This window comes from Oryctolagus cuniculus, chromosome 20, assembly GCF_964237555.1.
Source record: "Oryctolagus cuniculus chromosome 20, mOryCun1.1, whole genome shotgun sequence".
In the NCBI taxonomy this organism is placed as follows: domain Eukaryota; kingdom Metazoa; phylum Chordata; class Mammalia; order Lagomorpha; family Leporidae; genus Oryctolagus; species Oryctolagus cuniculus.
In genome coordinates this window covers 34,640,305-34,784,025 of record NC_091451.1, presented here as the reverse complement: position 1 = coordinate 34,784,025, position 143,721 = coordinate 34,640,305, and the positions used below count along the sequence as shown (strand labels likewise).

The 143,721-nt window shown below is 48.5% G+C and overlaps 2 long non-coding RNA genes across 2 annotated transcripts; both read right to left on the bottom strand.

Moving 5' to 3' along the window:
• Positions 1-98,093: 98,093 nt before the first annotated feature.
• On the bottom strand, positions 98,094-127,803 carry LOC103351671 (uncharacterized). Its single transcript, XR_011385008.1, has 4 exons — positions 127,674-127,803; positions 120,748-120,854; positions 105,891-106,008; positions 98,094-99,408 (listed from the first exon to the last, which is right to left on the bottom strand). It is a non-coding gene; the product is annotated as an uncharacterized lncRNA (long non-coding RNA).
• A 1,082-nt stretch (positions 127,804-128,885) lies between these two features.
• On the bottom strand, positions 128,886-135,069 carry LOC138847274 (uncharacterized). Its single transcript, XR_011385007.1, has 3 exons — positions 134,402-135,069; positions 133,182-133,278; positions 128,886-130,399 (listed from the first exon to the last, which is right to left on the bottom strand). It is a non-coding gene; the product is annotated as an uncharacterized lncRNA (long non-coding RNA).
• Between the last annotated feature and the right edge of the window lie 8,652 nt (positions 135,070-143,721).

Here is a 143,721-nt window from a genome sequence, read left to right as displayed (position 1 = left end):
CTCTCTTTGACAGGCAGAGTGGACAGTGAGAGAGAGAGAGAGAGACAGAGAGAAAGGTCTTCCTTTGCCATTGGTTCACCCCCCAATGGCCGCTGCGGCCAGCGCACTGTGGCCAGCGCACTGCGGCCAGCGCACCGCGCTGATCTGAAGCCAGGAGCCAGGTGCTTCCTCCTGGTCTCCCATGGGGTTCAGGGCCCAAGGACTTGGGCCATCCTCCACTGCACTCCCTGGCCACAGCAGAGAGCTGGCCTGGAAGAGGGGCAACCGGGACAGAATCCGGTGCCCCGACCGGGACTAGAACCTGGTGTGCCGGCACTGCAAGGCGGAGGATTAGCCTAGTGAGCCGCGGCGCCGGCCCTCTCTGACTCTCCTCTCTCCGTCACTCTACCTTTCACATAAATAAAACTTCTTTTAAAAATGAAATGAGACAAGTAATTTTTCAAAACTGTTTCTGGTAGTTATGCTACCAGAAGGAAAAGGAAAGGATTGCCTGTCTTAGTTGGAGGAGAAAATTACTTAAACATATTTTTCTGCTGGAAAAAAAAGGTCAAAGGCTAGGAAACTAGAATGAGAGGGAAGAGAAACCTTGAAAATGTTCTTAGGAAAAATTGGAAATTTGAAAGCCATGCATAGTTTTCTCACCATATACATTTCACGAACTCTTTGAAGATGCCTCGTATGCTTGGATTTCACAATATTTTTGCACCAAAATAAAATGATATTTTAATTGCCTTTTCCATGAGCTTCTTGAAGCAACCGTGTGTGTGTGTGTGTCTTGCTAGACTAACAGACTGCGGGGTTGAATCCTGGCTCTGCATCAGGCCAGAGGAGTGACTTTGAGCAACTCGGTTAACTTGCTTGTGTTCAGTTTGTTTATCTATAAGATGCAGTTGAAAAGAGTAATTCCTACGCTACTGGGCACTTGGGAGTATTAAGTAAGGAAATTCACATAAAGTACTTAGCACAGGTCCTGCTACAAGTCAAGCACTCCGTAAATATTAGCTCTCATCATAATTACGAAATCCCAAACAAAGGTGGAAGTCTCCATGGAGAAGGTTCTGTGTAGTTTCCAAACAGCCGGGCCCTCGGTGGGGGAAATGAGGCAGACGCTTCTGTGCGACAGTGGTTAGCAGGTTGCCAGCCACAGGCCAAGTGCAGCTGCCCGCGACACAGATCTGTGCCTGGGTTTCTTGGAACTCAGTCGTGCTCATTTGCTCGTGCGCTGCTGTGCTGCCGTGGCCAGGCTGAGTCACACGAGAGAAACCGTGTGGCCTGGGGCTGGCGCTGTGGCGCAGCAGGTGAAGCTGCCAGCTGCAGTGCCAGCATCCCGTATGGGTACTACTCGATTCTCAGCTGCTCCGCTTTCAATCCAGCTCCTTTCTAATGGCCTGGGAAAGCAGCAAAAATGGCCCAAGTGCTTGGGCCCCTGCACCCACGAGGGAGACTGGAAGAAGCTCCTGGCTCCTGACTTCAACGGCCATTTGGGGAGCAAACCAGGGGACAGAAGAAGACCTTTCACTTGCTGTCTCTCCCTCTCTCTCTATCAAATTACATACATCTTAAAAAAAAAATCATCTGGCCTGCAAAGCCTAAAATGTGTTCTGTGGACATTAAATGAGCTTGCCAGGGCTGCTGCAATGAGGCATCTCTGACTGGGTGGCTCCATGTCAGAAATGCATTGTCTCAGCCGGCGCCGCGGCTCACTAGGCTAATCCTCCACCTGTGGCGCTGGCACACTGAGTTCTAGTCCCGGTTGGGGCACCAGATTCTGTCCCGGTTGCTCCTTTTCCAGTCCAGCTCACTGCTGTGGCCTGGGAGTGCAGTGCAGGATGACCCAAGTTCTTGGGCCCTGCACCAGCATGGGAGACCAGGAGAAGCACCTGGCTCCTGGCTTCAGATCAGTGCGGTGCACCAGCCGCAGTGCATTGGCCACAGTGGCCATTGGGGGGTGAACCAATGGCAAAGGAAGACATTTCTCTCTGTCTCTCTCTCTCACTATCCACTCTGCCTGTCAAAAAAAAAATGCATTGTCTCGTGGATCTGGAGGCTGGAAGGCCAGGGTTAAGGTGGGCTCCTTCTGAGGGTGTGAGGGAGAACCTGATCCTAGCCTCCTCCCTGGGTTCTGCTGCTTTGTTGTAGTCTTTGGTCGTCCTTGGCTTGTACAGCATCGCTCTGACCTCCTTCTTTGCCTTGAGCTGGGCTTCTCCCTGGGTGCCGTCTGCATCCAGTTTCCCCTTCGATCAGAACAGCAGCCACAGTGGATTTCAGACCCTACTTCCAATCAGGCCACATCCGGAGATCCTGGGGCTCAGGATTTCAACAGAAAGACTTTAAAGGGTTGCAACCCAACCTGTAACAGATTCTCTCCTGGAAAAATCTTGCCATCTCCTGCCGTGGAGAATTTGTGTGACTTTGTCACTTGTGTAGGGAGCTGGTTTTGACCCCGAGGTGCAGAAACTGAACTTGGAGAGGTTGTCTACAGTCCGACTGCAGGTAGGTGGCGCTGCTGAGCCTGAGGCCGGGCAGCCGGACTCCTCACCTCTTGTGCTCACAAAGGCAGCCATTATTCTGAACAAGATGGCTCCGTTCCCTGCTCAGAAATTTCCGGTGGCTTTCCTCACCCCTGGAGCAAGTCCGTGCTCCTTACTCCAGCCCATGGGCTCTGAATGTGATGCGGCCCTGGCCCTCCTCCCTGAATTCACTTCTCACCCCCTCCCCTGCCCACCAGGCCTCAGAAACAGGCCTGCTTCCTGTTTCCAAGTCTGGAACGCTCTTCCCACTGGCTCCCTCCTGTCACTTAGATCTCACCTCAAACGTCAACCCCTCGGAGAGGCTTCCCGGACTACATGATCAGAGGCAGCCCCCCAACCCCCCATCATTCACCTTCTCATCACCTCAGAGCATCTGCTGTGGTTCGAGCGTGCCCTCCAAAAGCTTGCGGGGAAGCTTGGTCCCCAATGTGACACATGACAGACTGTCGGAGATGAGGCTTGGGGAAGGGTGGTCAGGCCCTAGGGGCTCTGCCTGTGGGGAGATGAGGCTGATCTTGCAGAGTGCATTAGTTCTCTCAAGAACGGGTTGTTAGAAAGCAAGCATATCTTTTTGGTTTTCTCCCTTACTTCCTGTCTCATCATGTGACCTCTCCCTCTTGCACCTGCTCCTACAGAGATAGCAGCCACAGATGTGATGTCCACACTACAGCCCAGTAGACTTTGGTACCATGCTCTTGGACCTCAAAAACCATGGACTAAATGAACCTCTTTTCTGTATAAAGTATCTAGCCTTGGGCATTTTGTATTAGAAACAGAAAATGGACTAATACAGCATTTATTCTATCTGAATCTCTCTCCTCTATCTGTTGGCTTACTGTCAATCTTTGCTAGAGTGTAAGCCCCCAGAGACAGCACCTCATCTGTCTTACCTCCCTGCCTCCCCCCATGTAGCATGGAAAACAGGGCCTGCATTTAGTAGGAGCAACACAAATATCTGTACTTCATTAAATGACCAAGATAGGGACCCACAATGAAAACAGTTTATGAATTATCCCCAGATAAACTTTCGGTTCAGAGGAGTTTATTTAATGGAGGGCTCTCCCCCTTGTGATTCCATTTGATTAAGAAATATATTTTCACAAGTAGGTCTGAATTTTTCCAATCTGCATTTCACATCAGATAACTGGACTCTGTGAAAATATAAAGTTCCTCATCAAGTGGAAAAACAAATGTGTTTAAAAATAGTCTCTGGAGAAAGCATAACCCTAAACGCAAGTCCTGAATTTTATGCATGTTTTTCTTCTGCAACTAATTAGCTTCTCCCCTCTTAAAATTTCAGCAGAACTAAATGATTTCTTCCTCTGGTCCTGTAGCACTGTTCACTTGACTCTGTAACCACTCTAACAGCCAACACCAATGAGACATTTAACACTCATTCAATCAAACAGATGCATAAAACAATAGATGAATAAAATGAAAGCTATCCCAGAACTGGGACAGCTTTTCTAAGTCACCTAAGCAATGCTTGCTAAAATTTATATCTTCCATCACAACTTTTGGTATACAGTTAGTTCTTGTGGTTTTTCCCCAAATCAACCTTTCTACAACTTATTTACATTTATATTCTGTGAATAATTTGCATCATCACAGTCATAAGCCGAAAACTGGCGCGGCTTGACCCAGGTAGGAAGCATCACTCAGTCCTCCAAAAACAAGTGAAAGATATTATAATATCCTAATAATAATATCCTAAAAATCCAGAAGATGTTGTGGGTTGAACTACAGTCCCTCAAAATTCGTGGGGAAGCCCAGGGACCCAGGATTCAGAATGCGACTGTGTTTGGACACAGGGCCTTTAAAGAGATAATTAAGTTAAAATGGGGTTAGCAGGGCTAGAGTGGGTGCTGATCCCATAGGGCTGGTGTCCTTATAAGAAAGTGGCAAAACCGTCCTCAAAGGAGCGATCATGAGAGCTCGCTGGAGAAGGTGCCATCGACAAGCCCAGCAGGCAAACCTCGAGGAAACCTGTGGACACTTCCATCTCGGACCCTGAGCCTCCAGAATGCTGAGAAAGTAAACTTCTGCGGTTTAATCACCGGGTCTGTGATGCTTTGCTATGGCCGCCTCAGCAAACCGATTTCCTGCGTGCTTTAGCCTGCTAGAGAGCACCGAGCCCAAAGTCTGCACTCTTTTAGTCAAAAATGAGATTATAGAGTAAGAAAATGTTTAAACCCACTATCACCAACAGAGACTTCCTCTTTGATGAGATCAGAAAAAGCCAGAATTTAAAAGGAAATGACTGGGGCGTGCGTAGTGGTGTAGCAGGTAAAGCTGCGGGCGTGCAGTGCTGGCCTCCCATATGGGCACCATTTCGAGTCCTGGCTGCTCCACTTCACATCCAGCTCTCCACCATGACCTGGGAAAGCAGCAGAAGATGGTCCAAGTCCTTGGGCCCCTGCACCCACGTAGGAGACCTGAAAGAAGCTCCTGGCTCCTGGCTTCGGATTGGTGCAGCACCCGCTGTTGCAGCCAATTGGAGAGTGAACCAGCAGATGGAAGACGTCTCTCTGTCTCTCTCTGCCTCTGCCTCACTGTAACTTTGCCTTTCAAATAAATAAATAAATAAATAAATCTTTTAAAAAAAGGAAATGAGCCTCCTACTATGGTATTGATATCAGGTTGTAACATACTGTATTTTAAAAACCTCTGTGTCTTTAACATGTTACAAGTTACTTCTCACTCCTGCTTTGCATCCCACGCAGGTTGGCAGGGATTCTCCCCATGCAGTCTCTCAGAGGGCTGGGCTGACGAAGCCTCTACATCTTAGAGCTATGTCATTTGGAATACAATATGCCTGGGAAGGCAGAGGAGGATGGTCTGAGTACTTGGGCCCTGCTTCGACTTGGAGAAAGATCTTTCATCCACTGGTTCACTCCCCAAATGGCCACAATGGTCAGGGCTAAACCGACAGGGGAACTCCATCCAAGTCTCCCATGTGGGTGGCAGGGACCCAAGTATTGGGAGATCTGCTGCTGTTTTCCTAGGTGCATTAGCAGGGAGCTGGGTTGGAAGTGGAGCAACCAGAACCGGAACTGGCACTCTTACGGGATGCTGGCAGCATAGGTGGATGGCTTAACCCACTGCACCACAAGACCAACCCCATCCCAGTACTTTTAAAATAATTTTGAGACTCTCTCAAGGATGTATCCTATACTTTGGGGAAAGAAACAATCCAGGCCTATCTCTTAATTGCACAGCTAAGCATATTGAAGTCTACTGCGTGAGCACTTGTCATTCCGTGCATACGCACTTTATGGTGCACCTGCAGCCAGAGCTCCCGTCTCCTGAGGCCTATGCCTGGGTTCTTTCTACTCAAGCCTGCAAGTGCAAAATGGTAGCCACTGCAATAACTTGGGTGTCTATTCTGGGGGCAATAACCTCTCACTGTTCATTTCCAGTAAAATCGTAACTGGAGAATGGTCTAAAGGCCAATACCAATATTGAAGAATGAGTGGGCAACTTGTCCCATTTAACATCTCATCCGGAACATGCCGGAGACCTTCCCCCTCATGTTGGAGGCAAATACATCTGCAGAATCAATGAGAGAGTATGACTGCTCAGTGTTGTCTGGTTAGCATCCAATTATGTACAGTGTATTTATTTTAAATTTAGAAGAAGCACACAAGAGATTTCCAGGAACAAAATGAGAAGAAATTGGCAGTGCACTGAATGGAAAAAATTAATGACTTGAATTACACAGCCTGTGAATCGAAGCTGACAAGAGGGGGAGCGAGAAGGAGAAGGGGGCTGCGGTTATCACACTGAGCTGTGCCCAAAGTCCTGAGCGGTGCTTGGAAAGCGGTCACCCTCTACACAGCTGTCACATCCTTTATCTTCACGGAGAGGCTGGGCTTTGAGGGTCACAAGTGTGTCACACTTTCGGGAGTACAAAAGCAATGTCCCCAAACAGGCTTCAACACTGTACTTCCTTTTAGAGAGCAGAGTTGAAGCTTGGGTTTAAGCTGAGTCACTTGGTCAGTTTTGTTGGACAAGAGGGCCGAGGACAGGAAGGAAGGCGTCGAGCAGAAGGGCAGGATGGGGCTTTGGGCACTGCTGCTGGTAGGCACCGGTGGCCAAGCGCCTGCTCTGTCAGCACCTGTTATGTGCCAGGGGGACCCTCACATTCCTTGTCCCATGGTTCCCTTGTGATTATCCCTAATTTTATTTTGTTTCCTTGACACAGGCTCAAGCACGGCTGCCTCCCAGGTTGCACATTAGCAAGAAGTTGGAAGTGGAGTAACTGGGATCCGAGCTACCCACTCTGACACGGGATGCAGGTGTCCCAAGGGGTAACTTCAGATGTTGTGCCACACACCCACCCCTTAACATTAACTTAGAAGTAGAGAGTTGAGGTACGAGAGGCTGGCTCTTTTCCCTGGGCCACACGTGTTGTGACATTATGTCCCCTTCAGGGCTGCTACATGGCAGTCCTACTCATCAGTACTTCCGAGTGCAGTGCAGATCCGGCTTTTGGACTCTTGGGAGACTCCAAGATAAATACGCAGCTTCTATCATCGAGAGATTTATAACTAAGTAGGGGAGCTGAGGCATTTAATAGCCACTTAACTGTGCGAATACATGACCCTGGTGTCGGCCGTGATCTCTTACCCCCAGAAGTTCTAAATAAGATCTGCTTCAAGTTCTACGTGCGTATTCCATGCAAGTCCAAAGCCATCCCCAAGAGCTGTGAGGATTGCTGGGAGGTCAGAGACCTGCAGAGTCCCTGCTGAGTCTGCTTGTCTAACTGTCCCATTTAACAACTCAAAGGCCCAGGCATGGGCCTTGGCCTCTCCTGGATTCCCAAAAGAAACCACACTCCGCAGGTGGGCATTTGGCCCAGCAGTTTTATGTATTTATTTTTCTAAGATTTATTTTTTATTTTATTTGAAACACAGAGTTATAGAAAGAGGAGGAGAGATAGAGCAAGAGAGAGATCTTCTATCTGCTGGTTTACTTCCCAAATGGCCACAAAAGTCAGGGCTGGTCCGGGCCAAAGCCAGGAACCGGGAGCTTCTTCCAGGTCTCCCACATGGATTCAGGGGCCCAAGCACTTGGGCCACCTTCCACTGCTTTCCCAGGCCATCAGCAGGAAGCTGGATTGGAAGTGGAGCAGCCGAGTCTCAAACCAGTGCCCATTATAGGATGCTGGCATCGCAGGTGGAATCTTAACCTGCTATACCACAATGCTGGCCCCTAGCTTAGCAGTTAAGACAGTGGTTAAGATGCCTGTGTCCCATGTTGGAGTAGTTGGATTTGGTATCTGGCTCAGGCTCCTGACTCCGGACCCTAGGAAGCAGCAATGACGGCTCAAGTGATTGGGTTCCTGCCACCTACATGGGAGATCAGATTTGAATTCTTAGCTCCTAGGTTTGGTCCAGGCCTAGCTCTGGCCACTGTGGGCATTTGGAGAGTAAACCAGAAGATAGGAGCTCTCTGTCTCTGTCTACCTCACTCTCTGTCTAATGAACACATTTTTTAAAAGCTAACTACAATCGCTTCTTGGCCTTTTGGCTAAGATCAAGTGTAAAAAGCTAACTGGGGCAAGTGCTGTGGTTCAGTATCCCATATGGGTGCCAGAGCAAGTTCCAACTGCTCTACTTCCAATCCAGCTCTCTGCCAATGTGCCTGGGGAAGCAGCAGAGGATGGTCCAAGTGTTTGGGCCCCTGATTAAGACCCAGATTAAGCTCCTGGCTCTTGGCTTCAGCCTGGCCCACATCTAACCATTGTGCCCATTTAGGGAATGAACCAGAGGATGGAAGATCTCTCTCTCTCTGTCTTTCTCTCTCTCTCCCCTTCTCTCTCTGTAACTCTTGCAAATAAATAAATTAATCTTAAAAAAGGAAAAAGCTTTTCTTAAAAAAAGAAAATAAGAAATAAATAACAGGATGTTAATACAGTCAAATGGAACTGCAGAAAATTGTCCCTAAAAAATACAAGTATAAAAAACTTTTAAAAATCACACACAGATAAGGCCCATGCTGTGGTTTGAATATGGTTTGACCCCTGAACTCATACAGGAGTTTAAACTCCAAAATCATATGTTAATGCTATTTAGAGAGTGGAAGCTTAGTCCAATTTTTGGGTTAAGTGTGAGCCTGTGGGGAGTGATGGAGTTAGGTGGAGCGTCATAATTGAATCCTAGTGGCTTGATAAGGAGAGAGAGAGCAAGAGAGAGAGAGAGGACATAGATTGATGGAGACAGACACAGGGGCTCCGTCTCTTGCCATGTGACACCATGTGCAAACTCAGGACTCTGCCAGCAAGGACACCATCATCAGAGGCCAAACCCCTGGGGATGACCCGAGCTTGGACTGTGAACCTCCAGAACTGCAAGCTGAAATAAAGCTCTTGTCTTTGTAAAGTAGCTCACCTCGGGCTTTTCATTATAGTAACACAAAGCTGACATACATTTATGTGTATGTGGCAGACTATATTGGGGAAGGATCACAGAGGGGTATTTGTTGCAAAAAATACAGCAACTTCACAGTGCATATTCATCTCACAAAATCTGGTCATCCTACACCGATGTGCTGGCACACGCTGGCCTGGCTGCATCCCAGCGGGTTATTTTCCTTGTGTGTTTCTCAGGGTTATTCCTCACCCACCTGCTACCTGCTTTATCTCCCAGGATCTAAATTTTTCTTTCGGGCCGGCGCCGTGGCTCAATGGGCTAATCCTCTGCCTTGCGACGCCGGCACACAAGGTTCTAGTCCCGGTCGGGGCACCGCATTCTGTCCCGGTTGCCCCTCTTCCAGGCCAGCTCTCTGCTGTGGCCAGAGAGTACAGTGGAGGATGGCCCAAGTGCTTGGGCCCTGCACCCCATGGGAGACCAGGAGAAGCACCTGGCTCCTGCCATCGGATCAGCGCTGTGCGCCGGCCGCAGCGCGCCAGCCGTGGCGGCCATTGGAGGGTGAACCAACGGCAAAAGGAAGACCTTTCTCTCTGTCTCTCTCTCTCTCTCACTGTCCACTCTGCCTGTCAAAAAAAATTTTTTTTTCCTTCCTTCCTTCCTGCCTGCCTGCCTTCCTAGAGTATTTATTTATTTACTTATTTGAAAGGCAGAGTTACACAGAGAGAGAAAAGGCAGAGAGAGAGAGAGAGAGAGAGAGAGAGAGAGACATCTTCCATCTGCTGGTTCACTCCTCAGTTGGCCACAATGGCCGGAGCTGCACCAATCCAAAGCCAGGAGCCAGGAGCTTCTTCTGGGTCTCCCACGTGGGTGCAGGGGCCCAAGGACTTGGGCCATCTTGTACTGCTTTCCCAGGCCACAGCAGAGAGCTGGATCGGAAGTAGAGCAGCCAGGACTCCAGCCGGCGCCCGTATGGGCTGCTAGCACTGCAGGCAGTGGCTTTAACCGCTAAGCCACATCACCAGCCCCATGCTCTCCTTTCTTTCCGCAGAGTGATCCTCTCCATGTCTCTTCCCACATTTGCTCCTAAGTCTCCTCTGCAGCTCCTAACTGCCCTGTGGTGAGTGGGACTTTCTGCACTTTGAGGGGGCTGACTGTCTGCAGGAACCACAAGTCTCTGCTATGTGGGGCTGACACCCCAGTCCAGAGACAAGAGAGGCAGATCCCAGTAGGGTGAAAGCCCAGTGATGCACCATCCTGACTGCTAATGTCAGAGATGATTTTACCTGGTTTTACTTTGTGTAAGAGAACCCCAGAGCCCATAATCCTTTGTGTGTGGCCTCTCTGGTTCAACATTTCATTTGTGAAATGTACCCACTTCCTTGGCTGAAGTTACAGTTATCTCCTTTATGGTTTGTACTACACGAATATGCCACGATTTATTTATCCATTTTATTGTTGTTGGGCATTTGGGTAGCTTCCAGTTTGGAGCTACAATGTGGCCTCTGTTTCTGAACCAGAACTTGGCAAAGGGTCAGTTACCCTAAGGAAATGCAGAACAAAAAGGAGTCATTCATTCATTCACCCAGCAAGCATTTGATAACTACCTAGGATATGCTAAGCATGTGGATAAGCACTGGGATTCAGCGGTTAGCAGTGACGTGTGCCAGCCCCTGGAGCTGTCTGTGAGGGAGATGGTGCTCAGACAGCAGTCAGAACAGCCAGGTCGGAGCTCTGACACAGGTGCAGGGAACCCAGCAAGACACAAGCCTCAAGCTAAACTCAGGCTAGAAACTAAAATGCTCTGCTGCATTTCTTCAGGTTTTTTAAAAAATGTATTTATGGGGCTGGCTCTGTGGACAGGAGGTTAAGCCTCCACCTGTGGTGCCAGCATCCCATATGGGCGGCGGTTTGAGTCCTGGCTGATGCACTTCTGATCCAGCTCCCTGCTAATGCCCTTGGGAAAGCAGCAGAAGATGGTCTAAATGTTTGGGCCCCTGCACCCATGTGGGAGCCCCAGCAGAAGCTCCTGGCTCCTGCTTCTGATTGGCCCAACTCCAGCCGCTGCAGCCATTTGGGGAGTGAACCAGTGGATGGAAGACCTTTCTCTCTGTCTCCCTCTCTCTCTGTTACTCTGCCTTGCAAATAAATAAATCTTTTTTAAAAATTTTTAAAAAATTATTAACTTATTTGAAATGCAGAGTAAGAGAGGGAGAGGGAGAGGGAGAGGGGGAGAGAGAGAGAGAGAGAGAGAGAGAGGGATCTTCCATCCACCAGTTCATTTTCCAGATGGCTGCAACAGCTAGGGCTGGGCCAGGCTGAAACCAAGAGCCTGGAACTGCATTATGTTCCCTTTAGGGATGGCAAGGTCCCAAGTAGTTGGGCGATCCTTTGCTGCTTTTTAGGGCACATTAGCAGGGAGCTGAATCAGAAGCGGAACAGCTGGGACTCGAACCAGCCTTCAATATGGGATACCAACGTTGCGAGTAGCGGCTTAACCTGATAGGCCACTACACTGCCCCGCTTCTAGCTTATTAAGTCCTTGTTGCTGTGTTCCTGACACGGAAGCGGAGGCCCGGGTGGGTAGGGTAGGGTGGGGCAGGAGGGCCTCTTTCTGTGCCCAGCAGTCTCTGTTTTCATGGGGACCAACAAACTTTTTTTGTAAAGCCATTCCTCCTAACGTCGAAATTCACTACCTTCCTGCCTTATTCCTTCCACACATCTTTTTTCTCTTTTTGCCTAGGATTTAATTTTTCTGTCTAGCAGCTCCCCAGCAAGCTCGCATTAGCATTGAACACTGTCTGCCCACTCATTCGAGCATGACTCCTGCACCATATGTGTCCCAGTTTATCCTCGTGGCTCCGGGCGCTCCCGTTTTCCTCAAGGTCCCATCCGCAGGGCCCTGGCACGCCTGCGACAATCTCCTGACTTCCCCTCCCACGGCAGCACCGCCGCCGCCACCCCCTTCCTGCTCACAGCACTCAGCCGTCTATAATTAAACAAGCAGGGTTATTTGTGACATCCTGGTTTACACATCAACAAGTTATTTTCTCTGATTTTGCTATGGATGGATTTGCTCTGCTTACATTAAACAAAAACAGCTCACCCAAAAATGCAGAATAAGCAAGGCAGAGGAAACGTGGCCCAGCAGCTGCCTCCTTCCACAGGAGGCAAGGCTGGGCTTTCCCTTTCCCAGACGTCTGGCCTCCCAGGAGCCTGGCCAGGAGACTCCGAAGCCGTTCTATGGGGCCGGCGCTCTGGCGCAGCGGATAAAGCCGCCGCCTGCAGTGCCAGCATCCCATATTGACCCAGGTCGGGTCCCGGCTGCTCCACTTCCAATCCAGTTCTCTGCTGTGGCCTGGGAAAGCCCAAATCCTTGGGCCCCTGCACCTGCGTGGAAGAACCAGAAGAAGCTCCTGGCTCCTGGCTTCGGATTGGCACAGGTCTGGCCATTGCTGTCATCTGGAAGACCTCTCTCTTTCTCTCTCTCTGCCTCTGCCTCTCTGTAACTCTGCCTTTCAAATAAATAAATTAAAAAAAAAAAAAAAGGATCTGAGTTCTACCAAACAGGCATGGAGGGTCAGGACTTGGGGTGGGAAGACGGGCCTGCAGAAACACAGAAGAGTCAGATGGGCTTATGTTGACTCCAAACTAAGCACTATGGGGGAGTAGTAGAAGTACCGATGTGGGCTTCCCTCGGGAAACATGTCCTCTGATGGACCCTTACCTGGGTTAGTGGCAAATTAGTCACTGTGTAGGCTGCATCGCGAGGTCTACATCAGCAGGTGGAATTGTGGGGGCTGCTCAGGTGCAGCTGCTCTTCCGTGATCACACACAGTCCTCCCTTCCCCCTGCCCTTGGGGGTGCCCCATTCCATCCACCCCGTGCCACAGGCAGAGGGGCTTCTGGAAAAGCCCAGGGCTTCATGTCACTTCTCTGTTAGTTGGAGACCTCCTGTCCCTTGAGAAAATTAGTACCAAACATGTGGAAGCGGTAACTGTTAAGAATGGGGATAAACAAGGGAGATTCTGGGGGTGCCGGCAAGGTTCTGCCTCCTGATCCAAGTGCTGGTGGCATGGCTTTGCTCCACTTGGAGAAATGCATCGAGCTATTCACTCATGATCCCTGTGTGTTTCTATGTGGATATTAGACTTCCATGAGAATGAAAGGAGAGCAGACCTGTTGGGCTGGCAACATGAGAACGCAGTAACGCTGAGTGCGGATACCCTGTTGGTGTGTGGCAGGTGTTTTTTTTTTTTTTTTTAAATAAACATCTTTCCTGTTTCAACCACAAGATCTTTTGTTTTCTAAGATTTATTTATTTATTTGAAAGGCACATTTACAGAGAGGCAGAGGCACAGAGAGAGAGAGAGAGGGGTCTTCCATCTGCTGGTTTACTTCCCAATTGACCACAACAGGCAGAGCTGTGCCGATCTGAAGCCAGGAGCCAGGAGCTTCTTCCAGGTTTTCCACATGGGTGCAGGGGCCCCAGTCTTGGGCCATCTTCTACTGCTTTTCTTTTTTTTTTTTTTTTTTAAAAAAGCTTCTATTTAATGAATACAGATTTCATAGGTACAGCTTTAGGAATATAGCATTCTTTCCCCCTACCCTCCCACCCCCACTCCTGTCCCACCTCCTACTCCCTCTCCCATCCCATTCTTTATTAAGATTCATTTTTAATTATCTTTATATACAGAAGACCAACTCTATACTAAGTAAAATTTTCCATAATTTGCACCCACACAGATACATGAAGTGTAAAGTACTGTTTGAAAACAAATTTTACAGTTAATTCTCATAATACAACTCATTAAGGACAGAGGTCCTACATGGGGAGTAAGTGCACAGTGACTCCTGTTGTTGATTTAACAGTTGACGCTTTTATTTATGACGTCAGTGATCACCTGAGGCTCTTGACATGAGCTTTTTAAGTCCACAAACTCTGTCAGTATTTAGACAGGGCCACAAGCAAAGTGGAAGTTCTCTCCTCCCTTCAGAGAAAAGTACATCCTTCTTTGATGGTTGGGCCATCTTCTACTGCTTCCCTAGGCCACAGCAGAGAGCTGGATCGGAAGTGGAGCAGCCAGGACTCGAACCAGGACCTATATGGGATGCCGGCACTGCAGGCCAGGGCTTCAACCCGCTAGGCCTCAGTGCAGGCCCCCAGTGTGATAGTTTTTTAAAGGCGGTTATGAATTATGTGGAGTGTGGTCATTTATTTCATTGGTCTGGTGGTTTCCAACTCTGCCTGTACATTAGAACATCCGGGGATGTGTTCTACAAATACCTCTGTCTGGCCCTGCTCCTGCTCAGCTAAATCAGACTCTCTGGGGCTGGGCTCAGCGTCAATATTTTCACGAAGCCCTCAGTGATTCGAACACACAGCCCAGTTTGAGCAGCAGTGGTCTGGAGATGGAGTTACTTCAGTCCTCTATGTTGTGCATTCAGATTTGCTCAGCAGTTTTAGCTATCTGGGGGGACATGGGGTCCTACTTAGTTCAATTGCCTTAATTTACAATAATAAAAATACATATGTAGTTAAAATATATTTTATTATCATCAAAATTCCTGCAGGGAAAAAAGACCTTTTTACTGTATGAATCTTTGTGGGACCTACTTACACCTCCTTTTTCGTAAATATACATTTCCCTGAAACCACTCCTTTAATAAGGTGATTTTGTAATTTTTAGGAATGTGATCACTGTGTAGTCAGTAGCATGTCCTCAGGATGCCTTCTTGGGAGGATAATTATTGGTTCAAATGGATATTTTATCTCCCAGCTCCTGGGATTGCTAAATTGTCCACTGGGACCCCCACTGATAACCTAAGAGTAAGCCTGCTGCTCTCCTTCTCTACTTTTTTAAAATGAAAAATATGTTCATAAAAAATCCCAATTGTATGTAAAATATTAAGGAGAAAATTTAAGCTACCTGAAATTCTACTTCCCAGATAACTCAAATTCCTACAATCTCGGTGCCGATGGTGAGTTGGACTTCAGCTCTCAGCCACCTCTTTCTGGGTCTCGGTGGTCAAGAGAATGTCCCATTTGCTCTCTCGTTCTCCAGATGCCCACAAGGACTGGGGGAGTGGAAGGCCAGGGCTGGGAATTCAATCCAGGTCTCCCAGTGGGAGGCAGGAGCCTGCTCACCTAAGCTATCGCCTGGTGCCTCCCCATGAGTGCATTAGCAGGAAGCAGGAGTCAGGAGCCAGGTCGAGGAGTTGAATACAGGTGCTCCAATGTGGGACATGGGCATCTCAACCAGTGTCAACGGCTAGGTCAATCACCCATCCCAAATTTGAAGTTTTAATGCTATCAAAAAGATAGATCTGTGTGCATGCTTCTACACACAGCGCAGGAGAATACAGTGACTGCATTAATAAGCAAGAAGATTCATCATTTGCCTTTAGATGTATCTCATTACCCAACCATGTTGGTCATGGTTCATTATAAATTCATGGTTATTTAAAAATAATAAACTGATTAAGTTATGACTGGCACTATCATATTGTAATGTATTTTTTCTTAAAACAATTAATGTGTTGAATGCACATATTTTAAAAAACCCCACAAATTTTGTAGCTGTTTCTTGGCCTTGGGGGAATTTATGTTCTTCATTCTTAAAAAAATATTTGGGGAGGACAAGCATTTGGCGTAGTGGTTAAAACACTGCTCAGGGGCAGGTGCTGTGCTGTAGCGGCTAAAGCTGCTGCCTGCAGTGCCAGCATCCCATATGGGCACCAGTTCAAGACCCAGCTGCTCCACTTCTGATCCAGCTCTCTGCTATGGACTGGGAAAGCAGTAAAAGATGGCCCAAATCCTTGGGCCCCTGCACCCACGTGGGAGACCCAGAAGAATTTCCTTGCTCCTGGCTTCGGATCTGCCCAGATCCGGCATTTGGGGAGTTAACCAGTGAAAGGAAAGATCTCTTTCTCTCTCTCTCTCTTTCTCTCTCTCTCTCTCTCTCTCCCCCTCTATCTCTGCCTCTCTATACCTTTGCCTTTGAACTAAATCAATAAATCTTAAAAAAAAAAAAAAGAATTTAAAAATGCTGCTCAGGACACCAACATTCCATTTTAGAGAGCCTGGGTGCAAATCCAGCTCCATTCTTGATTCCAGCTTCCTGCTATGTGCACCCTGGGAGGCAGCTGGCAATGCTCAAGAACTTAGGTCCCAACCCATGTGGGAGATCCAGATGGAATTCACCACTCCTGGCTTCAGCCCGAGACCTGGGAAGTGTTTGAGGAGTGAACCAGTGGATGGGAGCTCTCTCTCTCCCTCTCTCTCTCTGCCTGTCTCTCAAATCAATTAATGAATTTATAAAAATTTTAATAAAGTGAGAGATGAGAAGTCTATGTAACTCCCTACCTATTTATTTATTTATTTATTTATTTATTTATTTATTTTGACAGGCAGAGTGGATAGTGAGAGAGAGAGAGAGACAGAGAGAAAAGTCTTCCTTTTTGCTGTTGGTTCACCCTCCAATGGCCGCCGCGGCTGGCGCCCTGCGGACAGCGCACCGTGCTGATTCAAAGTCAGGAGCCAGGTGCTTCTCCTGGTCTCCCATGGGGTGCAGGGCCCAAGCACCTGGGCCATCCTCCACTGCACTCCCAGGCCACAGCAGAGAGCTGGCCTGGAAGAGGGGCAACCAGGACAGAATCCGGCGCCCCGACCGGGACTAGAACCCGGTGTGCCGGCGCCGCAAGGCGGAGGATTAGCCTAGTGAGCCGCGGCGCCGGCCCCCTACCTATTTTACAGAGGACAGATCCATCCACTCTGTAGCTTACTGTGCTAGGTTTCAGCAAAATCAGGTTCTCCAATAGGCTGAGCTCCATGGGACAGGAGAGGAAGAGCTTTACTTTCTCCCTGCTGCCTCCCAACACAGCCTGTGGCCTCTCTTTTTCTTACTGTTTGCCTGCAGACCATAGCCTGCTGTTGCTTTCAGCCATGAGACTGCTTTATTTGGAAGATCGTAAAAAGGCCAGTCCAGCATAGACCAAAGCTTCACTCTCAATCCAGTTCATGAATCTCTCCTCCCGGCTCTGGCCCACCAGTGGTTCAAGCATGAAGCGGGGATGAGAAATTGGCCGGCTCTCTCTTCCCCCTGGCTGCCTTCTCCTGCTTCTCTCCCTGTTGCTGGTTCCTCTGGAGCCTGAAAGGGAATCTGGGATGAGAGGAGAGTGGCAGAGTCTCCTAGGTTGGCGCTCTGCTCATCTGCCCAAGGGGCTCACTTGTGATGTGCTGGACGCGTTCCCAGCTGCACAGTGCATAGTGCATAGCGCTCCTGGCTGAGGCACCTTCCCTCTGGCCTCCAGCACCCTCTGTGGTTTTCCTGTTCACCTCCTCTGCTGCACCCACAGGGGCTTCAGGGTGATGGTTGCCTGGTCTGGCAGCAGCCCTGGGGGGAGGTCTTCTGAAGACACCTCATCCAGGGAGCCTTTGGGGTCCTGTGTGCACAGCCGCCCTCTCCTCTGTTTCTGTGCCCTCGGCTGCCTCCATCTAGCTTCCTGCCATCATCATCCACCAGCAACAGGGAGACCCAGACTCCTGGGGACTCATCAGACTCCCTGGAGATCTGTCTTCCTGTGCTTTGGAGATGGGCCTTCCAGTCCCTGCAACTCTGCAGCCTCTGGCCAAGCAGTGAGGCTCAGCTTCCTTCTCACAGCCTCTCTTTGTTCCCAGGAGCAGTCCCCCAGGGCCCCCCATTGGCTGGGGATGGAGGTGGGGGTCCCTTCAGCTTCCCAAGTGCTCTTCTCCAACACATAGCCCATGGGTACTTGGTATTGGTGCCATAACAGACTACACAAATGCAGGATCTTAATTCAAAGCAATGCAAGTCTGTCACCTCCCATTGCTGGAGGCCAGAGGACCAATAGGAGCCTCACTAGACCAAAGTCAAGGTGTCAGCTGGGCTGTGCTCCCCCTGGAGGCTCCAGTGAGAACTCATACCTTCCCTTTTCCAGATCCTGGAAGCTGCCCGCACACCTTGGCTGCAGACTCAGCATCCGGGTCTGTCTCTGAAGCCAGCAAGGTTGTATCTCTTGGACTGCCCAACCCCTCCTCCCTGGTCACAGCCCCATCTCTGACAACAGCTGGGAACGTTTCTCCAGCATTAAGGACTCTTGTGATTAAAACTGGACCCCCCTGGGTAATCCAGGCTATCTCGGTGTAAGATCCTGAACCTTCACCTCTCGCGGTCCCTTCTGCCTTGTAAAGCTGCGTATTCACAGGTGCCAGGGATGCACTCAGACAACTCTGGAAGGAGACACATGCTCCTGCCTGCCACGTCGCATTGCTTCTACGAACCCCGCTCCCCCCCACAAATTTCTGTTCTTGTTTGACACAGGGGCATGGGGACGACAGGTGAGAATGGGCGGGGCTCTTTCCCAGCGATCTTCAGGGCTGGTCTGAAGCTCTCCTCTCTCCTGAGATTATCAGGTACTTGTTGCCTGGGCTTTCAGCCTTCAGCCTCGTTACATCAAAATTGCAAGAGGCCATCGCTTTGACAAAGCTCCTGCGCTAGGTCCTCAGGTATCAGGCTAAAAACATCAACATGGAGTCACGCCTGCTCAAGTTGTATGTTGTCAAAGCAGAACTAAGACATCAGGGGAGTGATGTCTTAGTGAGTGAGTCATGGCTAAATCTCACTTAGGGAGTGAGTCATGGCTAAATCTCCCCAGTGGGCCAGTTTTGGTTGGGATGAGATTGGCGTTCACTCTGCTTCAGTCTTATTGTTTGTCCTGCCTCCCTGTCCCTGCCTGGCCAGGAAAGTGACTTTGGAGTGACCAATCCCCTTTTCGTGCTTTGTTTCTGCCTCCTTCAGCCTTTCTCTGCCTCTAAAGCCAATCTCTTCTATCAGCCCAGCAGAATACTTATTCTATTTTATGCAATGAAGTGTTGCGTGATTCTAGGATTCCCCAGAGCCAATTAAGATCTTTAAGCTAAACTGGCTGCTATTTTGTCTTTTGACAGGCTGTTAACCCAGAATCCTAAGCACCCAGAAAAGCCACATTCTGTGCACCAGTTGCATGTGTTCCTCTTCTGGTCCAGGCTGAGAGAGAGGCTGGCAGGCAGCTCTGCCCTGCACCTTGGTGGTAGGTGCAGCGCCTGCAGCCATCGAGCCTCCTGGAAAAGTCTGCTGCCTGTAGGACAGGAGTGGGGGGAAAATGTTATCTAATTTATTACCTAAAGGAATTAGGGATGTATGACACTTGTCAGAACTCTGCAGGATAAAGTGACTTAATATATTTTTTTAGAAGTATAGGAGGACTTTAGATAAACAACAAGCCACATTAACTTGCCAAGAAGGGAAAGGGACTTGTGACCCCTGGATTGATGATGCTACCTTTGTTAGTTCAACTAGCACGCCAAGCGGGGGAGAGCCACTCTTGGCTGGAAAAGTTTGCTGTGAGTCCGGGCCCTTTTGCTAGGGACGTGCTGTCAGGCTTCCGGTGCTGTCTTAGAGCCACGGCCTTAAATCTCATTTCTGCTCCTCCACAGCAGCCAAGTGTACCACCGGTCAGTGTTTTCGGTGCTGCCCTTTGAGCAGTGGGAAGGTGGGGGACACTTTCCACACCGTGATCTGCGAGGGAATCAGGCATCAGAGCAAAGGGACAAACTCACCTTGTCGCCTCGTCGCCTCCTGTTGACAGCATTGCACACACCCGGGTTAAGGAGTCCTTCAAGCAACTCTGCTGCCTCTAATTTATCTTTGGCCCCCAGGCCACCTGAAATTCCTCCTGTGGTTCCTAAACAAAGCCCTACAGGGGGTGGGGGGAAGAAATCCCAGGCTGGGCTGCTGGGGTTGGAGTCAGCCTTTCACGCTCTGGCTTTCTTGTTCTCAATGCGAGTCCTGGAAATGTGGTCACGCCCAGGTTCAAAACACAGTGAAAATCTCCAAATAACTCCGGTGGATGTGTATGCTTTTTCCATCAATGCCATTGTTTCTTCTTTATTTGGTGTAGTAGGCTGAATAATGGCTCTTAAAGATATCAAGTCCTAATCCTTGGAATCTGAATGTGTTATCTTAACTGTTTTTTTTTTTAAAGGACTTTGCAGATGGGATTAAGTTAAGGATCTTGAGATGGGGAGATTATCACTCCAGATTTTCAGGGCAAGCCGTAAACACAGCCATAGGTATTCTTAAAAGAGAGGTGAAAGGAGATTTGAAGGCAGACACCAGAGCATTGGGACTCAGAAAATAATACCCCAAAATATGACACCTTGGCCTGCTGAATAATTTGAACCAAAGGACATTGGGAGGCCTCGAAGGCAGCCTCTGAGTGAAGGTCCTCCTGCCCTGCTGCCCTCCTGCCCTCCTGTCTCTCATTGTGCACCTGCAAGGCCGGTCACAGAAACTAGAAGCTTCGCTCCCACAGGCAATCGTAAACACTAGAATTATTACTCTACCTGGCCCCGCCCCCATCCTTCTGTCTAGGACCTGGCCTTGGAGACATTCTCTAACCCACCCCCTCCCCATGGTCTGACAGCAGGGTCAGAAGATGCTCATCACAGAGGTCACATCCTGTCCTTGGGAGGAAGAAATTCTACAACAGAGGCCACGAAGATTCACAAGAGACAGCTTTCCTAGACTTCACCAGTTTGTTGTGATTGGACCTCTCCCTTTTTGTCTAAGCACAATCGCCAGGGCTGGGCCTGACCAAAGCCAGGAGCCGGGAGCTTCTTCTAGGTCTCCCATGTGGGTGCAGGGGCCCAAGCACTTGGGCCATCTTCCGCTGCTTTCCCAGGTACATTAGCAAGGAGCAGGATCATAAGTGGAGTAGCTGGGACTCGAACCAGTGCCCATATGGGATGCCGGCATTGCAGGCAGCAGCTTTATCTGCTCCGCTGCCCAAGCACCTTTCCACATGGCTGTCCCTTCTTCACTGAACCTAAGCACCGACATTTTGTCTTCTTCATTCTGAAGGCTATTGTGTGACATAAAACCCTGATTAAATAATTGTGTTGTTCTTTTCTATTGTTAAGCTGTCTCTTGGTATAGGAATGTTGGCCATGGCCCTTATGATGGGACATCTTTTTATCCCTAAGGCAGTGATGTGGCTATAAGCCAAGGTATGTCAGGGGTCCCCACACCCAGCAGAAGCGACGGATGGCTTCTTCCCAGAGCCTCCAGAGAAAGTTCTTGGTTGCCGGTACCTTTCCTTTGTCCAGAGATGCCAGTTTTGGCTATCTGACTTGCAGAATTGTCAGAAGATAAATCTCTACGTTTCAAGCCACTAAACGCAAGGCCATTTGCTGCCGCAGCCTTAGGGACTAAGTACATATATTTGAGATATCGCTGAGAACTCACAGGGTACATCATTCATTCATGCAACAAATATTTACTACAGGAAAGCACATTAGACTCAGGGAAGTGGGCAGGAGAGCGGGGTGGGGTAGGTATTCACAAACCCCACCACCCCCCATTGTATGCAGAATGTTCCAAATGGTGCCTTTTTCTGCAGAGAAATTTTATAGTCTGCTTCAAACCCTTCTAAAAGGGTTCACACCCTGCAAACATTGAGGAGCCCTGCTGTAAGCACTGATGGCCAGAGCAATGCCCTGGGTAAATCCGCAAAGATGATGCTGACCAGGGAAGACAGACAACGCGTGAAACAAAGGTGCTTTCTTTACCTCCCTTGGAAGAATAGACAGAAATAGGAGTTTAAATATTGAATATTATTGTTTAAATTTTGGAGATAGGGGGCCGGTACTGTGGCGCAGTGGGTTAACGCCCTGGCCTGAAGCGCTGGCATCCCATATGGGCGGCAGTTCAAGACATGGCTGCTCCGCTTCCTGTCCAGCTCTCTGCTATGGCCCAGGAAAGCAGCAGAAGATGGCCCAAGTGCTTGGGCCCCTGCACCTACGTGGGAGACATGGAAGAAGCTCCCGGCTCCTGGCTTCAGATTGGTGCAGCTCCGGCCGTTGCGGCCATTTGGGGAGTGAACCAGTGGATGGAAGACCTCTCTCTCTCTCGCTCTCTCTCTCTTTCTGCCTCTCCTCTATCTGTGTAACTCTGACTTTCAATAAATAAATAAATCTTTAGAAAAAATTTTGGAGATATTTCTTTACGCAGATACTTAGCGAGTTCTTACAGTGTGCTGGCTGCTACTCTAAGCCACTGATGTTACAGCGGGAAGAAAGACCAAAAATCCTGCTCTGGTGGAGCCAACAGTCTAGTTAAGGGAACACATGAAAAACAAGCCAATCCACGAGAACTCGGATGGCCTGAGTGGGAGGCGAGGGGACGGAGGCTCGTGATGGGGCTTGGGGACACGCTTTCCTTACAGAATCCTCAGGGAAGGTTCTCAGCAAGGAGACGGGTTGCAGAGGCTTGAGGGAGGTAGCACCCACAGGGGAGAGAGCCCCGGGCAAAGGGCAAAGCTTGTGCAGAGGCCTGCGGACGGGTGGCGCGGCTGCTGCTTGGGACACCCTCTTCCCGTTTGCGAGTACCTGGCCCAGGTCTCAGCTCCTCCACTTCTAGTCCAGCTTCCTGTTAATGCCCGGCCTGGGAAACAGCACACGACAGCTCAGGTATTTGGATCCCTGCCACCCACGTGAGATATTTGGATTGATTTTGGCCTGATCCAGACCCAGCTGCTGTTGCAGGCATTTGGGAGTGAACCAGTAAATGAAGAGCTTTCTCTCTCTTTCTTACTTTCTCATTGTGTGTGTGTGTGTGTGTTTCTCTCTGTTGCTCTTCTGTTCAAATAAAATGAACATAAACTAAAAATAATTTTTTTAAATCACACATTTTAAAAAAGGCCTGGAAAGAAGCAAGCGTGGATGCTTGGGAAACAACAGTAGGCAAACTGATGCAAACTGGTTGTGACCTTTCTCTCTGTCTCTCCCTCCCACCCTCTAACTCTAACTCTCAAATAAATAAAATCTGCAAAAAACAAAACAAAAAAACCTAGTTTTTGGTTTACTTTAGTTGGTAAACAGACCAACAATAAACAGGGAAACCATTCCAATTAAAACAATTTTTTTTCTGGTGCTATCAGATGGTGAATTGAAAAAAAAGTTGAGTTGTTGAGAATTTTTCTTGGGGAAGGAAGAAATACACACACACACACACACACACACACAATTTCTTATGTTGACAAGCAAAGCAAACTAAAGCCAAGTAGAAAACAAAATGGGACTTTGGATTCTAGGCAGAGGTAAAGGAATAAGGAATTGCTCTGATGAAAGGTGGGACCTATCCCATGCTGGTTGCATGGTTTGTGTTTGGTGTTTTTTTTTTTTTTTTCCTGGTATTTTGTAGTTAAGCTTCTGGACCACGTCCCCAACTTTCCTGTTAAACCCTGATGCACTGATAATCAGCCGTGTTCCTACCTGGGAGTCTACGATAGATGCCAGGCGCTTGACCGGGAAAGTGAGTGGGGAAGATGATCAGAAAGGAGCCCAGGAAGGTGTGAGAGACACAGAGCCTGGGAGGGCCTGGACCCACAGACGTGAGAGCCTCGGTCCCCATAAGGCTCTGGGACGCTCGTGCCCAGCAGTTCGAAGGTAACAGGACTCTGGCTCGATTCCGCAAGCAGAGACAACCCAGAAACAGTAAGGGCGGTCATGCAGGGCCGAGCTTGTGTCCCAGGCGCTACTTTTCCACTGCAATCTTGGCAGCTACTCCTCCCACCTTAGCGTTTGCAGCAGGACGAAGCGCAAGCCCTCAAAATCTGCGTCCCCACGGAACATCAGAACGTGGCTCTGTTTGGACCCCAGGGACTTGGCAGATTCAATTAGTTAAGACGAGGCCAAAGCAGATAACGGTGAATCCAATGCCTGGTGTCTTTCTAGGTAAGAGGAGAAGAGGATTCAGAGACACAAGGCAGAGGCCACAGGATGACGGGGACAGAGATGGGAGCGCCCCAGCCACCAGCCGAGGAATACGAGGACGGACAGCCGCCACCAGAAGCCGCAGAGTGCAAGGAACGCATCTCCCTCGGATCTGCAGAGCGCGCTCAGCTCTGGCGACCCCTTGGTTGCAGCCGTCTTGCCTCTAGAACTGTGGGGCACACAGCTTAAGTTGCTAAGTGTGTGGCCATTGCTCCAGCAGCCCTGGGGAGCGAATGCAGTGCCTTCATCTCTGCCTGGAGATGATGCGCCGACCCCGGGTGCCTGCCCTCACCGCCTTCTCATCTCCAGATGTGGGCACGTGGGGCAGGACCCCACACACCATGCGCACTCTCTGGATGTTAGCCAAAATGCCCACAGCCACAGTGTGGTGGGATTGTCTGGCCTGAGCTCCTGCTACGTGGGTCAGCAGGCTCAGCTGCTGGGAGGATGGTAAGCAAAGCACATAAACACGTGAGATCAAGTAGTGAGGGGGCCTAGGGAGAAAAATAAGGCAAGGTAAGGATATGGAGAGGGACGGAGGGGCGGACCACGGATCCTTTCTAAATAGGGCGATGGATACAGAGGTCTCTAGGAGGAGGTAACAGCTGAACAAGGACCTGAACATCAAGTAGGCGGCTCCAAGAACGTTAGCCGGTATTACGACACCATGGCTATGACACAGGCAGGTGTGATACGGCAAAGGCAGTGCCAATCCAGCCTCTGTGAATGAACTGGCTGCAAAATGGGGTGTCTCCTGGAAAAGGGGGTGGTGATGATTCTAATATGGTTCATCCCCATGAGAACTGACCTTTGGCTTGGAAGTGATGGACCTTTTAAGAAGTAATTAGGGGGGCCGACGCTGTGGTGCAGCGGTGCCTGCAGTGCCAGCATCCCATATGGGCACCGCTTCGAGACCCGGCTGCTCCACTTCCAATCCAGCTCTCTGATATGGCCTGGGAAAGCAGTAGAAGATGAACCAAGTCCTTGGGCCCTTGCACCCACGTGGGAGACTTGGAAGAAGCTCCTGGCTCCTGGCTTCGATCGGCACAGCTCTGGCCTTTGCGGCCAATTGGTAAGTGAACCAGCGGATGAAAGACCTCTCTCTCTCTCTCTCTCTCTCTCTCTCTCTGCCTCTCCTCTCTCTGTGTAACTATGACTTTCAAATAAATAAATAAATATTTTTTTTTTAAAAAAGAAGTAATTAGGGGGGCCGACACTGTGGCACAGCAGATTAAATCCCTGGCCTGCGGTGTCAGCATCCCATATGGGCACCAATTCGAGTCCCAGCTGCTCCACTTCCAATCCAGCTCTCTGTTATGGCCTGGGCCCTTGCACCCACGTGGGAGACCTGGAGGAGTCTCCTGGCTTCGGATCAGCTCAGCTCTGGCCATTGTGGTCATTTGGGGAATGAACCAGCAGACAGAAGACCCTTCTCTCTCTGGCTCTGCCTCTCTCTGTAACTCTGTCTTTCAAATAAATAAAATAAATCTTTGGGGAAAAAAAAAAAAGAAGTAATTAGGCCACAGGGGTTCCATCCCCATGAAGAGAGAAGTAGGTTCATCATCACGAGAACAGGTTGTTGAAAGCCAATTTGACTTCCGCAGCTTTCTCTTCCTTCCTCATCACCACGAGCTCGCTCTCTCCCACCTACTGCCTCTCCCTCTTTGCCATGTTGTGCTACGGGCACCGGGCCCTCACCGAGCGGATGCCAGCTCCTTGCTCTTGGCCCTCCAGAAGGGTGAGCTAGAGAAATCTCTTTCCCTTATAAAGTACCCAGCCTCAGGTGTTTTGTTTTAGCAACGGAAAACAAACCAAGACAGATGGTGACCGAGGGAAGCTGAGCAGCCAGCTCTGTTTTCCAGGCCTTGGGGCTGGGTAAGTGGTGACATCCCAGCCTCATCATCTGCAGTAGGTTGTCCTAGGACCATTGCCTTACGAAGCCGCTGAGAGGGGTAGATGGGTCAGCCTGCCCGGATAACCCCACCCCTCAGCCCTGGGCACACAGCAGGCGCCCGAGACATACTCTTTCAGTCTGATGGGGCAGCGGCCTTGGTAGGGAAGCCGGAGGAATCTGCCCCGCTTGTCTGCTGGGTCTGTTTTCTGATCTTAGACCAACAAAGGCCTCTGCAGAGCTCGGACGGGCTCTGCACTTTGTTTTGGGAAACGACCTCTGGAAGGAATCTGGAGATGGAAAACTGTGGCTGCCAGTTCTCCCTGGCACCTGCTGGCTACTCGGCGGTGCCCCGGCTGTCCCTGGAGACGATGGCCAGATGGCTGATTCCGGGAAAGGCACCAAACTCCCCTGAGCCCGAGTTACTCATCTGCAAAGAGAAAGAATGATACCCACCTCTTTTGGATTTGGGGAGGGGCTTGGAAGAATGAAATCATTACTTAACAAGTATGTATGAAGCAGCCCTAATAAGCCAGGTATTTTTTTAAAGATTTATTTATTTATTTGAAAGTCAGAGTTACAAAGAGAGAGGAGAGGCACAGAGAGAGAGAGAGAGAGAGAGAGAGAGAGAGAAGTCCTCCGTCTGCTGATTCACTCCCCAGATGGCTGCAACAGCCCGAGCTGGGCCAGTCTGAAGCCAGGAGCCAGAAGCTTCCTCTGGGTCTCCCACATGGGTATAGAAGCCCAAGAACTTCTACTGCTTTCCCAGGCCATAGCAGAGAGCTGGATCAGAAGAGGAGCAGCCAGGACTTGAACCAGCGCCCATATGGGATGCCGGCACTGCAGGCAGCAGCTTTATCCGCTACGCCACAGCACCAGCCCTAAGCCAGGTATTAATTATACTACCTGCATATGCAGGTTAAACAAAATATACATGTTCTTGCCTTCAAGTGTGATATGGTCTAGTAAGGAGAACAGATTACAAAAGTTATAAACCAGGGTTAGTGAGCAAAGGAAAACAATGTTGAACAAAGCAACATGGGTTTCCTTTGGGTTGAGGGCAAGAGATGTCTCTCTGAGAACTGAACAGTGAAAAGGAGGCAGCTTTTGCTGTTTTTAATGGGAAGCCATCGAATGTGCAGATTAATGGAGAGAAAAATGACTTCTTTATAGTGCTGGGGTTTCTTCTCCAAGACTAGGGCAAGGTTTTCTATCAACTTGGCTTTTTTTTTTCATGCTCTGTTTTCTGATTCTTATTTGTAGGCTGTGTTTTTAATTTTTGCCTTATTAATGCACTATTTCATTTATGTTAAAGAAAGTAAATAAGATGAATAATCAAATACCCCTGCTACCCTCGGACACCCCTTGCAGGTCCTTCCTACATCTCAAAAATCCTGCCTCCTGCTTCTTTCCCATGGGGAAGTCAAACCTGAAGGTCGTATTTATGATTCCCTGGTCCACTTACACATATCTCTATGTAAGCCTGCATAATATGTTGTTTACTTTTTGGTTTTGACTATTATTTTTTAAAGAGAAGTTTTAGGTTCACAGCAGAATGGGGAGGAAGGTAGCAGGTGTCTGAGGAATCTGGTGCCCCCACTTTTACTGCCTATCCCACTGCCAACATGCCGCCTCAGAGTGGACATTCGCTGCACCTGAGGACCTACACTGACACATCATCATCCACCCAAGGCCCCCGGTTTACATTAGAATTTGCTCTTGGTGTTGTGCTTCTTGGCCAAGGCTTTGGACATTGTGTAAGGTCGCGTTATGGTATCGTGTGAAACGACTTTACTGCCTGAAAATCCTCTCAGCTCTGCCTACTCATCTGTCTGCTCACCCCAGGCAACACCTGCTTTGTTGTTGTGCTGCTGTGTTTGGTTTCCTCATCTGTACCATTTTGTCTTCTCCTGAGTAGCGTGCAGTCGGAATCATGAAGTATGTGGTCTTTTCATGAAGTAATATGCACAGACGTTTCCTCCATGTCTTTTCCTGGCTTGATGGCTTGCTTCTTTTTAGCACGGACTAATGTCCCATTGGATGCGCCAGTTTCTCCACTCATGTGCTGGAAGATGTCTTGGTTGCTTGCAAGATTTGACAATTCAGAACAAAGCTCCCATAGACCAGCATGTACAGCTTCTTATGTGGACGTAAGTTTCCAGCTCCTGTGGATAAATACCAAGGAACGTGATTGTTGGGTTATATGGCAAGATTATGCATAATTAATCACCAGATTGCCTTCCAAAGTATACCATTCACACCAGCAATGACTAAGGATTTCTAACACTGGACATCCTCAGAGGCATTTAGTATTGTCACTGTTCTGGATTTTAGTCACAATAGTTGGTAAGTAGTAATATTTCATAGTGTTTTAATTTGCATTTCCCTAATAGCACATCATGTAGAACATCTTTTTAGGTGCTTATTTGCCATCTATCTATCTTCTTTGGTGAGATGTCTGTTGAGCTCAGCCTTTGGTTCATTTTTTCAATTGGGTTTTTTGTTTTCTTATTGCCTATTTTGGCTAATATGCCTTTATTAGATGTGTCTTTTGCAAGCATTTTCTCTCAGTTCTGTGACTTTGTCTTTTTATTCTCTTGATCAGATCTTTCACAAGCAGAAATTTAAACATTTTTATTACTATGTTTAAAATGCTTTCAGTTTATTATTATTATTTATTTATTTGAAAGGCAGAGAAAGGGGCAGGGAGAGAGAGAGAGATCTCCCATATACTGGTTCACTGGAGCATCCGAGGCTGGGCCAGGACAAAGCCAGGAGCCCAAAACTACTCAGAAACCCCGACTGCTTAAGCCATCACCTGCTGCCTCCCAGGATTCATATTTGCAGGTAGATAGAATGGAAAGCAGAAGTGGGATTCAAACCCAGCACTCCAATATGGGCTGCAGGTACCCCAAGCGGCAGCTCAACCCCTGTACCAAACAGTCGGCCCAGAAATGTTTAATTTTAGTAAAATCTAACTTATCAATATTCATATGGATCATGCACTTGGGGTCATATCTAAAAAAATCATCGCCAAACCCAAAGCATCTAGATTTTCTCCTGTGTTGTCTTCTAGGAATTTACGGTTTTGTGTTTCAATGTCAGATCTGTGATCCATTTGAGTTAACTTTTGTGAGGAGTACAATGAGGTCTGGGTTTAGATTTATTTTTACATGTGGCTGTCCAGTTATTCCAGCCCCATTTATCGAAATGATGTCTTTTCTCCATTGTATTGGATTTGCCCCCTTTGTCAAAGATCAGTTGAGCGTGTTTATGTGGGTCTGTTTTTGGCTCTTGATTCTGTTTGATTGATTCTGTTTGATTGATATATTTGTCTGAATTTTCATAGCAAGTCTGAGAGTTGAATAATATCAATCCTCCAACTTTATTATTTTATTTCAATTGTTGTGTTGACTATTTTGGATCCTTTGCCTCCATATAAACTTTAAAAGCAGCTTGTCAACCTCTGCAAAATAGCTTGCTAGGAATTTGATTGGGATTGCATTAAATACATAGTTCAAGTTGGGAAGAACTGACATCTTGGTTTTTGTTTGTTTGTTTGTTTTTGTTTTTTGTTTTTGTTTTTGTTTTTGTTTTTGTTTTTGTTTTTGTTTTGACAGGCAGAGTGGACAGTGAGAAAGAGAGACAGAGAGAAAGGTCTTCCTTTTGCCGTTGGTTCACCCTCCAATGGCCACCAGTGCACCGCGCTGATCCAAAGCCAGGAGCCAGGTGCTTCTCCTGGTCTCCCGTGGGGTGCAGGGCCCAAGCACTTGGGCCATCCTCCACTGCACTCCCGGGCCATAGCAGAGAGCTGGCCTGGAAAGGGGGCAACCGGGACAGAATCTGGCACCCTGACCGGGACTAGAACCCGGTGTGCCGGCGCTGCTAGGTGGAAGAACTGACATCTTGACAATGTTTTATCTTCCTATTCATGAACATGGGTCACTTTTTTATTCACTCTGACAATCTCTTTTCATTTTTTATTTTTATTTTTTAAAGGTTTATTTATTTATTTGAAAGTCAGAGTTATACAGAGAGAGAAGTAGAAGGAGAGGGAGAGGGAGAGGGAGAGGGAGAGAGAGAGAGAGAGGTCTTCCATTCACTGGTTCACTCCCCAATTGGCCACAACAGTAGGAGCCACGCCAATCCGAAGCCAGGAGCCAGGAGCTTCCTCTGGGTCTTCCCGTGTGGGTGTAGGGGCCCAAGGAGTTGGACCATCTTCTATGCCTTCCCAGGCCATAGCAGAGAGCTGGATCAGAAGTAGGGCAGCTGGGACTCAAACCGGCACCCATATGGGATGCCAGCACTTCAGCTGGCAGCTTTAACTGCTATGCCATAGCACCAGCCCCAATCTCTGTCTTTTTAAAAAAGACTTTCTTATTCAAAAGGCAGCATTTTATATATTTATTTTATATATATATATATATAGAGAGAGAGAGAGAGTGAGAGAGAGATCTTCTACCTACCAGTTCACTCCTCCAATGCCCACAACAGCCAAAGCCAGGAGATGGAAATTCCATTTGGGTCTCCTACATGAATGACAGGAAGTCAAGCAGTTGGACTGTCATCTACTGCCTCCCAAGAGCAGTGGCAGGAAGCTAGATTGGAAGCATAAGAGTAGCTGGGACTTAAACCAGGCACTCTGATATGGGGTGAGACTCTCCCAAGCAGTGGCTTAACCTGCTGTGCCACAAGGCCCACCCGTAGCTCTGTCTTTTGAACCATTGAGTTTCAAACTGATGATTGATATAATTAGATTAATATCTAGCACATTTACTACTGTTTCATATTTGTTGTCTTTTGTTTATATTTTTGTCTCCACTTTTTTCTACTGTTTGAATGTTTTTTATGAGTTCATACTTTCTCCTTTTTTTTTTTTTAAAGCATATTAGTTACACTTTAAAAGTACACTAAACTTTGGCAGTTGCTCTAGAGTTTGCAGTATATATTTGCAACATGTCTATGCCTGCCTTCAAAGAACTCTACACTGCTTTGTAGGTTATATACTTCATTATAACAAAAGAATCCTAACCTCTCCCTCCTACTCCTTGTGTCTCTATTGTTATTCATTCCACTTGTATATAAACATGTTATATATTACATGGTATATACAAAAGCATACATAATCGAGTACATTGTTGCTATTATTATTTTGAGCAAATGGCTGTTAAATCAATTAAGAGTCAGGAACTAATGTTAAATTGTATCTTCACTTGCTCCTTCTTTGATGTGCCTCCTTTCTTTGTGTAGATCTGAGTGTCTGACAAATGTACTTTCTCTGTCTCTAAATAACTTAAGACATTTCTTGCCAAGATGGATCTACTGGCAATAAATTACCTCGATTTTTGTTTGTCTGAGAAAGTCTTCATTTCTCTTTCATTTTCGAAGGCTGATTTCCTAGGATACAGAATTCTGGGTCAGTGGTTTCTTTCTTTTAGCCTTTCACTCCCCTTTCTTCTTGCTTGCATAATTGTAAGGAAGTCAGATATAATTCCTATTTTTGCTTCTCTAAGGATAAAGTGTTTTTCTCTTTGTCTTCTTTCGGGATTCTTCCTCTATTGGGTGGTCTTTGGGTGCTACTTGAGATGCCTGTGTTCCGTGTTAGAGGTTGGGTTTGAGTCCTGGCTCTGCTTTCAGTCCAGCTTTCTGCTAAGGTGTATACTGGGGACAGAGAGAATGGCTCAAGCCTTGGAATGGAACCCGACACCCTCATGGAGGACCTGGCTTGACTGGCAGCCCCCTGGCTTCATCCTGGCCCAGTAGATGAGAGGGAGGTAGCTCTCTTTGTTTTCCACATAAATTATTTATTTAAAAGAAATTACGTGTTCTGATTCTGTGGCTATTGTATAGGAAATCAATTGCTGGGGCCATTGCTGTGGTGCAGCAGGTTAAACTGCTGCCTGTGGCGCCAGCATCCCATATAAGTGCCGGTTCGAGTCCTGGCTCCTCCTCCTCCTCCACCTCCTCCTCCTCTTCCTCTTCTTCTTCTTCTTCTTCTTCTTAAAGATTTACTTATTTATTTGAAAGGCAGAGTTACACAGAGAGAGGAAAGGCAGAAAGAGAGAGTCTTCCATCTGATGGTTCACTTCACAATTGGCTGCAATGGCCGGAACTGCTCCGATCCAGAGCCAGGAGCCAGGAGCTTCTTCCGGGTCTCCCACACTGGTGCAGGGGCCCAAGGAGTTGGGCCATCTTATACTGCTTTCCCAGGCCACCACAGCAGAGAGCTGGAAGGGAAGAGGAGCAGCTGGGACTAGAGCCAGCGTCCATATGGGATACCAGCACTTCAGACCAGGGCTTTTCTTCTTTTTTTGTACATGGGAAGCGGGTGTCCCAAATGGCATCTTAACCACCATGCCAAACTCTTGCCGCAGAGCTGGTATTTTTTCTTTTTGACAGGCAGATTTAGACAGAGAGAGAGACAAAGAGAAAGGTCTTCCTTCCATTGGTTCACCCCCGAAATGGCCGCCATGGCCAGTGCTGCGCTGATCCATAGCCAGGAGCGAGGTGCTTCTCCTGGTCTCCCATGCACTTGGGCCATCCACTGCCCTCCTGGGCCACAGCAGAGAGCTGGCCTGGAAGAGGGGCAACCGGGACAGAATTCGGCGCCCCGACCGGGACTAGAACCTGGTGTGCTGGCGCCGCAGGCAGAGGATTAGCCTAGTGAGCCATGGCACCGGCCAGGGCCAGGGCTTTAACCCGCTGCCACAGCACCGGCCCCATCACCCTGCTGTCTTGAAGGAGGCCTATAGGACAACAGAAAGAAACCCCTCCCAGAGCCAGGAAACCCCTCTGCCCAGCTACAAGACTCAGCAGTGCTCACCCAAGGAAGAAGCAGCCCCCAGAAGCCGTCCATGCTGTAAAGCTGTGTGAGGCGGCGGCAAAGTCTGGGGCGCTGCCCTGCTGCACCATGTCAGAGCCCAAGACCACAGGAAAACAAAGTCAATGACACTAGTGCAGTCTTCATTTAAAATGTTGATGTTTTATTCACCATAGTTTTTTTATTTTTTTGCATTATTTTCCCTTTATAAAAATATTGCCTTAAATTCTTATTTATGCAAATGACTAAGGTTTGGGGCAACCTAAATCTTACATTTTGTACCCAAGACTTCACTGCCCTCACCCGCATTCCCACCCTGGCCTGTGGCTCTGGTGTGTAGATGTTTTCTCTAATGAGAGACTGGGAGCGACACTCCCGGCAAAAGTTCAAACTTTATCTGTAGAGGAAAACAAAGAGGCGGTTAGGATTTACTGTGATAACAAGAAAGGAAAGGCACCCTTCACCTTTAAAATGCCCCTTGTCCAAGTGACTCTGTTTGCTGCCAATTGCCTTCTGCAAGTGAGAAAGAATAAACTAATTTTGTACCTATTCAGTCCAATAAAGCTCATTGTGCTGCCTCTACCTCCAGTGATAAGGGACAGGAAGAGTTCATTTTCCATCGCTAAGCAACAGCAAAAACAACGCACAGCATCTGAGCCGGCCCGGAGGCTGATAGGGATCACTGTCTAAAGTTCTTGTTTGCATTTTGAAGTCAACAATAATTGCAGGTCTCTATTAGTGTTCATTAAGATGGTTTATGGCCGGCCTAACTCCAGTCTCCACTCAGCGGTTTGAATGCGTTGTCCTCCGAGAGAAAGAAATATTTGGCAATAAAAACCCTGTGCTGATTTCCTCAACTCATTTCCCCTTGATAGGCTGGGAAACTAGGGTCACCCTTCGCAGTTCCCTAGCCTGGCAGAACAAGGCCCTGTTGAAGGTTCTGGAAGGGGGGTGGTGGTGACAGGACGGCTCTGCCCCTCTTGAGCTGGCTTCCTTCCACTGCTAGAAGTAGGTCGGGGGAGCAGACATCACTTAGGCAAAATGAGCTCTCACTCTTCCCCAGGCCCGAGAGCACCACCACATCCTCCCAAGGTCAGCATCCTCCCAAGGTCAGCACACAAGTGTGGGAAGAGCCTTCTGAGCCTCTTTGCATGGACTCTGGGCCAGAGAGAGGCACTGCCCAGGGAGGTGACCAGCTCATGCCATCCTGGCCCAACACTGGCTCTAACAGTGGCCTCAGTGTAATGATCCCAAGTTCCAGCCAGCTCCAAAGAGCCGCCCTTGGACATCATTCCCCAGGTGTTGATTCACTGGGTGGCAGCTGCAAGGCTGTGCACCCCGGCTGAGAAACAGGCCCAGCAACCTCATGTAACCTCCTCTCTCTCCCCAGTTCTTAGAGCTGGGTCTGCTCTGGAAATGAAAACAGGTTAAAGCGATTAATAAGGATGTTGTTCTCTGTGAGAGATCCCATGCCCAAACACCCCTCCACTCTCAGCACTTCCGCAGAGCAAAAGAGTGGCTCCTGGCAGTCATCTTTTTTCCCCCTACTTGGGTGAGGATTTTGGATAACAAGCTCGCTTGCGCCCCCTAGTGTACACCAGAGCCAACACCCATTCACAGTAGTGTTGGGGAGGCCAGGTGGGTAAGTGGGGTTGGGGAAATAGAGGCCAGGGATTGGAGCAGGAAGGCTTATTCCGGGGAGTGAAGAACCACAGTCTTCATTCCCCTCGGGACTCTGGGAATCCCTCTTCTTGAGTTATCTCCCATCCTTTCCTCTGGTTCTCATCCCTCCTTCCCGCTTGCTATGGAGCTAGAGGTCTTGGAACCTCCTTGACAGAGGGGGAGTGAAGACCAAGTAGTCAAAATAAGGCGCTATAGGACAACCATGTCTGGGGATCGATATGGCAGAGGTTGCATCACTGTAGACCAAGACACTTGCAAGGTCCAAGGTCATTTATGTGGCTGCTGCTGCTACAGTGTGTGCAAGTGGCACCCAACATTGTGATATAGCAGGTTAATCTGACACCTGTGACACCAGCATCCCATTTCTGATTGTCAATTCGGTGCAGGCTGCTCTGCTTCCCATCCAGCTCCCAGCTATGTGCCTAGAAAGCAGCAGAAGATGGTCCAAGGACTTGGGTGCCTACAACCCATGTGGGAGACCCAGATGGAGCTCTTGGCTCCTGGCTTCAGGGCCTGGCCCAGCCCTGGACATTGAAGTCAGTTGGGGGAGTGAACCAGCGAATGGAAGATCTCTTCCTTTCTCTGTCTTTGCCTCTTTCCATCTGTCAGTCTGCCTTTCAGATAAACAAAATTACGTCTTTATTTCAAAATGTATTCATGCATCATCTGGGTACAGAGACACCAGGGCCAGGGCTCCAAAACAGCAGATAGACCAGGGGAGATGGAGAAGATCTGAGAGCTGCAAGTTCCTAGGATCCTGGTCACCCCGGACTTCTTTCCTTTACATTTCCTTTCTCTCTCTCTCTCTCTCTCTCCTCTCTCCTCTCTCCTCTCTCCTCTCTCTATCTTTCTAATAATCAGGCAGGAGGGTTTGAGTGAAGGCAAAAAAAGAATCTGTTATTGAGAGAAGCTAAGGCAGAGGGGCACTGGAATTGGAGGCAGCATGAGAAACCACAGAAACCTTTACCAGGATTGCCAACCACCGTCCACGGTGACCAGAAGGTTAGCCCACCTAAAGGCTTGGGTCCTTGCCCAAATGGCCACTTCGATGATCTCCCCAGAGATAATCTCCCCAGGTTGGCTATTTTGATGGAAGAGTCAAGAACAGTGTGGCAAATAGTCCCCTATTCCCGATCAACTTTTATCAACTGAAGCCCCACATTGAGTGCCAGTGTGAGGAAAGGCATTGTTTGTGATTGATTAGTGATGTCTGCCAGGAGCACAGGGCTGAGGTAGTCACACTGACTAGGCAGAAAGACAAGAGAGTATATTACACGGAAGAAAGCGAAGCCGTCGTGCCCCTTTGGCCATGCTGATATTCAGAGAGTGCGATGATGATGGCATTTTCCAGCTTCCTGTATTAGGGCCAGGGCACATGCCAGCCCCATCTTCCGCTTCTTCAGCTGTAGAGCCCCTTGGCGGATGTGGAAGGATGACAGGAGTGAGGGGAGAATGCATCTGAGTCCTGCCTCCCCTGAGACAATGCGGTGACGGCTCCCTTCCCAAGTAGGAGGTGAGTGCCCACTCCAAGCCCTGCAGGCGGGTGCGTGCTGTGGGCATACCGAGGAAGAGCAGGGTACAACAGTTTCCAAGTTGGCTGTCTCCTTAGTTACTCCCGAGGCGATCAGAGGACAGGGTTGTTCCCTGCACACCACACTCTCACAAGAAACCGAAGAAGGGGTGTCCGGAGGTGACCCCTCACGGAGCCACGTGTCCAAAGCAGGAGGCTGTGAGGGTCTGGCGTGGCTCTGGAGCTGCACACCGGGGCCAGAGGGCCCCCACAGGCTGCTAGGGAGCAGCAAGGCGTCCTTACACACCCCTTCCAAAGCGAACCATGAGCCCTTGCTGCTTCTCTCCGTGGATACAGCCTGTTCTGGTCTTGACCACGGTCACCCCTCCCTGCACCGGGCTCGGTTCTCCATCCCTCCCCGGCCTCCCGCCCACCTCTGGCATGCACTCACTCACACACCAGGTCATACTCTTTGTGAGCACAAATGGAGCCATAGTTGCATGCTTTGCTCTCCCCTGGGGCTTCCTCTTCTCCCAAGTCCTGCACTCCGGAGCCACAGCCCTGAGTCCCCCTCCAGCCCACCCCCTGTTCTCTTTGCTCTCACCCCTCACCCACACTGGCCATTCTGTGGCCCCTCAGAGTGGATACTCCTGCCCCACACCCTCCTCCCCTGCCTCTTGCACGCTTCCTCTGCTTCCCTCCTGAGTGCTGACACACTCAGCTTGAATGCGCACTACTCTGAGCACCCAAGCTAGGGTGAGCGCCCTTTATTATAGGTTCCCGTAGAATCTAATGTGCGCCTTAGCGGCTCCTATCACCACTACACTGATTATTTGGAAAATTACTGGCATAATCTAATCAGTTGCTTTGCCATGGGACCCTCTGAAATCCAGCAAACAGACCAGTGTAGCTGTTCTGCAGATTTTTTTTTAATGAGGCAGACTCAAAGAATCCCACCCATCAACTGACCATGTAAATTACTACCTCTTACCAGTTGCATCCGAAGGCAAATGGAACATGCTATTGCTTTCGGCTCCCTTGGATCTAGTCAGGCATCCTAGGCTGTGGTGCCCGCTGTTGTGTTGGAGGGAGGCTCAGGCAGCAGGCCTTGAACGGCTTCACGGCAGGGAATGCCCAGTAGGGTCTTTCAAAGAGTGTTCTTGGGGACAGAGTCCAGGCTTCACCCTGGCTTCCCCAGGTTCCTGCTGAGGTCTGACCCTCTTCTCCCACAGGGGAGTGCTTTCTGGGTTGGTTTCTCATTGGACCAGACCAGGGCGGGTGGCCTCCCCTCTGCCATCAAGGCCCAACCTTGATGGGCAGGCAGATGGACGCGAGGAACGGGACACACGGGAACACATCTGCAGCCACTCCCTGCAGGACTGTCTGTGGGCCTGGGAGCTCCTGTTCTAGGCCACCGCAGAGGGCAGCTCGCTGGGAGAGGTGCCACTTTGTAAGCCCCTACCCTGCACGGGGCTCACTGGCCGTGGACACGGAGCTCCGTGAACAAAGGAATCTGCTGTGCCCAGTACCTGGTGCAATGTTCATCCTCTGGACACTGGTGAATAAATGTTCGCTGATAAACACACACACACACACACACACACCCTGCATGAACGCAGCTTCAGCGATGTGGACACAGACTGAAAGTCAATCAGAACTTTCTAATCACTACAACCGCCCAGATGATGGAAGGAGCTGGCTTCAAGAGTGCCACTCTGGGCCCAGCAACTCACCAGCATGAATTCTAGTTCTCCTGGGCAGGACTGAAGCATTTGGTGGCAGGTGACAGGATCACAGAAGGTGGGTCCCTGGGCCCCGGGGGCAGGCAAAGCTGGTGTGGTCCTGGCTCTGAGACTTCAAGGAGGCGGGACTCCATGTCACATCTATAAAATGGGGATAATTAGCCAAAAGAAGAACCTGAAACCAGAATGCAAGCATGGGTAGTTCGTGTGGGAGGTTATCCAAGAAGCAGGAGGGAAGCAGCAGTGAGCGTGAGATAGAAAAGGCGCAAAGACTCATAAGAGGAACATTATTGAGCCGTGACAGCCAAGTGGGTCCCACCCCTCCTGGGGAGTCTTGGAGGAACTGTTTGAAATACTGCTTGGAATTGTCTGTCTGCAGGGTAAGAGGCCGGGCACGTCTACCAGTTCCCATGCCCTGCCCTGCTTGTGGGATGGGGCCACTCCAACCTTCCCCCAATCAGAGGGCACCAGAAGTGAGTCCTTCCTAGCCACAGCTTAGATCAGAGGTGGGTCAAGAAGATGTGGTACAAGCACTAAGTGTCCACTTAGCAGTGACCATGGCTATTGTATTACTCAGCTTTTTGTTACCACCACACAATACCTGAGACAAGCTACTTAGGAAGGAAAGGGGTTTACTTTGGTTTACAGTGCTGATAGAGTGGTCCCCATTGGTTCGACCTCTGGCTATAGCATTCTTGCTGGCAGAGTCCTGAGGTTGTGTAGAGCATCCCAGGGCAAGGGGGAGCATGCAGGTATGTCCCGGTCTCTCCTTATCAAACCACCAAGGTTCAATCATGCAGGCTCCACCCTGAAGACCTAATCCAATCAAATCACTTCCCAAAAGCTCTACCTTCAAAAACCTCATTGGATTAAGTTTCTACCATCTCTTAGTACCATTAACATAACATTTGGGGGAAACTAAGCTTTTGAGTTCTGGGGAACAAATATTCAATCCCTGGCAGGTAGAGACTAGAATAGGAGCTCTGTTTATTATGAATTTCTCTCTAATTATAGTCAGTGATGCTTTTCAGGAGGAGCAGGAGTCTTCTGGAGTAAATTTGAAACCATTAGGTTTGTGTGTTCGCTGTGGCACTCATGGTTTTTGGAGAAGGTTGAACTAGTCCTGGCTTTGACCTGCAGAATAGAAGACTCTGGGTGAGTTGGGCCAGCCCCTCTGGCATCTGGGCAAACTGGAGCATCTCACTTGGCATTTAGGGAAGTCACTGCCTTTTCCACTCTGACGTGTGGCCTGATCGTTGTCTGAGTTGACAGTTTGCAAGCAGGAACAATAGCAATGTGACCGAGAAATACCTGGTGACCCTAGACGTCCTTAAAAGGTGGTTTAACTGAGGGATTTAGGAAAAAAGTGCACAAAGTTGTGTAGACACCCCCAGGGTTTGAGTTCAAACCCCACCCTCTGTGCTAAAGGAACAACTGGCTGAAATGTTTTTCATTTTGTAACTCCACTCCTGGAACCATCTGGGCCGCTCTTAGCGATGTCAGCCATTGTGCACCTGCTGAATGAAGGCAGGAACTGTGAGTGACAAGCAGGAGGCTCTCCTGCTGGGGGACAAGACCCATAGCAAGGCTGCTTCTTGAAATCATCAGTCTGGACCAAAACATGTGCACTAAAGGAAATCTCTCCACCCACACTTGGCCATGGGGAGGAAGGCAGACGATGCTCCCTGGGGGCTTACTTCCCAAGTGTCCAATGGAGAGAGAAAATACAAAGTGATGGTGCAGAAGGGACAGGCAGGGCCCCTGCAGGCCCCTGGCATGGCTCCCCGCCCCCCACGTCAGAGTTCCCAGGCGGTAGATCCCTTCCTTCCAGGACATCAGCGTGGATCTGAGCCCATCCTGGCAGCTACTCTCTGGTTTCTGCCATCGCCCAAATTGTCTTATCAACACCCTACTGAATGGCCACCCTGAAGACCAGAGATTCTAATTTTCAGGCCTGGAGAGATGGGTGCCAGAAGCCAGCTGTCCCTTTTCCTGTGGCTTAAGGTATACAGCCCCCTACTGACCAAAACAAATGCACCTGCTCGCTCTGGTTCAGTGCAGCATTAAGAACAGGGTTTAAATGTACAGTGGCACGAGCCATCCTGTCAGTACTAATACATTTAAGAGGCTGCAGGTGCCTCCCAGGACGGCTATGTCAGATCTAGCATTCAAATAGTTAGTAATGACTGTAATAATTAATTTCCGTTGCTTAATCTGGCAATCAGCCGTGTTGCTTCACCCATGGGAAAATGTTGGTCCCTGTAGAGACCAACATGTATGTGTGTGTGTGAGTGCATGCGCATATGTGTGTGTAAAATACAGAGCATCAATTGCTCTTTAGTTAAGACTGGAGGTCTGTTTGTGGAATAAATAACATGGGTTTAGTCTGTCTTGTAGCCATAGGTTTGGGAGAAAAGCAGAACTGTGAGTAAAGGAAACTATGATGCCCTAAATTTCCAATGGCATCTTTGTGAGAACTCCTCCAATGCAGGGTTTGGTTAATTGTGGTAATGGGCAGCTTCATAGATGTACATTTGAAAGCAGCTGATCATGCATATCCTGCCTCTCTAGAGCTTAGTAGAAATCTACTGCAATCTGCATTTGTCATCTTAAACTTTCTAGTAGCCAGGCTTTAAAATCTATTTATTTATTTATTACTTACTTACTTACTTATTTATCCGAAAGCCAGAACAGTGGGGCAGTGAGGGGAGAGACACAAAGAGCGAGAAACAGATATTCCATCTGCTGGTTCATGCCCCAAATACCCACCTCCATCCAGGTTTCCAACATGGGCAAAAGAGACCCAGGCACTTGGGCCATCATTTGCTGCTGTCCCAGGTGCATTAACAGGGAGCTGGATCAGAAGCTGACTAGCCAGGACTGAAACCAGCGCTCCACTGTGAGGTACAGGCATCCCAAATGGTGGTATAGCTCACTGCTCTACAACGTCTACCCCAAATAGTGCATTCTTTAGAAGAGAAGAGGATCAAAATTATCTTAAATAAATTTTACTTAATGCACTTACCCTGGATTACTGTGATTTCAAAACATCATCAAAGAGAAAACGTTAATGGACACTTTCCATTACTTATTGTCACACAATGTCTTCAAAAATCTGGTGTATGTTTTGCACTTACAGTACATCTCCATTCAGTTAAAAATCCAGTTCCTCAGTCTTATTAGCCATGTTTCAAATCTCAGTAGCCAAGTGCACTTCGAGGCCTCCAAAGTGGCCAGCGCAGAGACATAGGACACAGGACAGTCACCTCCGTGATTCCATCACTTACACAGAGATGATAACCTGGTCACAGAGGGAGACACAATGCAGTTTTGTGTGTTCCAAGATGACTGGATTCAAGTTAAGCATTTATTGGACATCTTGATGGACAAAGGTAGGGACCACGTCTATTATGTGTACACCCTCCCTTTGTGTTCATTTTTCAGTGTTGGTTTTAGCATCCCCAAGTGGTGTGTGTCATGTGGACCCAGTAAATGTGGAGTGGATGCTCAGCTCCATGCAATAGGGATACAAAGAAAGAACTGATGTTGATGTTGAAGTCAAAGAACCGTCTATCAAGAAGAAGAGCCCGTAGCAATAAAAAGTGATGAGAGAGCGTCTCCAAAAAGTACAGCGCCTGGAGGCGTGGCAAAGGTGACACGAGAGGTCCTCAGGTCCCAGGCAATGGTAGGATCCTTAAAAGGGGGCTTGGGCAGAGCTTGAGGCAGAAAGCATTGAGGGAAGGGGGCCCAGAGGGCATCTTCCCTCTTCCATATTTGCTAAGCCTGCTTCGTGCCTGCACTGGAATTGCTCTGCTATTTGGCCCAATTCTCTGAGGGCCCCCACTTCCCCCACTGTGTGCTCTGTTTTAGACTTTCCCTTCCTCACCCCCTGCATAGTCATTAGCGCTCTGTCTTAAGAACTTCCAGACACACCCCCCCCCCCCCACCGCCCACTAGGATTGTACTTCCTGGCTCCCGTGTGGCTGGGTGGGGTCAGGTGACTAGTGCCCATCAGTGGGCTGTGAGTAGAAGTGCAGTGAGTACTTCTAGCCCCAAGCACTTCACTACCAGCTTTCTGCCACCACTTGACCCTGCACAGCTTGCTTTCTTTTATTTTTTTTAAAGATTTATTTATTTATTTGAAAGGCAGAGTTACACAGAGAGAGAAGGAGAGGGAGAGGGAGAGGGAGAGGGAGAGGGAGAGGGAGGGGGGGGAGAGAGAGAGAGAGAGAGAGAGAGAGAGAGGTATTTCATCCACTGGCACTGGTTCACTCCCCAATTGGCCGCAACATCCAGAGCTGCACCAATCCAAAGCCAGGAGCCAGGAGCTTCTTCCAGGTCTCCCACACAGGTGCAAGGACCCAAGCACTTGGGCCATCTTCCACTGCTCTCCCAGGCCATAACAGAGAGCTGGTTTGGAAGTAGAGCAGCCGGGACATGAACAGTGCCCATGTGGGATGCCGGCGCTGCAGGTGGTGGCTTTACCCATTACACAGCAGTGTTGGCCCCAGTTTTTTTTTTTTTTTAAGATTTTATTTATTTATTTGAGAGGCAGAGTCACAGACAGTGAGAGGGAGAGATAGAGAGAAAAGTCTTCCTTCCATTGGTTCACTCCCCAATTGGCTAAAACGACTGGAGCTGCGCCGATCCGAAGCCAGGAGCCAGGAGCTTCTTCCAGGTCTCCACACAGGTGCAAGGACCCAAGCACTTGGGCCATCTTCTACTGCTTCCCCAGGCCATAGCAGAGAGCTGGATTGGAAGAGGAGCAGCTGAGACTAGAATCTGCGCCCATATGGGATGTTGGCGCCGCAGGCAGAGGATCAACCCACTGCGCCACAGCGCCAGCCCCAACCCCAGCTTTCTTTTTAAGATCTGGCTTGAGGTGATGGCTTTTCTACCAGCCTGAGTCTCAGTAACCATGATGAGCGCCCTTGTGCCGACTCGTGATGGGCACATCACAGGAGGCAGCAACAATCCACCACTGTGGGTTCAAGCCCCACTCCAGAGACATCGTTACCGTGACTCGACTGAGGTCACAATTTCAGAAGAAGGGTGGGTTTGGAGAAGCCCTGGGATGCTCTTCGGCCCTCTGCTAAGGGCAGCCCCTCCACAGTCGGCAAAGGTCTTAGGTCCCACTCTGGAACCTGAGGCTCAGCGTCGGGACAAAGCCATCTCCAGTGCCCGTTCCACTGTCCAGCCTCCCCTGTGGGAGACAGCCACAGCCACTCAGGGATGGGTGTTGGAGGTGGGTTGGTGGGGGAGACACACAGATCTGACCCAGAGAGAAAGAAGAGGACGACAAGATCTGGCCCCTTGGGGACCCTCAGTCCCTTAGGGCACTGTGGCTTTTCAGGTTCTTTCTAAGAAGCCTCTGATTATCAGTAAGAAGTCACTAAATTTCTCTAACCCTTAATTGGGATCTCTGAATCCCCCTGGGCATGTCAGGAATTATTTCAAATCAACTGGGTATTAAAGCCCCATTAGCCAGCTTTTCATGACTGTAATAAAATACTTCATAAAGGAGTCGGTGCTGTGGCGCAGTGGCCTGAAGCGCCAGCATCCCACATGGGCACTGGTTCCAGTCCCGGCTGCTCCTCTTCCGATCCAGCTCTCTGCTATGGCCTGGGAAAGCAGCAGAAGATGGCCCAAGTCCTTGGGCCCCTGCACCCACGTGGGAGACCCAGAGGAAGCTCCTGGCTCCTGGCTTCAGATCGGTACAGCTGCAACCATTGCGGCCATCTGGAGAGTGAACCAGCAGATGGAAGACCTTTCTCTCTGTCTCTACCTCTCTCTGTAACTCTGTCTTTCAAAAAATAAAAATAAAATAAATCTTTTTTTTTTTTTTTAAAGAAAAGAGGTTTACTTTGGTTACAATGGTAGACATTCAAAGTCCAAATCATTTGATGTGATGTGATATAGGCTGCATCAAATTGTGTTAGGGTAATACATATCCCTCTGAATATCCCCAGTCTCTCTCTCTCTCTCTCTCTCTCTCTCTCTCTCTCTCTCTCTCTCCTTCTCCCCCTCCCTCTCCCTCTCCCAGCAGAACCCAGCAGAAGTCAATCATGGGGGCTCTGTCCTAATGATCTAATACAATGTAATCACTTCCCAAGGCCCGACCTCTAACACCAGGATTGGACTAAGTTTCTCAGCATGGTTAACATAAGATTTGGGGGCCTAACCTCCTGCTTGGGTTCTGAGGGGCAAGTGTTCAAACAAAGGAGGTGTTAAGGAAAACTGCAGGCTCTGAGCCTGTGGTTGACCATGACCCTGCTGCCCAGACGTCCCCCTTTCCAAACTACTAATTAGTGAGATTCTAGTTTGCTAGGTGAGCAATGGGTCCCCTACATTCCATCAGTCATGTAACAAACATGTGTTGAATGCCTGCCTGCCTCCCACACACTCCACTATGGGAGGCAAAACTGTGGTAGATGTATTCCCGCTCTCATGGAGTCCCTCTAGTGGGGGAGATGAGGATAGCTACAGGTCCCAAGACCAGTCTTAAGTGTTGGACAGGTGGTCCAGAGGGGATCACCCAGCGGAGGTGAGGGGGCAGCTGCTCCGAGCAACCACAGCAAGGAGAGCCACCGAGCAAGGGGCGCAGGGACCCTGCAGAGAAGGTGGAGAGGCAGGGTGTGAATGGCGCAGCAGGTGCTGCGGGCAAGCGCTCGATGTTCAGCGGAAACGGAGGGGCCAGGGACAGGTCCCCAAGGGCCCGGTAACCATGGCAATGGCCACGCACGCAGGCTGGCAGAGAGCTGCACAGAGATCTAAGTGAAGGCATACCTGGGTCACATCAGTACCTGGGGAAGCAAGGGAGTTAGTGTGTGTGCTGGCCAGATAGGAAGGGACTTTCATGTGCCCCTCTCTCTCTCTCTCTTTCTCTCTCTCTCTCCCTCTGTGTGTGTGTGTGTGTGTGTGCACACGTGCTCCCTAAGCAGAAGGCCCCGATAGCAGAGGTGGGATGGAACATCAGCCCAAGTACAGAGTGCAGAGTAAGGCAGTGCAATGGACAAATCAGGTAGAAAACGGGGGGCTCTTGGCTGTGTCTGGATAAGGGGCAGGGAGCAGAGGGAGCGCAACTGTAAGACGTCCAGTGCCAGAGGGGACAGCAGGCAGCCAGGAGGGGGAGGATCTACCAAGGAAGGGGCGCTTGCAGGGGAAATGTCCACCGTGAGGACGGACGGGGCCTCTGTCTACCGTTAAACCCGCCAGCAGCAGCGCCACACGCCACCGCCTTGCCCCCCCCCCCCAAGAGTGACTTCTGTGTGGATGTGGATCGGCCAGAGGGGTCAGGACAACAGGGAAATGGGGGTCAGGGGCCCAGGGTGCAGGATTACTGCGATGGGGCAGGGGGAATTCCCATCACAGGTGAGACGAGGCTGGAGCCAAATCTCTTTCAAGTGATAAAGGAAGTGGTAAGAGAGGAGGAAACAGCCATGGAGGCTGAGAAAATCAAGGTAAGAAGCCGTAGGAGGGGGCCGGCGCTGTGGCGGAAAGGTCAGGCCTCCGCCTGCAGCATCAGCATCCCACATGGGCGCCGGTGTGAGTCCCAGCTGCTCCACTTCTGATCCAGCTCCCTGCTATGGCCTGGGAAGGCAGCAGAGGATGGCCCAGGTCCTTGGGTCTCTGCACCCACATGGGAGACCTGGAAGAAGCTCCTGGCTCCTGGCTCCTGGCTTTGGCCTGGCTCAGCTCCAGCCATTGCGGCTGTTTGGGGAGTGAACCAGTGGATGGAGGCTCGCTCTCTCTCTCTCTCTCTCTCTCTCTCCCCCCTTATCTGTATCTCTGCTTTTCAAATAAATAAATGAATTTTTTTAAAAAAAGGAAATTGTAGAAGTATTTTAAAGACTTATTTATTAATTTGAAAATCAGAGTTACAGAGAGAAGGAGAGGCAGAGAGAGAGAGAGAGAGAGAGAGTGAGAGAGAGAGGTCTTCCATCCGCTGCTTCACTCCCCAGTTGGCCGCAACAGACAGAGCTGCACTGATCCGAAGCCAGGAGCCAGCAGCTCGCTCTTTCTTTCTTTCTTTTCTTTTCTTTCTTTCTTTCTTTTCTTTTTTTTTTTTTTTTTTTTGACAGGCAGAGTGGACAGTGAGAGAGAGAGACAGAGAGAAAGGGCTTCCTTTTGCCGTCGGTTCACCCTCCAATGGCCGCCAAGGCTGGTGCACTGCAGCCGGCGCACCGCGCTGATCCGAAGCCAGGAGCCAGGTGCTTCTCCTGGTCTCCCATGTGGGTGCAGGGCCCAAGGACTTGGGCCATCCTCCACTGCCTTCCCGGGCCACAGCAGAGAGCTGGCCTGGAAGAGGGGCAACCGGGACAGAATCCGGCACCCCGACCGGGACTAGAACCCGGTGTGCCGGCGCCACTAGGTGGAGGATTAGCCTATTGAGCCGCGGCGCCAGCCAGCAGCTTTTTCCAGGTCTCCCACGCAGGTGCAGGGGCCCAAGGACTTGGGCCATCCTCTACTGCTTTCTCAGGCCATTGCAGAGAGCTGGATGGGAAGTGAAGCAGCCAGGACTAGAACCAGTGCCCATATGGGATTCTGGCACCGCAGCCGACAGCTTTAGCACAGCGCTAGCCCCAAAACTGTAGGATTATTTAATTTAGAAGGCCTCAGTATTTTTTAAAAGGATTTATTTATTTATTTATTTATTTGAAAGGCAGAGTTACAGAGAGGGGGTGAGAGAGATATCTACCATTCACTGGTTCATTCCCCAGATGGCCACAATGGCTGGAGCTGTGCCAATCTGAAGCCAGGAGCCAGGAGATTCTTCCAGGTCTCCCACATGAGTACAGAGACCCAAGCACTTGGGCCATCTTCCACTGCTCTCCCAGGCCATAGCAGAGAGCTGGGTTGGAAGTAGAGCAGCCGGGACTAGAACTGATGCCCATATGGGATGCTGGCACTGCAGGCAGCAGTTTTATCCACTATGCCACAGCACTGGCAAGACCTCAGAATTTTAAAACTTTAAAAAATGTATTCTCTATTTTCATTCTGAGGGAGAGAGAGAGCGATCTCTCATCCTCTAGTTTACTCCCCAAATGCCCAGAACAGCTGCAGCTGGGCCATTCCATAGCCAGGAGCCCTGAACTCCATCCAGGTCACTGACATCGGTGGCGGGAACCCAAGTACTTGAGCCGGCCTAGGATGTGCATTTGCAAGAAACTGAAGTCCAAATGGAACCAGATTGAACCCAGGCACTCGGCCCCGGGGGTATCCCCACCGCTGCCTCAGACACCTGCTGGGAGTAGGGGCATCAGCAAACATATAAAGAACCCTAAGCCTCGAAGACTGATTTCTAAAACTTCCCCAGGCAGGTTTGTTTGTTTAGAAGTGCTAGAAGTAGGGGCTGGCACTGTGGCTTCGTGGGTAAATTTGCTGCCTGCGGTGCTGGCATCCCTTATGGGCACCACAGTGCTGGCCCCTTCTCCAAGTTCTTACTGAAGGGCTTACACAAGAGAGAGTGGGGACCTATAAGAACAGTCTGAGCCTTGTCCGCTGTGCCTACTTTTTAAAAAATAGGTGTCTGGGGCTGGTGCTGTGGTGTAGTGGGTAAAGCCGCTACCTGCAGTGCCGGCATCCCATGTGGGCACCGATTTGAGTCCCGGCTGCTCCACTTCTGATCCAGCTGTGGCCTGGGAAAGCAGTAGGAGATGGCCCAAGTCCTTGGGCCCCTGCACCCACGTGGGAGACCTGGAAAAAACTCCTGGCTCCTGGCTTTGGATTGGCGCAGCTCCAGCCATTGTGGTCAATTGGGTAGTGAACCAGCAAACGGAAGACCTCCCTCTCTCCCTCTCCCTCTCCCTCTCCCTCTCCCTTTCCCTCTCCCCCCTCTCTTCTTCTCTCTCTCCCTCTTTCTCTCCCTCTCTCTCTTCTTCTCTCTCTCCCTCTCTCTCTCCCTCTCTCTCTTCTTCTCTCTCTGTATAACTCTGACTTTCAAACAAATAAATAAATCTTAAAAAAATAAAATAAAAAAGAGATTGTCAGATCGGTGCAGCTCTCGCCATTGTTCCCATCTGGGGAGTGAACCATCAGATGGAAGACCCCTCTCTCTCTCTCTTTCTCTTCTCTGTGTAACTTTGCCTTTCAAATAAATAAATAAATTTTTTTTTAAATAGGTGTCTAGGGCCAGCGCTGTGGCATAGTGGTCTAAGCCTCTGCTTGTAGTGCTGGCATCCCACATGGGCGGGTAGCAGTTCATGTCCCGGCTGCTCCACTGCAGATCCAGCTCTCTGCTCTGGCCTGGGAAAGCAGCAGAACAGACCAAGTCCTTGGGCCCCTGCACCCACGTGGGAGACCTGGAAGAAGCTCCTGGCTCCTGGCTTCAGAATGAGGCCATTGAGGCCATTTGGGGAGTGAACCAGTGGATGGAGGACCTTTCTCTCTGTCTCTCCCTCTCTCTATAACTCTGCCTCTCAAAAAAATAAATAAAATCTTTAAAAAAAGAGAGAGAGAGAGAGAGAGAGAGAGAGAGAGACAAGTACAGCAAGGATGAACATCCCACAAGCTCTGAGGCTGTCATTTTATATAAAGGAAAGGAAAAGAAACACAGGACTCAGGCCCAGCCCCAGACATACTGAGCCCGGATCCTCAACACCACCTCCAGGTGACTTGTGGTGGCTGCAGCCGCCTGGCACCTTTACTGGGGGGCCTCTCACACCGATTCCCACTGAGTTTTGCCACCAGAAGCATTCAGGCAGCGCCTGTGAGAGTTTTTCCAGCTGTGACCAAGGACCCAGCAGCGAGCGGTGATATTTTAGCAGATCACGGGCAGCACTGGAAGAGGAAGGTGGAAAAGACACAGTGTAAGATGACAAAGAAGGGAAGCAGGAAAAGAAGGGGACAGAGGAATCCACACCCGTGAAGGAGAAGAGGCTTTTCGGTTTGAGTCCCTGCGTGTAGGGGAGGCGTGTAAAATCCTACTCTTCCCGTAGAAAAGCACCCGAAAATCGTGGATGCAGAGGTCAAGGGCATCGCTAGAGATCTCTCAGGCTGAGCAGCAAACAGTCCTGCGGTAGAAAACCTCTGACCCTCGTGACTTGGTCCAATGCCGAGCCTCAGCTCCCCGCCTGCAACGCGGTGAACCCTGGGGCCTCGTGGCAGCCACCGGGGCAGAGCTGGGAACAAACCCCTGCGGCTCCTGCCCCCTCCCCTGAAGACAGAACCCCTTTCTTTGGACTGACAGGAAGAGTGTTTTGCCTGGGGCCTCCTAGCTAAGACTAAACGCAGGATTGCTAAGTCTTCGCGCCTCGGATTCCCCACTTATAAAGCAAAGCACCTGTGCGTGCAAGACCCGTGAGGGGCTTTCGGCCCGGCGTTCGCGCAGGCAAATGCGTCGCGAACGCAGAGAGGAGAAGGCGGAATGACCCACGTCGGGTCTCGCGACCCTGTAGGCGCCGCGTTCCCAAACAGCCCCGGGCGTGGCAGGAGCGCAGGACTCGCCCCGCAGCCTGGGCCAGCAGGCGGTGCGGCGGCGCCACCGCGTGGCCGCGCGACATCCACGCGCCTCGGCTGTGCCCGCTCGGCCGCGGGGCTAGGAACCCCACGCTGCGCGGGAGCTTCGTGCAGCCTCCCTGCGCCCCCGTTTCCCTGCTCTCCCGCCATTGGCGGCGGAGCTGCTCGCGTGGCAGGTGCAGAGGGACCGGAGCAGGGGCGGCGCCCTTCGCTGCGCTCGCGTGGCGGGCGGGGGCCCCTTGCCCAGGTTCGGTCGGGTCTCGCCAGGGGATGTCTGGACCAGGCGAGCGCCGGAGGCCCGGCTCGCTGACACCTACGTGTCCGCGGGGAGAGCGCCCGGGTCTTGTGGAAGCCGCGACTCACGGGTGCGAGTCTTCTTTCTCCCGGACACGGGTGGTCTAAATCGATGCGCACGCAGCGAGGAGCATCCGAAGCCTTCGGGCACTGCAGCCTCCCAGGCCCCCACACCTGGGGCTCCACCCCAGCCCTGCCCTCCAGCCCCAGGGGGTTCTGGAGCGAAATTGGGGGTGGCCGTGGTGGTGGCGTTGGTGGGGGTTGGGTAATCCGCGACATCCCGAGCCCCCTCCCGCTGTGGGGTCGCCCCCGTACCGCACCCCCTTAAGCTCTTGTTTATTGATGCTCATCCAGGATCTGACTGAAGCTTGGGGGATTTGATGATTTATACCCGAGGGAAATGCGGCCGTAGAGGCGAAGCCATTCGCCCGAGGTCAGTAATAGACGGGGGACCCAAGGCCAAGGCCACCACCGCCGAGAGAAGACACGGCCCTCGGGTCCCCTTTGCTTCCCCCACCCTCAGCGTGCTGGGGCGAGGAGCTTTTTACTGAGCCAGGCAGGGAAAGCCGGGCCTCTGGGAAGAGCTCAAGTCCCGCCTGAGGCCCTGCCTTCCTGCACTGCCTGCTGTCACCGCCCCGCCTGCAGGTGCACCTGCCGCCCCGGCAGCCAGACGCAGGAACCATGGAGACCGCAGAGGTTTCGGTCCAGAGCTCTGCTTTAATTACCCGGCCGACTAGGAGGATTCGGGGATGCTCCTGGGGACAGGGTTCGTGATTAGATCTGGACTTGGCGCCAAGTTGTTCCAACTCCCCGAGTGCACTCTTCTTTGTGATTACTGCTAACAGCCAGTGGCTTTAAACACTTGTCAAGTCCAGGCAGAATTCGAGAATGCGTGCACTTATTGTTTATAACACTGAGTGATATTATCAGCCTCATCGGCGTGTCAAGAAACGGAAGAGAAGTTAAGAATCTTACCGAAGGTCACACAGAGAGAAAGTGGCAGAACCAGGATTCAGACCAGGTGCCCTCCAAACAGCCTTTGGGGTCGCTGATGTCTAAACACACACAGAGCCTCTTTGCAGTTTTCCGGCGCCAGAGAGCACAGGTGTACCCTGAAGGAAACAGTTTACCCACGGTTCTGTCCCAGGCCTGGGTTTGCAGAACCAGATTTTCTTCCCACTGTTCACGGGGGAGGAGGAATAAAGCTTAGAGAAGTACTCTCTGGTGCTCCTTCCCTAGAGTTCTCCTTGCCTGGCTTTTATCATTTTATCACACACAGATACACAGAAATCAATGCAAAGTCCCTGTTATGCTCCCCCAAACACTTTATTCCACAAGTAATGTTTCTGTCTTCAGAAGAGATATCTACCTCTTTACAGCTGTTAAAACAACCATAAATAAACCAAAAACTTTGTGAGTCGCTGTGTCCCATACCATGGACGATAAGTATGGGGTAGACTGTTTTTCCCCAGAGTGACCACCTTGGCACAATGGTTAGAACACCCTTTGGGGGGCTGTGGGTTTGATCCAGCCTCCTGCTAATGTGTACTCTGGGATACAGCAAGTAATGACTCAAGAACTTGGGTCCTGGCCTCCCATGGGAGACCTGGGATGAGTTCCAGGCCCCTGGCTTTGGCTGGTCCAGCCCTAGTTGTCTTGAGCATTTGGGGAGTAGGTGGAAAATATCTCTCTCTGCCTTTCATATATATAGTAACTAGGTAATAAACAAAAATTTAAAAATTAATTTGTATAAAGTGGGTGCCAGCACCCAGAGTTCTAGTCCCGGTTGGGGTGCCAGATTCTGTCCCGGTTTCTCCTCTTCCAGTCCAGCTCTCTGCTGTGGCCCGGGAGTGCAGTGGAGGATGGCCCAAGTGCTTGGGTCCTGCACCCCATGGGAGACCAGGAGGAAGCACCTGGCTCCTGTCTTCGGAAGAGGAGCAGCGCCGGCTGTAGCGGCCATTTGGGGGGTGAACCAATGGAAGGAAGACCTTTCTCTCTGTCTCTCTCTCTCTCTCACTAACTCTGCCTGTCAAAAAAAAAAAAAAAAAAGTGGCCACCACAATATATCCCAACCCCCTGCTCTTTTTCAAATGGAACCAGGACACTCCTCTTGATCTGAGTGGACTAGACTGATTCGGTTCCCACTCTTGAACCTGAGTGGGCTCTTGTGCCTGTCCTGATTGTGGCAGAAGTGACAATGGTCTGGGAACGCCTTGCCGATCTGCCTTGCTGTCTTGTGACACTTGCTTCTGGAACTCAGCTGCCACACTGAGAGGGGGCTGAGCATTCACATGGGGGGCCGCACGTGGGTGGATGGCCTGACCGACAGCCCCAGCTGAGGCTCCAGGTGACAGCCAGCATCGCTCCCCAGACTCAGCAGCAAATGAGTCTTCAGGTTATTCTGGCCGCCAGCTTTGCAGCCAGTTCAGCTGATAACAAGGGGACAGACGAGAGCTGATCTGGCCAAGACCTTCCCAAATGGAAGATTCATGAGCCGAACACATGACTGTCATTGACATGGGCCACTCAGTTGGGTGGGTCTGTTACCCAGCTAGGAGATGCCTGGGAGAGATGCCCAGCACTCGCTCCACCCACCTGACCTGTTCTGCAGCACACCTCTCGGGACGCACCACCTTGTGAATTCATATCTGAAGCCCTCCTTAGGGGGATTTCCTGAAGCAAAACATGTAAACCTCAAAGGGGCAGAACAGGGTGGTTAGGACGAACGAAGAATATCTGCATCTAACAGCACGGATCTGTCTTGAAAACACGCTCAGCAAAACCTGCAAGGTATACAATGATAAAGAAGGGTATCATTTACGTGAAATCCTAAGAACACCCAGAACAATACTCTTCTTGTTTATGGGACCACATAAGTAGTACAAGTGTGCAAACATCCGGGGAGGTGAGAGCCACCCCCTAAAAAAGAAAAGTGAGTGGGAAGCTCTAGCAGCATCTGTAACATGCTGAAACGCAACAACCAAAACCCGAAGTCCAAAGCAAAACCCACAACGTTGACATTCATTAAATCTGGGTGTGGGGATACACGGGACTTGTCATTTACAATTTTTTTTTTTTTGACAGGCAGAGTGGACAGTGAGAGAGAGAGACAGAGAGAAAGGTCTTCCTTTTTGCGGTTGGTTCACCCTCCAATGGCCGGCGCGGCCGGCGCGCTGCGGCCGGCGCACCGCGCTGATCCGAAGCCAGGAGCCAGGTGCTTCTCCTGTCTCCCATGGGGTGCAAGGGCCCAAGCACTTGGGCCATACTCCACTGAACTCCCGGGCCACAGCAGAGAGCTGGCCTGGAAGAGGGGCAACCGGGACAGAATCCGGCGCTCCGACCGGGACTAGAACCCAGTGTGCCGGCACCGCAAGGCGGAGGATTAGCCTAGTGGGCCGCGGCGCCGGCCTACAATTGTTCTTTACAATTCCTATATATGCTCTGTATTAATAGTATGTTACAAGTATGGAGCTGTTTTGTTATTAAATGTAAAATCTCAAATCAATGACGGTCACAGTGATATCGTCTCCTATCATTTCTGTGTTTCATATGTTTGATCACACAACTGATGAGTGAAAGCAGGACCTTTGGCCTCTGATTGGCTGGTTGTTCAATTTCAGTACCATCCTCTTCCCACCATGCATCCTCCCTCCTCCCTCCCTCAAGGACCCTCCCTGTAAGAAACTATCCGTGCTGCCTTAGGCTCCCTGCTCTTGCACAACGTTGTCCCTTTGCTGGAGTCATCAGCCTGGAGACTTCATTTCTGAAATCCTTCTCCCCTCCGAGGTCTCACTGGATCCTCACGAGCTCCCTGTGGTGCCATATGGTCCACCATTCGTCAGGAGTGTTGGGTGTGCCACGCCAAATGCTCTACATGTGTCTTCTCTTAAAGGTAGCTTCTGCTTTTGTCCTTCATAGCAAAACGGATTTATTTATTTATTTATTTATTTATTGGAAAGGTAGAGAAAACAGCCATCTGCCATCCACTGGTTCATTCCCCAAATGGCCTCAACAGGTCAGGCTCAGCCAGGTCAAAATCAGGAGCCAAGAACTCCATCTGGGTCTCCCACATGGATGACAGGGGCCAAAAAGCACTTGGGCCATCTTCCCCTGCTTTCCCAGGCGCATTAGCAGGAAGCTGGACCGGAAGCAGAGCCACCGGGACTCAAACCGGTGCTCTGAGATGGGAGGCTGGCATCACCAGCTGTGGCTTAAACCGCTGTGCCACAATGCCAGCCTCTATTGTCCCTTCTGTGCAAATCAAAAAACCCTTTGTCTTTAAGTGTTGCTATTACTATTGTTCTTCTTATTTTCCCAAAATCTTGGTGGCAGAGCAAGCGTGGACCCCAGGCCTATTAGAATTCACATTCTTGGCCAGTAAATAGCTCTGCTTCCTGTGAGAAAGCTGTTCTTTTGTGTTTAAGATTTAATTATTGGGGCTAATGTGGTGGCACAGCTGGTAAAGTTGCTGCCTGTGACACCAGCATCCCTTGTGGACACCAGCTCAAGTCCCAGTTGCTCTACTTCTGATCCAGCTCCCTGCTAGTGTACCTAGGAAGGCAGCGGAGGATGGCTGGGTGCTTAGACCCCGCCACCTCCATGGGAGACCAGAAGGAAGCTTCTGGCTCCTGGCTTTGGCCTGGCTGCTCAGCCATTGCAGGCATTAGGGGAGTGAACCAGCAGATGGAAGATCTCTCTGTCTCTTCCTCTCTTGCTGTAACTCTGACTTTAAAATAAATAAAATAAATCTCTTTTTAAAAGTTTATTTCTTCGAAAGGCAAAGTGACAGAGATAGGTCATCCATCCAGTGGTTCACTCCCCGAAAAGCCGCAATGGCCAGAACTGGGCCAGGCCTAAGCTAGGAGCCAGGAACTTCACACAAGTTTCTTACGTGAGTGGTAGGGGCACAAGCACTTGGGCCATCTTCTACTGCCTTCCCTGGCATGTTAGCAGGGAGCTGAATCTGAGCAGACCAGCCTGAGCTCAAACCAGAGCCCCGTGCAGGATGCTGGCGTTGCGGGCAGCAGTTTAACCCATGTGCCACAAATGCCAACTCCATATCCTTTTCATTCTCAATTTATAGATAAACAGATTCCAAAAGTGTTTCTCCCCTTGCCTGCCTGATGAATTATTCATCCTTCTAGATCAACTTGGATGTCACCCCGCCCCAGTGCAGCCCATGTCACCGTGCACATAAAGGTGTTTACCATCCTGCCTTCCCCGCAGCTAGGAGCTGAGCTCCAGGTAGAGACTGGCCGATGCTCCCTTTTACTGCCAGCACCTACACCTGCACCTGGTGGGTTCTGGGCTCCAAGTCTTCAGAGACGAATCTTGAGTAGCACCTGCCTTCCTTAAGCGGCTGACCTACAAACACACATGAACTCCAGTTCACCAGCTCATTTCACTTGGGTGCATGATGGTAGCTTGTGACAAATGGTCCACAGCCATGCTGATTATTTCTCTGAAATGGAATCAGAAAATCCACCACCCCCTCCTTATCTTTGTGGAAGCAACTCAGCCTACAGGACTGCCCAACCTGAGAACTCTGCTGCGTAGACAGGTACCCTGAAAGCCCCACTAATAGTAATAATAGAACAAGAGTGAAAGTGTATGGAGGCCAGTGCCGTGGCTCACTTGGCTAATCCTCCGCCTGCGGCGCCAGCACCCCAGGATCTAGGCCCCGTTGGGGCAGCGGGTACTAGTCTCGGTTGCACCTCTTCCAGTCTAGCTCTCTGCTGTGGCCCAGGAGGGCAGCGGAGGATGGCCCAAGTGCTTGGGTCCCTGCACCTGCATGGGAGACTGGGAGGAAGTACCCAGCTCCTGGCTTCGGATCGGCACAGTGCTGGCCGTAGCGGCCATTAGGGGAGTGAACCAATGGAAGGAAGACCTTTCTCTCTGTCTCTCTCTCGCTGTCTATAACTCTCTTTCTGTCTCTCTCTCTCTCACTGTCTAACTCTGCCTGGCAAAAAATTAAAAATAAATAAATAAATAAATAAATAAGTGTATGGAGAATTCAGCCCAAGCCAGGAATTGTGCTAGGTGATTTCCATAGATTTAGTTTTGCAAATAAAATAGACGGTTGCCTTTTTCTCCCCCTTTTAATCCAATGAGCAACGTGTTCTGCTTACTGCTGGGTTAGTGATGCCCCAAATCAGAGTGCTCCAGGGCCTGGGAGGGTTGAGGGAGAGGAGAGGATGTCTTAACTCCGGAGCTTTGTCATATTGTCAGCAGCCGTGAGAGCCTTCTGGCAGGGCAGCTTCTCTGAGCTGAGGCCAGCGTTTGTCATAGCCTGGGGGCCTGGGTGGCAGTGCCCTCTAATGATGCCGTCATGCCATGCACTGTCAATATCTCTTTCCAAACTGCATCAGGGAGCACCAGGCAGCACCATGTGGAATGCTCTGCACTGCACCATTAGACACCCACAAGGTCTCTTTGATCAACCTCACTTTTCTCATGAAGTTTTGAAAGATGGTTGGCATGGCAGTATTTCTTCTCTTCCAACACCACGTTGGATTCACTTGATATCCTCTGGTCATGTTGTGCAGAGCGAGCTGCGAAGCCACGTGGGGCTCTGTTCTCAGTGTCTTAGGTCAGTGTTGGCACCTTTCTCTCCTGCTGCGGCTGAGCATCCTCCAAACTCCAGGAAATGTGATGAGCAGGCCAATTTTACTAAAAGGAAGAGATTACAGGCATCATGTGTTTACCAAGTCTGTGCTTCATGACAAACATATTACCTGGTTCTATAAAAGCTTCAAGAGACATTTAAGGCTCGGTCTCTGCCCTCTGAGAGCTAGAGGGCACAGGCAAAATAACAATCCATGAAAAACTTGCAAAGTAGTTGAGAGCATGTCGTATGCCCAAGTTCAAATGTTCATGAGTAGAAATTGGAGAAAAATGATGTTTAGGATGAGAAAAAAATTAACTTCCAATTCTAACCCAAAGAGCAAAGAAAGAGTCTGAGTTTATTGTCATGAACCTCAACTCTTGATCTCCCAGACCCTGGTTGTCCACAGTGACAGGCATCAGCCACCAGAGGAAAGTTCAGTGGGAGTGCAAGTGGGAGGTCAGCTGGGGTTAAAGGTGTAATGGGAAGGGGCTGCCTGTTTCCTCCAAGGGGTCCCAAAGGCAGTCACCAGGCAGAACTTCTGTGTCTCTTCTTTGGGGCTGGTGCTGAGAATTAATGAAGTACAATAGAGACCGTTTTCCCCATGCAAGACATTGGAGACAGCTCTAGGAAACCATCTTATTACATCTACAGGAAAAGCATTTGACAAAATTCAAATGCACAAAAGAGTCAGGATAGAAGGGAACTTCCTCAACCTGATAAAGGGTGTCTATGAAAACCCCACAGCCAACATTGTATGTAATGATGAACGACTGATTGCTTTCTCAGTAAGATCAAGAACAAGAAAAGGATGACTACTCTCGCCACATCTATGAGTATTCAGCATTATACTGCACATTCTAGTGAGGGTGATAAGGTTAAAAGAAATAAAAGATTCATATTGGAAAGGAATATAAAGCATATGTTATGATCTTATAGTAAGAAATCCACTAGTCTATTAGAACTAAAAAATAACTTCTGCAAAATTGCAAAGTACAAGATTAATAATCCAAAATAACTTACAGTTCAATATATTAGCAATGAATAATGGCAATGAAGTTGAGAAAACAATCCCATTTACTACAGCCTAAACAATAATAAAATACTTAGGAGTAAGCTAAAAAGATGAGCAACCTTATACATAGAAAACTATGAATCACTGTTGAAAGAAATTAAAGATGTAAATATCTGGGAAAGTATCCCATATTCATGGATTGGAAGAGTTAATATTGTTAAGAAATACTTCCTAAATTGATTCAGTTTAAACACATTCCCAGTCAAAATCCCAGATGCCTTTTGCATATTGACAACTTGGTTTTCATATGAAAACATAAGGTGCCTACAGCAGCCAAAACAATCTTGATAAGGAACAGAGTTGGAGGATTCAAATCTTCTGGTTTTAGAAATGCTACACAGATAAAGATCATGGTACAGTCTATGTGAGGCTAAACATAAATAAATAAACATAAATCAGCAGAATAGGGGATCTAAAAATAAGCCTTCATGTTTATGGTCAATGGATTTTCAAGAAGAGTACCATGAAAATTCAGTGGGGGAAAGAGAGGTCTTTTCAAAAAATTTTACTGGGACAACTGAATATCCAGGTTGAAAAAAAAAATAGAATCTAGCCCCCTACCTCACACCATGTACAAAGATAAATTCAAAATGAATCATAGACCTAAAATGTAGCAATTAAAACTTTAAAATTGTTAGAAAAGATAACTCATAACTTTGAGTTAGGAAATGATATATTAATTATGATACCCAAAGTGTAAGTGATAAACAGAAAAAGATAGTTTGGGCTGTGTCAAAGTCAACTTTTGTGATTAAAAGGACACCATCATTGGCCAGCGCCGTGGTTCAATAGGCTAATCCTCCGCCTGCGGCGCCAGCACCCCGGGTTCTAGTCCCAGTCAGGGCACCAGATTCTATCCTGGTTGCCCCTCTTCCAGGCCAGTTCTCTGCTGTGGCCCGGGAAGGCAGTGGAGGATGGCCCAAGTGCTTGGGCCCTGCACCCCATGGGAGACCAGGAGAAGCACCTGGCTCCTGGCTTCGGATCAGTGCAGTGCGCCGGCTGCAGCATGCCAGCCGCAGCAGCCATTGGAGGGTGAACCAACGGCAAAGGAAGAACTTTCTGTCTCTCTCTCTCACTGCCCACTCTGCCTGTAAAAAAAAAAAAGGACACCATCATTAAAGTGAAAAGACAATCCACTGAGTAAGATAAAATATTTACAAATTATATATCTAGTAAGGAGCTTATATCCAGAATATTTAAAATTTTCTTATAATTAAACAATAAACCCCATCCAACTTCAAAATAGACAAAGAATTTGAAGAGACATTTCTCCAAAGAAGATATGCACCCTCATGTATGAATATTTTTGTACGGACCAATATTGTAGCACAGCAGATTAAGCTAGTGCTTGCGACACTGGCATCCTATATTGGAGCACTTGTTCAAGTCTTGACCTCTCCACTACTGAACCAGCTACCTGCTAATGTGCCTGGAAAGGGAACAGAAGATGGCCCAAGTACACTGGCCTCTGCAAGCCATGTGAGAAAACTAGTTGGAGTTCCAGGCTCCCAGCTTTGGTCTGGACGAACCCTTGCAGTTGTAACTATTTGAGGAGTGAACCAGAAGACAAAAGATTCTCTCTCTCTCTCTCTCTCTCTCTCTCTCTCTCTCTCTGTCACTCTTCCTGCTAAATAAATAAATTTTTAACATCATGCTAAGAGAAAGAAATCAGTTACACAGGCCCACATATTATATGATTCCATTTGTATGAAATGTGCAGAATACATCAATCTATATAGAGAGAAAACCTGAGGGTGATCGCTAAAGGCTATGAGTTTCCTTTGGAGAGATGACGTTCTAAACTTGATTGTGGTGGTGGATGACAGCTCTGTACAGTTTAAATTAGTGAAATTAATGTATATGAAGAACGTGTCTAATGCTAATAAAGCTATTAAAATAGCTTGATGATCTTATAGGAGTCTTTGAGAATAAAAGCAATAGAAAGTTAAATATACACTTCCCTCAATAAGACCCAGCATGATTTCAGAAATGCTGCAAAGTGCTGCCTTGGAATTTAGGAGATTTGGTGCTACGCCCATTTTGGAGATGAGGAAATAAGCCTTCAAGAGCATGATAACTTGCTCAAGGCTGTGTAGCTCGTAAATGTCAAGGCCAGGACTCAGGTACAGAACTGACGTTCCACTGTAAGCCAGTTGCAGGGAAGGTGAATTCTTCACCTCCAGTGTGCAGTAAGGAAAGTGAACAGCATTTATGCTTTCAAGGCTACACGGAGAGTTTTTTTTCATGGTATGATGGAACCAGGGAGACTTCTAAGGGAAGGCTCTCCTCTTCGTGGGCCTGGGAACATACCCTTGCCTGCTTTGGCAGTCTGTCCCAGATGGGGACAGTCTACTGTGGCCACGAGGCTGCGGCATCCCAAGCCTATGCTCAGATGGGCCATGCCCGACTGCTGTGGGCATGGGAAGCCCTGAGGCCATCTCCAGGCCTGGAGCACAGCTGGCTGCCCACATGGTTGCACTTCCTCTCCCACTCACTTACCCAGGCTCCGGGTCCATCACCAGGCTGGTTTATATACCTTGTGGTCGTCTTTTATGTTAGTTTCTTCTCTGCCTCTTGGCATGCAGTTTTTTATTTTTTAAAGATTTATTTTGTTTATTTGAAAGACAGAGTTCAGAGAAAGGTAGACAGAGAGTCAGAGAGGTCTTCCCTCCACTGGTTCACTTCCCAAATGACCGTAACAGCCAGAGCTGAGCCAATCTGAAGCCAGGAGCCAGGAGCCAGGAGCCAGGAGCCAGAAGTTTCTTCCAGGTCTCCCATGTGGGTGCAGGGGCCCAAGACTTGGGCCATCCTCCGCTGCTTTCCCAGGCCATAGCAGAGAGCTGGATTGGAAATGGAGCAGCCGGAACTCAAACCAGTGCCCATATGGGATGCTGTCACTGTAGGCCAGGGCTTTAGCCTGCTGGGCCCCAGGCCGGCCCCTCGGCGTGCAGTTTGCAGAGACGAGGAACGGTTTTGCTTAGGTGGGGCCATGCTGCTGGCTCAGCAGGAGCAGAGACCATGGTTTCTCAGAGATTTTTTCCCTTTCATTTAAAGAGATTCTCGGTGCACCACAAGGTTTCTCAAACCATTTGCCACTGAGTCTATGAACTTTATGTTTTATGAATTCCCTGTTTTATAGTCTAGAAACCCAGGCACAGAGACCTGTGCCTGCTTCTGGGTAACACAGCAGCCATGAGTTCTGAGGATCTTGCTCTGTTAACACTGAGAGTCTACACTCCTCAGACCGGCATCTTCTACACATCAGCAAGTCCCCAGGGAGGGTGTCCCCTGGGGGGTGCCCCAGAGCACCCCCTCCTGGACTCCTGCTTTTTACTTTGATCCTCATCATAATCCTGAACTTACAGATTAGTCATTCATTTTTAAAGGGAGATTAATTTTTATTTTTATTTATTTGGAAGGTAGAGAGAGACAGAGAGATGTTCTATCCACTGGTTCACTCCCCACAGCCGGCAAGTCCTCCTGGGGGTCTGGCCTCCAGAGTTTTAGGGAACACATTTTCCTCCCTCTTTCCCTCCTCTTCTTCCTTACTTCCTCTATCTTTCTCTTTTTACTTATTTAAGAGAGAAAGAGAGAGAGAGAGAGAGAGAGAGAGAGAACAAGGGAGCTACCATCTGCTGGTTCATTCCCCAGATGCCTGCCATAGCAGGGGCTGGGTCGAGGCTGAGGCTAGAAGCCAGGAACTCAATCCAGATCTCCCAAGTGGGTAGCAGGAATCCAACCACTTGCCAGCACTGCTGCCTCCCAGGGTACACACTGGAATCGAAGAGGAGCCAGACCTTGCACCCAGATACTTCAGTAGGAGACACAGGCATCGAAATGAGTATCTTAACCTCTGTGCCAAACACCCACCTCCATTTATGTTGTTTTAAGCCACTAAGTTGGTGACACTTTGCTGCGGCAGCAATAAGCAATACAGAAGGGAAGACAACGCTATGCGGGTGGCAGGTGGCACACTGCTGTCAGCTCCCACCTCCTCAGTCATCTACCTGTGCATGCCGAGCAGGTAAAACTTTGCTGCTCATTGGCCCCACACTCTCAGGAAGGTGGCTTCTGCTACCATGGGTTGCAAGCAGCATATTGAAATATTTCCTCCAACCACCCACAAATAACAATTTCCTTTTTTCACTGTGTTTGCATCAGCGTTTGGTATGTGTATAGATCATCTTTGGGGATCTCACATGCATATAAACAACATAATCAATCAGGACCCACCTCCCCCAAGGAAGATAGTGGGGTGAGCCCTGTTCTCTGTAAGTGGGGGGCAGCTCCTCTATCGCGTCTCTGGGAGCTGACTGGTCTCTTTCAGGCGGGACTCTCTCGGTCCCTGGGCCATCAGCGTTCATGGAGCTTTCTGTGGGCTGCCTGGAAAGAGGTGTGGGTTGGGAGGAATCAAATGTGGAATCGGTTGCATTCAAAGGTGCATGTGTGGTGTGGGGGCTCCGTGAAGACAGGGAAGGAAGGAAACCTCCAGGCAAATAAACTCCCTCTCAAAGTAAGCCCCTTGGGGAAAAAGAGTGGTGGAAGGGGCCCAGCGTTTGCACAGCAATGGAACTGCTTGGTTCAAGTTCACGTTGGCCATGTTAGACATCATGCACACACACACATACACACACACATACACACACACACTCCTCATTCCCTGCTTCCTGGTTCTGGAACACCAGTTCTGGTGCTGAACCAAGCAGGTGGCCAAGTTTGCTCCCTAAACCACCTGTGAAATAACCCTGGGCTCTCCTGTCTCCCCTTCCCTGGCGCGCAGAAGAGGCTGCGCAGCAGGATGACAGTCTGATCATCACAACCGCCAGAAACTGCTTCGTGCCTTTAATCTACCCTGACAATCCGGTGGCTTGTCATTCCCGGGCCTCTTAATTGGCTGCATGATTGACACCAGTGTGGGGGGCTTTTTATTTTAAGAATCAAGGAGAGCCTATGCCTTCAAAATTAGCTCAGTTATAGGATGCCAGAGACCTAGTTTGCACCCAGATTAGGTGCAGATTCTATGGGCTAGAAGCTGCGTTTTGCAGTCACTCTGATCCTAGGTAACAAGCAAGAACGACAGGGAGAGAAAACCAAGCCAATTTCCTGTTTGTTTACCTTTCACCAAATGTTCTCTTGGTCCTGGGCTGACCCAGCATTCCCTTGTAATCGTGTTGTGAAAAGGACCGATGGAGGTTTTTGGACAGCTAAGCCTGGACACCTTCTTCTCTCTGCATTTTGTATTAGGACTATCGTGGCTGCAAATGATAGAAACTAAGTCCCTCCCTCCCTCCCTTCCTCCCTCCCTTCCTTCCTCCCTCCCTTCCTTCCTACCTCCCTTATTTGTTTCTAGGTCCTATACCCTAGAAGCCCAAGAGTTCAGCTGCTTACAGCCATGGCTGGATGTGGGTGCTTTGACAGTGTGGACGGGGCTTTGTCATTCTCTTTGTAGCTCTTAGCTCTGCCCACTTTCCAAAGTTCTTCCCTCCATGGGTGGGAAAAATAGCTCCTGGCAGCTGATGAGCACATGCCCCTCTTAGAGTTCTTAGGAAGCATCCACGGAAAGTTCCGATTGGTCCTGTGTGGGCTGTAGGTTCTCCTCAGTCACTGGAGGCAGGAGAATAGAGTCCATGATTGGCCAGGCCCCAGTCATGTGACCAGGTGGAGGAAGCAGGTGCATTGACTGGCAGTCCCAATTTGAACTGTGCGAAATAGGAGAAGCACTTTTCCCCAATGACAGGGAGCCATCCAGACCAAGAAAACAACGATCTACCACTGATGCTGGAATTAAAAGTTTTTCAAATCAAGTACCCCTAGTCGATGCAACATCTCCACTCTGTCCTTGGGAGTAGCCTCTCTTGACAACTATCAGGAGTGGTTCTGAACCTGTGGAGAGCTGAGTGGATTTCCCAGTTCTCAGAGAGGGTCTCAGACAAAGGAAGGAGATGGCTCTGCCCCCAGTTGTGGAGGTCTCACTGTTCTGAGCACCGCTGGCTTCCTCTGGAGGGTGCATTGGCAGGGGCTCCCTGGACACGCGTTGGTGAGGATGGGTAAGGTAGCCCCACTGACCAGACCTGCATTCTCCCTCGGAGTCTTGCTCCGTGGTTTGGTCTCCAGCAGCTCACCCTCAGCCAGGATGTCTGATCCAAGGCCATGAATGCTGGGTTTCTTTCTCACTACAGACCTTTTGTAAGCTTCAAAGAGAATCATCTCCCCAAGTGAATCTCTTTCCCTTTCCTTTTTCATTTTTTAAGATTTGTTTATGTGAAGGTCAGAGTTATACAGAGAGAGAGGGAGAGGGAGAGGGAGAGGGAGAGGGAGAGGGAGAGGGAGAGGGAGAGGGAGAGGGAGAGGGAGAGAGAGGTCTTCCATCCACTGGTTCACTCCCCAGATGGCTGCAATGGCCAGAGCTGTGCCGATCTGAAGCCAGGAGCCAGGAGCTTCTTCCGGGTCTCCCATGTAGGTACAGGGGCCTAAGGACTTGAGCCACCTTCTTTTGCTTTCCCAGGCCATAGCAGAGAGCTGGATTGGAAGTGTAACAGCCGGGACTTGAACTGGTTGCCCATATGGGATGTCAGCACTGAGATGATAATGGCTTTACCCACTACACCACAGTGCCAGCCCCTCTCCTTCCCTTTCTAAGGGCCACCTTCTCCCTATCTGGGGGTATTTCATGGACTGTCTGAACTGGAAGAGGGAGGAAAAAGCCTTGGGAAGGTTGCTTGCAAGTGAATTCAGCCCTTATGGGATCTTCACTGCTGTAGTTCTAAACAACACGAAAGAACATTTGGTTCTTGGTCATTTGAAGCTTTTTAGATGTGTTTTCCAGAATTTCTTTTTTTTTTTTTTAAAGATTTACTTATTTATTTGAAAGTCAGAGTTACACAGAGAGAAGAGAGGTGCAGAGAGAGAGAAAGAGAGAGAGAGAGGTCTTCCATCTGCTGATTCACTCCCCAAATGGCCGCAGCAGCCAGAGCTGCGCCGATCTGAAACCAGGAGCCAGGAGCTTCCTCCAGGTCTCCCACATAGGTGCAAGGACTTGGGCCATCTTCTACTGCTTTCCCAGGCCATAGCAGAGAGCTGGATTGGAAGTGGAGAAGCCAGGACTAGAACCGGCAACCACATGGGATGTCAGCACTGCAGGCCAGGGTGTTAACCTGCTGCGCCACAGCACTGGCCCCTTCCAGAATTTCTAATAGAAAGGCCCTTGGGAGTTCCTAGAGTTCCTAGTCCCTTCCCCACGTGACCGTGGAGTCTCCGCTAGAGCACCACGTAGTCATGGAGTGCTCAGCTTGAATGCCCAAGGGACCAGGTGTCCACTCTGTGTCTCTGGTGGGCATATTCCGTTGCCAGGCATCTCCAGTGACTGGAATGTTCATTATTTGAAGGCCATATCTGTTCATTTGGTTTTGGTTCTGGCACCCAGATGGGTCTCATCTTCTGCGGCCATTTAAAGATTGGCAGACTGCTTTTATAACCCGCTTTGTCTCTCTGCTGCCCAGTAGTTCCTGAATACTCCTTCATCTAGTGCTGCGTTCACTGGCTGGCACGCACACGTTTGCTTGATCAAAACAACCATGGAGGCAGGTGGCATTATTAGGCCCATTTGGTAAGTGAGGAAACGGAGGCACAAGGGGTCACAGGCGAAACCAACGCCAGAGCTCACATACGACAGACAGACTGGCTAAACCACCAAGAGGATCTGGGCTCAGCATTCTGGTCCAGGGGCAAGGAGCCACACCTGGTGATGACACTCCTGCCGGGAGAGTCCACAGGTGGCTCAGGGCATCACATGACTAGACATCCAGCCAAACCGGCTTTCATGGCAGACCTACTCCCAAAGCAACCCATGGGAACCCAGTGATCGTGTGGATGGAGCGATCTGTTCATGAGACCCGTTGGTTGTGTGGATAGATCTATTCACGAGAGCAGAGCCCTCACCACCTTTTAAAGGACCTGCTTGGCCCCACTCTTAATATCTCATAAAAGGAGTTAAATTTCAGTATGAGTTTTGCAGAGAACAAACCACATTCACAGCCCAATTTCTTGAATCATTAATACAGCATATAAATTTCATATTGTGTGTAACCTAAATCCATTCATGAGGGCCCTTTCAGCGCTCAGAGTGGCTTGAGGAAAAACACAGGCATTATTTATGAGCAGCGGAAGAGGAAGTGTGGAGAGCCAGGCCAGAAGGGATAAGGAGACAAAAGCCAAATTGAGCCCCTGTGGGACGTGGGGCCCCACTACTGAGGGCAATGTGGAGCAGTCGCTGCCTAAGAAGGGACTGTAATGTGCTGATCATAGGCGGGGGCTCAGGAGAGCAACTGGGTTTTTTTTCTAGATCATTCTGAACAATCAGGTCAAGAACTTCATCACAGTTTCACACTTTGTGAAATGAGAGTATTCTTTAGCTCATTTTACAGAAATATCCGAATCTGATCAGCTAATAAAAGACGGGTTTTTGAAGCCCTTGAGGGAAAAAAAATAGCGATATGAACAAATTCAACAACTTTCAGAGCACGTGGGCAGTTTCTGATGGCAGCAGAGACGTCGAGACCTGCAGAGGGTCGGCCAGAAACCTCCGGGGTGATGCATTTGTTCTCAGACGCCCCTGGAGGCAGCAGCGGTGACGGACTGAAAAAGGGGAGCCCTTTGTCTAGGGAAAATCAGCCTCGTCTCTTCATGTCTGTGTAAGTAAATGTGCCTTGCTGCCATTGGCTTTCCAGCGGAGTCCCTGAGAGCTGATTCAGGCATGGCTGGCTGTGGCTTCATCTGTGCGGCTGGACTCTGCTCCTTCTTCTCCCACTGGGCAAGTTTCCTGGAATCTAACCACTTAGTGGAGCATGTGGCCAGATCCCTCTCCCAGACACTCTTGTCATCCTGGCATTCCGTGGCTTTTTACCTGCAGAATAACTACGACCTGCTCAGCAGCTCAGCCTTTGTGACCTGTGCCCGCTCTGCTCCTCCCCTCCATCTCCCAGTTCCTTCCCACAAGAGGTTTGTTGTTGTTGTTGTTGTTGTTTTATGTCCGGTAACCTTGAATTCCTTTTGAACCTCAAGTCATCCAATCTATAGAATACTGACACATTGGAAGGGCAAGGGGGAAGGGTTTTGGCTACTGGTTATACTGCACACTAGTAACCTTGGGTAGATTAGGATCCGGCTGTCAGTGCAGGATAGAATTTCTTCCATAAAGGAGGAAAACCAACAAGATACAAGTAAATTTCTCATTTACACAAAACATGGTTGGCGGGGAGCTGTCCACAGCTGATGCGGTGGGGCTCCATGGGCTGTCACAGACCCACACTCCTGATTTTCCTCTACCTTTCTCAGCACGTGATTTCCATCGGCAAGGGCACCTCAGACCCCAAGCAGTTGCCCACCATCATATTTGAGTCTTAGAGCAGGTGCAGGTGAAATAGAGGCCCAAACAACAATTATCCTAATAATCTCTTTCCTTTAAGTTGCCTTCTATGAAGTCCCATAAAACACAGATTTCACTGCCAGAAACAGTAGCATGGCTGCGCTGCATCATTCTTCAGTGGAATGCCTGGGATCCAAGCAATGTGGCGTTGTTAGGGGAGAAGAGAATGGATATTATGTGGCAAATATAGCCATTTTCAAAAATTTTTATTGAGATATAACTTACATACCATCAAATTCACCTATTTAACATATATGATTCAATGATTTTCAATGATTTTTCAATTGTGTATCCATTATCAATTGTGTATCCATATTCAATACACAATCCATACACAATTTCCATACACAATCCATAAATGATTGTGTACCCATTATCCAATTGACTTTATAACTATGTAATCAACTATATAATTATAATTCTAATTATCCCAGAAAGAAACCCTATAGTCTCTTTGGTCATTTCTACCCATGCCATCCCCTCTAGCCCTAGGCACCCACTCGTCTGCTTTTTGTTTCTATAGATCTACTCTGGACATTTCATATAAACGGAATCATACAATATGGAGTCCATTGCAACTGATTTCTTCCATATAACATGATCTCTTCAAAGTTTAGCCATGCTGTCGCCTGTATCCATAAGTACTTCAACCTTTGTACTGCCAATAATAATCCATTATATGGGTCTTCCACATATGGTTGATTCATTTACGAGTTGATGAACATTTAGGCTATTTGCATGTTTGAGGGTTTTTGGTTTTTTAAACAATGCTTAATGAACATTTTTATTTTTGCATGAACCTATGAGTTTATGTTTCTTTTCTCTTGAGTATACGCCAAGCGGTGGAATTTCTGGTTGCATGGTAACTCTATGCTTAACCTTGTGAGGAAATGTTGGACTATGTTCCAAAGCGGCTATAGCACCTTGCAGCCCCAGCAGCAATACAGGAGGGTCCTAATCCTCCCACGTCCTGGTCAACATTCATGTAGTCTGTCCTTTTTATTGTCGTGAATGTGAGCCAATCTGTATCTTATTGCGGTTTTGATGTTTATTTCTGATGACAGTAAACCTCTATGCTTATCAGTCATCTGTATATCTTCTTTGTAGAAATGTCTGTTTGGGTTTTATGTTTACATTCAGTTATTCATTTTTTATTGTTGAGTAGTAAGAGTTCCTTACTTTTTTATTTTTTAGTTTTTTTAGATCACATGGGATTTTATTGCATAGCTGCACCATCTGAGAGGGACCTAGAATTCAAACATCTTCACTGAGGGTAACGCTAAGATCTTTCCTCCCAACTCAGCTTCTTATGGGATATCAGTCCTCATGATGGATGGAGGGAATTCCAATGGAGTCAAAAACAATTGAGTGGAGGCAGAGGGGAAGCCGGCTGGAGCCCAAGAGAGATGTTCCCACTCATCCTAGTGGCCAGGCAGGTCGCCGGTGCTGGGCTACACGCAGAAGCAGCCGGCCAGGTCATCCTGGGTCAGTGTCTGGCTCCAGACACGATGCAGCATCTTGGGCCTCTGGGTCTCCCAGGCTCCAGATCATGTCCATCAGCCATTGCCAAGCCCCAGGTGGTCCAATGACAGTGATATGGGTCTGACCTGTGGCCGTGAACCACAACTCCAGCTGAAGGAGGGTCTGGCTGTGCACCTCGGTGCAGTGAAGGTGGACCTCATGGTGGCCGAATATCTGCTCCTGCTGATCCTCTCCCAAGTAAACCACCATTGGAGCATGAAAGTTCTTAGGCACCACCTACCACGGCTTCTTGCTGAGGGTGCTCGTGGCCACATCCTACACTCCTACCGCTCCCTCCTGACTCAGCACAAGGCAAGGATAGGCAGCTGCTCGACAAACGACCTGGGCAACTAAGAGTTCCTTATGTACTCTGTAAGAGTTCCTTATGTACTCTGGATACAAGTGCCTTGTACTCTTATGCCTTGCAAGTATTTTCTCCCAATTCATGAGCTACATTCTCACTTTCTTGATGGTTTCTCTCTGAAGCAGAATTTTTTTTTTTAATTTTGATGATTCTAATTGATCTTTTTTCTTTATTTTGTTGCTTGTGATTTTGATATCTAAGAAATCATAGTCAAATCGAAGGTCAAATTATTTATACTAGTGTTTTCATGTGAGAGTGTTATAGTTTTAGCCTTTTATTCAGGTCCATTATCGATTTTGAGTTAATTTTTGTATAAAACATAAGGCATGGATCCAAATTTATTCTTTTTTCATGTGGATAGCCAGTTGTCCCAGAACTGTTTTTTTTTTTTTTAAGATTTATTTATTTATTTAGAAGGCAGAGTTACCGAGAGGCAGAGGAAGAGAGAGAGAGAGAGAGAGAGAGAGAGAGAGAGGTCTTCCATACGCTGGTTCACTCCCCAAATGGCTGCAACGACCAGAGCTGCGCTGATCCAAAGCCAGGAACCAGGAGCAGCTTCTGGGTCTCCCATACAGGTGCAGGGGCCCAAGGAGTTGGGCCATCCTCCATTGATTTCCCAGGCTATACCAGTGAGCTGGATTGGAAGTGGAGCATCCAGGACTCAAACCGGTGACTGTATGGGATGCCTGCACCACAGGTGATGGCTCTACCCACTACACCACAGTGTCAGTCCCTGTTTCCTTTTTTCTTTCTTTTTTTTTTTTTTTTTAAAGACTATTCTTGGGGCTGGGGCTGGGGCGCAGTAGGTTAATCCTCCACCTGCAGCATTGACTAGTCTAGTCCCGGCTGTTCCTCTTCCGATCCAGCTCTCTGCTATGGCCTGGGAAAGCAGTAGAGGATGGCCCAAGTCCTTATATCCCTGAACCTACATGGGAGACCTGGAAGAAACTTTTGGCTCCTGGCTTTGGATTGGCCCAGCTCCAACTGTTGTGGCCTTTTGGGGAGTGAACCAGTGAATGGAAGACCTCTTTCGCTGTCTCTCCCTCTCACTGTCTGTAACTCTACCTGTTAAATAAATAAATAGAATCTTTTAAAAAAAATTTATTTGACAGGTAGAGTTATAGACAGTGAAAGAGAGAGAAAGGTCCTCTTTCCGTTGATTCACTCTCCAAATGGCTGCTATGGCCAGAGCTGTGCCGATCCGAAGCCAGGAGCCAGGTGCTTCCTCCTGGTCTCCCATGTGGGTGCAGGGGCCCAAGCACCTGGGCCATCCTCCACTGCCTTCCCAGGCCACAGCAGAGAGCTGGACTGGAAGAGGAGCAACCGGGACTAGAACCCAGCGCCCATATGGGATGCCGGCGCAACAGGCAGAGGATTAACCAAGTGAGCCATGGTGCAGGCCCCAGAATCTTTTTTTTTTTTTTTTTTTTTAAAGACTATTCTTTCAAGGCCGGCGCCGCGGCTCACTAGGCTAATCCTCCGCCTTGCAGCGCCGGCACACCGGGTTCTAGTCCCGGTCGGGGCGCCGGATTCTGTCCTGGTTGCCCCTCTTCCAGGCCAGCTCTCTGCTGTGGCCAGGGAGTGCAGTGGAGGATGGCCCAAGTGCTTGGGCCCTGCACCCCATGGGAGACCAGGAAAAGCACCTGGCTCCTGGCTCCTGCCATCGGATCAGCGCGGTGCGCCGGCCGCAGCGCGCTGGCCGCGGCGGCCATTGGAGGGTGAACCAACGGCAAAGGAAGACCTTTCTCTCTGTCTCTCTCTCTCACTGTCCACTCTGCCTGTCAAAAAAAAAAAAAAAAAAAAAAGACTATTCTTTCACCTAATGAACCGTCGTGGCACTCTTGCAAACAGCTAGCCATTTCTGTCACGGTTCATTTCTCAGCTATTCTGTCTACCACGTGATGGTGCCATTCTGGCCTGGGCTGATTGGATCATATGAGCTACAGAGTCATGTGCTTATTTGCCATTTGTATATCTTCTTTGGAAAAACGTCTACTCGAGTAGATGTTTTGTCTTTTTTTTTTTTTTTTAAATAGATTGAGTTGTTTGCTTTTTGGTTATTATATTGTAGGCATTCTTTCTATATTCCGAGTGTTGGCTCCTTACCAGATACATGGTTTGCAAATATTTCTTGCTGTTCTGCGGGTTGCCTTTTCACGCTGATGATGGTATCCTTTGATGTACAGTTTCCACATTGATGTAGTCCAACTTATCTCTTTTTCCGCTTGTTGCCTGTGCTTGTGCGTTCAGATCCAATAAATCATTGCCAAAGAACCCTGTTGTCTTGTGATGATTCTCCCATTCCCTGTGTTTGTTCTGTCTGCATGTGGCCTGAGCCCTCCGCTTGAGAGTCTGGACATCCTTATTTCCATGTTTATCCCATTAGTAAGCCTCATCTCCTAAGGTGACCTGGACCTGTTTCTACTTTTTTTTCTTTTCCCCAGATGAAAAGATTCAATCAACACATCCTTCAACTGCCAAATATAAATGCTCCTTCTGGGGGCCAGTGCTGTGACACAGCAGATTAAGCTGCCACCTACAATGCTGGCATCCTATATGGGTGCCAGTTCGAGTCCTAGTTGCTCTACTTCCAATCCAGCTCCCTGATAATGTGCCTGGGAAAGCAGTAGAAGATGGCCCCTGCACCCACTTGAGAAACCTGGAAGAAGCTCCTGGCTCCCAGCTTCCTCCTGGCCCAGCCCCGTTGCTGCCAGCTGGGGGGTGAACCAGATGATGGAAGATATCTCTCTGTCTCCCTCCTCTCTCTCTCTCTCTCTCTATACTCTGCATTTCAAATAAATAAATAAATCTTTGGAGGAAAAAAGAAATGCTGTCTCTGTGTTGGGGTAGCATTGTCCAAAGCCTTCATAAACCCCAAGACACACAGAATCAAATGAGCAGAGGAAGCGGTGCCTATGACACCTTCCTCTTACAGGTTCAAGATTACCGGCCGGCGCCGTGGCTCACTAGGCTAATCCTCCGCCTTGCGGCGCCAGCACACAGGGTTCTAGTCCCGGTCGGGGTGCTGGATTCTGCCCAGGTTGCCCCTCTTCTAGGCCAGCTCTCTGCTGTGGCCAGGGAGTGCAGTGGAGGATGGCCCAAGTGCTTGGGCCCTGCACCCCATGGGAGACCAGGAGAAGTACCTGGCTCCTGCCATCGGATCAGCGTGGTGCACCAGCCGCAGGGCGCCGGCCGTGGCGGCCATTGGAGGGTGAACCAATGGCAAAGGAAGACCTTTCTCTCTGTCTCTCTCTCACACTGTCCACTCTGCCTGTCAAAAAATAAAAAAATAAAAAAAAAGATTACCCCCAGCACATTAAAGCTTCTGAGAATAAGCCAGTTAGATTTAATTTAATAACTCAGTGGAAGACCTCTTGTCCTCAGCCATCCAGGAAGGTGCTTCCTAAGCAGTCCTGGGAAGTTAAGTCTTTTTTTTTTTTTTAAAAGATATTTATTTGCTTGAAAGGCAGAGTTACAGAGAGGCAGAGGCAGAGAGAGAGAGAGGTCTTCCATCTGCTAGTTCACTCTCCAAATGGCCACAACGGCCAGAGCTGCACTGATCCAAAGCCAGGAGCCAGGAGCTTCTTCTGGGTCTCCTAGGTGGGTGCAGGGACCCAAGGACTTGGGCCATCTTCCACTGCTTTCCCAGGCCATAGCACAGAGCTGGATCAAAGTGGAGCAGCCGGGACTAGAACCGGCGCCCATATGGGATGCCTGCACTGCAGGGGCGGCTTAACCCGCTATGCCACAGCACCAGCCCCAAAGCTCAAGTCTTAAGTGAGAGGTGAACAAGTTAAGGTTTGAGTCACTGGAATGTTGATTAAACATTGTTCCTGATCTAACAAAACTGATAGCTTTATTTTTTGCCTCCCATGTACTTTTAAATTTTATTCAGGAAAGGTAACATCCCCTGTCTTTGCTTTTCTCTTCACTTCTGAATAATAAAATACCACAGTGACAGAAAGTCTTAAATGGAGTCCAAGTTCATTCATAAGAAAGCTCTGTTCCAACTATTCGACACAGCTCCGGTCTTGACTTAGTTCAAGTCCCCCAGGTTGGGAACAGCTGCCATGGTTCAACCCACAGTGGCCCAGGCAGGAGATGTGACTTCCGTGAGCTCCCGTGATGAGTTGAGGTGAAAGCCCGGGAAAGACTCGAGTTCTAGAGCCATGCTTGCTCTAGTTACTACCCTAGAACCTTGTGCAAATGAACGGCTTCAACGTCTGTGTCCCTCCAAAGTTCACGTTGAAATTTAGCTCTCACTGCAATAGAATTAAGCGGTTGAGGCCTTTGAAGGTGGCAAGGTCACGAAGGCTCAGCTGTTATGAATGGGGTGAGCGCACTTAGAAAGAGGCTCCAGACAGCCGGGCTTGCCCCACGGGAGGACACAGCACGACAGCAGCACCTTGGAGTCAGAGTGCGAGTCCTTATCAGATACCAAATCTGCAGGCACCTTGATCCCGGAACCCCCAACCTTCAGAACCCTGAGAAATAAATTTCTGTTGCTGATATTTTGCCCAATCTAAGCTATTTTGTCATAGCAGCTCAAAATGACCAAGATAGCAGCTTACTGGCATCAGTTAAGACTTCTGTCTTGTTGCTCCATCAAAGAAGGCCACAGTAACAGCTTAAGCAACACAGGCATTTATTTCTCAAACTTAAAAGTCCAAACAGGGCTGGTGTGGTGGCTCCACAGACATTAGAGAGTCTTGCTCATTCTGTCTTGTGGGTTTGCCCTCCTTAAATTGGGCTTCTGGGGCTGGCGTTGTATCATAGTGGGTAAAGTTGCCACCTGCAGTGCTGGCATCCCATGTAGGCACCAGTTCAAGTCCTGGCTGCTCCGCTTCTAATCCAGCTCCCTGTTATTGTGCCTGGGAAAGGAAGATGGCCCAAGTGTTTGGGCCCCTGCACCCGTATGGGAGACCTGGAGGAGGCTCCTGGCTCCTGGCTTCCATCTGGCCCAGCTCTGGCCATTGCAGCCACTGGGGAGTGAACCAGTGGATGGAAGATTCTCTCTCACTCTCTCTCTAATTCTGACTTTCAAATAAATAAAATAAATCTTAAAAAAAACTGGGCTTCCATCTTGTGGCCCAAAACGAGTATCCTGGCTCATCCAAAGTCTACGTTCCAGCCAGCAGAGGGAATGAGAGGCAGCCCTGCCCTTCAAGAGCTGGACTGAGACATCGCGTTCATCATTCCGTTCACATCCCGCCCGTTGGAACTTCACCACGTGACCATATTCACCTGCAAGGTCACTGGAGCCTGAGTCTTCAGCCAGTGGCTGGTCCTGTTCCCAACTGAAATCTTCCAGCAACACAGAAGAGGAAGATGTATAAACAGCAAGTTCTACCACATTAGCAACAACTCCCAGCCCAGTTTGTAAAACATATGCTTCACTAAGTTACTATAAAATCGGATCTGTTCTTTGGAAATATCTTATAAACTACAAAGTCCAATCCAGCGCTCTGTGACAATTGCTACAGAGAATCCCAGAGAAAGGGTTTAGAATCACAGGGCAAGGACAGATGACTTCCAGCAGGAAAGATAAGAGAAGGAGCTTATCAAACTAAGAGTAAGTCTTCAAGCTGGGCCGTGATATACCGATTTGCATTTGTTCTGGGGAAGAACAAAGGTGTTTGGGAGTGGAAAGCAACCCAGCTTAAGAGGAAGAATTAGAACCAGAGGTGCAGGCAGAGTGGGGATTTCTGTGCCTGCGTAGGGTGCTCTGCGGGGTGCAGTCTGAGGGGGTAAAGGGGCAAGGGAAGGGAAGCTGGACCAGCGTAGGCAGGGCCTGATGTTGGGGGACAGTTAGGAGGGCTTTTGGTGGGGAGAGGGACATCAGTCCGGTCTCTGAACAGGGCTTCCAAGCAGTGCCTGTGGCCTGGAATTAGGTGGCCCTGGTGATGAGGAGGCCCTGGGGGAGTGGCCCACATGGGCAAGGAAGTGAGCCAGAGCTGTGAGAACAGCATGATGGATTTGGGGGCTATTGCACAGGTAATCACTGGTCTGGCAGCAGATTGGAGGGAGTGAAGAGAAGGCACTGACAGGGCTTTTAAAGGTACTCCCGCCCGGAGAGATACTCCCAAAAGTGGGGCAAATTTAAGGGAAGTTTATAAATTCAGAGTGGCCTCCATTGTCAGTCTGACCACCTTCCAGTTCTTAAGTGATGGGGCATTTGGGGTCTGCTTATGATATTGATCACAGAGAATTGCAGGATATACCAAAACTATGAAAGCAAAAGTACTGTTGCCTCTTAGGGTATGATCTAATGTCTGCCAGCTCAGACAGTACAATTAAAATTCAGTCCTAGCGAGTAACCTCTTTTCCTTCCTAAGGCCTGAGCTTCCCTAATGCATTGTCCATAACCTAAGCAAGGCTGGGCTGTGCCTTTCCTGATGCAGGGAGAGCCAAGGCAGAAGCCACTTCTAGGGGATTGGGAATGCATCGAAGAGGCGGCGGAGACACTCAGCTGTTTCTTTTCCTTTCCTCCCAATAACCTGGTGGTAGCAGCAGGTTAAACATAACATCTTGAGTTCAATTACAGCTCAAAACCAAAAAACAAGACTGTAAGATTGTGAGCCCAATCCTGACCCATCATGACACCCTGTCAACTTCTCTCTCCATCACCCCAGCACTGCCACCTGGGTTTTCCATTTCTCTTTCCAAAATCACTTTGCAGCCTTCCTTCTGGAATTGGTGTAGTCTTTCTCCTACCATGAAATAACACTTCCATTTTGGAAAGGAAGTGAGCTGGGTTTAATAGGGAGATGGAGAAGAAGAAACGCAAAACCATCACTCTTCATTATTTTTCCTACTACCTAATTATCCATCCTAATTCGTTCCTTATGTTGTTATTTACAACAGAAATAATAGCCAACATTTATGTAATACTTTGCCAATTCCAAAGCACTTCCTCATCCATACCTCCTTCAGTGCTCACAAGAAAACTGGTATGACTTTCATCCATTTTACAGATGAGGAAACTGGCACCAAGAGAAATTGAACGAATGTTCTGAAGTCACAGAGCTGTGAAGGGAACCTGGACTCCTACCTAGGTTCTACGGCTCTGGGGCACCTATTACTCACCCCCAGGGCATTTTCTTGTCCCCCTTCTGAACCTGGTCCAGGGGATCTGTTGCTTGGGGGCCTGGAAAATTCATCAATGGATCTGCAGCAAATTTCTGGCTGTGCTGCAGAGCTGGAACTAGGATACAGCAAGCAAAGTGCTCGGGCTACTCTTTCCCTCTGCAGCTGTTGCTCTCTCTGTTTCAAAACAATTTTGTTTGAAAGGCAGAGTAACAGGGGAAGAAGGGGAGGGGGGAAAAAGAGAGAGAGAGAGAGAGAGAGAGAGAGAGAGAGAGAGATTCTGTCTGCTGGTTCATTCCCCCAAACATATGCAATTGCTGAGGTTGGAAGCCAAGAGCCTAGAACTTAATCCAGGTCTCCCACTTAGTTGGCTCAAGTACTTGAGCCATCATCTGCTATTTTCCAGGTGTATCCAGTAGGAAGCAGGATGAAAAGCAGAGGCATTCCAATATGCGATGCAGGCCTCTCAAGGGGTACACCACATCTGCCCTGTCTCTCTCTGCAATTCTGACTCTTGGAGAGTATCTCTCCTGGTTGCCAGTCACCACACTATGCTTAGCAGCCCAGGATATTTGGAGAAGCCATGCAGAGCTGTTCCAGGCAATCGCCAGGATTAACAAGCTTTCAAGAGACTCAGCCTCTGACTCTGGAGCTGTCTAGCTGGTGCCGCAGGCATCATAGATTAGCCATCCCCTGTCCAATGTCCCTCAAATGAGAAATAATAACTATTGTTGCTTGAAACCATTAAGTGCAGGGGCAGTTTGTTTCCTAGAAACAGATAATTAATAACCCATCATATTTTGCTTCATCACTTTTTGGTCTTTATTTTCCATCTAGAAGGGTCTCTGCTGGCTAACTTTGTTTTCACACAGGTTAGCACCCCTTTGGAATTGCTGTGTCACCATAGGTGAATACTGCCTTGAAATTGCTGTGTCATCATAGGTGAATACTGCCTTGGAATTGCTGTGTCATTGTAGGTGAATACTCCCTTGGAATGGCTGTGTCATCATAGGTGAATACTCCCTTGGAATTGCTGTGTCTTGTGTCAAGACTTGTGGCCCTGAGGACCATTGCAAGGGTCTACAAGGCCTACGGAAGCATGACCATGTTTCTCACAGAGTTTCAAGGGTGAATTGGAAGGGAGAGAGAAAAGAAATAAAGGAGAAGGCAGCAGAGGAGGAGGAGGCGGAAACGGAAGAGGAGGAGGAAAGAGAAAAAGAAGGGGGAGGCAATGGGAGAGAGGGGCATATCTCTGAGGAGGTTGGTGGTCCATGCCTGGCGGCCTCGGCTTGACCGATCTTGCTGACTCACTTCCAGGGAGGCCTCACATGACCTTCTCTCTGCAGGAAATTGATGAGTCACACACACAGCCAGACAGGGTGTAGGAAGGTGTCTGCCTTTCTACCTTGTAGCTAGGGACACCAGCTGGGTATTGTCAAGTCCAAGTTTGATAGAACCACCCCTTCCTGCCTGGAACGTTCCGAGTCTCTACCCTCAAGGAGTCAGAATCCATTTTGGAAACAATTTAAAACCTCTGTCACATTGTTTTTTTCCAAAGGAGACCTCAGTGAAATTATAGGTAGTTCTGAAAGAGTGTGTGTGTATGTGTGTGTGTGTGTGTGTGCGTTCGGGGATGTAGAGAGGAGACACTTACTGTGTGGATTTAATTAAAACAAAATTCTGGTTTTTAAATCTTATTTTGAAAGCATTTGGCTGTTGTTAATTAACCAGCTGGGATTGATTTGATGGCTGACTCTAGGGACTTTGACAAATAAAATGAAAATAAATATTTCTAAATTGAGTGTGCTTTGAGTCTGATGGTTGAACTTGAGTCAGGACATTTTCCATTGAAAGTGACCGAAAATGGCTCCAACTGGCTTGAGTGGAAAGAGAATTTGTTGGCAGATGTAACTGAGGAGTCCAGCTGGGGGTCAGAACATAGATTTTGGGCTCAGACACCCTCACCCAGACCTGATTTCTCACCGTCCTCTGACTTCACCTTCCACCATGATGGCTTTACCCTTATGCCCCCCATAGAGGTCTCAGCTGCTCCATGCTCTCCCCTCATAGCAGCAAGGTGGCTGCACAACTCCAGCTGCAGCACTGCGTCATCTCAGAGCCACACTCTCAGCCTAGCTTGCGTGGTAGAAGACACTGGCTGGGTCACACACTCAACGCCAGAACCTTCACTCCAGCTGGGGCATAGGACATCATGGAGCTGGAGCAGTGGAGGATGACGAGGCCCAACCAAACCATTTGGCCAGACCGTTGAGCTGGCAAGGTTGGGTCTTCAAGCAAAAATGGGAGTTTTCATAATCAAAGAAAGAACAAGTGCTGGGAAATAAAATTCAAATGGCCCCACAATGGCCCAGAGGGAGTGAAGCAATGGGACATCTCCCAGGCAGCAAAAGGGAGCTAAGTCCTGGAGGGAAATTGGGCCAACATGGCCCTGCAGATCAAGTTCAAATACACCAGATAGGCTTAATAGTTACCAAAACCAAACCAAAACAGAATCCTGTGTTTCCCCTCCCATTACAGAGTGTTTGTGGCCATTGTGAAGGTGGTTCCCTTAGATGGCCTTCCAATAAGTAACTGCCATTGAGCTGCAGGGACTGAGGTTAGAGATTAAGTCACACTCCTCTAGGAGCCAATGACCGAGTGTGGCAGGGGCTGGGGCTGGCCATTTCCACCCAGTCCAGGACTCATCTTGTGAAGTCTGCTCTGGACCACGCCTGGGTTGGCCGAGACTGCGAAACCTGCGTTGCTGTCTGAGGTTGGATCCTTGAGTTATTGTGGTACATCTCCCACAGACCAGGAACTCTCACCTGGACCATTGGGTAAACAGAAACGTGTCTTTGGTGCTAGCTTTCTACATTGCTGGCCCAACTCCTTATAAGTTCTACTCTGTGACTCCAGATCTAAATGAAAGAATTAGCCAGATGTGGTTATAAAGATGAGCTTGGCTGCCTTTAAGTGACTGTCCTTTAGCTGAAGCACAGAATAACTTTGAAAACCCAGCCACGTTCACTGTTGTAAGTAATGTTTCTACAGAAGTATAACACGTAGATGGAAGGGTACGCAAAACAGAGGAGCACAAGGCCAATGAATTATTAGAAAGCAATTCACCACTGGGATCAAGAAAGAGAGCATCTCTTAACCTAGATGTCCCCTCTCCTCCTCCAACAATCCCTCACAGTGCCTAACAAGTCTCACATTCCAAGTTTAATAGAGGAAACAGGTGCATCCAACTCCTGTCATTGACAGACTGGGAGTTTGGAAAAAGCAGAGAGAAACTTCTTTAATGGTTTTTCTTATTTGCTTTAAGCTTAAAGACAAAGTTTTATCTTTAAGATGTTTTCAAATCCCAGAGCGTTTTTCAGGCACTGGATAAAGACAGAAGTGGGGGTGGGGGGGAGTCAGAAGTGAAATTTTGTTCTATCCGTGTTCAGGAGTCTGATCTTGATAAGCAAAGAATGTAATTAGAATGGATTACAGACTATTAAACACAAACAAGAACAAAATGATTGCAGTGTGTGCAAGCCAGTAATTAAAGCTTTAAAAGAGGAAAAAGTCACCATCACTTAAAATGTTTATTTGTCAAGGTTAGTAACAAATATTGACATGAAAGGGTTTTTTTTTCCATTTCTTTTCTTCTTAGCATCAGGCTCTCAGCAATTAGTGGGGCATACTCCAGAATCAATATGGCCCCAGGTCTGACGCAGTCCAATCCGTCCACTGTAGAATTAGTTGGTATAATGGCAATGACTCCATAAAGCAGGCACACTTGCAGCATCATTCAATTAGTGCTGATTAGCAGACAAAGGAGCACCAGTCAGGAGTGCCTTCTCCTTCAACTGGTTTTCTCTCTCAGACATTCTTGTGATAACCAAAATGGAGAGACTTCTTAATGGCAAACAATTTTATATTTCATCTTTACTGTTGAAAATATTTATTCCACAACGTATTCTTGAAAGTAGAGTGCAACGATTGAAAATGTCAGACTGCCTGAAGTCCAGCCATAACTCTACCATAATATTCTTTTTTTTTTTTTTTTTTTTGACAGGCAGAGTGGACAGTGAGAGAGAGAGAGAAAGGGCTTCCTTTTGCCGTTGGTTCACCCTCCAATGGCTGCCATGGCTGGTGCGTTGCGGCCGACGCACTGCGCTGATCCGAAGGCAGGAGCCAGGTGCTTCTCCTGGTCCCCCATGGGGTGCAGGGCCCAAATACTTGGGCTATCCTCCACTGCACTCCCTGGCCACAGCAGAGAGCTGGCCTGGAAGAGGGGCAACCGGGACAGAATCCGGCGCCCCAGCTGGGACTAGAACCTTGTGTGCTGGCACCGCAGGTGGAGGATTAGCCTATTGAGCCGTGGCACCAGCCCTCTACCATAATATTCTAACTGTGACTTTGGGCAAGTTGTTCAACCTTCCTATCAGTTTCCTTATTTGTAAAATGAGCATACTAATCGTATCTACCTAATAACATAGCGTATATAGTGATGGAGAGAGTACATGCAAATGTCCTTATATGCAACAAGAGCTCATAATGTGCTTTAGTCAGGAGAGGCTGGGTAGGATGCAATGACATATAAGTCTCCCAACCCAGGGACTTTACTCAGTGAATTTAATTTCTCACTCAAGCTGGGGCCTCACCATGGGTGAGTGCGGGTAAGGGGCAACGAGAACTTTGTTCTCCCTAAGCCCTGTGAAATCCACCACTTCAGAGCAACACCAACTGGAACCATACACCAGGAGTGGGAGAAAACAGAAGAAACCCACCCAGAACTGTCATTGCCACCATCTAGGAGGGACACAAGTGACTTCCAACCTATCTCCCCCTGCAGAGCTGGTCTACAGGATGTCAAGGAGCCTGGGAAATGTTAGCTGCAGGCAGAATGTTCAGGGAGCACATTATCCTGCCATTATCATGACCACCACCATCATCATCATTGTTAATGTCATAGTTTCTATAAGGGAAGTTTCCCATGTGAAACTTGGAGAGAACAATTTGACCTGTGAGACAATGGAACCCCTGGAGAATCCAACCCTTCAATAGCTATTTATTGAATGCCTATGATGATGCATAATTGTCCCAGGTGTGGGGCAAGGGATGAACTTGACCAGATAAGGTTCCTCCTCTGGTGGATCTTATAGAACAAAAGTGATGAAACCAAGTAAGTAAACCAGATGACATCTGACAGCATTCAGATAGCCCCAGAGGGGTAGTAGTTGGTGGGGAGCTGTGTTTGTGCTGAGACCTGAATTATAAGAAGGAGCCAGCCAGAGGGAGATTTGCAGGAAGACGTTTATGGGCAGAGGGAAACCAAGGGGGTTTTAAGGGCTTGAAAAAGGGTAGTGTGGCTGGAGGGGGGTGGAGGGAAGTGGACTGAAGGGGGCATGAGCCAGCTCATCATGGCTGGCTTAATAGGCCATGGGAAGAGGTTTGGAACTCAGTCGGGGGCAGTTGGGAAGCTACGGGAGGACTTTAAGCAAGGAAGGGTGACATTTGGGTTTGTCTTGAAAAGAACTGTGCAAGAAAGAGATGGAGGCCGGCGCCGCGGCTCACTAGGCTAATCCTCCGCCTTGCGGTGCCGGCACACAGGGTTCTAGTCCCGGTCGGGGCGCCGGATTCTGTCCCGGTTGCCCCTCTTCCAGGCCAGCCCTCTGCTGTGGCCCGGGAGTGCAGTGGAGGATGGCCCAGGTGCTTGGGCCCTGCACCCCATGGGAGACCAGGAAAAGCACCTGGCTCCTGGCTCCTGCCATCGGATCAGCGCGGTGCGCCGGCCGCAGCACACCAACCGCGGTGGCCATTGGAGGGTGAACCAAGGGCAAAGGAAGACCTTTCTCTCTGTCTCTCTTTCTCTCACTGTCCACTCTGCCTGTCAAAAAAATAAAAAAATTAAAAAAAAAAAGAAAGAGATGGAAACAAGGTAAGAATGAGGGCAGTGAGGAGGCCGGCGAAGTCATCCAGGTTACACGTGGTATGGCTTGCTTCAGGCTAGGGTGATAGAGAGAAGTGGTCAGATTTGCAGGGCATCTTGGCGGCAGAGCAGGTGATAATGGGTTCAGCTTCTCGATACGCCCTGCCCCAGAACCCAGCAAACACCTGGTGTGGAGACCAGCCTCTCTAAGGCTGCACTGAAATTTCCCCTCCTTGAATGGGCCGTGGACACAGATGATCCCTTCTACTTCTCTAGACTTCCTTGGGTCCCCAGACAGAGTTGTAACAGATTCACTGCAAGTCTCACCCGCAGTGAAAAACAAGTCAGGTCCTAATGCTTGTTGAATGAATGAAGATGCCTAGTAGAGATCTCCGGTTCCCTGTAGCTAGAAATGCCTCAACGTACTTGCTGCGGTGCCATGGGGGAGGCTGAGCATTTAGAGCTCCGAGGGGAATTAGAATCTTCTTCCCAACCACAGACTTCTTGGTTTCCACTCATCCACTCAAGCTCTGGTTTTAGCTGAGATGAGGCTCAGCACCCCAGGGAACTTGGCCTGGAGCCTGGGCTTCCTGGCTCTGGTCTGCATTCTCACCTGCTGTGGGGCCTGGACGACATATCTGATGTCCCTGAAACAGCTCATGCCCCAGATAGTTTCAAGGGTCGGGCACAGGGCCTACGGAGACACAGAAAACAAAGTTGCTGACTTCACATACTTTACGGAGAGTGTATGCAGAGGATCCTTATATTTCTACTTTTAGCTCCTGTCCATTTTCTAATATTGAGAAATCTCCCTGATCTGCTCCACAAGAGGAGGTTCGTGGAGCATGGAATGCCTGCTCATTTCCAGACCTGGATGCTGGTTCTCCCCCATCATTTGCTCATCCAAGCACTAAAATACTTGTGTACCCACATATTGGTGAATTTGTACCCAAGAAGGGTTATAATAACTCCTCTCTGGGCTATGATGGGGATTAAGAGGTTTAAGGTCTATAAGGTCTTGCCAAGCAGGGTCAAGCAATCAGGAGTTTTTATGAATCAATTGCAGGATAAATCATGGTAATTAAGAATGATCTCTTTGTATAACAAGGACAAGGGCAGTAACCTTCTGCCGTAGAGCTGAGAATGCAGATGATGGTGGCTGAAGCCCAGAGCTACCAATGCACAGGGTGAGTGTGCTGACAACACTTAATCAGGTCAAGGTGAGTTCCAGGGGTAGGCTCAGACCATGGGTCAAGGGAAAAATGAACTGCATCCTAGTGGGTAGGGAGGCTGGTGCCCTGGGTATGGTGGGAGTCAGGGTGGGCATGGGAACAGTCACAGAAGTGGGGCCCAAAGTTCTTGAGAATGAGAGATTTGCACCATCTGTGGAATGGGGACAGTGAGACAGACCACCAACAGGGATCCCAGGAAGACTGAAGCAGTGTTGCTCACTTTTGGCTACAGCAACAGAATTTGGATTTATTCATTCAACTAGCATTGACCTATCTTGTTTTTCACTTCATGGTGAGATGTGCAAAGACCTGCTCCCAGCTTCTGTCCAGAGACCTATGGGAGGTATCTGAGAAGTAGGAGGGTTTAGTGGTATCATCTTTCTCCATGGCCCACACAAAGATAGGGAGTGTGTTAGTCTGTTTTTTGTTACTTTAATAAAACAAACACCATAAGCTTCTTTGGAAAGAAAAGGTTTATTTGAATCACAGTTTGAGGTGACAGGATGGGGTGGCTCTGTAATCTGGCGTCTGGTGGAGGCTGGTTAATGGCAGACAGGGAGGCAGGATCACATGGTGAGGTAGGAAGCAGAGGAAACACAGGCAGAACTCAAATAACCAACCACCTCTTAGGAGAACACTTCCCTTCGAGGGCATGCCCCCAGTGACCCAAAGACCTCCCTCAAGCTCCAGTTCCCAAAGTCAACATTAGATCAAGTCTCAACCCTTAATCAATCAATCATTGGCATTGAGACATCAGAGTTTAAACAGTTGCATGAGTTTTGCAGAGACGAATCCTTTTCAACCCATAACTGGGAGTTGGGAGGGGTCCCTCCATCAGCCAATCCAGGTACTGAGTGATGGGGAATGGGGAAAGGGCCTTTGATGCTCACTCCATCATCCTCCACTCTGCCTCCAAAATCTCCCCTCAATCTGACCACTTCCCTAGACAAGTGGTTACAGCAGGCAGGTGCACCCATACCCCAGCGTTGGCATGTTCTACCTCTGGTCTTGGCTGCAGAGAGTTCCTGGAAAATGCTGGGATTGGAAGGTCAGCAGCATTTTCCGCACTAAATATCTTTTTTTAAGATCTATTTTTTATTTATTTGAAAGATACAGTGACAGAGAGAGGTAGAGACAGACAGAGAGGTCTTCCATCCTCTGTTTCACTCCCCAAATGGCCACAATGGCCGGAGCTGAGCTGAACTGAAACCAAGAGCCAGGAGCTTCTTCCGAGTCTCCCTCGTGACTGCACTGAATATCTTAATAGAAAAATTCCTCTGCCTAAGTAGCAAGCTGAATAGTTGGGTAAAGGATATTACCAGGAAAAAATGCAGTTATAGAATTTTAATTGCGTTCATTAATTCTTCAAACATGAAGGAAGCACCTAAATTGAGAGTTACGAGGCTGAATTCCATCTGTACATGGTTTTCTACTTCAGGTATTGTTTCCCACTTAGTTGAATTTGAATGTCCTTAGGAGGGTATTTGCTTTCCCATTTGCTACAGTCCTCACTGCTTCCAAGAGCCTTATACCTGGTCTACCTCAGTCAAAGCGTTTAAACTACTTACCTGTTCCCTGAAATCCCTTGGTATGTGACTCCTTATTGGTGGGGAATGGAGCCAGCTCTTACTGACTCGTGACAATTGATGGTCACATTTTCAGAATTTTACCAGGGAATTCCCATCGTATTGGTAGCTTGAAATCAGCGCGGGGTGGGGGGGAGGGGCAGCGTTGTGGCACAGTGGTGCAGTAGGTGAATCCTCTGCCTGCGGCAGCGGCATCCCATGTGGGCGCAGGTTCTAGTCCCAGCTGCTCCTCTTCCAATCCAGCTCTCTGCTATGCTCTGGGAAAGCAGTGGAAGATGGGCCAAGTTTTTGGGCCCCTGCACCTGCATGGGAGACCTGGAAGAAGCTCCTGGCTCCTGGCTTCGGATTGGCCCATCTCTGGCTGTTGCGGCCATTTGGGGAGTGAACCAATGGAAGGAAGTCCTTTCTCTCTGTCTCTTCCTATCACTGTCTGTAACTCTACCTCTCAAATAAATAAATTAAAAAAAATCTTTAAAAAAGAAATCAGCCATGGAGGAAAATACTTAAGCCATGGAAATGTTAACATTCTACAGCTCAGGACCTTTTTTCCTCATTGGATGAAAGGCACTCCACTACCTTAAATACTATAAAACACAGGGCTAATGGGAACTAGAAGAGAGAGAAATAAGAGAGATGCAAATGTAGATCCAGTTCTTGCCTTTGAGGATATTATACTCTTTTAAAAACTGAATTCAAATCATTTCCAACTACTTCTGCTTAAAAGACATCCTATAATACTCTATATCCCATTGTGGAATTCAACCATGGTGACCACATACTGGCATCACATGGAAGCGTTAAGAAAAAAAATACCACATACGGGACCTACCCAAAGGAGATTCTCCTTTGACTGTACCTGGGCACCAGGGTGCTCGGAGCCCCACCAGCTGACTGCAGCAGAGCCAGGAGCACATGTGTATGAACACAGCACACAACTTCTACTGCACCAGTTCACACAGGGCTCTCACAGACCATTTTCAGTCTTTGTGAAACCAGGAGAGATTAACTGCTCTAATAAATGGCCCCCAACTCTCAGTAATAACACAGTAAAGGTGTGATGGAAAGAGTTCAAGGTGTCAGATGACTTTCCAAATTTACAGGCCACTGATCTGTAAAATGGGACAATGTGACAATCCCTACAGGGTTCTCACGAGGATTAAAGTCACGTTGGATGCTACTAGCAACACAAAAACTGAATGGTAGGTCAACATAGCGCAGCGGGTTAAGTTGCCACTTACAGTGTTGGCATCCCATATTGAAGCTCCACTTTGGGTCCCAGTTGCACTGTTCCCAACCCAATGCCCTGCTAATACACCGAAGAATGCAGTGGATTATTGCACAAGTACTTGAGCCTGTGACACACATGTGGGAGACTAGGATAAAGTTTCTGGCTCCTGGCAGAGGCCTGGCAGAGGCCTGACTGTTGCAGCCATTTGGGGAGTGAACCAGTAGATGGAAGATCTCTCTCTCCCCTCTCTGTACTCTGCATTTTAAATAAATAAATCTAGCTTTTTGAAAAATAAGACCCAAGTGAACATAGCTAGAATTTCAGGGGTAAGGCATTAATTCACGAGCTCAACAAAATCACCAAAGACTCAGGCTCTTTCTACATTTCTGCTCCACTATCTCCAGGGCCTTTTTGACCTTGGACTTAGGTCCAAGCTTGGCTGCTACCCTAGTTTCGGGCAGCAGCAAATGCCCGAATGTGGACTTGTATGTGGACATAGCAACATCCCATGAAAGAAGAAAACACTTCTTCCCATTTGTAACATTTTATTGGTATGGAAAACTATTCCCAGATGCCTTCAACAGTGTTCTCGCTGGGTCTCATTGGCCAAGACGGGGGTCACACATTCTAGCTGGTTTCTGGTATTTTCAGTCTTTGTAAAATAGCAGATGGCTCTGCAAGCCAGGACAGAGGGGTGGGTAAGGGTTGTTGGGAGATAAATAAAAGGAGCCTGCCCAGGGCAGGCCACCGCAGAGCTCAGCGTAAACTACCTGTTCTCGCTCTTCATCCTCTTGCTCCACTATTGCAAACCCACCCCACCACCGGTTATCGTCACTATTTCTACATCAGTCTCGGAACTGGCCTCTCTCCCAAGACACAGAGGCAGCACGGCTGCTCAGCTAATGAACACCAGCAGGTCTATGACCCAGAGAGGCTATTACCTTGGCTATAAATATTCTCAGGTGTTTGGAATCCTCTTTCCCCTGGAGTGAAGCTACACACTAGCTGATAATGCCAGGTAGCTTTACCCGCTTCGCCACAATAAAAGATATCCAACCCTCACGGGTCCTCCAGTGCTGGAGCTATGGGATATCTTTGTCACACAGGTCCCCAGGGCAGGCCGGCCATCTGGAGAATTCCTACCTGCCAAGGAGACTATTGTGTTCATTACTGAAACCCCGCAGAGCAGTAATGAACTGTTCTCCAGGGAGGTCACTCCCCGCAATTAACAACACACAGGTCAAATCCCGTTAGGGGCAACTCCTGCACCTTTCAGATTCTTTTGTCAGAATGAAATCAGGTCCTTTGGAACAAGCCAGTTTAGGGCTAGGATGAAAACGTTATGCTGCATGTAGTTTCAAACCATGCTTTCAAGTAATAAAACAACATAAGCACATCAAAGAAAACTTGGGAAATATAGAAAAGACAAACCCAGCCACAATAATTCCACCAACGCAACCAGGGTTGTCATTTTGTTGTAATTACTTTTCAACATTTTCCCATCACTGTTTTAACCCAGCTAAAATCATAGCATACATCCCATTTTTATTCTACTTTTCCAACTAAAATTTAAGAAATATTTATTTGGTACATATTATAGCAGCAGGCTGAATCTTAGATGCTAGAGGTTCAATAAAGAACAAGACAGGCAAGGACGTAACAGACAAAGAGGACAATGCAATATGATAAGCAAGTGGAAGTATATGGCAGGGGTATGGAAACCTATTAGAGGCATCCCCAACTTGGATTTGTAGAAGGGAGCTCAAGGGACAGCTTCCTGGAGGAGGCACTCTGTAACTTTAGACTAAAATATGCAAAGTAATGAGCTTAGTGAAGAGGGGAAGTATTTGCTGTAGAGGGCAGAGTTTTTCATAACAGGGGCTGGACCCATTTTGAGCAAGTACACAGGATTTGGAGAGTAGGTCATGAGAGCAATTCAGTGTGGGGGGATCTCAGATCTAGCATAGACCAAATTGTGTCCCTCTCAAATTCATTGGCTGAAGCCCTACACTTCCACGTGACTGTATTTGGAGACAGGGCCTTTAAGGAAGCGATCAGGTTAAATAATGTCGCAGGGTAAAGCACTCATCTAATGAGACTGGAGGCCAGTGAGAGAGAAAGGAAGTTGGTGCACACAGAAGAAAGCTCAGGTAAGAATGCAGTGAGAAGGCAGCTGTCCAAAGCCTCCCCAGGAACCAACCCTCTTGACACCTCGATCTTGGATTTCTAGAATTACAAGACAATAAATGTTTGCTGTTTAAGGGACCCATCCATGGCACCTTGTCCATGACACCAAAACCTGAATTAGTCAAGGCTCTCCCAAGGTACAGAGCCAATAGGAGATGAAGGAAACAGACAGATCATAGATAGATAAATATATAAATAGGTGGGTAGATAATTGTAGACATTTAGATAGAGAATTTGCTTATGCAATTATGGAGGCTGGAAAACCCACATGCTGCAGAGCGGATGTCCCAGTCGGAAGGCATGAGAATTCTCTCTTACTCTGGGTAATGTCAGCCTTTTTTTTGTTCTGTTCACTCTTTGATTTAGTGGGTGAGGTCCAAGCACACTTCAGAGGGCAATCGGCTTTGCTCAGTCCACTGACTGAATGTTAGTCTCATCTAAAATACACCTTCAAAGACACCCAGAATATCATTTGACCAACTGTCTGGGCATTCTGTGGCCCAGTCAAGCTGACACATGAAATGAACTAGTATAGGCTCCATGAAGAATAAAAGCATGTGGAAGGGATGGGGGTGTTGGCAGGGGCCAGAGATGATTATGAGTTGTTTCATTAGCAAAAATAAGGAGTTTACACCCAATCCCCAGACCCATGGGGAGGCACTGAATAGTTTTAATCAGGGAACATCACGTTCAATGTGTTCATTTTGAGACCATGCATTGAAGCTGCCTTGTATGGCTGGTCAGGATGGGCAGCACACAACCCTAGTGTGGACAGCATCCCATCCTGGTCATCTCCTGAAGTGTACAGGGTATAATCTGTAGCACTGCACACAACGACCTGGACACAGTAGAATGGGGCAAGACTGGAAGAAAAGAAACCAGTTAGGGATCCATGGCCACTCACTGTCTTTCACGTTTTGCACACGGTTAGCATTTGGTGGCTTCCTCCATAGGGATAAGCCATGATCTACTGAACCATTTCCCTGGCGTTGTTTACAAGTCATGCTACATGTGAAAAAGTTTGCTCTGTATTCAAATGCCTCTTTAATGAGTACGACCAGCTCTTCCATCATCTCAACAGGACCCTTCTGTGGAAGAATGGGCTCAGTGCAGCCACAGTGAGAGAACAGGCACAACCCAGGCTGTCCTCACACCTGGGAGTGAATGGCCACCTTACTTAGCCCCCTCTGTCTCTGGATATCAAACCTGCTCTCCAGGAACTAACTAACTTACTTTCTTTCTTTCTTTCTTTCTTTCTTTCTTTCTTTCTTTCTTTTTTTGACAGGCAGAGTGGACAGTGAGAGAGAGAGACAGAGAGAAAAGTCTTCCTTTTGCCGTTGGTTCACCCTCCAATCGCCACCAAGGCTGGTGCGCTGCAGCCGGCGCACCGTGCTGATCCGATGGCAGGAGCCAGGAGCCAGGTGCTTCTCCTGGTCTCCCATGGGGTGCAGGGCCCAAGCACTTGGGCCATCCTCCACTGCACTCCCTGGCCACAGCAGAGAGCTGGCCTGGAAGAGGGGCAACCGGGACAGAATCCGGCGCCCCGACTGAGACTAGAACTTGGTGTGCTGGCGCCGCAGGGTGGAGGATTAGCCTAGTGAGCCGCGGCGCTGGCTTCCAGGGACTTTCAATTTCTAGAAGAATTAGGAACTGAGCACACACAATGCACTCACCTAGTGGCAAAAAGTTCTTCTGTGTCTTTCTGTGGACTGAAACCCTGTAATTTTTATGCTTTAGCAAAGCAAATTGCACTGTCTCTGTTTATTTATATTCCCTTCACATCTCCAGTGGCAAGAGACAGCTCAGAACATTTCATTCTCCTCCCACTAGGTTGCTGTGAATTCACAAGGGCCTTTTCTTTTTTGCTTTTGTTTTTATCTTCGGGTGAATGTAATCACCACCACCACCCCCAAGCCTTGATGGCAGGACTTCCAGATACAAGCAGACGGGAAACAATGAAAGACGGTTTCTCTGCTGGGTTTGAAGGAAAATCGAAAGAGGGAGTCAGATGCTAAATTGTCAAAATGATTTGACTGCCATATTCGATTTTTTTTAAGCTGCGAATGACTCACTGGTCCTTCTTCAGCGTGAGGATAGTCTCTGTCTGCCTGTCCCTTTGCCTCTGACTCCAACAGAGGTATCCAGAAAAATATCAGTGTATGGCCACTCTCATAGAAACAGAAACGTCTGGGTTTCTTTCCAAACTTGCATGTACTACGGAGTTCCAACTTTCCTGGAAGAATGCGGCACAGACTGCTGCAGCTCACCGACATCCAGGTCCTGTGCTTCTTCCTGCACAGACTACATTTCCAGCCTCCCTTGGAGTTGGGTGTGGCCATGCTGTTGCATTCTGGCCCATGACACTTTCAGGCATGAGCCACATAAACCTCCCCCAAACAACTCTTGCTCCCCTTCCCAATCTTTCCCTGGAACAGAGAGGACTCTGAGGTCCTAGAGATGGGTGGATTAACCAGCTGGAAGGAACCTCGCTCTATTCCATGACTGTATCCCCAAACTGGAGCTACTGTTCCAGTGTGGAGTAACTGTGCGGCTCTCACGACACAATCTCCAAGCACAGTGTACTTGCTCAGTACAGATTTTGTCCATGCATGAAAAACACTCATCCTTCTGTAGAGAGCACTGTGTTGAGTAGCTGAGACGTGGAAGTTGTCTGATAGAGAGTCCTGCCTGGCTAGGATGGACAAATGAGTTCATCTTCATCTCTACCCCATGAACTCAAAGAGATCTGAGATAAATAAAGATACCGAAAAGATTCTAGCAAATGAATTTTGCTGGGGTGCTCTCCACACTCATTCTGCTGCCTATCAGGACAGAGGCTCCAACCACAATTGCCTGCAGCTATATCTGCTTCTTACGGGAGGGGCATGAGTTTCCTCTAGACCAAGAGGGCTTTTATTTGGCAAGAGGCTTGGTGAGCCATTTGCTGGTCAAAAGACAGTCCTCTGCACACAACTCAAAGGCATGGCAAAAGGAGAGTTAAAATTCCTCTTCATAATAACCCAACAAGTTTGGGGGTTTGGGAAAGAGATCACGAAGAACAGATTGGAGGAGAGACAGGATTGGAAAAGGTCAGAAATCTTCCAAGAAAAGAGAGGGGCTCTTGGCAGTGGGACTGAGAGGCCTGTTTGAACAGGGTTGCACAACGCCATTTTTAAGGCATTTACTGTCTGCTATAGCACATACCTCTCTACTCCCCAATCAGCAAAGCAGCTGCTCAGTTGGCTCCGAGTCCTCGTGTCGCTGGGGAGAGATAGAGGTGGGTCCCAGCCAAGTGAACCCAAAGTGAGTTTTGAGTGTTGGAAAGTGACTGAAACAAGGATTCAACTCGGGAGTGCACAGGAGACAAACCCCTTCCCCCAAATAAATCAGAGAAGTGACTCTCAGGAGGGGTGCTGACATCAAGGTTCCATGACAAAGGTAGAGTAGGTTATGTAAAGAAAGATCAAGAAACAGCCCATCCACTTAGGGAGCCCTGCAAAATCACCCTAATGGCAAACTAAATAGGATGTCTACCAGCACATCCGATGGAGTAGCACATGGGGAGGTGGTAAATGTCACTACTGGTCAAGGTCAGGAGCCTCCACAATGTGGGGAACCAAGTGTGTGTGACCCTCACTGAATATTGTACCTGGGCCAGTGCCGGGTTGTCCTTGAAGACAATTAATGGCTTTTTGGTGGGAGAGAAGAAGACTGAAGCTCTACTCTTGTCTGCTGGCTTTGTCACAGGGAGAGAGAGGGCATCATCTTGGCTGGAATTCAATCAGGCCTCTCAACTCCTGGCCCGCCACACCGGCCAGGCGTGAACCAGGCCAAGGAGCTAATGCAATTAGGGTGGCCGCTGGTGCAGCCACGCGCCTCCTCTCTCTGACTTATTGGCTGCCGTGCCCTCCAGGTGACCTCTTGGCGTTCTCCCTGAATGTCTGCAGCATTCTTCCTTGATGCTTCGTCAGCATGATAGGAAAATTCCTAGGATAATCACTTGGAGGCAATCACAAGTCATGAAGAAAAGAAACCACCAAATTCATCTTTTTCCTGCCCTGTCTGGGACATCCTAGGTGCCCATGACTTCTTGGATGAACTGTCAGCTTAGTGAGAATGCCATGGAGCCTGGCACTTGGTTTGTGTTGTCCCATGAACGGTGGCTTCTCTTTTTCTTCTTGCAGTCATTGTTATTATAATCCCTGCTGCTGTTATTATTGATGCGCACAAGGCTTGCCAGGACCGGGCCTGCCTCCTGACTGCCATGGAGGCTTGGGACTTGGTTAGTCCAATTGCTTTGCTGCCAGGATGTCAGCATGTCTTAACCCTGAAGAAAGACAGATGCCCTCCCAATGGCCCTAATGTGATAACACATCTCAGACAGCTTGGGAGGCAGAGGTCCCTGAAGGAGCTGGCCTATGCTATCCATGGCTAAAGGAAGAGAGCTGGGGGCGCTCTGCTTAAACACGGAGCAATCCTTACCACCAAGAAACCATTCGGCTTTTCAGAATCTCACCACTTGTCTCTTATCCTCTCCCTCCTTTGTCTCCGTGAATGCTCTCCCTGAGGGAGGCCACAGAGCTACTGTCCAGGCCCAGAGCAATAGCACCTGCTGCTTTCAAAATGCGATGTGAACGAACAGAGTTTTAGCTGCACTCGCTGCTCTGGCAAGCCCTTGAGTTGATGCCAGTGGAGTCTCATGACCCACAGTCTTATCCTTGGGATTGCATTTTCAGAGAATCCAAGTTACTTAAACTCATTGGGCCTCTCTTTCCAAATCTGTAAATAGGGTTGGCAATTCCTATCTTGTAAGGTTGTCATAAAGATAAATTAAGATACGAGAAGTTCTGGATCCAGCGTGTTGTCCTACTTATGATACCCAAATGCTTAGCTGTAGTAGAAGTCATAGTGATGGTAGGGATAGTTAATCCAGAGTTTACTAAACTCAGCAGAAATTGATTCCACCTATCTCACAAGATCCCTACCAACTGACAAACTGGAGTGCCAATGAGGGGAGATATGCCTCCCTACACATAGCCTAGATTGTGAACACTTTCCACTGCAGGGAATGCTGTAGGTCTGTGTGAAAGCTCAGAGGGGGAGCAAATGCGTGCACAGGGAGTCAGCTGATCTTCAAGGAGAATGATGATAAAGCCACTCAACAGCCCAAAGTCACGGCCTCCACTGAGAGGATAAAGGTCAGCTAGCACCGGACTGGTGGACGAAGATGCTGTCTTCACTCTCTTTTGTGCCAGACCTTCAGGAAGCCCTGCCCTCAAGGTGTCCCTCCTTCAACCTGCCCAGCTGCCATCTCACTGTTGTGTGGCTGCCTGCCCCAAGGATGTGCAGGTCCCGATGATGTTCCCACATCTCCCTACTTGGACTGCTTTTTTCCAGGCCTCCTAGGTAGTGCATTCACAAACAGTGCCTTGAGGTTGGTAACTTCTGCAGATGGGTATTCTCACTGTTTGAGGTTGGCTTTGAAAAAAAATTTTAAAATTTATTGTATTTATCTGAAAGGGGAGAGAGAGAGAGAGAGAGAGAGAGAGAGAGAGAGAGAGAGAGAGAGATCTCCCATTAGCAGATTTACTTACCAAATGTCCACAACAGCTGGGGCTGAACCAGCTCAAATCAGAAGCCCAGAACCCAATCTGGGTCTATCTATGTGGGTGGCAGGGACATAAGTACTAGAACCATCACCTGCTGCCTCCTGGGTTGCATAGTACTAGGAAGCTAGAATCAATAGTGGAGCCAGGACTTGAACTCAGACACTCCAACACTGGATGTGGGCATCCCAAGGGTGTCTTGACCACTGCACAAAATGCCCACCCCAGATATTGGCTCTTTAGAACTTTGACTCTCATGGAGTAACCTGTCTTTTTCCTGATGATGAGCTCAAATTCAATGGATTCTTGCTTGCTTTCATTCCTCAGATATAGTCCTGTGCTACAGGGAGAAGGTGAGGGAGATGCAGGATGCTGAGGAGTTGGGTCTATATCACTCTTCCCTCTTTTATGCCACACCCACACCATCTTCAATACTGTCAAGGTTTTATCTGCCATCATTGAATCATATACATCTATATCTATGTCTATGTCTATGTCTATGTCTATGTCTATATATCTATATATTCTCAACTTATAGTGCTGAGCTGGAACTGGCTTATAAGTACCTAGGAGAGCTGATTATTAAATATGGAGGAGATGTACAATCTTATTTTTAATCTATTTGCAACCTGAAAGCAGCCTTGGTCACCATATTGAGCCATGGAGGTCATGCGGAATTTCTTCAGAGAGCAATTTGCCAGTAGACCAGTGGATGACACCCCTCTCAAATTCTGCCTGGTGGACATCTCCACCTAGATGACCCATGGACGTCTCAAACTTAACGGGCTCCTACATGAACTCAGTTCTTTCCCACTGCCCACCAACGCTATCCAACAGAAGCCAGGGGCCAGGGAATTGAGCTATAAAAGGCAATGAGGCATGGGATGATTTCAGAGACAGGAGAAAATTCTTCCCTTCTCTATAGTGAGAAGCAGGAAGACCTGAAATCTATCAACCCCCCCACATTTACTCTCATCCACTTGCTGTCAAGCCCCATTCGTGTCTCTTATCTCAAGCATCCATGATCTACCTCCCGACTCTCTGATTTTTCTAGGAATTTGATATCAATGAAATCAAATTCTCTATGTGTTCTTTTTGATCTGGTTTATCCCACAATGTTTCTTTCTTTTAGGACCATCCATGTCATTGCATGTATCCATAGTTTGTTCCTTATTATTACTGAATACTATTCCATTATATGGAGGCACCACACATTGCTTATGCATTTGCCAGCCAATGCCCTCTTCATAAATCCATTCTCTATTTAAATTAGCCAGAAGTGTGTTCTGTTAGCACCAAGACCCCTGACTCTGCCCTTCCCCACTGAGACTGTGAGCTCCTCCATGCCAATAGAATCGTCATGGCCTTTGGCTCCACAGTCCCTCGCATTGCTGGCACACAGTGAACGTTCCACACTGTTGCATTGGTGCATAGACCACTGATTCTATCTAAGCCAACTCGGGGCAACATTATGCATGTTAGCATTTACATCCTTTTGCTTCCAAAGAGGTAAAATAATTCTGTGTCCTTAGCAGGCAGAGATTCACCTCAATTCAGTGGAATGCTGTTTGTGTTACCTCCACTCTCCCACCCCTGACTCCTCTACTAGAATAAATACTTTCTTCCTGCATGACCTAGACTCATCAGTAGCCAACAGGTGATTTCTTGCTTTGGCTATCCTGTCTCCCTGTGCCTTCTTTCAACTGGGTTAGGAAGGTTGAGATGCCCTTCCCTGGGGGCCTGGCTAATATATCCCATGCAATATTTATGCTCTGCATGAACCCGAACTTCCCAAGCTGTGCCCTACTTATGCATTCATGAGGAGGTGCCCAGAAGACTGTCATGTCGTCAAATGGAGCAGAACCATAGCTCCACTTTATGAGGGATTACAGGCTGTTTTTTCTTTATTTGTAAATGTGCCAGCCTGAAAATCGCTGTGTTTTGTCAGAGACAGCTGATTAAACACCTTTGAGGATCTGTCAGTGCAAACCGTGAGATCATTAATTTATGCTGTAAAAAGAATAGCTGGAGAAGTGTGACTTGGAGTGGTGTCATTCCTTTCCTGCTTTGAAACAAATAGCATTTACATCTTCAGAAAGAATGCTGTGAAAAAATCACCCTAATGGATGGATGTTTTCCAGAGTGACATCAGTGGTGTCACTTTGGTGCTCATCTATTTAAAGCCTCAAAGTGGATATTTTAGTCTTAAACAGCAGGTGTCCTGAAATGGAAAAGTTTCCAAATTTCCTTAGTCTTGGGAAGCTTTTGATCTTTTCTGATTGTTCTCCCTCTCACACCCTCCCTCTCTCCCTTCTTATTTCCTCATCAGCTACCAGAGTCTCACCATTACCACACAGCTTTGAAATAACTTTCTCATCCTGCTAATGTCTTGGCCTGGTTTTTGAGATCAAGGGGTTGTATCCTCTGGTGGAGTTTATGGGTTTGTTTTGAATGCTTGATTTTAAAGAAGTGTCAACTTGTAACTTTTCAAACAGATAAACATTCAGGAGGAGAAAACTTTTACTCTAAAAGTATATAGGTTATATTTACTGAGTTAGACAAACTGTTTATGAAGCGGAATGTGTCTATACCGTGTCATTTATAAACATGTCTCAAGAATCCTCATTCCATATAGAATTATAATTAACACATAGCATTTTTAGTGGCAGACTTTTTTTAATGTCATTTAAAGATTAATTTTATTTATTTGAAAGACAAAGTTAGAGAGAGAGGTAGATTGAGATTTAATGCTATAACTAGTACTCAAACAGTATTTTTCACTTTACGTTTCTGTGTGGGAGCAAACTGTTGAAATCTTTACTTAATGTATGCTAAACTGATCTTCTGTATATAAAGAGAATTGAAAATGAATCTTGATGTGAATGGAAGGGGAGAGGGAGTGGGAAAGGGGAGGGTTGCGGGTGGGAGGGACTTTATGGGGGGGAAGCCATTGTAATCCATAAGCTGTACTTTGGAAATTTATATTCATTAAATAAAAGTTAAAAAAGAGAGAGAGAGAGAGAGAGAGAGAGGTCTTCCATCTGCTGGTTCACTCCCCAGATGGCTACAATGGCTGGAGCTACGCCACTCTGAAGCCAGGAGCCAGGAGCTTCCTCCCGGTTTCCCATGTGGATGCAGGGGCCCAAGGATCCAGGCCACAGCAGAGAGCTGGATTGGAAGAGGAGCAGCTAGGACTAGAACCGGTGCCCATATGAGATGCCGGTGCTTCAGGCCAGGGCTTTAACCCGCTGCACCACAGCGCCAGCCCAGTAACAGACTTTTTAATGCACTCCCTTTTTCCAATAAATTCAATGAATTCCAGAGTATATTCTCATCTCCGTAAATAATATAGGCCAGTTAATGAGGTTCATAACAAACATACAACTAATTGCTATTTAGCACTTTGAGCTTTATAAAGCTCATACTCTTGATTATTTCATTGATCGTCATAATAACCCTGTGAAGAAAACCAGATGCCATTCTGCAGGTGTGGAAAGTTTCAGACATTTCTGGAAGGACTGGTCCAGGATTGCGCAGAATCTGCGAACAGTTCAACTGAACATACAGTGACTTTGTGACATGTGCTCAGAACTAAAGTGTACAAAGATGAATTAAATACAACTTTTGCCTTCAAGTTCAGTTTAGCAATTATGGGGCCAGGAATTTAACACAAGTCTGTGTGTTATAAATTCTCATCTTCATCATCTAAGGTTGGAGCCAACCTTTGGCAAAATCGTAAGTCTAAGAAATTTGCTTCCACGAAGCAGCATATTCTCTTAACCTCTTCATTAAACACCTCCTACTTTCCATGGCATTCTCTTCTATTTGCCTTCCAAATTCCCCAAATATTATCCCTCTCTCCTGGTCTCACCAAAACTTGGCCATGTGGATCTCACTCCAGTTAAGTATAATTTGCAAGTATCAACCTCTAGGGTCAGTTTCAAACTTTTTGATCATTACCTGTAGTAACAGGATCGCTTATAGCCTTCTCAGCTTCTATGATAAAACTTTAAAGCCGTGCCCTTCTCCAAGGGAGTCACAGCCCCGTAACTAGTGGCAGAATTTGACAACATCACAGCCCTTCCGAAACCCCTTAACCAAGTGCCTGCCAGTAGGGCACAACCTGAGTAATATAGGGCTGCCTGCACCGTAGGAAATGTGTTTGGTATTGCCACCGGGTCTGGTGGTTGTGCTGTTGGTTGAAGTGGTGAGGTCGCTGTCCGTGGTCCTGAATAATCCAGTGTGAAAGGACATTGTGTCTTCTACCGGGTCTGGGACCCTAATGACATTTGTCCAATGTTCCTAACCCTCACAGGTTTCCTTTATATTAGTTTCCAACTTAATGAACAGTTTGACTTTTTAAAAACACAGTTGCGAAACAAATAGGACTCAAGATGCATGCAGAAGTGAAGCAGAGTAGATTCAGGTGTTGTGGGTTTGAATCCCAGACCCACCACTTGCTAATCAGATCTTGGGGGAGCTGCTTAACCTATTTGGATTTCAGGTTCTTCTTCTTTTAAGTGAGGATAAGAGTAATAAATAGTGTATATCTTTGAGAATTAAATGAGAGAATGTATGTAAAGTGCTTTGGTAATGCATTGTTTGTAGAAAAAATCAATAATACTTTACAGAAGTGATAAAAGTAACAATTCTGAATGTAGTAACTGACATAATTTTATGAGCTGTGCCATGTTTTCAACAGAAAACTTCCTTATTTTCAGGAATGTGAGGACACGTACACCCCTTCTCCACCTGTAACAGTCAGAATAGAATCAGCCAAGGCCTCAGGCAGGATCAACAAAGGGAAGAGATTGGTGTCTTCACAACTTTGAAGCTTGGAAGAGGGAGACCTCCTTGCCCCATGATGCTATTGATACATAATAGGAGTTAAGAGCAGCAATATCTTGGTAGACTATTAGTCTAGGGACAAAGGAAGAACAGCCTCATATATGGCTTGATATACTAGATCCTCCATCTTCTGCAATGCATCTTGCAGGTGTCCTATTTTGTATATGAAAGCTGTTAAGAAAATTATTCAACAGCTGTGAAGAGGTGAAGAATGTTGCATGTCATCTAACACCTTATTGGAGCATTGTCTAACAGATATTCCCCAGGTCTGCTTAATTCTCTAAGAAAATGTAACTGTAACTATTTACTATTTGTTATTAATTAGGGCCTAGACTATGCAAATTTCTATCCTAATTTAAGAAAGTTGACAAGCTGTAAATAATTTTCTTCAGTAGAGAGGCAAATCATCTCTGTCCAGTAAAAACATAAAAAATAGCACCTAAGATCACAGTTTTGTTGTCCTTTATGGCATTCACCAATTTTACATATCACTTAGTGATTTTATTGTGGCACTTCTTTCCTAGCAGACTAAAAATCTTGGATAAAGATGTTTCTGAATGTTCTTCAAGCTAGCATTGATACCCTGCAGATTTCTTCCTTAGTGAGTTAAATAAGCCTTTTATACTTACTCACTGTACAGCTGGATGAAAATCATGTTTTTAGGCCGGCGCCGCGGCTCACTAGGCTAATCCTCCGCCTAGCGGCGCCGGCACACCGGGTTCTAGTCCCGGTCGGGGCACCGGATTCTGTCCCGGTTGCCCCTCTTCCAGGCCAGCCCTCTGCTGTGGCCCGGGAGTGCAGTGGAGGATGGCCCAGGTGCTTGGGCCCTGCACCCCATGGGAGACCAGGAAAAGCACCTGGCTCCTGGCTCCTGCCATCGGATCAGCGCGGTGCGCCGGCCGCAGCGCGCCGGCCGCGGCGGCCATTGGAGGGTGAACCAACGGCAAAAGGAAGACCTTTCTCTCTGTCTCTCTCTCTCACTGTCCACTCTGCCTGTAAAAAAAAAAAAAAAAAAAAAAAGAAAATCATGTTTTTAAAAATGACCCTTTGATAAGAACTGGAATCAAAGAGAATATTTAGCCAACATCACAGAGGTAGAAAGTAGAAGAGTCAAAGTCCCACAAGTCAAGCCAACCCCAAACATGCATTATGACCTCTCAGCGACATTACTCCAGAAGGATCTGTCTCATAGATTATACAGGGAATTGCTGCCAAACACCTGCCCAAGTTTGACAAAACTGGGAATTAGCAAGAGTGACAAGCCAGTCTAAGTAATACTTAGGTAGATTTATAGACTGAGACAGATCAGAAGAGGTCAAGGGCTTATGGAAAGCAGGGAAGATTATGAAAATGGAAATGAGAGACCGAGGACAGCAGCAGTGTTGACAAAGATGAATTTTAAGACAAATGCCAGTATCCAGCTGTTTGAGAGCTGGACTTTTGGCCAATGGCCAGAGCTAAGCAAAGGCAAACAACTCACTTTCCCTTCCCTCTCTTCCTCAGCCGCCTCTCAGAGATTCCAGGATGGGTTTCACTGAAGAAAATGCCAGGCTGCTGGGCCAGGTCTCTTTGATAAAATCTTGAGGCATTTCCTATAGAACCAAAAGAAAAGGAGCTATTTGGGAATAACAAGAAACAGCAACAAGCATGCAGGTGGCTAAAGCAAACTTATATGCTTTGTTTATTTTTTTTTAGTAGCAGAATTTGACCTTCATCCAACTTTACAAATACATGGAGACATATGAACATAAAGCACTGTGAGCAGTATGAAAAAAAGACTCAACAAAAGAATTTTTCAAGGCCATCATGATCAATATGCCCACTCACTTGTTAACATTTTCACTGTGCTCTTTATAGGTGCCACATTGTGTTCCAGCCCCAGAAATACAGCAGAAACAAGAGCGATGAGGTCCTCACAGAGCTCAGTGAGAGATAATTAAGTGGTGAACATTTACAGTCATGCACCACATAACAACACCTCGCCAGTGATGGACCATATATTTGGTGGTGCACCCAAAAGATTATAATAGAGCTGAAAAATTGGCATCACCTAGCAACATTATAAATGTCAGGACATCCTTGTATAACACATTACTCTTGTATGTGTGCAGTGAAGCTAGCATGGACACTCTCCTGAACTGCCAGTCGTATAAAAGTGCAGCAAAGCAATTATGTACAGTACATCATACTCGATAATCGTGACAATAATAACTATGTTACTGGTTTATGTATTTACTACACTATCCTTTTCATCATCATTGTAGAGTGTATTCCTTCTTATAAAAAAGAAGTTTGCTGTAAACAAGTCTGCTGTGTTTTGCCAGCAGCAGCCTCACAATCTGCTTACTGCATCTCTCAATCACATCAAGAGGTCTCCTTGAGTGACTGACTGATGCCATTTAGGTTTGTGTGAGTGTGCTCTCTGATAGCCACACAACAAAGAATTGCCTGATAGTGCATTTATCAGAACATATCCACATCACTAAGCAACACTGACCATAACATAATTTCAGGTATAAGTGCCCTGAAGAAAATACAAGGAAAATTCCAAAAGTTTTTAGAAAACGGATGGATTGAGAAATATCTTGAAATCTGTGCAGTTTTTATATAATGTGCATTTTTTCATGAACTTTTTGAAGATGCCTTGTAGAGCGGGATAAAGGGTTAGGGTTGTGGTGGGTTTGGGGAGCTATTTTGAGCATTCAGGAAAGTCTTCTATATAAACTGCATCAAGTAAAGGAGCAAACTATTTGAAAATATAAGGGAAGGGTGTACCCATCAGAGGGAATAGTCACCTCAAAGTCTCATGGGGAAATGAATCTGGTGCTTGAAGAGCAACACCAGGCTGATGTGGCTGGAGTGGGCTCATCAAGGTGGAAGGCAGTAGGAGAGAAAGTCACCCAGGTAGCTAGGGGCCAGATCATACCAGGCATTGTTGGGTCAAGTAGGAGTTTGGGTTTAATTCCAGCCACTTTATCCTTGTCCATTTGTTCTGCTCATTTAGAAAATGAGGACACCACATCCCTCACTTGTTAAATAATGAACACACAGTGACTCTGTCCACTATTCTGCCCTGGCTATTCTTGAAAGTCTACAAAGATGAAAAGGGAGAGATACTTGCCCCCTCATGGGCCTCAAAACCCAGGATTCTCCTCCATGGGCTCAGAGAAGCAAAAGGTCTCTAGTCTTAGGGCCGCCAGCACTTTCAGGCCTCCTGTATTGTCTTCTCCTAATGCTGCTACTATTCACTTGCTGCTCAGTTAGAAATCTCATCTCAAAGTGGTCACCAAGTGCTACTGGTTGTATATCTTATCCAGTCCCCTTCCCTCCATTGCCAATGCCTCAAGAAATCTTTATAGACCCAGATCATTGCAATGGACGCCCAACTTCTCTCTATGACTCTGGGCCCACCACACCTCCAATCCAGGTTCCATGCTGGGGTCTTTCTAACACACAAGTTCCACTATGCCTCCTCTACTTGGAAAAAACTTCAGTGACTACACATCAACCAAAATTAACTAAAGCCAATTGCCTGTAGATCCCTTACCTTGGCTTAAGTTGCCTTTCTGGATTCCTGCTTTGCAGCCACACTGGGCTCTTGACACTCCCTAGCATACATTGCTCTTGCACCTGCCACTTCTTCTTTCTGGAATACCCACTGACCACTGACTCCCTGGAATAAAACCAGTTGACTGAACTCCTGCTTACCAGGACCCAATGCCAAACACTCTCTCCTTAAAGTGTCCTGCTTCCTCTCTGGGCAAAGTTAATCGTTTTCTGAAATCTTATCCATACGATGTATATTTACATAACAACATATTGATTCTATTGTCTCCTTTTATTTACTTTTTTTTAAAAGATTTCTTTATTTATTTGAAAGGCAGAGTTACAGAGAGGCAGAGGCAGAGGCAGAGAGAGAGAGGTCTTCCATCTGCTGGTTCACTCCCCAGATGGCCGCAATGGTGGAGCTGTGCCCAGACAATCCAGAAGCCGAAGCTTCTTCCAGGTCTCCCATGCAGGTGCAGGGGCCCAATGCCTTGGGCCATCTTCTACTGCTTACCCAGGCCATAGCAGAGAGCTGGATTGGAAGTGGAGCAGCTGGGACTCAAACCAGTGCCTATGTGGGATGCCAGCACTGCAGGCGGTGGCTTTACCCACTAAGCCACAACGCCGACACTTCCTTTTATTTACTTCTGATTCCCCTAGTACACAATGAGTCTTTGAATGGAAATAGCTTTTCTATTTATATTTGTATCACAGGCACATAGTAGAAGTTTTTTTATGAATAAATTTAGTATTTCCCAAGCTGCTTTTTAGATCATTAATAGAGGTGTTAATAAAAATTTTCCACACAAATAAGCTTAGCAAACAAAGGTTTAAATATAGTTAAATTGGTGATACTTGTATATGTATTGTGATCCCATTTGTGTTCTTGAAAATTAGATATACACTTCCATGTAGGAAATTTCCTGAAAGGGCTGGTGGGAAACTGCTAACAGCATCATCTCTGGGAATGATGGAAAGAGGGGAAGAGACTTTTCACCTTTTCTTTGCTATCACTCTGTGCTATTTAATTTTAAAAAATAGTACATGCAATGGTTTTAAATAATTTATTTTAAAAAACATAGTAGCTGTATTTTAAAGAGCATACTAACCACCCTCTACTGAAAATGAGGAAAACAGTGATCCCTCTAAGTGTGTAGGGTGCTCCACCCTTTTACCTTGCACCCTGCGGTCCCCTGGTCCCCTTGCACCCTGTGGTCCCAGCCATGGTGGGAGAACGGCCTCCTAGGTGAAGATGCTGTCAGTGAGGACCATCTCTGACCCAGTCCCCAAGTAACAGACTGGAGAACTACCACCAATGACATCGAGGTTTGGGGTCAGAGGGGCATCTGTCAAGCTGGTAAATGGAGTTTTCATACCTGCAGTCAACAGAAACATGTCAGGCACTGTGCTGGACCCTACACTGTGCTGGGCAGGGCCTGGCTGCCCCGCTGAGGAGCCCCTGAAGTTCCTAACCAGTGCCCCGGAGTGGAGGAAGAGGACTTCTGTTGAGTGTGCCCAACACTCCCTCTGCACTGGAGAGCTGCTCCCTTCTAGCCCAGGTGTTTGGGAGTGAAAGCCAGACTTAGTGTCCCTCCACTGTGGGCAGGACAAAGGAGCCAGTGCTATCCAATCACGGTTACTCACACCCCACTCCCTATGATTGGTTCAAAGAGTGGGTGTGAGACCTTGAAGGTCCAGTCAGAGTCTTTCTAAGGACTTGATGGATGGACACCAGGAGAGAAAGGTTGCTGTTCCATTTGGATCTCAAACTGGAAGTCACTCTTAGAGTTTTGTTCTCAAGTTGTAAGCCATTTTCCCTGCCTGTGAAGAGGCCTTATACAAGGCAGGAGAGGACAAGATCAAGGGAGAAACGATGAAATCAATAACAGAGTTGTAGTAATATATCCTTGAAATATCACTTAAATTCCCAAATCCAGCCATACCTGAAGCTATTTGACCTTAGAAATTAACTCTTGTAAGCCAACAATTTCCCTCATTTGCAATCAAAAACTTACAATGGGAAACAGCCCTGCCCTGGGGAATGGAAGATCCGCCACCTTCTATTAACTGGTTGGATTTGTATTTCTTCTATGGGCCTTACTTTCTGCATCTGAAAATGGAATGAGAGACCACACTCTTTCTGACCAGGTGTCACCTCTCTTTAGCAGATGAGATTGTCCCTGGGAACTTTTGGCTCCTTGCCCTTGATCCAAGCCATCAGAGACAGCTGATATAGCCAAGTCCATTTAAGGACAGATGGGAACAGGAATGGATTCTTGGTCTGACTTTGAGCCCAGGATCAAGTGTGACAGGCACTTTAAGATGGCTACTCCTTTTCTCTGTCTTTACCCCTCACCTGTCTCAACAAGATATATTGAACACGAAGAAGCCAGAGAGTAGTTGCACTTAAAAAGTGAACCTGAGAGATTGGCACTGTAGCCTAGTGGGTAAAGCCACCACCTGTGGCACCGGCATTCATATGGGCGCCGGTTCAAGTCCCAGTTACTCCACTTCTGATCCAGATCCCCAGTGTGCCTGGGAGAGCAGTGGAGGATGTCTCAAATGCTTGGGCCCCTGAACCCACATGGAGACATGGAAGAACCCACTGACTCCTGACTTCCCACCAGCCCAAATCTGGTCACTGTGGCCATTTGGGGAGTAAACCAGCAGATGGAAGATTCTCTCTCTCTCTCTCTCTCTCTCTTTATTTTTAACCTTAAAAAATGAAAAGTGAATCTGTGAGGTTAGAAGATTCTTTGCCCGGCACACCAGGTTCTAGTCCCGGCCGGGGCGCCAGATTCTGTCCCGGTTGCTCCTCTTCTAGTCTAGCTCTCTGCTGTGGCCCAGGAGTGCAGTGGAGGATGGCCCAAGTGCTTGGGCCCCTGCACCTGCATGGGAGACCAGGAGAAGCACCTGGCTCCTGGCTTCGGATCAGTGTGGTGCACTGGCTGCAGTGTGCTGGCCTCAGCGGCCATCAGAGGGTGAACCAAGGGCAAAGGAAGACCTTTCTCTCTGTCTCTCTCTCACTGTCCACTCTGTCAAAAAAATAAATAAATAAATAAAAATAAAGAAGAAGAAGGAGGAGGAGGAGGAGGAGATTCTTTGCTCCAGAGCCACGTAAGTTGCGGCCTTGTAATTGGATATTTCCCCCACATCATGGGAACTGCATTTGATTCACAGTCTTCTGCAGCTGTCCAGGTCCTGGAGGGCTGAGAGAAGTGCGGGCTTGGGTTGGACAGGTGATGGGAGTAGGGCAGGGGAAGGAGGGGAATCAAGAATGACCACATTGGGCAATACAACACCAGTAGATGCCAGTGTCAGGAAAAGTGGGAGAACTAACATCTGGTTACCTCTTCTGCTCAGGTTTGGTCCTGGATGCTTTACTTCAATTTTCTTATTTAATCCGCAATGGTTATATTAAATCCCTATTACGTAGGTTAAGGAACTGAGGTTTAGGAAGGTAAAGGAATTCCCCAAGGTCACACAGCTAGTAAGTGGCAAACCTGCAACTCAAGCCATGTGACTTCAACTGGGGTGAACGGGTGCATAATTTGGAACCAAAGCTTGGAAAAGTCTAGTGGCCAGAGCTGTGGTTTTGGGTTCAGTTGGTCCATTGGTGAGGCTGCCCACAGCCAGCCCCCAGGCTCCCATGGTGGGCAAGGGCTCCTCTGGGCACTCCATGGTAAGCACACCCTCTGGGTCCCATTCTCTTGAGGCCCAGTCCAGCAAGGTCAAAATAATAATGACAAATGATCACCTAAGGAAACAATTGCCTACTGCAGTGAGGGCTATGATTGTGGGTGAGAGGGAGGGCCAGAGGCCAAGGAGTCTTCCTCAAATATTCTTAGTTCCCTACGGCTGCTATAACACATTTTCAAAAATGTAAGATCTCTTTTTTTAAATTTATTTTTTGACAGGCAGAGTGGGCAGTGAGAGAGAGAGACAGAGAGAAAGGTCTTCCTTTTGCTGTTGGTTCACCCTCCAATGGCCACCACAGCCAGCGTGTTATGGCCGGCGCACCACACTGATCCGATCGCAGGAGCCAGGGGCTTATCCTGGTCTCCCGTGCGGGTGCAGGGCCCAAGCACTTGGGCCATCCTCCACTGCACTCCCTGGCCACAGCAGAGGGCTGGCCTGGAAGAGGGGCAACTGGGAAAGAATCCGGCGCCCCGACCGGGACTAGAATCCGGTGTGCCGGCCCCGCAGGCGGAGGATTAGCCTAGTGAGCCGCAGTGCTGGCCCAAAAATGTAAGATCTTAAATCAATACAGTGCATTTTCTCACAGTTTTGGAGGCGAGAAGTCCAAGACAGGTCTCACTGGGCTGGAAGCAGGGAACGTGGAGGTCCCTGGGAGAATCTCGCTCCTTGCCTTCCCCAGCTCCTAGAGAACCTGCACTGGCCCAGCAATCCCACTGCTTCAGCCTCTGCTTCCACTGTCACATCTTCTCTTGTTCTCTTGTCATCACCTTGTAATGACACAGGGCCACCCGGGGAGTCTAGGATCAGCTTCTCAACTCGAGATTCTTACCTAATCCGGAGAGCAGTTCCTGTGGCCATTCCAAGTGATGGATTCACAGCCCCAGGGGATTAGAGCACAGCCGTCCTTGGGTGCCATTCTTCTGCCTACCACAAGGAGGAAGCGATGCCTACATGGAAAGAGCAGAGAGTTCATTGGGGCCAGTGCAGTGGCGCAGAAGGCAAGCCTGTGCCTGCAGTGCCTGCCTCCCACATGAGTGCCGGTTTGAGTCTCGGCTGCTCCGCTTCCAATCCAGCTCCTTGCTAATGTGCCTGGGAAAGCTGCCGAAGATGGCACAAATACTTGGGCCCCTGCACCCACATGGGAGACCTGGAAGAAGCTCCTGGCTCCTGGCTTTGGCTTGGCCCAGCCCCAGCCGTTGCAGCCATTTGGGGAGTGAAACAGTGAATGGAAGACCTCTCTCTCTCTCTCTCTGCCTCTATGTAACTCTGCCTTTCAAATAAAATAACAAGTAAATCTTTAAAAACAAAATGAAACAAAGCATGGAAAGACGGCCATCTCCTTGGGGCAGAGATTTCTCTGGCATCTGCTGTGCTTGTCCTTGCCACAGCCAGAGCCTCCTCCCGCAGCATCCCTGCTGCTCGTGGCAGGGCAGGGGCCTGGAGGAAGTGCACCCCAGTCTCCAGGTAGGGTGACAAAGGTCCTGCGCCTGCTCATCTCAGGCTGGGACTCTCCCGGAAGCTAGGGGAGAAGGCCCTTCCAAAATGATAAAAGGAGCTCACACAGCCCACATGCTGAAGTGGCTCCTGCCAGGGACACCTGCAGGGAGGCGGCCTTCATTCCGAATTCCGCGGCACTGCTGGGTGCGGGGGTGGGGGGCGGAGAGCCCTCCAATTACATCTTCCCTACCATCGTGGGTCCGTGACTATGTCAAGGAGGAGCGCGATGCTGTTGACGTTCCTTCTCTCAAATGAAGACTCCCCCGAGCCTCTTCTCCATCCTCTCCAGACTATCTGGGGCCGCTCTCCTTGCTGTCTATTGTTATGTGACAAAACACCGGAATGCAGTGGTTTCATATAGCGATCTTTTCCTTAGGCTCCTGATCCCTGGAGGAGTAGGGTGGGGGTCAGCGGGGCAACACTGCTCCAGCTGGTGTTTGGCTGGTCCCTGATTTGTCCTGGAGAGTCTGAGAAGTCTGCACCCCTGTCTGGGGCTTGCGTGGGTGTGGCTGGACTGCACTCTCTTTCCACATAGTCTCTGGGCCTCTCACCTGGCCTACCCCACAGAATAATCAGACTCATGGCGTGGGGCTCCAAAACCACACGTCCGCAGGAGCAGAAGGTGGGAGCTGTCATCCCTTCAGGCCTAGACACTGGCAAGGCGTCTCTACCAGCTCTTCCCCCTCCCTTCCACTTCCTCTTCCTCCTTTTCCTATTATTATTGTCATTAATAAGATAATTATTAAAATCATCATTATCATTATCTTATTGTTCAAGGTAGTTGTTAACCTTGACCCAGATTCAAGGGGACACACTTCTCAGTGGAAGGAACATCACAGAGCATTTCCATCCTGGTAAAATAATCCATTACACCTGCCCCACAACAAAGGGACTGTCAGGTCCATTAACACTGTGCTGGGAGGAATGTCAGGAATTCTGTGCCAGGAAGCCCTCCCTCCACCCAGCAATATTCCAGAAAGGGAAGGGGAGGAGAAATGCGGGGGAGGAGGGACTCATAGTCACATCCATAAAAACTCCAGCCTGAAGTCTGGAACATTTCTCTATATGGAACTTTGCTACCTCACTTATCACCAAATAAATAAATACATTATGGATACTCTTTTTAAAAACAGATTTAATTATTTATTTTAAAGTCAAAGTTACAGAGAGAGATATCTCCTATCTGCTGGTTCACTCCCAAGATGGCCACAATGGCCAAGGCTGGGCCAGGCCAAAGCCAGGAGCTTCCTCCAGGTCTCTCACGTGGGTGCAGGAGCCCAAGCACTTGGACCAACTTCTGCTTTTCCCAGGCTATTAGCAGAGAGCTGGATAGGATATGGAGCAGCGAGGACTCAAACCTGAGCCCATATGGAATGCAGGCGTTGCAGGCAGCAGCTTTACCCGGGATGCCACAGTGCTGGCCCTGTAGAGAACTTCTGAAGCTAAAAGCAGTGTCTTTGCTAACTTCTGAAGAGCAAACCTGATTGTAGGACCCCAAAAGCGGTGTCCTTTTGTGATGACCCCAGAAACACAGACTCCAGACCAGACGATGCAAAAGAACAGGAGGTAATTTTATTTCATTTGCGCAAATGGGCCCTCTACTGCTGCAAGCAGCAAGCAAGCGAGAGGAGCCCCGAGCAGCTATCTCACACAGCTTTTAAGGGGCAAAACCACAAAATTAACATACCATAGGGTGGCGTAAGTTTATTGGGCAACTACAAGGGGAGGAGGTCGTCGAGGAGGAGGAGAAACGGAAGCTTGGATAAGGGGAGGGGGTCATTGAAGAGCAGAAAGGGGTGGCTACGTGCCCTACATGCCTCGCGGGTTTTTTTTTTGTTGTTAAGCTTGAACAAGCACAGGGGAGGGGACTTATCTACATAGCAGGATGTTCTGTTGCCCGTATCTCTGGTTAGTAGCTAACTGCTTTCTCTGTGAACCGGTTTACTCCCCATTTCCCAAGGCCGTCTCTGGAACTGTTTGTCTCAGGAGCCCCATTTTTTTTTATTAAGGCTACTTTTATGGTGGCTCACAGCCGCTTCTTTCACTGATGAACCAAGCCAATGTGATAACAAGCCTGGCTAACTCTGCTGAAAGTACTTCTGTTCTTGTAGAACTGACTCACATGTCGCCTCTGTTTTTCTGCAGGTGAAGATCCCAGCGATGGAGTTGACAAGGCTCAGAAAAGAGGCCCACCTGGGCCGGAGCCCTGGGCTTTACAGTGTGACCTTTGGCAAAACACCATTAGTAAAATGGGGATAGAAATGCCCGGTTACATTGCATGAGAATTAAAAACAGCATGAAGCATTTGATCCAGTGTCGAAAACACATAACCAGAACTTAAATATTGATCTAGTTCTCTTCTCTTCCCTCTCTTTTTCTTTGTTCCTTTTTTACTGATACTAATTGTTTTCATCTATTTGAAAGGGAGGGAGGGAGGGAGGGGGAAAGGGAGAAAGGCAGGGGGAGAGAGAGAGAGAGAGAGCGTGCGAGAATCTTCCATCTGCCAATTAACTCCTCAAATGCCCGCAACAGCTAGGACACTAGTCCAGGCCAAAGCCAGGAACCCCAAACTCCATATGACTCTCTCCCATGGGTGCCAGGGGCCCATCACAGCTGCCTCCCAGGGAGCTTGGGAAGATGGATTGGAAATAAAGTAGCCACAATTCAAGCCCATTCCAATATGGCATGAGGATGTCAACCCACTGCATCACAATACCTGTCCTGATCGTCCTCATTTCTCTCCTCCATGGCCTTTTGGTTTTGTTTTCCTTTCCTTGCGCTGTTTCCTCTCCTCCTTTTATTCTCTCTCCCAGGAGAGAGAGAGAGAGAGAGAGAGAGAGAGAGAGAGAGGTCTTCCAATCACTGGTTCACTCCCCAAATGACCACAATAGCCGGAGCTGGGCCCATCCGAAGCCAGGAACCAGGAGCTTCCTCCAGGTCTCCCACACAGGTGAAGGGGCCCAAGGACTTGGGCCATCTTCTACTGCTTTCCCAGGCCATAGCAGAGCTGGATCAGAAGTGGAGCAGACGGGTCTTGAACTGGCGCCCATATGGGATGCCGGCACTACAGGCGGCAGCTTTACCACTACGCCTCAGTGCCAGCCCCCCTTCCTAGTTTTTATGCTATTCTCTCTGTAAAATATTTCCTGCTCCTCTCAGTTGGGAACCATCTCTCCTCACTGTGAACTCCCACAGCGCTGGTCCTTTAGCTAATCTGTGGCAGGAGAAGAGCTTCACAGCCCAGGAGCCAGGAGACACAATTTATATGAAGCTCTGCCACCAAATAGTTACATGGTCTTCGGGAAGTCATTACCTTCCATAAACTTTATTTCAGCCATCTGCAAAAGGAGTCCAAGAGACGTGCTCATACTCTAGAGGGAATTCTTTCTGCTGCAAAATGACCGAAAACACTACCCAAACTACCTCAAACCATAAAGATAATTTACTGCATTAGGTAACTGACAATCCAAGGTTAGAGTCAAACATGGCTGGATCCAGGAGCCCAAGTTATCATCAATAAGTCTATTTCTTGCTATTTTTTATGGTAGCTTGATTCTCAGGCAGGCTTTTACTAATCAATGTCAAAGATGCCTACTTGTAGCTCCAGATTTTTATTCTACCAGTTTGGCAATAAAAAATGACTACAGGTTTAATATCCCTTATCTGAAATGCTTAGGATTGGCAGTTTTTCAGATCTGGGGATTTTATAAATTTGGGAATATCTGAATATACATAATGAGGTATCTTGGGAATGAGACCTAAGTCTAAGCGTGGAATTCATTTGTTTCATAATATGCCTCATATATGTAGTCTGAAGGTAATTTTATATAATGTTTTTAACAATTTTGTTTCATAGTATGGAATTTTCCACTTGTGGCATCATGTCAGCACTCAAAGTTGGATCAGAAATGCTCAACCTGTGGTCTCTTTCCTAACTGTGTCAGCGAAACTCTCAATGCTGACTCTTACCAGGCTTCAGCAGGGCGTGAGCTTATCCCAAAACCAACCCCAAGGGCCAGAATACATGTTCTAAATTCTGTATGAAGGACTTCATCCACAGCCGCCCGTGCAGCTGGGGGTGTGGCCAAGGCACATCGCTGAGAACGAAGAGACAGTTCTCTAAAGAAAAGCCTGGGTATTGCTGTCAGAGGAAGGGGCGGTGGGTGTTGAGAATGCAGGAATAGATGTCCGTCGAAGTCCCTCCCTTGAATGTCCTCTGCAGCCCACCCCCTGGGTGCTCTTCTCCCATGCACATTTCCTCCCATAAACCCAGCTTCAGAAGTACCCTGGAAATCCAAGACAACGGCTCCATGTGCAAAACTAAACCCAGCTGTCTCATTCTCCAAAGTAAAACAACTCAAATTCTTACAAAGTCACTGCAACCACTATAATCCAGTTCTCATCCTATTGAGTGCGACTTGTCATGACCTATAATCTTTATTAAATATTTATTTATTTGAAGGAGGGGGGAAGGGAGAGTGGAAAGGGGAGGGAGGGAGAGAGGGGGAGAGAGAGAGAAAGAGAGAAGGGCCAGTGCTGTGGCATAGTGGGTAAAGCCGCTGCCTGCAGTGCTGGCATCCCATGAGTGCCAGTTTGAGTCCCGGCTGCTCCACTTCCAATACAGCTCTCTGCTGTGGCCTGGGAAAGCAGTAGAAGATGGCCCAAGTCCTTGGGCCCCTGCACCCATGTGGGAGACCCGGAAAAAGCTCCTGTCTCCTGGCTTTGGATCGGCGCAGCTCCAGTGGTTGGGGAGTGAACCAACGGTTGGAAGGCCTCTCTCTCTCTCTCTCTCTCTCTTTGCCTCTCCTTCTCTCTGTGTAGCTCTGACTTTCAAATAAATAAATAAATCTTTAAAAGAGAGAGAGAGAGAGATCCTCCTCAAATGGCCACAACAGCCGGGTCTGGGCCAGGTTGCAACCAGGAATGTGGAACTACATCCGAGTCTCCCACATGGATGGCAGGGGCCCAGGTAGTTGGGCCATCTTCCTGCCTGCCTAGGCTCATTAGCTGGCAGCTGAATTGGAAGCAGATCAGCCAGGATTCAAACCAGCACTCCTATGGGAGATGCCAGGGTTGCACGTGACTGCTTAACCCATTGTGCCGTGATGCCAGCCCCAATGTACAGTTGTTAAATAAATAAATAAATAAATGTCATTTAACCATCCACCCACATACATGCTAGTGGAGAAACAAGGGCAATTGCTATTAGGACATCCATTTACAAAAGACAACCAACAAAGAGCGGTTGTGAGTGCGTGCACGCACAGCGTCCTGCTGGGGAAGGGTCGCAGACTCCCTGGCCCAGCAGTGGAACACATCCTCGATGCTTTCTAGGGCTCTGTTCTCCCTGATGCCTTCCACCGGCCCGGGAGAGGTGGGATTGGCTGCGCTGTGCTCTGGCTGAAGCAGTTCTTCCGCAGCTGGCTTCCTGTTGCGTAAGTTCAGGGGCATCAGGTAACAGAATGCTCCGGTAGCAGTGGCCTACACGAGCAAGAGCGCCTTTTCCCACAGAATATACCTGGAGGGAAGCAGTCAGCAGCGCGGAGGCAGTGAGCGTGCACGCACGTGACTACAAGGGCGCTTCCAGATCCCCGGCCGGCGCAGCTCCGCTGGCATGTCTGCATGGAGGGGGAAGGCGGCCCAGCGCCTGCTGCACTTCATCCGCCCTCTTTTATCTGCAAACGCCCTCCCAGGAGCCCTCTGCAGACCTCCATGTAGATCTCATGGGACAGAATGGTGTCACTACCCACCTCTGGCTAGGAGGGAAGCTGAGAGAGCCAGCATTTTGTCCATTGTTCCTGCAACGGGATTAAGTTTTGTTAGCAAAGAAAGCCTTCAGAGTGCCTTAGGGCTGGAGAGGTGTGTGAGCCGGTGGTGTGATTTCCAAGGAAAGTCAGGAATCCATCACCTACAGGAGCGGGGAAGGGAGGCCACTAAGTAGGGAAAAGCAACAGATTACCACTGCAACCCCAAGCAGCTTATTTCTAGCTCTACATAAATCTTTGGTCCTGGGCTGGCACTGTGGCGTAGCGGGTAAAGCCACAGCCTACAGTGCCAGCATCTCATATGGGCACCAGTTTGAGTCCCAGCTACTCCACTTCTGATCCAGCTCTCTGCTATGGCCTGGGAAAGTAGTGGAAGATGGCCCAAGTTCTTGAGCCCCTGCACCCAGTGGGAGTCCTGGAAGAAGCTCCTGGCTCCTGGCTTTGGATCAGCGCAGCTCTGGCCGTTGCAGCCATCTGGGGAGTGAACCAGCGGATGGAAGACCTCTCTCTCTTTCTCTCTCTGCCTCTCCTTCTCTCCGTGTGTAATTCTGACTTTCAAATAAATAAATAAATCTTTAAAAAAAAAAAAAGGAAATCTTTGGTCCGAAGTGGGGTGATTGTCTCCGGAGTTAAATAAAATAATAGTAAAAATACCTCCAAGGAATTTTGGAAAGTGAAATCAATGGCAATTTGTGTTTTGAAACAACAGCTTCTGGAGACAACAGACAATAACAGCTTATGCTTTTATTGGCAATTTCAGAAAGAATGAGAAAGGAGACTTGAAACGTGCAGATGTGTCCCTTGCACCTCTAGAGGAAGGTGAATGTCTCAGGGGGGCTCCAAGGAATCGGGGCTGCCACCCAGCAGGCGCTTCCCCCTTCCCTGGCCTTGGGGTGTGCTGGAGTCCTCTTTCTAATTTGCATAACCACTGAGGCCAAATGGCCCAGAGCCTCAGCTGTCCCCCATTCCCACCCCTACCCGCTAGTTAATATCCCTAGGTCCAGAGATAAGAAGGCTTAGGAGAGATTTTTAGATGAGTCATTGGGAGCAAAGTTTCATTATTTCCAGGCTGGATTAGTTAGCTCGCCCGGCTAACATAAGCCTCCATGCCCACTCAGAGTCCCCAGCCGCTGGATGGTGGTTGTAGGGGAGTCTCTGGCAGGGATGGGGGTGGGGTGCAGGAGTGCAGCAGAGTGGGTTACAATTCTGGGGCAGAGGAGCACTCTGAAGGGGGGGGGGGCGGGGGAATGTGACTAGAACAGACATCCTCATTGGAAACCAGTTAATTTTTGAAATGATGATGAAAATAGGCCTCCCCTCTTTTCCTTTCTCACCAACCCAGCCCAATATGACCTAAAACAATAGTGGAAGTGATTAGGAGCCAGTCTACCATGCAGAACAAAATGAACCTGCTGAACAACAGTGAAGGATTCTGTGGAGAGCACATGGCCATGGCTTTGGCTGTTGTCTCAACTAATAGAAGAATGCACCTGCTAGTTCACGCCCCGGACTTCTACAACAGGGAGGATCTCCCTCTCCCTCTCTCTCTCCCTCCCCACCCCACCCCCTTCTCTTTCACATAGGTAAATAAATAAATCCTTTTGGAAAAAGCACAAGAGTGTCACTCCATGAGTGTCTGGATTCCAGGGCCTTTTAAATTTATCAGCCCACAGGGAGGGAATAGAAATCCTTTTTGGATTCAATCTGTTTTCTATTTTTAACCTTGGAAGAGAAGATGAAGCCCTGCAAACTAAAAGGAGCCATTATCTTTGCAAAAGTAATTTCAGCTCTAGTAGAGAGAGTCCAATTTAGCTTTTAAAGGTTTTTTTTTTTTAATTTCTTGCAAATTAGAGCAGATGATTGCAAGAAAACTGGGGAAGCGAGGGAAATGGATCCTGGATGTGCCAGGAAACAGGGCCAGATATGTCAATGGGGTTCTTTAAAGTCACACATCGCTACTCTCCCTTTCCCTGCAACACTACCCCATCCTAGACAGCAGGGTTCTGTAATCCTCCTTGATTCTGCTTGAGTTCTTTGTCTACACTTAGTTCTCATCACCACATTCCTGTGCTTAAAAACCACCGTGAACTTCACACTATCCACGACAGAAGCCTTCCCTCCAACCTGTCTGCCGGCTCCTGCCGACCTCTTCAAGTTCTCCCTGTCCATAGTCCTTGCCCGTTGCCTAGCACAGCACTCAATGCACATCGGGTTATATTTGTCAGGCAAATGTTAACTATATCTACCAGTTGCCGCCTCCTGCATATGACACCTGCCTTCGCATCTCTGTGGTTTGTACATTCAAGTCGTTCTCCTTGCCAGGAACAGTTTTTCCCATTCCGTTTACTTAGGGAATGGGTACTTACTCCTAATCTCCTACTCAATTGTCACTTTTTTCCATAGCTTCCTCTGGCACTCCCTCAATGATCCACACATTTCCAGACAGAATTATTTTGGGTTACCTCTTCCTGTAACTCCTGCATTGTATAATCTACATACTTTGATAGTTATAAAGAAATAATTGGATTCCTAAGAAAACTTACTTATCAAAATTGAATTATAAAACCAATTGATTCAGTAGGAGATAAAAGGGGTTGAGGTTAGGGTGTTCAAAGCTCAAAATAACAAAGTTAGATTTCCTACAAGAATTTCAATAACAAAAGTGCTTTGTAGCTATCAGAGTATTTAATTGCAACTAAAATATCAAATCACTTTATCAAGAAAGACAAATATCTCATCTGCCACACATACTCATGAGCTTTCCAAACCCTCATTATCTTTGGCTTTGACCTTGCAATTTTGCTCATGTCACAATTCATAACACACAGTCAACAAAAGGGCACAAGCATGGGTAAGTATACAAAGGAGGCATCTCTCCTACACTGGAGGTCCCAGGGCTCTGCTCCCGGTAAACTATCAAGGAGGAATTCCTAGTGACAAACCTGTTGTGAGCAGTAGCAATCAGAGTAACGCAAATTGTGCTGGTTAATTCATTAACCTTGTGGCCAATATTCAACCTTTAATTGGCTTACAATTCTCCACTCCAAACAGGAAGTCAATTCATTTATTTGCACGCTCACAAATTTTGCAATTAGTTTATCATAGAATTTAGCTGCCTAATATGACATTCAATAGCTGGCTTTGTTTTTATGGTTGAAATGGTGCTAATTTGAATATTCTTAAACTAAAATGACAGTAACTTTTTTTTTTTTGCAGCAGAAAACCAAGGTCCTCAACCAAACATTTGCCCAGTGTACTGTGGGCCAGAGATATTTTCTTTTCTTTTTTAAAGATTTATTTATATATTTTGAAAGTCAGAGTTACAGAGACAGAGGGAAAGACAGAGAGAAAGATATCTTCCATCTGCTGGTTCACTCCCCAGATGGCAAAACCAAGAGCCAGAAACTCCATCTGGGTCTCCCACATGGGTAGCAGGGGCCTAAACACTTGGGTCATCTGCTGCTGCTTTTCCCAGACCATAGTCAGGGAGATGGACTGGAAAGGAAGCAGCCAAGACTTGAACCGGAGCTCACATGGATGGTGTTGCAGGCTTTACCCTCTATGCTACAACATCAGAGATGTTTTCTTTTTTTTTTTTTTTTAAGATTTTTTTATTTATTTGACAGGTAGGGTTACAGACAGTGAGGGAGACAGAGAGAAAGGTCTTCCTTCCGTTCGTTCACTCTCCAAATGGCCGCTACGGCTGGAGCTACACCGATCTGAAGTCAGGAGCCAGGTGCCTCTTCCCAGTCTCCCATGCACATGCAGGGGCCCAAGCACTTGGGCCATCCTCCACTGCTTTCCCAGGCCACAGAAGAGAGCTGGACTGGAAGAGAAGCAACCGGGACTAGAATCAGCGCCCATATGGGATGCCAGAGGATTAACCTAGTGCGCCACCGCGCCGGTCCTAGAATTGTTTTCTAAAGGGTATCTTGGCCATATCCAGGGACTCCATTCACTTGCAGTGAGGTTTGAGAACATGGAACTGCTATATTTGTACAAAAAGGACGTCAATCCTCTTCAAGAGTTGGCTGACTATTGGAGCATGTGGAGCCATATTTAATGCACACCACAATACATGTTCTCTAGGACACTCAGGGCACCCCCTCAAACTCCTCGCTTCCTAATTCTTATCAAAAGCCCAGTCTGCAGAAACAAGCTTGAAGAACGATGTCTTAGAGGAATATTACACATATAGTCATTTAGATGCAGCTATTTTAAATCCATTTTGGTTTGAGGTATTACATATAATTAGTTAATTGGGGTGATTTCAACAGGACATTTAATCTCTTTGTACCTTAGTTTTCCCACTGGTGTTATGAAGCAGTTGGTCTAGATGATCTCAAACTGTTTTCCAGTGCTGACATTTCATGAAGTAGTCCCAACTCTACGTGTTCTAGAGTCACAGCACAACTCACCAGAAGCAGTGGAGGATGCAAGCGTTATTTCTTTCTGGACTAGGAATACATTAGAGTTTGTGACTTCCTTGGATGGGTCGTCAGTGTGCAATGGATGCTTTCCTAGCCTCCATGATCCCTTCCAAGGAAGCTGAGTCTACTTCCGATGAGCAGAGACTTACATTAGAGATGATGATGATGGACAGGGTGATGGTCATGAGATGGACTCAAGAAGTAGTTTTGATGATTTGGAAGTAGGAGGTCAGAGAGATGAAACAGGAAGAACTACGTTTCTGACCCATCTCCCTGGTGGATGGTGGAACTATTTACCAAGGAAGAAGACCAAGGAGGAACAGGTTGGGTGCGGGTGTAGAGTTAAGACTGCAATTTTGAATGTTACGCTTGGGTTACAAGTGGAAATGTCAACAAGACTCGATGTCTAGTCTAGAGTTGAAAGGACTAAAGATAGGCTCTAGGCTAAAGACAAAAGTTTGGAAATCACCAGCATCCAGGTTGTAGTTAAAACTCTAGGACTGGATAAAATCACTGAAGGGCAGAACAGAGAGAGAAAAAGAGAAAGGCAAGAATGTGGTTTCCCACATTTCCTAGATACTGTTAGGTTTTTAGCCCATTTCTCTCCCCTCCCAGTCTTCCCTATAATCATTTTTAATAGGCAATGAATTAATCAATAAACAAAATAATCAATGTTTTCAAATCTGATCTTGCACCTGAATGTCTGTGCTTCAGTGTTCTTTTATTCAACAATTGGGATTCAGTGAAGATGAAATTGAGTGCTATCTCAATCCCAGTGCCTTCTCCAAAGAGGCATTCTTACACAAGGCAAAAAGTTTGTGCCCAATGGTAAAAAAAAAAAAACAAAAAAAAAAAAAAACCAAGCATGGATTTCAAAATTTTTTTGCTCCAGAACAAACTTATCTTTTAAGTCCACTTTTCCATGAATTTTTTGAGGCCCATGTGTATGGTCACTCTCCCCCTCCCCAAGCAAGTAGGGCAGTCAACATTAGGCCCCACGAAATCTGTTTGGTATTGTCACATGAACCTGTTCCCACCGCTCAGCAGCCAGCTAATTAATTAAAAGATCCTTAAGGGGACTGAGCTTAACCTGCTCATCTTTGAGTTCACCACAGCACCTGGTACAGAACCAGGTCAGCAGAGATTTGCTAGCTGACTTGTTGGCCATTTTTAACCAGGATCTTCATGGTATTAAAAAGTGATCAGGAATGTATGAGCCAAGACCTGGACTCGACTTTGGCCTGAGAGGGAGTTTACTGGGGGGTGGAATTGGGTTTATGGGACAGCTAAAACCGGCAACTCAAGTATCCCTAGGGTCTTCTCCCCCACACCCTAATTTCCACTTCTTCCTGGGCATTAGCCTAGTGCTCTGTCACTCATCTACTCACATCCACTGTGACACTTAGCACTGCCACAAATAATCGTGTGTATTGACTTGTTTGTTACCTGCCTCAGTACTTCCCACCCACCCCATCACGTAAACATTCTAAAGAGAGGAGATGTCACTGTTTTGTTCATGGCTCTTTTCCCAGGCAGTGCCCGGAGTAGTGCTCTATCTAGGCAGAGGCCTCCCAAATAGTCTATGATTGAACGAAGGGTGTCTCCATGCAATGAGCAAGGAGCCCAAGCACCACATTCCAGAATCTGGGGTACTATGATTGGTTCCTCTTCAGCCACGCCCCTTTGTCTGGAGCTTGGGAGGAAGCCTTAGCACCAGAAGTACAGCAGAGGGAAACCACAGGGGAATAGGAGACCCTTGGCCAGGATTAAGGGCAGAAAGACCTAAAAAGTAGTCTCTAGAACTCTGCTGAATGTGAAGAACCTTGGTCCTGAACTCTCCTTGGAAACATGTGAGCATTGTGCCCTCCAGCCTCCTCACTTCTGAGGTATAGGGATTTGCAATTGTTTTCAAGACACATTCTTTGAGAAATATATTTCAACCTTGAGTACAGAGACAATATTCTCCAAAGTTCAAAATCTGTGGTCTGATCAACATGTGGACAACAGGATGGAACGTTCCAAAATTTTCATGAGGGATGTTGGATGTTCCTGGGGTGTCCACTCCAAATTAGCTGGGGAACCATTCTCCACTTGAGCGTTGACCCCATGAATGGTATTTACCCAGATAAGGATTGGCATTAACTCACTCATATCATTCCCAATTTGCTTGCCTCTGGTAGCCAGCAATGAGTCCAATTTCCCTTAACCACCTGGAAAAGTGGCAAATTACAGGGAACAAATGTCCCTTCCAGCAGCGGTAGGGACACCTGCCTAATGCATCGGCAGTGGTGCAGATGGTGAGACAGAGACGCCAAGCAGGCAGGATCCAGCCTGCTTGCGTGGATGGGCAATCAGGGCCAGAGCATCTTTGCCCTCTCTAATCCTGCTGGGCTGGGCCACGTGGCTTTCCACACAAATGTAGGTCATTTAAAATGCTGTCAGTGAGCTGCCGGTTCTCATTGCCAAGGCACTGGAAAACCTACAGTGACTGGCAGAAATTATTTCCGAGCTGGTGCTTCTCACTTAACACAGAGAACCCAGAGTGCAAGAATTGCATTCTACAACTCTACAGTCAGAGCCACTAGTACTCCCTCACTGTTGTCCAAGGAGCCGCCAAATTTGCAGGTGTGTGTGTTGGGGAGTGGGGGATGGGACAGGCAGGAGGAAAGGCAAGGCAGTGTGGGGCCCCGTTTTCCAAGGCAGGAGTTAAGTTTTGCAATGTAATCTTGAAGATATTTGAAAACATGATACTCAGTAATCCTCAGAATCAAAGCGCCAAGGTCTGGAGAAACATTTGGGCCTTGGTTTGACTGAAAAGGAAAAATATCTGTTCTACTGATTGAATTTACCATTTTGCAAAAGTGCTTCTGTTTAATTCATGAAATTTAATCACAATCATGCTGGGATTTATTGCTTCTCATTAATGCTTCCTTTGAAGATGAGTGCAAAGGCGCAGGGTTTGAGAGCAAAGAAAGATTCTTTCCAAAGTGTTATGAGCCTTAATTTGGGCTTCATTAAATCTCATTAGTTCACTAATGGAAAATTTATGACACTTTGGACAGAGAGTGGGCTGGTATTTATCCTGGTTTAATCTATGAAAAAGTGATTTTTCTCTGCAGGTGAATGATATAAAAAAGATCTTATGGAAAAAGTCTATATATCTGGTAGAATAAATATTCATTAGATTTTTTTCAAAATTTTTAATGGTTTCATTATAAAAAATAGAGACTGCCCCTTGGCAATACTTTCTGCTCTGCCTACTATTATTGTTGCTCATTTATTTACTATTCTTCCAAATTTTTAAGATAGTCTACAATAAAAGATGCATTTACATTGCTAAGATCAAGTGTTTGATTACCGAATCACATAGAAGTGTGATGTAGCAGGTTAAGCCAGCACCTGCATGCCGGCATTCCTTATGGGCACCAGTTCAAGTCCCAGCTGCTCCACTTCCAAGGCAGCTCCCTGCTAAGGCACCTGGGAAAGCAGTGGAAGATGACCCAAGTTCTTGGGCCCCTGCACCCACGTGGGAGACCTGGAAGAAGCCCCCGGCTCCTGGCTTTGTCCTGGCCCAGCCCTGCTGTTGCAGCTTCTGCAGAACAAATCTATGACGTACCTCCTAAGACATCCGCACGTGCCAGGCTCTGTGCTGTCTTGGGGCACAGCTACAATTCAGCCATGCTCCCTACTGTCAAGGTGCTAGGAGAAGACAAGCCCGTGATGAAATGAACACACTTGATCAAGAGACCGCCACCGCCACCATGGTTATGCGAATTTCACCCGCGGGAGGGGATAATTCATTTCCGGAAGAAGCAGGACTCGGGGATGTTTTCACAAGGAGGGCCTGAGCTCATTACCCAAGATTATACACGCAGTAGCCAAAGCAGCTGGAATGCGGCCCAGGTCAGTCAGACTCCAAAAACATCCCCGCTATTCTTTCCACTCCATGAAGACATTCATAAAAGGGCAAAATTAATGAGGTAGAAGTACGTACCCCAGATGGTCTGACCTGGTCCAAATTAGAACTGAGAATGCGTTGGGAGGTGGCTGTGACATTTGTCTGAGTCTCCTGTTCTCTGATGTCACAGTCTCCTCAGGCTGCTGCAGGGGAAGACAGAATGCAAAATATTCAAAATTCCTCTCTCCGAGGATGCCCGAGAGTGTTGGTTTGCTGCCTCCCAGACTGGGGTGAGCAATCAGACGGTCTTACTCTGTTTTCTTTAAAAAAAAATTTTGATTGTGAATTTTCTCCAAAGACTTAAACTTTTTGACATGCAGTCATTTAAACTGACTTCTCTCAATTCATCTAAATAGGAAGATCAATTTGCACACTCTTTAGGGTGATGGCAGTGACCTTTTCAGGTTGGTGTTGTCCACCAGGTCCAGCCCAAGTTCACACACAGAGGGGACTTGTTGAGTCCAATGGAGTCCTATTCAACAACCCCATCTGACACTGAACCCCACTAAGAAGTCAAATCTGGTTCATTTTTATCTCAGTTAAAAGCAGTAAAGCCTGTAGGTAATATAATTCAGTGAGGAATTATTATCTGAATGAAAGATTATCTTATGCACTATCCTAAATATTTTAGCCATTGAAAATAATGGATTCAAAGTGATCTTATAGTTAACGCTATGAGCTCCTGTCAAAAGGCTAACTTAAAAGAGTAAGATCACATTTGCAGATTGCTGTGAGCTAAGAGATGTGGGGCAGGAGAATTTTATCTGAATAATCACTTTCTTTTTCCTGATGTTTTCTTTCATTGCCATTGTCATTCAAAGAGCAAGGCTCTTGGGAAGGGTTGGGACAGTACTCACAGACCTCCTCCTGGTTCTGGTTCCTAAAAGCCTAAAGCCCCACGGCTACTGAAGAAGACTCCACTATGCCTTGGAAGAAAGGAGGACTTCCCTAAGATCAAGCAAGGGCTTCCTGGGTGGTGGAAAAGGGAAAAGGAAAGGAGATGATGGGGATACAAGCGCCAAGAAGCTGTTAAACAGGGTGCCTGGCACTCTGCTTGCTGGTAGATTCAACGAGACCCCAGAGAGGAGGTCGTGGTTGGTGAGACCAAGCAGGAAAATTATTGCGACCCCGCAGGAGCAGGGAGAACCCCACACCCAAAGGCTCTCGGTGGACAGGAAAAGGAGTGTCCCAGCCGTAACCTGCACAGGCTGACCTTGGCCGCACCTCTTGGTGCATCCCTCAAAACACCTCTGCAACAAGGCTCGAACAGTGGTTGAAGCATTGGCTTGAATTAGAAATGGTTTTTGGGTTTTTTGCTTGTTTGTTTTGTTGTGGTGGTGTTGGTGATATGGTGTGGTAGAAAGTTTACTGAACACGTAGAGTTTAATTTGCTGAAGTCAAACATAATGAACTCCTCTGTGCTACCCAGAGTTGAGAACAGGTTGGGAGAACACTTAAGCTTAGCACTGCTAGGTACTACATAAAGGACAATTGGGCAAATTCTATCACCAGCTTGAAAAGCATGCAGGTTTTTGGACCCTAGACAGATATCTACTTGCTACGCATTCATCCTAAGAAATCCACATGTTCCTTGACTTCATGATCGAGGTCACTTCCCAATAAAGCCATCACAAGTTGAAAATATTATAAGTTCAGCCGGTGTATAAATCGAGCCGGCGCCGCGGCTCACTAGGCTAATCTTCCGCCTAGCGGCGCCGGCACACCGGGTTCTAGTCCCGGTCGGGACGCCGGATTCTGTCCCGGTTGCCCCTCTTCCAGGCCAGCTCTCTGCTGTGGCCGGGGAGTGCAGTGGAGGATTGCCCAAGTCCTTGGGCCCTGCATCCCATGGGAGACCAGGAGAAGCACCTGGCTCCTGCCATCGGATCAGCGCGGTGCGCCGGCCGCACCTGCTGCGGCGGCCATTGGAGGGTGAACCAACAGCAAAAAGGAAGACCTTTCTCTCTGTCTCTCTCTCTCTCAGTCCACTCTGCCTATCAAAAAAAAAAAAAAAAGAAAATATTATAAGTTGAACATTAACACACCCAACCCACAAACATCCTAGGTGACAACACAGCAAACTGTAGCGGTTGCCTGCAGCCTGAACGATCACAGGGCTAACTGAGAGCTGTGCTCATTCACTGCTGCGCCCAGCATGACGAGAAAGAAGTATACTGGAGATTGCTAGCAGGGGAAAGATCAAAATTCAAAGTTCAACACTGTTTCTATTGAATGTACGTTGCTGTTACACCTTCATAACATTAAAAAATCAGAAATGCAATCAATCATCCTAAGTTGGGAGACTTCCTGTAATCACTTTTACCCTAAACATTAAACCGAAAATTTAGTGACCAGAATGGTCAGCTGAGCATTGAGTAGAAAAACATACTCGGAAACTATCAAACTCTCCCGTCTCATGGCTGAATCCATCATGAAAGGTGACAGCTTTTAGAACTGACCCCTATTTTTCCACCAGAAAATGTGATGACCATGGCCCCCCGTGGGCCAGGGGGCTCTGCAAATGAATGCACTCCATCCGCCACTCCCCCCAGCTCAGGTCCATGTTCAGTAGGAGTCTGTTGGACTTGTCCAGCAGTGGCTTGTGGCAGCTGTACGCGTTTATGTAGTCTCATCAAGTAACTCAATACTATGCAAACTGATGCAACATGAATGCAGGGGGAAAGAATGTTCCTATGAAAATGATGTTAAATGCCCAGGGAAGACTTCATGAATAGGACGTTGCTATGGAGTTGCTGTGGAATAGCGTGTGAGTGAGACTATAAAGAGGCGGGCAAAACTGGGAGGACTTTGGGCCAGGATTGCCCTGCTGTGTCTTCTAAGCTCTCACTCCATATTAAAGACAAACCAGAGTCTGTGTCCAGATCGCCAGTGTTTATCAGTGTCATGGCTTGAATGTCTGTCTCCCAGAGTTCAAGTGTTGCAAACCCAATCCCCCGGGGCATATGTTAATAGGATTGGAGGTGGGGCCTTGGGGAGGCAGTTAGGATGGGATGAGGTCCTTGGATGGTGCTAGTGGCTCTGCAAGAGGAGGGGGGAGGCCTGACCCACCACGCTTGCTCGCCTGACCATGGGCTGCCTCTGTTGTGTTAGGATGCGGTGAGAAGGCCGCCACCAGATATGAGCCGATGTCAGCACCATGCTCCTGACTTCCCAGCCCCCAGAACCTGAACTAGCCGAGCTTCCTTTCTTCATACATTGACCTCTCGGGTACTTTGTAATAGCGACAGCAAACAGACTGAGATAATCAGGAGACCAGACATACCGGATTAGGGGCCCAGATTACTGCATTATGACCTCATTCTAATTGCATGTATGAGGGGGACTGGCACCGTGGCACACTAGGTTAATCCTCTGCCTGCCGCACCGGCATCCCATATGGGCGTCGGTTCAAGTCCCGGTTGCTCCTCTTCCAGTCCAGCTCTCTGCTGTGGCCCATGAGGGCAGTGGAGGATGGCCCAAGTGTTTAGGCCCCAGCACCCGCATGGGAGACTAGGAAGAAGCACATGGCTCCTGGCTTCGGATCGGCGCAGTGCACCGGCCGTAGCGGCCATCTAGGGGGTGAACCAACTGAAGGAAGACCTTTCTCTCTGTCTCTCTCTCTCACTGTCTATAATGCTACCTGTCAACTAAATAAATAAAATCTTAAAAAAAAAAAACTAATTGCATGTGTGACAACCCTGTCTCCAAACAAGGTCACACTAGGAGGCACATGGTTAGGGTATCAATATGTGGACTTTTAAGGGATACGGTAGAACCCAAAACAGCCAAGCACACAGTGGGGACCCATGAATCTGACCCACTTTGCCTGTGACACAGGCTCCTCTGCCTCTGTCTGGATGCCCAGTGTGGCTTGACTCACAATCATCTCCTCAACACGTCCCCTCCATTTGTCGCATGGAGCGGAACAGTGGGAGGGGGGTCTGTCCTCCCAGGCACCACATCTCTTCTCACTGTAGGGCTTGGTCTCTGCAGACACTGAGGGAGGGGGCTGTTTAGGGGCTCAAAAGCTTTGAAGTGAAAACTCCCCACCCTGTACAGGCAGCTCCCCATCAAGCTCCGATTCTGGAAGACAGCCGCTGGGATTTTCCTGATTCTGCTGGCTTGGGTCATGCCTCCCTCTTCTGGGAAGCCCTCCCCAGCTGCCCCCAACCCCAGGACCCCTCCACACACCTATGTGCTCACACTCCTTCTCAGTCCATGGGTTGGTCATAGCCTGTTTGCCCATCTGCTTCCCTGCTGGACAGAGGCTGTTGGCAACATGTGCCTGTCTCAGCCATTGGAGCATCCCCTATGCCCAGCCCCCAACTAGGCCAGGGGTCAGTGAACAACATCCCCAGGGCCAAATCCCATTCATTACCCGACCTGGGAGCCAAGACAGCTTATGCAATCTTTGCAGGGCTCAGTCTGAAGTCTGACTTCTCTTTCTGCTGAGCACTCTGCCTCCAGGTGGAGAAAGTTCTCAACCTTAAAGGGCTCATGGGATTAAGTTGCCCACCCCACCTCCTCATGCTCTGCTCATCCAAGAATCTCCCTATTTTCAGGCCTTCATGGCATCTGCAAAGTCCTTTCAACCCACATAAGGAATGCGGATCACATTCATGGGACCCAGGGGTCAAGGTGTTGACACCTTTGGGAGCCATCACTCTGCTCATCACAACAGGATCGAGAATTTGGGTCATTGGGGTTTCTTAGACTACTCCTGCCTCCTGTCTATGTTTGAAGTAAGTTCTAGTTTGACCGGAAAGCAGGACATCTTGGGGCTCTTGGCATGCCCACCCACCCAGTTGTAGGTGCAACATGCTTCCTGGTACTCACTTTTGAGTGTCCCTGAACTCCCACACATCATGAGTCCACCAGCACTCTGTGTTCAGGGAGCATCATTTGGATAAATACATGCAAATGCACGGCAAGGCCTCTGCTCAGGTGCAGGCTCCATTGTTCAAGTTCAATGACAATGAATTTCAAGGTGGCAACTGCAGAGAATTAAACCAAGCTTTGGACCCTTCTGAACAACAGGGCCAATGCCACATACCCATGACATCAGCCCTGCCTACATATCCAAGGCGTCCTTGTAGGAGTCTGGGCCATGCTTGCTGGGAGCACAAGGAGGGTTTGCTGGAGTCCTTTGGGCTGTTCTGGCTCTGCGTGTGTACAAAGCCCTCATGAGAAATCCCCAGCAGCTGGGTGATGCTGACTCAGAGAACAGCAAGGTGAGCAGGTGGCTCGGCAGGTGGATCAGGGCTGAAGACCAGGTTAGAAGTTCAGGCAGAAATGGCTGAGTTTGCAGGAGTGGATATGACCCAAAGGGCTTGTTCATAGTTTAAGGTCTTTTAATCCAGTTTTCCCTAGCTCAGAAGAGCATACTCCAAGTTTCCAGCAACTGATAGCAATGATCACAATGGTAACAAAGCCAAAATCTCTTCAACAACACGCCAGGCACTATGCCAAGTGTATTACATATCTTATTTCTTTTAAAGTCTACATTTTTTTTTCCAGAACGGCTAATTCTCAAATATTTGCTATATGTCAGGCACCATTCTAGGCATTAAACCTCATGTAGTGAACAGGATGGCCAAGGTCGCCGTCTTCACAGAGCTGACCCACTAGTGGATGAGAAAGACAATACACAGTTCCATAACTAATATAAAGGCAATGGAGAAAGACAGAGGAGTCTACTTTGAGGTGAGGCTGGAATTTAGTCAAATTCACAGATAGGGAAATCTACTTTCGTAGATGCAAACACCTCACCCAGATTCTCACCCTAGAAAGCAGGGGGGCTGGCACAACAGCAGGCAACAGCTATGTCTCTATTCTCCCATCCACCCATGCACTGCCCCCAACTGCTTTGAAACCTGTGTCATTTCTCCTCAAAATTGTAAATCTTATATTTTAATCATTTGCCTAGTCCTTCCAGTAGATTCTTAATTTATTCGAAAGGCAGAGTTACATTCAGAGGAGGAGAGAGAGAGAGAGAGAGAATCTTCCATCTGCTGGTTTACTCCCCAAATGGCTGTGAAGGCTGGGGCTGGGCCAGGCCAAAGCCAAGAGCCAGGAGTTTCTTCCAGGTCTCCCAGGTGAGTGCGGGGGCCCAAGCACTTGGGCCGTCCTCTGCTCCTTTCCTAGGCACATTAGCAGGGAGCTGGATTAGAAACAGAGCAGCCAGATCTCGAACCGGTTCCTGTATGGAATGCCAGTGTTAAACCTGCTACGCCACAATGCTGGCCCCTCCAATAGATTCTTGACTCCCCATTATGGACCTTTATCCTTGGGACAGAATATGGATGCCCTGGGGTTACTTTTTAAAACCATAAAACTACATAAGGGAGAGGACATTTATCCTAGCGGTTAAATGTCAGTATTAGGCAGGGAGAAGGCAAACAGGCATGAGCCCATAGGCATGACAAGAAAAGAAAAAAGAAAAAAAAAAAACTAGAATTTCCTGCAGCTGAATCAGGGAAGAACCTAGAGGTCTTTGAAGCTTGCCTTGAAAGCAACCTGACATTTGCACATCAAAAGTCCCTCTGGAAACCTTGGAGGGAACACCTCCACCAGGAACTCTTCCTGCCCAGGCCGCTGACACTGTAGGGAAGATCCAGCGGCCAGGAAATCTTCCCGTCCAATAACACCCCAGGGAAGGGGGATCCGCACCCCCCAAGGACAGCTGAGGGCGGGGCTTCCTGGCCCAGTGCATATGGACCTTCCTGTTGGATCACAATGGACAAGAATACCCCCTCCCCTCCAGGCACCCTCACACCCTGGAAGCTTCCTGCCCAGCAACATCCCTGAGGGGGTGGAGTAGGAACGGCAGGAAAAAGTTCCCCCTGCACCCATGAAACCCCAGTCTAAGCATAGACAGGGCGCTCGGTTTTCTGCTGAGCTCCCCACCAGCCCCTTCCATCCCCCACCCCCACTCCTCCATTAACTTCTGCAGGGTGATCACCAACCTCTGTCTCTTGTCTGAATCCTCTTCCTCCAGGGATGCAAGGATCCCCCAGCGTGTCGTGGGGTTGAGTCTCAGCGTCTGCCTGCAGCTTCCCACCAGTGAAGAGTCCAGGAGGCGGGGGGGGGGGGGGGGGGGGGAGGGCTTGGTTTCTGCCACTCCTGTGGGAGATCTGCATGGAGTTCCAGCTCCTGGCTCGACCCAGACATCGCCAGCATTTGCGGAGTGAACCAGCAGATGGGAGCGTGCGCCCTCTCTGTCTCTCAAATAAATAAGATGCAGTTAAAAAAATGTAATGGGATACTCCTTTCTGATAATTTGAGCTCACTTTTGAAGGCACTGATGTCCACTAAGTAGGAAGTAGAGAGGAACAACTTATCCAGCCGGGTCTCAGGAGCCTGGTGAGCAAGGGCAGACAGGTGCACACCGGGGGCACCAGCACCTCAGGTTCCTTTCAACAAACACAGTGACTTCCAGGGAACTTCAAGCCGAGGCCAGGAGGGCAGGTGCGGCCAAGCCCAAAACCCAACAGCCACAGGAACAGAAGTCAAGAAACCAGCAGTAGCTGCTCAGCCAAGAACGTATTGAAGAGCCCAAAAATGGTGAAAAGCTAAAAAGCCAAAAAGAATTGCCAGGAGTCCGGTTAAGGCCAAAGCTCCTACACTCAGGACAGCCGAGCCCCAATAAACAACAACATAGGCTCCAAAGTCAAAGACGGTGACCCCCAAGGAGTTCAACTGTAGCAGGACATCTGCCTTGAGAATCTCAATGGCTGGCACCCAAGACTGCCTGGGGCAGTGGGCCTGGCCTCCTGGCAGGAGGCCCTGCGGCCTTGTGCTGTAACTTTGGAACAATGGCTTCCAGACTGGACCCCTGGGGAGCCCCATCACCATCTGCTGACCTTCTGATTGCACTGGGCTTGCAGAGGACCCAGACATGGGAGGGCAAAGAAGCACCGCGGGTGACTCTGAGACCCACCCTCTGAGACACAGGCTCTGCGAGGGGGGTGCAAGAGGCACTTGACCAGTGACTCTGGGAGGTGATGTGCAAGGGAAAGCTTCACCAGTGGCTCCTAGAGGGTGACTGCAGTGTGTGGTCACCCTCCCAAAGGCCCCTGCTGTCACTGCAACCCCTCACAGGACAGCTAATCCTAGCGCCCACCAGGCACCGAGTCCACACCTCGGCCCTGATGGCCGACTCTGACATGATCCCAAAATCAGTGTGCAGTGGGCTTTCTCACCCTTCCCCTCCGAATCTCACCTCCACCCTGTCTCCTACTCCATGGATCATTTCTTCCACCACAACGTACTGAAACTCTACACATCGACATGGGTGGGGAGGGTCTGAGGTCCTTGTTTTCGTTTGTGTGTTTTGTTTTTTTATTGCAGCTGTCACAATCACCACACTCAGTAGCTTAAAACAGCAGACATTAATTATCGTACATTTGTGGAGGTGAGACGGCCAACTGGGGCCTCAGAGGACTGGAATCAAGGTGTCAGCAGGGCTGCGTTCCTCTATTCTAGGACTCCCCAGGCCTGGTTGGAGGAAGTGCTCTACAGCCCCGCAACCTGGGTCAATGCCAGCCCCTCTCTGGGCTTCTAAAGGTGAGGGACTTCCAGGCGGAGAGCCGCCGCCTTAGGTAGATCTACAACCAGCAGAGCCAGGTGTGTGCAGGTCGGAATGTTGTTGACACGGCTGGGTAGAGGGTGGGGTGGCGATGGCATGTGAGGGCAGTTTCCCCAGGGGCTGCACTTTGCAGAGCTCCCCTCCCTGTTGGCAGTGACCATGGGAACCACCCTCTGGGCAGAAGGAAGATGCTGGGACATTCAACTTGGAACCCGGGTGAGGGTTCTGTAGGTGCTGTGGCGGAAGGGCAGTGCAACTCACAGGACGTAACCTTCCCCCACTCCCCTTTCTGTTGAAACCCTCAGCAAAAGCAGGAACCGAGCCCAACCTCCCCCAAACTCCGTGCAAAACATCTGGCGAAGCAGAGAAGTGCACAGGGCACCTTGTGAAGCAGACACCCCCTACTTCCGCCAGTCTCCAGCCACAGGCTCCCTTTCCCGCCCGAGGCAAGTTGTCTCTGCAACCAGATAAAGGCACAGTCTACGGACACCTGCCGCAGTCTCTTCGCATGAACAGACTGTTGCCCCTCTTGGCTTTAATAAAGCAACCTGTCTGTTGAGGTCGGCTCTGTCTCCTTTTTCTGTCTCTCTTTTCTGGGGGGGGGGGTACAAAAAGCCAGAACCCCGAATTATTCCAAACCTGACAGTGGTCACCCCCACCAGTCACAGAGACCAAAGACCCAGCTGCTTCTCATGGTGCCCTTTGTGCTAAGTTCCCCAGGCCTCTCTTTTCACTTCCCACCCCCCCAAGGACATTTTTTTTTTCTGTACAGTTGAGTTTAATTTGACTTGGTCAGGCTGCCCTAGAAGTTCAGGAAGTGGGATTATTCCCACCCTCCTCAGACCAGCCCTGCCTCTGGCGAGCATCCCACATTCACAAATGCCTTTTTCTCCGCCCAGACGAGGGATCCCAGTGGACCCAGTTAGCTTCTACTGCAGCAGCGCCCTGGCCGGTAAGCAACTGGAAAATAACCTGGTTCCTCTGGTTATGCTGGGATTTCAAAGGAGAAGAGACTCTTTGAAAGCTTGGCCATCTTAGGCAAAGAAACGTTCAAATGCTGTTGGTGGAGCCTGGGTTTCTTCTACTGAGGGGTTATGTCCTTTCCTGTTAAGACAAAGAGAAGTCAAAAAAACAGGGTTTAGAAGTCAAGGAGATGAGGAAGGGGACCCTCTGAGCAATCTCATCGGAGGAATCACCCCCAGTGACCAGAGGGCCACATGTCCCTGCAAACTGCTCTCACAGCCACACCGTCACTGTTTCACCCAGTGGGTATTCACTGAGAACCTACTGTGAATCAGGCCCTGGAGATGCGGGAATGTGTGGGTCTGGGCATTTTGAGAAGTAGATACCAAATCGGGATTGGCCACGCGAGAGATTTACTAGAGGACAGCTGCGAGGGAAAATGAGGAGATGGGGGAGGCTGGGAGAGCTGTCTCACCGGAACACAGAGAGGCCGGTGGAACAGTTAGTGCTGTGTGTCGAGTTGGCTGGACTACAATGCCTCCATATTTGGTCAAACATTGTTTTATTTATCTACTGGCGGGGGATGGGGGAGTGGAGAGAAAGAGAAAGAGAATGAGAATGAATTTCCAGACCAAGTCAGATCCGGGACCAAAACTGGGAGCCAGGGACCCCATCCAAGTCTCTCATGTGAGTGGCAGAAACCCAAGCATTTGGGCCATCACTGCTGCCTCCTAGGGTCTGCAGCCGACTCAGGAGCCGGAGACGGGGATCAAATTCAGGCTCTCTGATTTGGGACAGGGGCATCTCAACCAATGTCTAACTGCCAGGCCAACTATCTGCCCTCAAACATTAGTACAGACGTTTCTATGGAGGTGTTTTGTGGGTGATCTAAACTTTGATCAGTAGGTGGAATAAAGCAGATTACTCCCCACATTATGGGCAGGTGAGCCTCACTCAATCAGTTGAAGGCCTTACTATTAGGATACTTCAAAAAGCACGTGGAAAAGGGAATTAAAAGATATCATTTTGGTGCAAAAATTTTGAAACACATGCAAAGATTTTTTTCTGATAATATGCATGTTCCATGAACTTTTTAAAGTAACCTTGTATAATCACCACCGTTGTAGTTCTTTCTGATTCTGCTTAATGTGAAGGGAGATTTGAGCCCCCAAGAAGTCTCATCATTTTTTATTTACTCATTCATCTAGTTGTACCCAGCCTTCTGCCTACAAATGGATGTTAGACTGCTTTATGGGTAAGTGTAAAATACGATGAGTCAGACAGGAAACTATAAACCCTACCAGGTGTTTTCAATCACAGGGATTTGATACAGGGAATTGTTTACATGGGTGCTGGAAGGACAGAAAGAGGTCTCCATGGAACCCCATAAATTAGCCCCTGAAGGAAGCCACCAACTGTGTCTGTCACCATTCACCACTCTCTGAGGTCCTTCTCTGGAGGGCTGACTCTGTAAACAGCCTCTCACTAACTGTGGGCCCTGGGTCGGTCACACACACACACACACACACACACACACTAATTCTCATGGAATTATGAATTTCAATAGGAAAGATCTCAATGCAAATGAAATTTGGCTTTTCACAAGCTTCATGCACACTGCCAAAGCAACCTGAGACTGGGGGCAGCAAGCATTTGGGACGCATTTCAGCCGAACAAATGATTCGCTTTGAGTCATAACACAGGAAACGGGCTCTCAACACACAGAAACAGGTCAGGTGCGAGCGCCAACCTGATCCTCGGGCTCAAAGGTTATTCCTGTGTCTGTGGTATTGTTGGTTTCTAGAAGCTTCTCTTGGCAGGATTGTGGTATTATTTCCTGGCACACCATAGAGAAAGCCTTTTAGTCTATGAAAACTGTTTTCATAAATATAACCCATCTCTGCAGAGGCAGAACTCTTGGAAGGTAATTGGTTTATAGTGCTCTTTTAGAGACGTGGGGGAGATGTTTTGAGAAGATAATAGGGAAGACAGAAGCCATGTGCTTCCAAAAATGATCAGGTTAGGCAAGAGCTGAATGAAATTGGGTTTTAGCTCCCAGCCCTTCCAGCTCCTTCCTTCCGGAGGCCCCGGGAGGGAGAGGAGGCCTTCTGTGGCAGTTGCTACCCCTGCCTGGCTGGCTTAGACTCGGAGAGAAACCATCTCCTTCTGGAATAAAACACCATCTGATTTAGCAGAAACAATTGCCAACATTTTACCTCTAGGGAAATATTTTTATAGCAGAGATTGGCAGTCATGTAACTCAGTGAAAATCCATGGAGGTTTGTTCTAATGACATTAAACCCAGGGAAAAAGAGACGATTAAAGGCTGGGATGGCTGGGTATTTATCAATGGGCCAACTTGGATACAGATTAACACCAAGGGAGTAAATTACCCAACTCTGCCCAGTGGCGCCAAGCCCCTATGGTGGCCGGGATGAATATCAGTTCCACCCTCGGACTTTTATGAGCCACTTCACATGCTAATAGAGTTCATTGGCAGCCCGGGTTTCAGCCTCACGTGGATCCACTGGCATTTAAAATTGGGAATTGGAGGGGACAACAGGAACTCTCCTTGTACAGCATGCTAGGCCAGTGGCCTTGTCTGACCTTTGGTTCTGGGTCTCCTCGCTCCCTCTGTGTTCTAGAGAGTAATAATAATAATAAACAATTGACAAGAGAATCACTTGTTAGCATGGAGGTGAATGGTATACAGATGATTTTTAAACAAACACAACTAACTAATCTATGGTGGTAGAGGTCAGATAGCGGGTTGTCCTCAAGGAATACTGACTGCCACGGAGCTACAGGGAGCCTTTGGGATGACTGGAAAAGCCCTCCATTTTGATGTAGATTGGATACGCATGAATGTTTTGCAGGCACATACATATTTACCAAGCGTACCATTAATATGTATGCAGCTTACCTGAAGTTATTCCTTAGTTCAAAATGTTTTTCGGTCCAGAAGTGCGAAACCAACCAGGTAAGAAGTCCGGGGATTATTAAGTACTCTGGAGTAGAACCTGCAGTGTGGCGGGCAGCGTGGGAGAAGTTTCGTTCATTTAAGACACGCTAGGCGTGCACCCACCACAGGCACATGATTGCCTCCATGTACGGGATGCAGCCCTCTTGGTGACTACACTTTTGTGCAGGAGACAGCAATGCGAACAGTAAGCAATATGTAAACAATGTAATTTTAAGTGTGAAGAAAACACACTAAAGCAAGCTAAAAGGACAGCGATGATAAGAGTTGCCATTTTCATAAGGAAAAGACCAGAAAGGCTTCTCTGACCTTTGGCCTATAACCTGACAGGACTAACGGAGTGAGCCATGTGACTATCAGGGGGTTGATTGCTCCAGGTCACAGGACTAGCACGTGCAAATGCCCTGAGGTGGGCTTGGAACAGTGCAGAAACCACAGTGGCTGAATAGGGTAACAGAGAGAAGAGGAGAGTAGGGCAGTAAGGAAGGAAACTGGAGAGACTGCAAAGGGCTGATTAAAAAAGCATCTGGTGGGCCGGCGCCCCGGCTCAATAGGCTAATCCTCCGCCTTGTGGTGCCGGCGCACCAGGTTCTAGTCCCGGTCGGGGCACCGGATTCTGTCCTGGTTGCCCCTCTTCCAGGCCAGCTCTCTGCTATGGTCAGGGAGTGCAGTGGAGGATGGCCCAAGTGCTTGGGCCCTGCACCCCATGGGAGACCAGGAGAAGCACCTGGCTCCTGCTTCAGATCGGCGTGGTGCGCTGGCTGCAGCGCGCCAGCCGCGGCAGCCATTGGAGGGTGAACCAACGGCAAAGGAAGACCTTTCTCTCTGTCTCTCTCTCTCACTGTCCACTCTGCCTGTCAAAAAAAAAAAAAAAAAAAAAAAAAGCCAGAGAGGAAGAGGGAAAGAGAGAGGTCTTCTATCCTCTGGTTCACTCCCCAAATGGCATCAGCAATAGGAACTGGGCCAGGTCAAAGTTAGGAGCTGGACCTTAATCAGCGTCTCCCATGTGGGTGGCAGGGACCCAACTACTTGGACCTTCACCTGTTGGATTAGCAGGAAGCTGGAATCGGGAATGGAGCCAAGACTCGAACCCAGGCACTCCAACATGGGGTGTAGGTGTAGGTGGCCCAAGTGGTGGTTTAACTGCGGCATCAAACACCCACCCTTAGAAAGCTCACTTGAGCAGCCATGTGGAGACTTGAGCTTGACAGTGGGTAGGCAGTAGACTGTGGGCAAGGAAGCCAGTTGAGCAGCCATTGGAACACTCCAGAATCTTCTCTAGGATCAACATTCTAACATCTTCTAGACAGGCAGGGATGCTGATTGGTTGGAAGTTCTGGTTAACAGAATGCCCAGTGCTTGAGAGCTTTCCCTGTGGGACCCATGATAAACCCACAGCAGTCTCCTTGGCTCTTTCTTACAGTGTTTGACATGGAGGAAAAATGGACAGCCGCCTTCTAAATGGCCTTCCCCCCTTATTTTAAAACAAAATGACAGCCAGAGCTGAGAGTTCAGAACCACGAGGATTGGGCTGCGAATCTGGGGTGAGCTCAGCCTCCAGGTTCACAGTCAGTCCTGTGCTGGGGGCAGGAGTTTGTTTCCAGGCCCACAGATGAAGCCCAGCTGTGGCAGGGGCCACTGTGGGAGAAGGGCGCAGGGAGAACTCATTGTTACCATAGTGTCTCCGTTGATCCCAGGCTAGCATGGAAAATGGGGAGACAACTGGAACTTTCTTACTTGCAAAGTCAGCCTGTGGAGGAATCACAGGAGACGGGGGCGTGCAGCCATTGCCAAACACTGCCATTACCAAGAAGACTGCACTGGGGCTCCGTTCACTTAGGAAGGCGATGGCACCCTTCAAAGGAAAGTGCAGCAAATGCTTCACTGATCCTAGGGCTTTAGGGATAGGTTTTATTTTTTTATTTTTTATTTTTTTTTTATTTAACAGGTAGAGTTATAGACAGTGAGGAGAGAGACAGAGAGAAAGGTCTTCCTTCCGTTGGTTCACTCCCCAAATGGCTGCTACGGCTGGCACTGCGCCAGTCCGAAGCCAGGAGCCAGGAGCTTCCTCCTGGTCTCCCATGCGGGTGCAGGGCCCAAGCACTTGGGCCATCCTCTGCTGCCCTCCCAGGCCACAAGAGAGAGCTGGACTGGAAGAGGAGCAACCAGGACTGGAACCGGTGCCCATATAGGATGCCAGCGCCACAGGCAGAAGATTAACCAAGTGAGCCACAGCGCCGGCCCCAGGGATTGGTTTTAAACCTGGATATTGCTTGCCATGTTCAAAAGCTGTACACGTAATAATAAAGGCAAGCCTTTAATTTGAGAAGCACTGAGCAATGGGGTGGTTAGCAGAAAATGACAGACCTGGGTTCCAACCCCAACTCTACCACTCACCAGCCAAAAGATGCTTGAAAACATTAAATCTCTGAGCAAATTTTTCTCTCTGTAGAATGGTGGTAAAATCCTTACTTTCAATGTTGTTGTGAATATTAAACTTAAAAATGTACTTAAAACACTGGGCTCATAGTATGTGCTCAATAAAGGAAAGATTGCCATTAACATGTCTTCAATAATGTCACACTTTCATGAATGCAACTGAGGGTGCTTCAAAACATTCCTGGAGAATGGAACTGAAAATAAACTTATTTTGGTGCAAAAAGTTTTGAAATCCATGCCTATGGGGGCCACTTAATGAGAAAGTGTGAGATTAGGACACCGTGGTTAAGATTCCACTTGGGAACACTGTGACCCATATCAAAGTAGGTGGATTCGATTCCTAGCTTCGCTCTCCGTTCTAGCTTCCTGCTGACGCTTTCCTTGGAAGGCAGAGGGTGATGGCTCAAGCACATGGTCTCACCCACATGAGAGACCAAAATTGAATTTCAGGTTCCTGACCTTGCTTGGGCCAGCCCTGGCTGATGAGGGCATTTGGTAAGTGAACCAACAGATGGAAGATCTCTGTCTGTCTCTATCTCTCTCTGGTTTTCAAAGAAAATGAAAATAAATGAATACATAATTGTAAAGGTTTATGAAAAATGCATATGATGACAAAGCAATGTGCATGGACTTAAGAATTTGGAAACATAAACTCAAATGTCCATTTTAACCATTTCTGGACCAGGCCTGCGACATCCCCTGTGTTAGACCAGGTTCTTTCCAGGAGACATCCCAGCATCTCCAGATGGCCACAGTCTTCAACGGGAATCTGGGGTGTCTGAGAGTCATCGCAGGTGTTTCAAGAAGATGCCAACAAAGGGTCTTCCTTTATAAGCCTGCTCAGACTATCTAAAAGGCCAACTGCTGGTGCTTCTGTCTGGAATTGAGAGCCTCCGAGATGCCGTCTCCCACAAAGAGAAGCTTAGATTCTTTGCCATCCACCGCTTTGATGATTAAAATGGGTAAAGGAATGAAATACTTCGGTTTAGATGAAATCTTTCTCACAGAACCCCTGTGTCAGTCGGGTCTCCCTTCTCTGAGATCTGAGGCAAATGGCTCAAAGCTCCTGATTCCACGGCAATAGAATCAAGAGACAGTTCAGTCTCTAAGGTAGCTAGCCAGAGGCAAAGGGTCTAGCGTGGAGAGCCAGGTCCAAGACAAGGGGACTGGGAATGAACAAGACAGAAGAACTGAAGGTAAGGGCAGGAGGACTGGAAATTAGCAAGATAAGAGAGCTGCAGATAAGGTCCTGGGAGCAGAGACTAACCATAGGAAGGAATACAAAATCAGGATGAGACCACAGCAGGAAGGGAGAGCACTGAGTACTGAATAACCGCTTGGAAGACCCCGTATTTAACTTTCCCATAGTCCGGAAGGGTATACAACCCCAGAAGCCACTCCCCCTACCCCTCCACGGCCTTGCTGCTTGGCAGACCCCTCTCACTGCCCTGCGGGACTTTTCCTTTGTGTCCATAGACTTTGCTCGCTCTTTCTTGTCCACGTTCTCGTTTGTCATGGACACAAAACATGAAACCGACCGGCTAGAACTACAGATGCCGGCCCCAATGTCTGAGAAAACCTGAAGCCTCTGCAGAGGCATCTGCAGGTGTCTGGGGACTGGGTTCCTGTGGAGACTTCAACCTCCAACTCCTGCAGACACAAGCACTGCGGGGCACAGTGGTCCTTCTCCCCTCACCCCCGAAAGGCGGTCTCTTCTTCTGCTGAGCGGCAATGAGCAAAAAATGGCTCCCATGTTATTCAACTGAATCTACATTTCTTTGAGGACTATCATCAAGGTGGTGATGGGCGGTGTGTTTGCTAACCAAAGGGTAGGAACCATTCATCTCGGGGGCAGTGGGTCCCACGAATGTGGCCGCTAGCCCAGGAGCATGGGCATCATGGGGAAGGGCAAGTTCCGCACCCTGACCCCCACCCTAAGGAGCAGACACTCTGGGCATGGGACCCAGCAATTCACATCTTAATGCGCCGTCCACCTGCAGAAGTTGGAGAGGCACTGCTCTCGAAGGAAAACGATGGCTATAACCAGAATGGATCTCCGAACCTGGATGGCCCTGGAGACCAGGCAGTGGTATAAAGAGGATTAGGCAGAAGGGCGTGGGATGAGGTTGAGAGGAAACCGTGACTGGTTTTTGACACATGAAACCGGAGGCCGGGATGATTGGGTTTCCTACGCTTCCAAGAGAACGCAGGAATCTGACTTTTCTGTGGACTCTCCAAGTGTTTAAATGTTTACAACCAAATTGCCCGGTCCTTCCGGGTTAATGCAGAGGCCGGCAGATGCTGCCTGCGCCACCTCCCCCTTTCATGTGGAGAAATGGATTTTTTTTTTTTTTTTTTTTGCGCGGTAATCCAAGGCTATGGAGGAGGGCGCCAGTGACAGGGCAGGGGGACTGACGTGACGCATTGTTTCAGGACAGCCCTTTTATTTCTGCCTGTATTGTTTCTGAAGTCACCAGGGAATCGGTCTTGCTCCCTGCACCGCATGTAAAGCCAGGCCCATGGAATATATGCAGCCTCCACCATTGCCATGGCAACCATTATCTTCTCCTAATTCCTTTTCTTTTCTAAAAATAAAGTGCCCTTTCTCAAAGTATCTTTTTCCACTTTGTATTTAAATCTCACTTTCTGCAGAGGCCCCCATCTCTCTGTGACCCGAAGGTTACTTTTGTTTTGCTTGGGGAGAGCTGTTGATAACACACCTTCCGGATCTGACCATCTGCCTCCGCCTCCGCCTCCAGGAGTTAAATCAGAAAACTAACGAGAGCCAGAGCACGGGAGGGAGGCTGTGAAACTACCCCAGCGACTGCATGGAAGAGGTGGCCATCCTGTTCCTATAACACAACTGCCCCTTGCAACACTGTTTCTCCAGGCCAGTCTAATCCTATGCTTCCTAAGGGCTGTATTTCCACTGCAGAGAACCACAGTGTGAGAGAGAAGAGGTGGGCAGAGGGCCCAAGGCTCAGCCACCCTGATGATGGACATTGACCCCCCAGCCCCTCTGATGGGCACCTATGATGCCCCTTTCCCAATTCCTTGGCACTGTCACAGGCAGAGACGTCTTCAGGCTCCACTTCTGGGCATCACAAACGCTGGATGGAGGGAAATACTGAACACTGGCCTCAATTCTGTAGCCTCTGTACATCAAGACGAGGCCTGGAGCAATCCACCCACGAAAAGTGATTGCATTGGACTTCTGAGCCAAAAGGGACACACTCCTAGACTGTGTCCATTCAGAGGCCATGGGCCATGCTGAGAGCCTAGAGAGGGATCTTCTCCTGAGATAAGAGTTAAAACATCAGTTTGCGGGGCAAGCACTGTGGCATAGAACATTAAGCCTCTGCCAGTATCCCATATAAGAGCTGGTTCAAGTCCTGGCTGCTCTACTTCTGATCCAGCTCCCTGCTAATGCACCTGGGAAAGCAGTGGAAGATGGCCCAAGTGCTTAGGCCCCTGCACCCACAAGGGAAACCTGCAAGAAGCTCCTGGCTTCAGCCCGGCCCAGCCCTGGCCATTGTGGCCATTTGGGGAGTGAACCAACAGACGGAAGATCTTTCTGCCTCTGTCTCTGTCTCTGTCTCTCTCTCTGCCTTTCAAATAAATAAATAAATCTTTTTTAAAAAAAATCAATTTACCCAAGATGCAATATGCCAATTAAGTGTGATCCCTGCCTTCATTGGGTCTATGCCCAACCAGGCCACACTGATGCAACCAGCAGACAAGGGGACACATTTATAAAGTCACAGAGCCCCCTCGCTCTCAGCAGAATGTGCATCTGGAGTTTCCTACAGGCAGGGGCTGAATCATCCACACTCCTCTCTCTCCATCCCTCCTATGGCCAACCTGCTCCTTGACAGGTTAAATGTGCAATGATGGCCAGCACCATGGCTCAATAGGCTAATCCTCCGCCTTGTGGCACCGGCACCCCAGGATCTAGTCCCAGTTGGGGCGCCGGATTCTGTCCCGGTTGCCCTTCTTCCAGGCCAGCTCTCTGCTATGGCCAGGGAGTGCAGTGGAGGATGGCCCAAGTGCTTGGGCCCTGCACCCCATGGGAGACCAGGAGAAGCACCTGGCTCCTGCCTTCAGATCAGCGCGGTGCGCCAGCCACAGCGGCCATTGGAGGGTGAACCAATGTCAAAGGAAGACCTTTTTCTCTGTCTCTCTCTCACTGTCCACTCTTCCTGTCAAAAAAAAAAAGTGTGCAATGATGAAGAAGGCATAGTCTTCTCTACCAAGCTGAGTGGCCAAGGTAGGAATGGGAAGTGTGACTTCGGCTCATAAACAGCCATGTCTGGGGCACAGTGTGTCTAATGGGCATCTTAGATAATAGAGTTAGGCAAAGTCATCATCTCCATTCTCTTGGGAAGTTCTGACCACCAGTCTTTCCTACTCCATTGTTGTTTGTTTGGCGGGTGGCCGTTGGCACAGCTAGCCTGAGCTCTGTGCTGTCCGTGCTGAGGGAGTGTTGCTTGCCGTGTTACTGTGTACTGCGGCAGGGGTCAGGCTGGGCTTCCTGGGCTGGCCAGTGGGGCCGGAATGTGCACCCAAGAAGCCCAGGGCAGCTTGGTGTCCTAGGCCACACCTTCAGATGGGCAAACTACTCTGTGTGTTGAGCTGGGTGTTGAAACACCACCCACTTGCACTATGAGGACAAGAACACCCAAGGGTGGGAACTGCACTGTTGCAGGGTAGGGGCACAAACACACAGAAGGAAGGGTTCCTGCCGAAGCACCGGCCCACGAATCTCACGTCCCTGCAAGCTCCCTTGCATGCCAGTCAGACCCTGGTTTTCACAATGCTGTATCTACAGTTTTTCTCATCACAGGCTTGATCATTTTCATGCTAATACTTGATTTTAAAAGCACTTACTGGGGCCAGCACTGTGGCATAGTGGGTAAAGCTGCCACCTGCAGTGCCGGTGTTCCTTATGGGCATCAGTTTGAGTCCCAGCTGCTGCTATGGCCTGGGAAAGCAACAGAAGATGGCCCAAGTCCTTGGGCCCCTGCACCCATGTGGGAGACCCAGAAGAAGCTCCTGGTTGCTGGCTTCGGATTGTCTCAGCTCCGGCCCTTGCAGCCATTTGGGGAGTGAACCAGTGGATGGAAGACCCTTCTTCCTCTTTATCTACCTCTCTCTGTAACTCTGCCTTTCAAACAAATAAAATAAATCTTTATAAAAAAGAAAAAGAAAGAAAGGGTGCTATGACTTACAGTGAGCAACACAGATGGGATAATGGAGAATGTCAAGCCACCACGTCCGCATCACCTGCAATGAGGCCTTGTGACCATTAATGACTCAAACGTTGGAAAGGGAGGGAGAGATGACACAATGGGCCCCAGCCAGTGCTGACCTACCCTTTTTTTTTTCTTTTTTTTTCTTTTTTCTTTTTTGACAGGCAGAGTGGACAGTGAGAGAGAGAGACAGAGAGAAAGGTCTTCCTTTGCCGTTGGTTCACCCTCCAATGGCCGGCGCACTGTGCTGATCTGATGGCAGGAGCCAGGTGCTTTTCCTGGTCTCCCATGCGGGTACAGGGCCCAAGTACTTGGGCCATCCTGCACTGCACTCCCTGGCCACAGCAGAGAGCTGGCCTGGAAGAGGGGCAACTGGGACAGAATCCGGCACCCCGACCGGGACTAGAATCCGGAGTGCCGGCACCGCAGGCGGAGGATTAGCCAGCCTAGTGAGCCACGGCGCCGGCTCCTGACCCACTCTTGAGAGACAGAACAGTGAAATCAGTTCTCGTGGCTTTCAGGCCCCACCCTTACTTGGGGTCTTTTCCTGCCCTCCCACCGCCCCCAGTCTTGCATCCTGCCTTTGCAGAAAGCTAGGTGAAGTGCTACACTCGCAGATGTTTGGGGGTGGGGAGCCATATCTTTGCACAATTACAAGGAACCCTGGGGGAAGCAGAGCCTTAGGCTAAAAGAGCAAAGGCCAGTAATGCAAGTTCAGACCTTAGCAATAGGGAGAATGTGTTGAGATCAGAGCCTGAAGGTTGAGGGGACAGTCAGTCTCCTTAGCAATCTTCCCATTGCAACATGCTGGGTTCCCCATCTTCAGTCACGTTGCCATTGGGTGATAAACAGCAAAGGCTGATGCTAAGAAACAGGACTCGGGGGCCCACATTATGGCATGGTGGATTAAACTGTCTGCAACACAGGTATCCCATTTGAGCACAAGTTTGGATCCTGGCTGCCCCACTTCCAATCCAGCTCCCTGCTAACACACCTGGGAAAGCAGCAGAAGATGGCCTGAGTGCTTGGGCCCCTACCATCCATGTGGGAGTCCCAGATGGAGTTCCAGCCTCCTGGTTTTGGCCTGTCCCAGCCCTGGCTGTTGTAGCCACTTGCACCTGCCTCCTCAGTTTGTTGGAAAGAGTAGATGAGTCATTATTCACAAGATAATTATTTGGGGAGTGGCCCATACAAAGGACTATATAAATATCTGCTAAGTAAAACTCAGAACAATTTTCAACCCCTGTTTCTATTCGCCGGTTTCTCCATTTGACCTTATCCTCCCTGTCCCTCCCACCATCTGATTCCCTGTTGGAAAATGTATTCTCCACCCATGCCCCGGCCACAGACAGATTAAGTCTTTCAGCTGGGATTCCTTGCTGCTAATAAAACTGGCTTTCAGACCTCATTTTCTAGTGAGTTCCCTAATTTAGACACCTTGTCAATTTGCATTACATAGAAATAACGCAATAAAAACTTCAAAGCTGCTGGAACCATGCCCTGTAGCCCATCGCTCTGAACTTTTCAAAGTGGGTTGGAGCAATTGTAAATTATTTGACAGCATGAAACTTCTTCCTTGCCAATTTTTCTGTGATCACAAAGCTAGGGCAATTTTTGGTGTAACAGCATAGAAACAAAATGGCCAAAAATGTGCTGATTTCTACCCAAAGATGTAAGCTGAATGAAGTGAAATCTTTTCATCCAAATGGTTTGTATTATTCTGTTGTTGCTGCTCTTGCTTATTTTTCATTCCTCCTACGTCTTTTCTTTTCTGTAATCTAATGAATTTCTGTTTAAGTTTAGCTAAAATAGTTAAAACGCACAAAAGCACCTTGTACCCAGATTTTAAATACTTATTTATTTAAAAGGCAAAGTTAGGCCGGTGCCGCGGCTCAATAGGCTAATCCTCCGCCTAGTGGCGCCGGCACACCGGGTTCTAGCCCCGGTCGGGGCGCCGGATTCTGTCCCGGTTGCCCCTCTTCCAGGCCAGCTCTCTGCTATGGCCTGGGAGTGCAGTGGAGGATGGCCCAAGTGCTTAAGAAGCACCTGGCTCCTGCCTTCGGATCAGCGCGGTGCACCGGCCGCAGCATGCCAGCCACTGCGGCCATTGGAGGGTGAACCAACGGCAAAAGGAAGACCTTTCTCTCTGTCTCTCTCTCACTGTCCGCTCTGCCTGTAAAAAAAATTAAAAAAAAAATTAAAAAAAATAAAAGGCAAAGTTAGAGAGAGACAGGGGAGGGGGAGAAAGAGAGAAAGAGAATAAGAGAGAGAGAGAGAGAGAGAGAGAGAGATCCTCCATCCATTGGTTTACTCCCCAAATGACCCCAACGCTGGGTCTGAGTCAGGCTGAAGTCAGGAGTCTGGAACTCATTCCAGGTTTCCCACTGCGAGTACAGGGGCCCAAGAACGTGGGCCGCACCCCCCTGCTTTCCCAAGCACATTAGGAGTGGGCTAGATTGGAAATGGAGCATCCAGGATTCAAACCTGTCCTCCCTTGGGATGCCAACATTTCAGGAAGCAGCTTAGCCTGCTGTACTGCAGTGCCTGCCCTTTTTACTTTTTCTTAAAGATTTGTTTTACCCGGAGTTTGAAAAGAAAATTACGGGGGCCAGTGGCGTGGCTCACTTGGTTAATCCTCCTCCTGCGGCGCTGCTATCCCATATGGGCACCGGGTTCTAGTCCCGGTTGCTCCTCTTCCAGGCCAGCTCTCTGCTGTGGCCCGGGAAGGCAGTGGATGGCGGCCCAGGTGCTTGGGCCCTGCACCCGCATGGGAGACCAGGAGGAAGCGCCTGGCT